Source organism: Dysidea avara, chromosome 15, assembly GCF_963678975.1.
Source record: "Dysidea avara chromosome 15, odDysAvar1.4, whole genome shotgun sequence".
In the NCBI taxonomy this organism is placed as follows: domain Eukaryota; kingdom Metazoa; phylum Porifera; class Demospongiae; order Dictyoceratida; family Dysideidae; genus Dysidea; species Dysidea avara.
In genome coordinates, this window is record NC_089286.1 from 1,548,024 (window position 1) to 1,692,202 (window position 144,179).

At 39.2% G+C, this 144,179-nt stretch overlaps 13 protein-coding genes and 6 long non-coding RNA genes across 23 annotated transcripts; 9 read left to right on the plus strand and 10 right to left on the minus strand.

Annotated features, from left to right (window-relative positions):
* Positions 1 to 6,966: 6,966 nt before the first annotated feature.
* LOC136245144 (serine/threonine-protein phosphatase 4 catalytic subunit-like) lies at positions 6,967 to 7,966 on the minus strand. Its single transcript, XM_066036650.1, has one exon. The coding sequence runs from the start codon at positions 7,964 to 7,966 to the stop codon at positions 7,058 to 7,060; it is 909 nt and encodes a 302-aa protein (XP_065892722.1). The 3' UTR covers positions 6,967 to 7,057.
* A 4,379-nt stretch (positions 7,967 to 12,345) lies between these two features.
* Positions 12,346 to 13,879, plus strand: LOC136245576 (uncharacterized). Its single transcript, XR_010695947.1, has 3 exons — positions 12,346 to 12,471; positions 12,840 to 12,933; positions 13,796 to 13,879. It is a non-coding gene; the product is annotated as an uncharacterized lncRNA (long non-coding RNA).
* A 729-nt stretch (positions 13,880 to 14,608) lies between these two features.
* On the plus strand, positions 14,609 to 14,933 carry LOC136245575 (uncharacterized). The gene is made up of 3 exons (XR_010695946.1): positions 14,609 to 14,744; positions 14,798 to 14,863; positions 14,915 to 14,933. It is a non-coding gene; the product is annotated as an uncharacterized lncRNA (long non-coding RNA).
* Positions 14,934 to 16,004: 1,071 nt separating this feature from the next.
* Positions 16,005 to 17,274, minus strand: LOC136245574 (uncharacterized). Its single transcript, XM_066037085.1, has 5 exons — positions 17,154 to 17,274; positions 16,930 to 17,098; positions 16,741 to 16,858; positions 16,571 to 16,693; positions 16,005 to 16,514 (listed from the first exon to the last, which is right to left on the minus strand). The coding sequence occupies exons 2-5, from the start codon at positions 16,977 to 16,979 to the stop codon at positions 16,200 to 16,202; spliced, it is 606 nt and encodes a 201-aa protein (XP_065893157.1). The 5' UTR covers positions 16,980 to 17,098; positions 17,154 to 17,274; the 3' UTR covers positions 16,005 to 16,199.
* Positions 17,275 to 29,238: 11,964 nt separating this feature from the next.
* On the minus strand, positions 29,239 to 29,992 carry LOC136245145 (sentrin-specific protease 1-like; the record flags this gene model as incomplete). The annotated part of the gene is given in 2 exon segments (XM_066036651.1): positions 29,239 to 29,749; positions 29,963 to 29,992. Coding segments are annotated over 2 exon segments (498 nt in total), but the record flags the coding sequence as incomplete, so codon positions are not given.
* A 202-nt stretch (positions 29,993 to 30,194) lies between these two features.
* LOC136245581 (uncharacterized) lies at positions 30,195 to 34,021 on the plus strand. 4 transcript variants are annotated; one of them, XM_066037088.1, is made up of 5 exons: positions 30,195 to 30,543; positions 30,601 to 30,709; positions 30,765 to 30,990; positions 31,119 to 33,094; positions 33,147 to 34,021. In XM_066037088.1, the coding sequence occupies exon 4, from the start codon at positions 31,532 to 31,534 to the stop codon at positions 32,723 to 32,725; it is 1,194 nt and encodes a 397-aa protein (XP_065893160.1). In that variant the 5' UTR covers positions 30,195 to 30,543; positions 30,601 to 30,709; positions 30,765 to 30,990; positions 31,119 to 31,531; the 3' UTR covers positions 32,726 to 33,094; positions 33,147 to 34,021. The 4 variants fall into 3 exon arrangements, with proteins under 4 accessions (XP_065893161.1, XP_065893160.1, XP_065893163.1 ...); XM_066037089.1 differs by having other exon boundaries at positions 30,765 to 30,994; positions 31,124 to 33,094; XM_066037090.1 differs by having other exon boundaries at positions 31,119 to 33,061.
* Positions 34,022 to 35,856: 1,835 nt separating this feature from the next.
* On the minus strand, positions 35,857 to 39,852 carry LOC136245582 (uncharacterized). The gene is made up of 3 exons (XR_010695950.1): positions 39,715 to 39,852; positions 39,459 to 39,647; positions 35,857 to 35,983 (listed from the first exon to the last, which is right to left on the minus strand). It is a non-coding gene; the product is annotated as an uncharacterized lncRNA (long non-coding RNA).
* A 22,370-nt stretch (positions 39,853 to 62,222) lies between these two features.
* LOC136245146 (uncharacterized) lies at positions 62,223 to 70,171 on the plus strand. The gene is made up of 9 exons (XM_066036652.1): positions 62,223 to 62,310; positions 63,541 to 63,742; positions 64,800 to 64,941; positions 69,278 to 69,370; positions 69,492 to 69,641; positions 69,700 to 69,747; positions 69,797 to 69,865; positions 69,917 to 69,976; positions 70,031 to 70,171. The coding sequence occupies exons 4-9, from the start codon at positions 69,299 to 69,301 to the stop codon at positions 70,169 to 70,171; spliced, it is 540 nt and encodes a 179-aa protein (XP_065892724.1). The 5' UTR covers positions 62,223 to 62,310; positions 63,541 to 63,742; positions 64,800 to 64,941; positions 69,278 to 69,298.
* On the minus strand, positions 63,848 to 68,057 carry LOC136245610 (uncharacterized). Its single transcript, XM_066037107.1, has 8 exons — positions 67,930 to 68,057; positions 67,507 to 67,875; positions 66,151 to 66,322; positions 65,213 to 65,591; positions 64,661 to 64,922; positions 64,409 to 64,599; positions 64,240 to 64,324; positions 63,848 to 64,185 (listed from the first exon to the last, which is right to left on the minus strand). Exons 3-8 carry the CDS (start codon positions 66,307 to 66,309, stop codon positions 63,996 to 63,998), a joined length of 1,266 nt encoding a protein of 421 aa, XP_065893179.1. The 5' UTR covers positions 66,310 to 66,322; positions 67,507 to 67,875; positions 67,930 to 68,057; the 3' UTR covers positions 63,848 to 63,995.
* A 1,389-nt stretch (positions 70,172 to 71,560) lies between the features above and the next one.
* Positions 71,561 to 73,127, plus strand: LOC136245085 (uncharacterized). Its single transcript, XM_066036591.1, has 4 exons — positions 71,561 to 71,766; positions 71,828 to 72,002; positions 72,053 to 72,150; positions 72,893 to 73,127. Exons 1-4 carry the CDS (start codon positions 71,665 to 71,667, stop codon positions 72,998 to 73,000), a joined length of 483 nt encoding a protein of 160 aa, XP_065892663.1. The 5' UTR covers positions 71,561 to 71,664; the 3' UTR covers positions 73,001 to 73,127.
* Positions 73,128 to 82,083: 8,956 nt separating this feature from the next.
* Positions 82,084 to 82,857, plus strand: LOC136245367 (uncharacterized). Of its 2 annotated transcripts, XR_010695817.1 has the most exons (4): positions 82,084 to 82,130; positions 82,175 to 82,332; positions 82,380 to 82,757; positions 82,810 to 82,857. It is a non-coding gene; the product is annotated as an uncharacterized lncRNA (long non-coding RNA). The 2 variants fall into 2 exon arrangements; XR_010695816.1 differs by having other exon boundaries at positions 82,107 to 82,332.
* Positions 82,858 to 93,829: 10,972 nt separating this feature from the next.
* Positions 93,830 to 100,402, minus strand: LOC136245429 (uncharacterized). Its single transcript, XM_066036954.1, has 7 exons — positions 100,389 to 100,402; positions 99,452 to 100,136; positions 98,984 to 99,394; positions 94,301 to 94,315; positions 94,136 to 94,240; positions 94,027 to 94,080; positions 93,830 to 93,971 (listed from the first exon to the last, which is right to left on the minus strand). The coding sequence occupies exons 3-7, from the start codon at positions 98,986 to 98,988 to the stop codon at positions 93,875 to 93,877; spliced, it is 276 nt and encodes a 91-aa protein (XP_065893026.1). The 5' UTR covers positions 98,989 to 99,394; positions 99,452 to 100,136; positions 100,389 to 100,402; the 3' UTR covers positions 93,830 to 93,874.
* Positions 100,403 to 100,869: 467 nt separating this feature from the next.
* Positions 100,870 to 101,298, minus strand: LOC136245431 (uncharacterized). The gene is made up of 3 exons (XR_010695856.1): positions 101,203 to 101,298; positions 101,001 to 101,150; positions 100,870 to 100,948 (listed from the first exon to the last, which is right to left on the minus strand). It is a non-coding gene; the product is annotated as an uncharacterized lncRNA (long non-coding RNA).
* Positions 101,297 to 102,117, minus strand: LOC136245430 (uncharacterized). The gene is made up of 3 exons (XR_010695855.1): positions 101,966 to 102,117; positions 101,409 to 101,871; positions 101,297 to 101,356 (listed from the first exon to the last, which is right to left on the minus strand). It is a non-coding gene; the product is annotated as an uncharacterized lncRNA (long non-coding RNA).
* A 2,421-nt stretch (positions 102,118 to 104,538) lies between these two features.
* On the plus strand, positions 104,539 to 105,360 carry LOC136245147 (uncharacterized). The gene has a single exon (XM_066036653.1). It carries the CDS (start codon positions 104,539 to 104,541, stop codon positions 105,358 to 105,360), a length of 822 nt encoding a protein of 273 aa, XP_065892725.1.
* Positions 105,361 to 107,225: 1,865 nt separating this feature from the next.
* LOC136245148 (uncharacterized) lies at positions 107,226 to 108,069 on the plus strand. The gene is made up of 4 exons (XM_066036654.1): positions 107,226 to 107,229; positions 107,314 to 107,457; positions 107,511 to 107,602; positions 107,657 to 108,069. Exons 1-4 carry the CDS (start codon positions 107,226 to 107,228, stop codon positions 107,981 to 107,983), a joined length of 567 nt encoding a protein of 188 aa, XP_065892726.1. The 3' UTR covers positions 107,984 to 108,069.
* Positions 108,070 to 136,274: 28,205 nt separating this feature from the next.
* Positions 136,275 to 137,743, minus strand: LOC136245149 (uncharacterized). Its single transcript, XM_066036655.1, has 2 exons — positions 137,575 to 137,743; positions 136,275 to 137,050 (listed from the first exon to the last, which is right to left on the minus strand). Exons 1-2 carry the CDS (start codon positions 137,741 to 137,743, stop codon positions 136,275 to 136,277), a joined length of 945 nt encoding a protein of 314 aa, XP_065892727.1.
* Positions 137,744 to 138,736: 993 nt separating this feature from the next.
* Positions 138,737 to 139,594, minus strand: LOC136245151 (uncharacterized). The gene has a single exon (XM_066036656.1). It carries the CDS (start codon positions 139,592 to 139,594, stop codon positions 138,737 to 138,739), a length of 858 nt encoding a protein of 285 aa, XP_065892728.1.
* A 2,675-nt stretch (positions 139,595 to 142,269) lies between these two features.
* Positions 142,270 to 143,331, plus strand: LOC136245834 (uncharacterized). The gene is made up of 5 exons (XM_066037308.1): positions 142,270 to 142,374; positions 142,428 to 142,661; positions 142,716 to 142,884; positions 142,938 to 143,086; positions 143,135 to 143,331. The coding sequence occupies exons 1-5, from the start codon at positions 142,278 to 142,280 to the stop codon at positions 143,167 to 143,169; spliced, it is 684 nt and encodes a 227-aa protein (XP_065893380.1). The 5' UTR covers positions 142,270 to 142,277; the 3' UTR covers positions 143,170 to 143,331.
* The last annotated feature ends 848 nt before the right edge of the window (positions 143,332 to 144,179 follow it).

Below are 144,179 nucleotides of genomic sequence, written 5' to 3' on the forward strand. Positions count from 1 at the left end.
TTGAATGGCGAATCTAGTGACACTTACAGTATATCATGTCGATGCGAGCAACAGAGAGTTATGAAGCATTTTGTACATGGTAGGTGTCTTTGTATTTTATAAAATGGCGGCTGTTGTTATTTAACATTTTGCAAACATTTTCATTCTGTTCAATGAAACGAAACGGAATGCAAATGTGACCTTTTTTATGTCCACTACTCACTGCTTGAAGCTTCTTAGTTTACTAGAGTGGTATATCCCCAGTATATGGAACAGTTAATTGTTTGGAATTTTAGTAGCTTTTCAGTAAACCTGCATTCACTGATGTTTACTGAGAGTTTAAAACTTAGTAAAACAATTATGTTCCATATACTTAAAGTTACTGACATTTTACTATCAGTATAACTGGGCACAACTACAGTAAAGCAGCTTAACAAATTAGTAAACTAAGAACCTTCAAGCAGTGACTGTAGTAGGGAACACTCAGGAGTAGGTGTGATCCATGAAAAGAATCACCTATAATCCACCCTCACCTTTTTCAAACAATGATGTGCCAATATTGCTTAGGCAAAATTATAGATAAGGCCAAACAAACCTTCCAAATGACCTGAAATGTTTTCAACAAATGTAAACATTACTACACTACACCACTGTACACACTATTACACCAGCGTACACACTATTACACCACCATACACACTATCACACCACACCACCGTACACACTACTACACCACCATACACACTATTACACCACCGTACACACTACTACACCACCATACACACTATTACACCACACCACCGTACACACTACTACACCACCGTACACACTACTACACCACCATACACACTATTACACCACCGTACACACTACTACACCACTGTACACACTATTACACCACCGTACACACTATTACACCACACCACCGTACACACTACTACACCACCGTACACACTATTACACCACCGTACACACTACTACACCACCGTACACACTATTACACCACCGTACACACTATTACACCACTGTACACACTACACCACCGTACACACTATTACACCAACGTACACATTACTACACCACGGTACACATTACTACACCACGGTACACAATACTACACTGTACACATTACTACACCACGGTACACCACATTACTACACCACGGTACACAATACTACAGCACCGTACACAATACTACACTACCGTACACACTACTACACCACCGGACACACTACTACACCACCGTACACACTACTACACCACCGTACACGCTACTACACCACCGTACACACAAGAACACCACTGTACGCACTACTACAACTATACCACTGTACTCGCTAGCTGCTACAAAACACAAGTTAAAGATTTGTAAATTTTTTGAAGAGCTGTAATGGCAAAGCTGACCGATTAAATAATTCTATATGAATGGACCAGATTCTAAATTAAGATGGTTATCTTACTGAATTTTCATCAAATGAAAAAATAGTTGTTCCTTTGAAAATTCTTTTTTGTGATTTTCCCTACAACAATTATTAACATTTACTGATTCACAAGTTTCCACACCAACAACACGAACATTCTTTTTGGCCTTTTTTGACTGATCAGTTTTATGGGATTTTGGTTTCTTCGATTCATGTTTTGCCTTCCTTAATCCATCATTCTTTTCGAAATCCTTTATCCTCTTAGGCACATCATCGGTTTTAAGAAATTTCTAATTAAATATCAAAATCCATGTGTACAAGCTGATTGACATTAAACCTAAATGTGACTGGATTTGCAAAAAGGTCTTCCACACACATCCAAATTTGGGGAATTATAACTTGGGAAAGGGAGTTGCTATTCACTTGAGTAGTGAGTGCTTAAGAGCTGGCAAAATTTCAGGTTTGTATCATTCTTGAACACCATGATATGGTCTTCCAAATCCGATGTGTGTGGACACTAGTGGAAAACCCCTTATCGCAAATCCGGTCACAAACATAGCTGATATATTAGCAAACTGAAACTTTCTTTAATAGTCTTTTATCATGTATGAATTGCACATACCTCATGAAACAATCCTTCTTGGCCAGAAATAGTTGGCAGTGAAGTACCTTCTTCATCAGATGAAGAATCGTTTTTGGCCTGTTTATGTTGTTCCCCTCTTCCCTTACTATTCTGATTTTCTGAATGATAATACAGCTTACAATGACACTAGTTTACGTTGCAGTATACACTGTATGCATCAAGTTTTTAACTGAAAACATGATATAAAATGATATTGGCACAACGCCATACTTATTACTGTATATTTACTGCCTAACACATACACACATGAATACCTTGATAACCCAGGAACTGAACAGGATATGATTTTCCCTGGAAATCAAAAAAGAGATCAGTGCCCCTTGTCAATTTTGTCTTGGACAACGGCTCATTGGATGGCAAGGACAGGTACTGCAGCCGAACATGCTTGATTTCTCCACTCTGTACAGATTTCACTATAACAAATATGCCTACAACAAAAATGAAATTATAGAAAAGTATATATTATGTACAATCAACATTCAGGCACCTACTATGATATTTAAAATAAAGAATGTGGCAAATAAGGTGTATAACAGACACAATAGATTTTCACTGACCACAAAAGATGCCATTTTATGACATCTGATCTCAAATCTACATGCAGCTGTCAAGCTATGCAGCCCGCACAGATCACACATGCCTACTCCATCAACTAGAGAACAGCAGTAGTGAGTGAACACCGAATCATGCCTTGAACAATACTAGGAAATTGTGTACTGATCACATCTAGGATGATGCATACATCCAATTATTCACAAAATTCTGTACATATACTTTTACACTTAAAATGTACTATATAAAACATCAAGGCAATTGATCTTCACAATCTGGAATAAAGTAATTTAAACAGACAAAAAGCCCTGAAATTTTTGAACTTGATTGCTTATGCTTGCACATCATTCAGCAAAGTTGTGCTTAACCTACTTGTGGTTAAAAGGGTTGACCTTATCAACACCAATCATCAGATACTAACAATTCTCTATCATCAGCAGGAATAGGATACATGATATATAGGGAGTTTGTGGCATTCTTTTGTTTGTAGAGACTGTAAGCCTTGGCAAGAGATCATAATATAGTTGGTGGTGAAGGCTGTCAGACTTTTGCTTAACCATACAGTTCCATATGTTTAACAACAAAGAAAAGGCTAGTATAGTTTTAAATAAGCAGCCTACTGGTGCCACTATCAACACTTTGTGTGTCCAAGGAACTGTATATAATCTTTATGATACAGAGGTTTTCAGGTTGGTTGTCCAGCATGTGCAATCAACAGCCAATGACATCTGAGCACTGAATTTGAATTCAACGAATGAGTGAATTTCATTGGTGCACATGCGCCAGGTATTGACAGGAAGTTGCGGACAACCAACCTGAAAACCTCTGTAGCAAGGGCTTACTACAGCAGCATTTCATAGTATGCATGCAGTATGCATTTAAACAGACAATATGCATACTGAAGTAGAACAGTGTCCCAAATACTATTTACAAACTATTTTTCTTGGGTATTCTACGATGTATATACTGCCAAACCTTTTGTCCAGGTGCTTGTGAACCAAATATTGGATTACTACAATTTTGTACCCTGCTAGTTAGCTAGTATTTGTAATTTCTTATCAATGAAATGCCCAGCTACCACTGATATAGGCCAAGGTAGTCTCGCCCCAGACCACAAGGGTCTGGTGCCATGCAATACAAAAGTTTGGCCGTAACCGAACAGAAGTGCGGTCACTAATCAGATTCAAGAATGCCTGAAACGTCCAATCAGAATCGACTTCAAATATTCTATGAAATTCACGCGACTAGAACTTGTCTTTGTTACTTCTGTGAATGTTGATGTCAGTTGCTGGTAAACACTGTACTATTGTTTCTTTTACTGTAACCGGCCCTTAAACGGTGCTCCATCGTCGGTGAGTCGAGTATGCACCATGACATCATAAGTTAACACAGCCAAGTGCCTCTATTGCGTGGCACCAGACCCTTGTGGTGGGCGAGACTAGGGCCAAGGGTGGTCAGGGGAGGTGAAGGGATAAATTTCTCTAAAAAGTGGTGAAGAGTCTGTCTTACCAGGTTAAAATATACAAAATTCCCGCTCCTCTAGAAATGTTACTAGGATGCCTTGTTAAATCCGCCTATATAGTCCTAGCAAGAGCGTTATAAACAGTGTATATATATAATACACAATTGTATTATTTACGTATCTATTGTACTTACTTGTCAACTCTTCCACAGTGAACACGTCTCCAGCCAAAGCGTACGATGAGTCCATCAGCTTCTGCGGCATCCTTTTCGTTCTAACAGGGCGCTTCTTTGATTCAATTGACGAATCGATACAATCAGCAAAATCCTTTGGGCTGTCACCTTCCATATCACGCAAACCTCTAACTCAATAGTTTTAAACAACGCATGTACTGTGGTACAAGTGCGCATGCGTAATTAAATTGATGCACTTTAATTAAAATACCGAGCGAGACATCGTCTTCCTCGAATCCCTTACGTTTCCGTGTACTCACTAAGGAGATGGAAAGTGAAGCTACTGGCACCTCAAGTAGAGAAAGATACAGTAGGTACTGTTTTGATCCATCTGTGTCCGTTCCGCGGAGTACATTGTGTAGATGGTGCCAGCAAGGTAAGCTAGTAATTGCATTGCAGTGCAGCTCATGTATGGTCAGTAGTCTCGCGTAGCCAGACCACTTTTTCCAGCCCTTATCGATTATAGGCGCCTTGTGTTTTTTATTATAAGCGCGTACTCTTTTAAATAAGAAAAGGCTGGCTAAATGTCAAGCGTAGGGCTTATGGACAGAGGATCCGGGAAGTCGAACACGCTTCTTTTACACCCCTTGTGCTGTCTGCTACTGGCAGCATGGCGCAGGAGGCTAACATCTTTTACAAACGCCTTGCATCTGCCATTTCCCAACCATCTTCCCAAGAGTTTCTTTAAGTTTAAACAGTACTTTGAGAAATTCTCTGTTCCATATAAGCATTCTGAAGTTTGTGCTACCTGTAGCAATTGCAAAGACGAGTGTCATTGTAGAGTGAAAGGTCATGCTATTGGCCACTTGGTACACATTTCGTTAGTAAAACCTTTGTCTGCCATTCTAACTAAGCATTGGGACTCCTTGCAGTTTTCTTCTCATAATAGAGAAAGGACCTTAACTGATGTATGGGATGGGTCATCTTTATCAAATAATGATGACAACACGGTTGCACTTCTGGCTTCAACTGACGGAATTCCCTTGTTTAAATCTTCAAATGTTAGTCTTTGGCCAGTTAGTTTTGTTATTCTTAATCTGCCTCCTGCTATCCGCATGTACTCAGAGAACATAATTCTTGCAGGGTTTTGGATAGGATGTAAGCCGCCAATGAAACTCTTGTTTGACCCAATTTTAAAGAGCCTGGGCTCTTTGGCAACATCTGGTTTAAAAATTGCAGCACCAACCACTACTTGCACCGTATTTATCCAGTTGGTTTTAGCAATATTTGATTTACCAGCCAAAGCAGCTGTACTTGCTGCAAAGCAGTACAATGGGAAGTATGGCTGCTCTGTTTGCTTGCATCCAGGACTTCGTTTACCTAACAACACAAGAATTTATCTTCCACTGCAATATAGAGAGCGAACGCATAGTGAAGTTGTAGAAAAGGGCAAAAAAGCTGAGCGCAAAGGAATAGCTGTTAATGGCATAATGGGAACTTCTGTTCTAAATACTGCTTTAGATTTGGTAGATGCAGTACCAGTTGATTATATGCACACAGTGCTACTAGGTGTTGTTAAAATGCTGCTAAATAAATGGTTTGACTCTAGCCATCACAGAAAACCATTTTATTTAGGACGGCATGCCAACGATATAGATGCTAAATTACTAAAGCAGCACCCTCCAAGTGAATTTACTCGTCGACCAAGGTCTATTAAAAGCCATCTGAAGTATTGGAAGGCATCAGAGCTAAGGAATTGGTTTTTGTACTACTCATTGCCACTTTTGGTTGATCACCTTCCATCTCTATATTGGCATCATTATGCTTTATTTGTGAGTGCATTGCACATTTTACTCGGTGATACTATTGCTCAGTCTTCTATTGATATTGCTCACCAAATGTTATGTGATTTCTGTTTGCTGATTCCGGAACTGTATGGTGAAACCATGTGCACTCATAATCTGCTTCTTTTAACTCATTTGACTAAATTTGTACGTCTTTGGGGCCCACTGTGGACTCACTCCACTTTTGGGTTCAAAAGTAAAAATGGGTATTTAAAGAAATTTTTTCATGGTAAGAACATCATCTACCAACAACTTGTTTTTAACAGTGATGCAATTGTCACGCTACAGTTTTTAAGGGCACAAATCTTTGAACACAATCCTGAGCTATCAGTGATGTTAAATAGTGGTCAAATGAAGACGCGCTCAAACATGTTTTACATTGATCAGCATTGCTACCGTGTTGGTGTATCTGTTCTGATGCTGCTTTCTACTGATCAAAAAGTAGCTATAAACTGTGAAGATAAGAATGATCCATTTGAATGTTTTTATCGACTATTCAAAGAGGGAGAAATGTTTCACTGTAGCTCATCCCAAAATAGTTGTGCGAGGAATGATACAGTCTGTATTTTTAAACACAATAATACAATTTTATTTGGAACTATAGCACTTTTTGTTCTGAAGCCTTCTCCAGTTGCCTTGATCAATGTACATCAGCCAAAACAAGTTTCACTTTTACATCAAGCTGGTGAGCCCCACAAAGACACACTTGACGCTTATAAGAACATTAATTTGTTAAAGAATTTCATCATTCCCATAGAATCTAGGAGTTCATCATTGATATCAGTGGATGTAAAATGTATTTGCCGAAAAGTTGTTCTGGTTGAAACAGATGTTGGAATGTATATTGCGCTGCAGCCAAATATTTATGAACATCATTAATTGTTGACCCATTTTACCATTGTACAAATTAATCACTTTTCATGTACTTTACTATTAATCACTTTTATTATAAATGTACACTTTTGCTTAAAATTATTACACAATTAATCTCCTAAAAATATAGAGGGTACTCTATATGGAGCACCGCGATCTTTAGTAGGAGCAGCTTCAAAGGTCTTGATATTTGGGGATAACTGTTCATCTATTTCAATTATACCAGCTTTGTTTTGGCAGCGGTAGCAGTAATTTGGCGCTGAAAACACAGTGATAACAGTACAATCACTGTTCCATTTGTAGCCACTCATGCAGAGCTGGTGTGCCCGGCATATAAAGTCCAAGTTATTTGCTTGGTTAAACTTATTAATGACATCAGGTCCATACAGGAAACCAGTACCTCTTGGGCTTTTTACCCAACCATTGGATTCGCTGGGGTCTGACCAAAGTAGATCGGTGTGATCAGAAGCTGTGCTGCTAGTGCCTTTTTTGATGTCATTAATATTATCTAGCAAAAATAAGTGTGGTGACAAACCGCCATGCACACAAAATATCGTCTCTCCTATCACTGCACTTAGGCTTAGAAAGTCGAATACCTTTAAGCAGTGCTGCCATATATTAGCTGAACCATATTTTCTCATGCACTCCTCATAGAACCCATATCTCAACGTCACCTCACACATTTCATGGTTTCCTCTAATCAAGTAGAGCATATCTGAATACTTGATTTTTAAGCTAAGCAACAAAAGAAATGTTTCTATGCTATAATAGCCCCTATCCACATAATCTCCAAGGAACAAGTATTTTACTGATGGAATCTCACCAGCAGTTGTAAATAACATTTTCAAGTCATAGAGTTGACCATGGATGTCTCCACATACTGTAACAGGTGGGGTGATTTTCAGTACTTGCGGCTCTTCAGCTAAAATATCAATTGCTGAGCGGCATACCATTGTGGCAGACTTTTCATCAATCAGCAATCCCTTTGCCAAGCTTTCGATACACTTGTCAATATCCATCACAAGTTCTCTGCGTGTTCTAGGTATAGTTAGCTGTAGCTAAATAAAATATCATAAATTAATGTGAACTTAATTAATTATAATTGAAACCTATTATACTACGGCCGCATGATCCATTAAGGGCGCGCATATGCATGCCCGCTACTGCGGTTAATTAATTGAGGTGTTAGAGCGTGTATGCAGCAATTCAATACATATTCGCTTAAAGAAAGAGCGGTGTGTGCAACGTTAGTCTACTGTATGTATAGCATGCTTTGCACTTACAATTGCTTTCTTTGAAATTTGATTTCTCAGTCCGATATTGTCACGTGATCAAGAATTAATCTTATTCACAGAAGGGCCCGCGCTATATCGCAAAAATAATGTTTGATTAGCGGCGCCCAACTCGGAATTTTAAAAATGTTTATAGCTTCACGAACCTCAATATATCTTACAGTTATGCTACTACAATGAGATAACTTGTTTCTCGTCAACCACCCGCATCAAAATTTTCTTATGCGCATGCGCACTCACTATTGCAGATGCAGACACTACTCGTGAGTTTTTTTCATTTCCGTGTTGGTTCTAGAGCATTTACAACCACTGAGGCACCATCAGTGAGTGCTATAATATTATTAGAATTATTAACATTAGTACGCTAGCTACTGCTGCTACTAGCTAGCTGCTGCTGCTAGCCGCTGCTGTTACTAGCTGCTGCTGCTAGCTGCTGCTGCTTGCTGCTGCTGGCTACTGCTGCTGCTGCTGGCTACTGCTGCTGCTGGCTACTGCTGCTGCTGGCTACTGCTGCTGCTGGCTACTGAATAACTTGGCACGAGTCCAGTATATGTACTCATGCAAGATGAATGCAAGTTATATCTTGCCATGATGTCCTGCACATAATCTTGTGAAAATCATGCAAGACAAATGCAAGACATATCTTGGCATGATGTCCAGCACATAATCATGTAAAAATTATACAAGACGAATGCAAGACATATCTTAACTTTCAAAATCTTGAATATCCTAGCAGATATCTTGAAAGTTCTGGCCAAGACTTGAAAAATATTCTTGATAGGGAGGAAATAACATTCTTGATCTAGTGTTTACTAACTGTCCTGACTCTATCTCCACTATTCGGACTGTAGATAATTTGCCAGGAACTGATCATGATTCTGTTGAATTCTCAATTTGTATTTCTCCCACAAAATCATCTACCAGTGAAAAGAAATTGTATAATTACAAAAAGGCCGATTTTTGTGCATTTCAGGAGCTGTTGTCCCATGTTCCTTGGGATCAGCTAGATTTTGAATCAGACATTGAAAATGCTTGGACATGCTGGAAGGATTTATTTTTTGCAGTTGTTGACTCTATTACACCTAAAACTCAATGGAAACAGAAAAAACTCAAGCATTGGTTTACACCAGATACCCTCCATTTGATACGTGTCAAGCGACGTTTGTACCGTAGAATGAAACGTAACAGCTCTGAACTAAATAGATCTAAATATAAAGCGATAAGTAATTTGGTTCGTTCCAAGACTAGACAGGATACCGTGGACTACATTTCTGCACTTTCTGTCTCGTATTCAGCAAATGCAAAAAAGTTTTTGGAATTTTGTAAATTCAGTCAAGGGATTTCATCAGTCCCCTCCTCCACTTAGCATCTCTGGTAATCATGTTTCAGATGATGTTAAGAAGGCAACAGCTTTTAATCAGTATTTTAACTCTGTTTACAACTGAATACTGCTCAGGCTTGCAATCTCTGTGTGAGTCTGTCAAATTTAATGGAAAGCTTATTGACTCTGTACAATTCACACCAGAGAATGTTTATGAAGAACTTAAATCTTTACAACGGGATAAGGCCTGTGGTCCAGACAATCTACCATCTCAATTATTACAAGTTGCTGCCGATTTCATCTCCTTACCTTTATCACGTTTATTTCAACTGTCACTGTCCTCTGGTGCTCTGCCTAGGGACTGGGTGACTGCCAATGTAGTACCTGTTCACAAAAAGGGTGATAAACACCTTCCATCTAATTATTGCCCAATAAGCCTTACTTCCATTGTTGTGAAAGCTATGGAAAGAATTATTCACAGACAACTTGCTCTAGAGTCTAAACATCTCATCAGTGATTCTCAACATGGCTTTCGTCGTAAACGTTCAACTGTGACCCTCTTACTTTCAACTATTAATGACTGGGCTTTTTGTCTTGAAAGACGAAACTCAGTTCACTGTGTTAGCTAAGGCATTTGACTCGGTTCCTCATTGCCACCTGTTACTTAAGCTTGAATGTCTCGGCATACATGGAAATCTACTCTCTTGGTTTGGTTCGTTCCTTACCAATCGCTATCAAAGAGTTGTTATTAATGGCTGTTTCTCAGAATGGCTTCCTGTTCGTTCTGGTGTCCCACAAGGCTCTGTTCTTGGACCGTTGTTATTTTTATTCTACATTGACGAAATCCATCACATTATTTCCAACAGTACTGTTAAGTTATTTGCTGATGACATTGCCTTATACGAGCAAATTGTTTCAACTCACGATGAAACTTTACTTCAAGAAGACTTGACCAAAGTTTATTAATGGTCACAGTTATGGCAACTGAAATTAAATCCACAAAACTGTGAAAGTATTTGTATATCTTATAAGCGATCGCCACCAATGTGCAAGTACCATCTTAATGACCAGCCAATTTCATCTAAATCAGTAGTTCGTTACTTGGGGATGTACATCAATTCTCATCTTAAATGGAGTGATCATGTCAAACATATAACAGCTAAAGCCTCCCGTTCACTCAACTATTTAAGACACATTGTTTGCAAGTCCATCTACTGTTAAATCTACTGCCTACAATTGCCTTGTTAGACCATTACTAGAATATGCCTCACCTGTATGGTATTTACACACTGCCAGAGACATTGATAGACTAGAAGCAATTCAGAGATGAGCTGCACGCTGGGTGTGTGGTAGCAGATGGAATCCTCATTCACATAACTGGTCCAAATCTACTTCTTGTTTGCAGGACCTAAGATGGCCTGCGCTCCATACTCGTCAGTCCTATTTTACTATAACTCAAGTACACGATATTTTACATGACAGAGTTTCTATCCCATTCAACTCACATTTCAAGTTTTCATGCATCAATACTAGATCCCACTCACTTTCACTTACCACATCATCATCTACCATTAACGCATACCGTTTTTCTTTTTTTATAAATTCTCCATTTCTTTGGAACTCAGTACCTATAGAAATTTTACAAATTTCCAAAGCAATTCCTTTTCGGATGGCACTTCGTCAATTTCTGCTCAGCTAACCTGATTTTGTAATTTTCTCTTTGTTTTCTTTTTGTATAGGTATGTAGTTGTCGTGGGTCATGTTCTTGCTGTATGTTTTATTTTTTACTTGTAACTGTATGTATGTATGTCTTTGTAAGGGGAGCACGTTTGCAGGCTTTGCCTTTTGTGTGACCCTTGTCTATTGACAAAAATCGATAATCTAATCTAATCCCTTACGGTGGCCGGTTCCGGGAGTTCTCACTTCTTTTCTCAGTTATTTCCGAGAAATTTCTCAGTTATTTCTCACTTACCAATATTTTCTCACTTATTTCTTGGATAATTTCTCGATTTTTTCTCATTTCTCAAATGTTTCCCGCTTCTCAGTTACGATTTCTCAGTTGTTTCTCAGATATTTCTCAATTATTTCTCAGTTATGCATACTTTGATAAACGCGGGTTAGTCTTGACCCTAGTCAATTTTACCAGTTCCACTATTGGATTGGAAACCCACCTAATCCATCCGCCATTTGTACTGTGCACAGTAGATTTTATATACCGTAACATGTTTTACTTGCTGGTGAGTCAGTAGACTGTGGAATGGCTATTCATGGTGCATGTACTGATGTTTTTTAACTACAAGTTTGACAAGCACTAAAGTTAAAATGAAAGGTAGAAGTTGCCTAAACTATCCTTGTTTGCCATGCCATTTTCACAAAACTAACTCCTTCCTCATACATGCAATAAACCCACAATAACTTAGAGACATGTAGCTGCCAAGTGTGGCTACCAGTTCATACAGGTGTACTATGAATAGCACACTAGAGCACATTTACAAACCACAGTGGCATAAGCAAATACAGCAGTTATGCTACCTAGGAGGGTGGGGGCCTGTACATCACTGTTCCCAAGTGAGACCAGGGGAAAAAACCAGACAGGCAACCTTTTTGTTGCCTGCCCAGAAAATGTGCATCGGCTGCATCCACCCTCACAAAAATGTATGCTTCAGTCCAAGTCCATAACAGCAGCACCGCCTTTAACTCCACTCTAGGTGCTCAGGAGGAGGAGGGAGGGAGGGGTGGGGGGGTTAAATTTACAATCAAGTGCTAATAAGACTAGTGTGTTTATTTGTTTTATTTGAAATGTATGTGTGCATCGGTTATGCATTTTTACACAGAAGGAAAGAGGTGAGTCTGGACGAGATATTGGCTATAGGGTGCTCCATCAACATTTGACACAGTTAAAGGTGGGAAGGTACGGTCAAGAGTTAATAATTAAGAGGAGAGTGTCCAACACAATACAGAGCCTCTACAAATGATTCAGCATAATTCAAAGGGATTCCTCTGTAAAATTCTGTGATTTGTAGTATATTCTATACGTGAAGATTACTTTAATCATCACATTTCTTTGTTCTTCCCATGTGCAATCATCATATTTCCTTTTTCTGGCAGTGTGCACTTGTTAACACATCTGAGAGAATCCCTTTGAATCACGCTGAATCATTTGTAGAGGCTCTGTATTGTGTTAGACACTCTCCTCTCAATTATTAACTCTTGGTACGGTTCTATATAGAATGTGTATTGCTGTTGAAGCTTTAGTGTCACAATTACTATTTCTTACAGAGATACTGTTATGATGTTATCTGCTATACATGATCCTGTTGGTGCCCAAGAAAGGAGGAAGCATAAACTGAAAAGAAGAGAATGTCATAGCAAGGTATGCATAGTGTGCATTTTCATCATTAATGTGCATTACACCGATACCAGCTAATCATACTTGTTACTAGGCTTTCTGTATAACCTCTTTGCAGTTCTCTTCCATTATAAAAGTCCTGCTAATATTCACATATACAATACGATACTACTGTGTATTAGGGAACATGAAAGTTTAGGCTTTCTGGCAAAAAATACCCAATAACCAGCCTCCGTTTTTTTGTAGCTTGGCAGAATTTGTTAGCAATAACCTAGCCCATAAATGTCTTCAAAATGAACCCAAACCCCTCAAAAAAGTTTTAAATGAAATTTAATGTTCTATTTAACAAACATTTTCTACTAACTGATGCAAGCATAGTTCTACTTTAGATAAAGCTATGGGTTTGATTTCTTCAATATTCAATGTCGCTTTGGCCCAAGACGCACCTTTTTGCCTACTGCAATACTATGCACATATCATGGACTTACCTTTGTCCTCTTTTGTTCTGTTCGCTGACATTACAAAGGTGTTAATTTAGGTAGCATGATATGGCTTCCCAATGGCTGGCTAACTATCCTGCTTGTCACCTGCATTAATTGCAGAGATGCTTCTCATGCTTGGTGAAGGGCTGGAAAAAAAGATGTGATGGCCACTTCACCTTTTCAGCCGTTCAGATGCAATTTGCATATCTGGCACCATTACATGCTGCATAATTATATAAATGAGTACTAAGAATAATAAGAAATGCAGTTAATTGGTAGGTTGTCCTGTACTATTTTGTATGTGTCCCGGGCCTAATAACAATAATATCTGTATGTACCGTTCATAATTAGTATCTCTGTACCTTGATTATGGTGTCATTGTGTATATAACTAACTTCATGCAGGGCCCTGATTTTGTGTGGCACATGGATGGGTACGACAAGCTGAAACCTTTTGGCTTCTGTATACATGAATGTATAGATGGGTTAGTGTATTATGTGAACGTTACAGTACATGTATGGTGTGAATCTGAGAAGTGACCTTGTGGTTTTTGTCACTTGTAAATACCAGGGGCTGTATGATAGTTACTGTAACCCTAAGAACGAAAGAAAGACAGAAATATTCAATGTGGATGTCGACATATTCATACGTAGCTATAGTGCTTACAGCTACAAACACAGTAAACATTAAATAAAGCCACACACATTGTATCATCAATTTTACTGGGATAGAAGAAGCCAGTTGCATTCCTATAGTTATTAACACCTGGTTTTGCTTTGGTGTCAGGTTGAAAACTATGCTATCTTACTCATAGCTATAACTTTGATATTACCAATTGGCTGTACTGTTTCATGCAAGAATCCTATGCCTGTGTGTGACAAACTGCTTGTGCTAGCAAGACTATAGCTAAACATCATCAATTAAGTTATATATCACCGGAAGCATTTGTACATAATTATAGTCACACTAAAATATTTAGTGATTGTGCTGCTGGTGTGTATCCTTGTTATAATAGATATTTCCGAAATAGGCATACTAGTGGTTATTGGTGATTATCACATGCAGGTATTCTCGTCGCATAATGTGGCTACACGTGGCACCATCTAACAACGACCCATACATAATAGCAGGATATTACCTTGAGTGTGTTAAGACAATCCAAGGTACAATTACTGTAAAATTCATCTGCAAATATGTACATTTATCATTTTAGGTTGTCCAAGCATTGTACGGTCTGACCGAGGAACAGAAAACTGTAATGTCGCCTTTCTGCAACCATTTTTGCGTAGAGATGGTGAAGACAGTTTTAAAGGTGAAAAAAGCTTTATGTATGGCAAATCTACATCCAATCAGGTTTGCAATGAATAAATTGATGTTCAAAAATTAATAATAGTCATTCTTACCAGCGTATTGAAGCATGGTGGGGACAGTTGAGGAAGAATGGAGCTAGTTGGTGGATGGATTTTTTTAAGGTGGATATGCAGTGTTTGCATTGAAAGTGCATTACCCTTACTGTATTAAAGGAGTTACGGTCAAATTGATGATTCTAATGCAGTTCATATGTAAGTTAATTTATTTGGTGTGTTGTGTTCGTAATATAGATTGTTAGAGGTTTATGGTATACTATACCAACAGTGGTACATGTGTGAACTTTAGAGGTTCAGACAATTTCTGCATCGTTTTAAACCAGCACTTGACAGCTATATACTGTATATTCAGTATTTTTCAAGGTACACATTTTTTTTTTGCAAATGGGATATCTTTAAGTGGTCAAAACTATTAGAATGTCTAGGCATCCCAATACACTGCATCCACGTATACATACATTAGAATATATAATGGAGAGATGTTTCACGAGTAGTTTGTAGTAGTCTAGAATAACGCCCCTTATTAATCATTTGTACATGTTGCACATGTATACTTAACTATGTAAAAGACTATAATACCATATATGTACATATTTTCAAGGGACATAATTTTAATGATTGCTTGGCTTTCTGCAAATTTTTCATCCTTGAAAATTTAGGGTAGCTCTATACTTTCTAATAGATAATCTCAGTGAAAAACAAGTGATCCTCAAAAATGAAATTGCAAAAATACTGAAATTTGTCGTTCCGCAAAAATTACGTTGTGTAACTTGAAAATTTGTATTTATATGCTATAATATACATCATTGATTGTTTCCAGATATTGCCTTAAAAACAATGTCAATGTGTATGTATGTGCATGACGAAACCATCATGTTGCTTTACTACATTTCTGTGTAGGGATTGTTTACGTTATGCATTCACGGAATTAATTCAGGATGAGTTAACAAGAATTGCTGAAGAGTGGAATACTCATCGCTAAGACAGAGTGCACAAAATCCAGGGGGTGTCCCTGATGTTTTGTATTTTCTGCCACATCAAAGTGGTAATTTAATATATTATTTTTGCACCTGTTGCTTTTTGTCATCAATGCTTTAAAGGTGCACTGTCTTACAAACATCCAGTGTGTAGCGATGACTTGGAAGCAGCTGAGGACTACAGCATTTTAAAGCCTGGACCGGTGATAGCAGAATTTGATAATTTAGCCAATTATGTGATGGCTGATGCAAATATCCAAAAGCCCACTAATGCCAAGGAAGGACTGGCAATCTATAGACTATTAAGAACAGCATTAGAAGATTAATATCACATCATCTACTAGATCGTTTATAACAACTGTTAAGATCAATCATACAAATGTAAATGTTGCTCTCATATCACTCTGTGGCTCGCAGTAATTGTAGAACCTCTGGTACAGATTTGCGAGCTTTGGGGTCATAATTTAAACAAGCTCTACAAATGTTTGCCTCGACTCATCAAGATGCCCAATATATGGGAGCTGTTTAGTCATTATATTGCCCAGTAAATGGTGCTGGCTCTTAACATCTCCCCAAGCATGACGCTCGCCGTACAGCTCTAGCAGCACCATTCCGAAAGCCCAGACATCAGAAGCTGTTCCAGCGGCTCCTTGAAACGTCTCTGGTGCTACGTAGTATGGAGTACCTATCATCCTCACTTGTGTCATAGTGGCACGTCCCATTTTTATCCTTGCCAACCCCATATCTGTCACGTAGACGTGTAGTGTACCCCTCTCAATCTGTAATGTTTATGTGATGTAAAATCTGCTGGTCAGGGTTATTTCAAAATGCTCACTAGTATATTAGGCGGTTTCACATCCCTGTGTATCATTGGAGAGTTTTGGCGGTGTATGTATGCTAGAGCCTGTGCAGTTTGCTCTGCGATGGATGTTTTATCAAGAATATCAAACCATTTCTTCTAAAACAAACCATAAAACATATGCTGCATTATGAACTTACACATACCTCCTTAAATAATAGATGAAACAAATCGTTTCCTTCCACAAAATTTGTGATGATTTGTATGCAGTTGTCCTGGTATGTGTATCCCATAAACAGCACAATATTGGGATGGTGAATAACACTAAATATATATATATATATATAAAATTATATAGACAGCGTATAAAGTGAAAAGCATAATAATATGCAAACCTCAACGCTTTTATTTCATTCATATGGTCTACATCAGCAGATTTATCCATCTTTAGTTGTTTTATGGCTACTAGTGTACCATTAAAATCTGAAACGTACACAGTACCAAATCCTCCTTCACCCAGTTGGTTCCCCAATTGTATTGATGAAGCGGGTATCAAATATGCACCTTAATTGGATCACACAGTTAAATACTAGCAAATCAAAGTATAAAAATACTATACCAATATTATTGCAATGTTTTCCCTCCTTATCATTTTCAACATTTTCATGTCTCCTATAAACAACACATTTTAAAGTTAGCACTGTGCCAGGAGTACAGTACACAGACTGTACAGACCAAACACCCTGTGTAAAGTAACACCTTGGCCTAATAGTCAGCCTGTAGTTTTTCTTTTAGTCATTTGGTTAAGAAATAACAACCCAACCAAATGATAAAAGAAAAAAAATACAGGTCCTACAATGATTATGTGATGCCATGGATACAATACAAGATGAATTTTGGGAACTAACAGCTACATGAAGATGGAATAATTCAGCTAACAAGCCAAGTAAAGGATGAACAGAAATATACAAAATAATGCAAACAAAATGAGACAAACAAATACACAACAAACAATCATTTAACATGAAATCATACTCTTAATCTTGCGTCCACTGGCACACCTGGCATCGAGCCTTGGAACTCACTGTTCCACCTGAAAACAGCTTAGGAAATAAAGAGGCACTAGCCACAAACAATCAGTAATCCAGTGGCCTTTCTCTGGTCATTAATTCCTCCACTGTTATCATTGTGAATAGCAAAGTAAACTGGGCATGGCACTTAATTAACTGCTTTGTACTGGGCATTATATAGAATTACATGTCCATTCAAGTTATCAGCATGAACTGGTGTAAACATTATGTTTGTGCCTTCGTTCACAGGCGAATCTATCCCGGTTAGTACATGTCTCTAGGCCTCGTAGTTTTCAAGAACATTAATTATTATTTACTCATTATTATTCATTTACGACGTAACTTTAACTGCATTTCTTATCATTCTTAGTACTTGATTGCATAATTATTATTAAAGCTTTACAGTGACCAGCACCGAAGGTCTGGCAGCAACATGTGCTGCAGCCTTAGGATTACCTAACCTAACAAACTGGAACTTGAGACTTAAAGAATACATATGACCTAGCTAACATTAGGGTGAAACAGAAGAGGGCCAAAGAAAGGAAAAAAATCCCAGGATTCAAAGAAAGCCCTCCTACCCCCTACAAACAAAATGAGACAAACAAATACACAACAAACAATCATTTTAACATGAAATCATACTCTTAATCTTGCGACCACTGGCACACCTGGCATCGAGCCTTGGAACTCACTGTTCCACCTGAAAACAGCTTAGGAAATAAAGAGGCACTAGCCACAAACAATCAGTAATCCAGTGGCCTTTCTCTGTGGTCGTTAATTCCTCCACTGTTATTATTGTGAATAGCAAAGTAAACTGGGCGTGGCACTTAATTAACTGCTTTGTACTGGGCATTATATAGAATTACATGTCCATTCAAGTTATCAGCATGAACTGGTGTAAACATTATGTTTGTGCCTTCGTTCACAGGCGAATCTATCCCGGTTAGTACATGTCTCTAGGCCTCGTAGTTTTCAAGAACATTAATTATTATTTACTCATTATTATTCATTTACGACGTAACTTTAACTGCATTTCTTATCATTCTTAGTACTTGATTGCATAATTATTATTAAAGCTTTACAGTGACCAGCACTGAAGGTCTGGCAGCAACATGTGCTGCAGCCTTAGGATTACCTAACCTAACAAACTGGAACTTGAGACTTAAAGAAAAATACATGACCTAGCTAACATTAGGGTGAAACAGAAGAGGGCCAAAGAAAGGAAAACAATCCCAAGATTCAAAGAAAGCCCTCCTACCCCAGGATTTGAAATGCAGACCACCCAATGTCTAGTCGAACGCCACGCTCAGTCTCCTCCAGGAGGGATGGCTATGCTGAACTATCTAAATTGCTTCAAAGTATTATACCTGGCTGAGTGGCTAGCTGGTTGGGTATCTGATTGGGTTGCGGGTTGGACACTTCACTGGGTTGCGGGTTGGACACTTCACTGGGTTGCGGGTTGGACACTTCATGGTAAGCACCTGACTGGGCTGTGGGCTCGTTGGATGCCAAGTCTCTATCTGATTTCTGTCACCTGGAATCTGTATCACTGCAGCTGGTAATGCTGGTGTCTGATTTGCTTTAATCACACTCTCTTCTATTTCAGGCTTTTCCTTGTCACACTGCAATAATTATACATTATTATGTACATGGTAATATCAACATATAACTTACTATACCTGTACACAATAAATTTTTGTTTTTGATGGATAATATCCATGTAAATGAATATACTCGGCTAAATTCCACCGATTTCCATTGATGTTTTTTGACAATCTGTTTCCTTGTGAATCAGCTAAAAAGTACTCAATCTTCCTTCCTGTGCTGCTATTGTAAAAAATTCCTCCTTACCCTTCTCTATCACTTCTTCATAAGTGGCTGCTGGTGGTAAAGATACACTGGTCAATGGACCCAACTCTTTACATCTTTTCCCACACTGCTTAATATCGTCATACTTCATGCCTACCATTGAAATCTGAAATTGAGTACTTACGTATATTAGTACACATGGTATCACTATAAGAGTCTATAAGGTACAAAAGCGTGATACCTAATAGTATACATGTGCAGCAAGTAGCCCATGGGAATAAAAATTTTCAACTTTTATTATGGTGCATGATACCTTAGTTAGCAAAGCTGTTCTAGTAGCTTTCAGTCCCTTAGACTTTAAGCTCTTGCCTCGGTTTAAGCTCTTGTCTCAGCTGCTAATCTGTGCAGCTTTATACCTAGCAATTAACTCAGCTTTGTTGTGACCTAGTATAGGATATCCACATTGTGTCATCAACTACCAAAGATACGTTTGCACATACCAGTTCCACTCTGTGGAGAAACTCCACCACAAACTGTTGCTAACTTGAAATGACGCTGAACTAACAAGGAAGTAGGTCGTGAAGAGTGTGCCTGATCATTTGACCAAGTACTATCACTGGAAAGCATTTCTTGGGCCTGTTTTTTGGATATCTTCCCAGCCTTGATGCATTCGTATAAAAAGCCAACTTCATGAGACATTCTTGTGAATCTATCTTATCCGAATCCACCATGTGTTATCACCTGCAAAACTGCGTGCTGTGTAGGTGCGCATGAGATTAATCTGCGTAGCTAGTGAGAAATAATTGAGAAATATCTGAGAAACAACTGAGAAATTGTAACTGAGAAGCGAGAAACATTTGAGAAATGAGAAAAAATTGAGAAATTATCCAAGAAATAAGTGAGAAAATATTGGTAAGTGAGAAATAACTGAGAAATTTCTCGGAAATAACTGAGAATAGAAGTGAGAAACTCCCGGAACCGGCCACCGTAATCCCTTCCTACTTCCTGCGGTTTTAGTGACGCTACAAACTTGCTAAGTAATAGAATACGCAAATTTCATAAAACTCACAGGTTTTCAAGGTAGGCACTGCGTAAATTACTGTGGTCCTTAAAGGGTTAAATCTAGTATTTTCAAAGCAAACGTGGTAAATACAAACCTTGTTCAATTGACTCTAACAGAATTGTATTACCTCGTTGTGGGACAAACATTTTACACACTTACTTGTTCTGGCGATGTATAATTGTTTGTTTGACTGATGGATCTAAGATGTATCTTGTTGTTCAACATCATCTTATAGGCATTTGTTTACAGCACATTGAAACAATTGTAGTGAAGAGAAAGTTAAGGTGATGCAAGGAAAACTAACCCAGCAATGGAGTTTCCCTATTCATGGCAAACACTATGGTGTATATATATTTCAACACTGCAAATCATTGTGTTTGTAAGTTAATAACCCTGTTTTGTAAGTTGTAAGTGCCTGTAGTTATTTTCCTTGGTACAAATCAAAATTTCTGTTGTTGCAACTTTCATCGTTATATCTCAAAACTTATCGGCATACAAGGCTGAAACTTTGCCAGAGCATACATTTGGCTATGTAGACTATAAATAAACAGTCCGCCATTTTAGATTGATCGATTAAGTGCCTGTAATTTATTGCAATATAATTTACTGCAAATTCGTGCTATAAATCAAAGACTGTTTAGCATTAAATGTTGAAAGTTTGGCTGTCCACTCCTTTGTTACCAAAATGAACCCAGGGAATGTGCAAAACAATTTTTTTGCTCAGTCGCAAATATTATATTACTAGCATTGGTACCTCCCTTACATGCGTAGGACTGTCTCCACATTAATGCCAGAAACAGAGACCAAGCATTAAACACCATGTAGCTATGTAGCTGAGCATGCATGATGGTTACTTTTATGTCATCCTGCAAGTATACTGAATTAATGATGTAAAACACGCAAGTTGTTTGTTAGTGTTGCACCGATAATCGGTTAGACCATCGGAATCGGGCCGATATTGGCCACCAACCGATTAATCGGCTTTCACTTGATCATAACCGATACTAACGTAGACTGCGCATGCGTAAAAATGCACGACAATTCCAGAATATTCTTTTTCTATTTATCGCGCGTGTTTATGTGATGGCTAAGAGGTCACCTATCTGGGATTATTTCGTAGTGAAAGAAGACTCTCGTTTCGTTGAATGTAACAAATGCCTTTTAACTATATCACGAGGAGGAGCTACCACAAAAACATTTAACACGTCTAACTTAATACAGCACCTACGAAGCAAGCACACCGAAGAATTCTTGGAATACGAGAAGGCACAAAATGAAAAGACCGCTGAAAGAAAGAAAACCAATCAGAGTAAGCAATTAACTCTAGAGGTGACTGAAGATCGTGTCAAAAAATGGAGTTTCAGTGATCCCCGTGCTCAGAGAATTACGTTTCGTGTTGCTGAGATGGTTGCGCTCGATTGCCAACCTTTATCGATTGTAGAAGACGCTGGATTTTTGAGGTTGATGAATGAAGTGGAGCCCCGATACGTGGTGCCAAGTAGAAAGCATATAACCGATGTTGTTCTACCTAGCGTAATGAAAGGAGTTATGGCAGAAGTCAAGAAAGAATTGAGTTCTGTGCAGTGGTATAGTTTTACTACAGATATTTGGAGCACTGAAGTTAGTAATGACTCATTGCTCAGTTTTACCGTCCACTGGCTGACAGAACTATTTGAAAGGAAGGAAGCAATATTGCATGCTCATCCATTACCAGGTTCACATACTGGAGAGATGCTGTGTCGAGAGTACAATGTTATGCTTTCCAACTGGAACATTGACAATGAGCAAGTTCATCTAATAGTAAGAGACAACGCAAGTAACATGGTAAAGGCGATGTCTGATGGGGATTTTGAAGATCTCGGATGCTTTGCTCATACTTTGCAGCTAATCATTAATGATGGGATTTTTTCACAGAGAGCAGTGACAGATCTTATAGCTATTTGTCGACAAATGGTAGGGCACTTCAAACGTTCACCACTTGCATATGACCGTCTGAAGTCAATACAAGACAGACTCCAATTGAAGCAGCATCGACTAAAGCAGGATGTTTCTACCCGCTGGAACAGTACTCTTTACATGCTTCAGGTAATACTAGAACAAAAGATGGCGTTAGCTGCATATGCAACAGAATATGAAGATGTTCGACAGCTTACGACTAATCAACTGGATCTTGCTGGAAAAGTTGCTAAAGTGCTGGGATGTGTTGAGGAAATAACTAAGTCTGTTTCAACAGACGCAGCATCAGTATCTTTAATAATACCATTTATTCAAGCTCTTCGTTTAACATTGGAGAAAAATGATGATAGTGATCGTGGAGTACGAACAATGAAAGCTGATATGCTGGCTTCACTGAACAGGCGTTATGCAGATATTGAAAAGAATACTATATTATCCGTAGCGACCCTCCTGGATCCACGGTTCAAGGACAAGTTTTTTTCCGAGAGTGATACACGAGCAACAGCTGTAGAAACCATAAACTCTAAATTGTCTGAAATGGCCAATGATGATGGTGTTTCAATAGTACCTCCCCCTAAACGATCAAAACAAACCAAAGGTATATGGAATTGTTTCAATGAAATCATTGAAAAGTCTGGAACAAAGCTATGTACAGTGGAACTTGCCCTTGCTTGTCATCGGTGAAGTAGACGCCCTGGAAACTACTTTCTTTTCACCCTCGCAATTTGCCATTTTTGCACAATATCCAGAAAGTGCAACGAACTTCCGGACACTAGAATTCAATAGGGAACGAATCTGTTGATTGGTGTTAATAGCCCCTGACGCCAATCCCGGGTACGGAGAATATACTATCTATGGTTCATCGTGTTAACTTCAAATAAAGCTCAGAGTGCTCACTATTTAGAGGCGAATAATTTGATATACAATATCACGTGATGCGGTTTTAAAAAACTAAAATGGCGGACTGTTTTTATTGATTGTGTCACAAAGAAATCGATCGCGTGTAGGTGTTTGAAACTCACCTTAGTGCTTCTAAGACATTGTTGGTAAGTTAGATAATGTTGTTTATTATTGTCAGGCGAGTCTTTTAGTATAATTTGTTATACAATTGAGCACTTGTAGGGGCTTTGTCAATGCTATAAACTTATTATATATATTTTTAAAACACTAAATGCGCAATAATCATAAAACGTGTGGGCTTTCATGGTAGACTATGCACACAATTTTTGGTCCTTAAAGGGTTATTAATACAACATCTCGTCTCCCACTTGGAAGCCGTAACAGCAATTTCTCATATTTTTACACCATTATTAGTACTGGTAAGTAATTCCTTGTGATTAGCATGCTGAAAGAGTATGCACATGTGTTGCAGCCTGCAATTTTCTTGAAAATTGGTCCAACAATCTGTAGCAACTGTTGCTAGGCAACAAAATTTAACTCTGATTTAGTTATATACCTTTTGGCAGTTGCTGAGCAACTGTTGCTATGGTGTCAAAATCATTTTAAGAATTAGTTGTGGTTGCTAGGCAACAATGTTGTTGCTAGGTAACAGGTATTGATTACTATGGTACCACTAGTTGTCAAGTCAGACATGCCTAACTGGTAAATTAACTAAACACTATCCAAAAAATTTAGCCAATCAGATGCATATATCAAATGTACAAGTGATATACTGATTCTATTGGCTAGTTTGCTGTAGTATAACAATAATATACCACAAGCTGCTTTGGAGTTTTTGTACAGGACACGATATTGATGTTGTATTAATATATACATATATATAATTCGCCTCGCACTATAACATCTTTTCTAAGTTTGTATATCTTTTGGTATATATTTCGAATACCATGATATCTGTAGTATAATATGTTAATACAACATCTCGTCTCCCACTTGGAAGTAGTAACAGCAATTTCTAATGTTTACACCATTATTAGTACTGGTAAGTAATTCCTTGTGATTAGCATGCTGAAGAAGTATGCACATGTGTTGCAGAATACAATCTGCTTGAAAATTGGTCTAACAATCCATAGCAACTGTTGCTAGGCAACAAAATTTAAAGCTGACCTAGTTATAGGCCTTTTGGCAGTTGTTTAGCAACCATTGCTATGGTGTCAAAATCATTTCTAAAATCAGTATTGGTTACCTAGCAACGGTTGCTAGGCAACAGTATTGTTGCTAGGTAACAGGTATTGGTTACTATGGTACCAGTAATTGTCAAGTCAGACATGCCTAACTGGTAAAACAACTAAACACTATCAAAACATTTTAGCCAATCAGATGCGTATATCAAATGTACAAGTGATATACTGATTCTATTGGCTAGTTTGCTGTAGTATATCAAAAATATACCACAAGCTACTATTGGAGTTTTTCTACAGGACACGATATTGATGTTGTATTAATATATATATGTAAAGCAGTCCTGAAGCTATATATAAGCTTCAGGACTGCTTTAAAATAGCTGCATATATAGTGTTGATCTGAAATTCAAATTAAGGGGTTTCTCAATACTTTACGGCTAAGATAAAAATTAATACTGAAAATCCTAGGATACTCAGTGGCATTAAGTCATAGTATTTGGATATTCTGTCCATGTAGATTGCATAGCTATTATATTATCATTATACATCTTACAAAAACTACTGACTCTTAATAGCCTGTTCAGATCAAAGGTTTCAAGTTTGTAGTTATCACGATATCGCTATCAGTGGCAGCCTTACAGTTACTACATGCAGGCATGCAATAGCATGCTCACTTGAACTATACATACATACTTTATAATTGTACAGTGCGTACGTACATACATTCATACTGTACTACAGTACAGGCATAGCTATATATCCTCATGTCTGATCTGCTAGCTGTGTTATAGATACCTTTGTTGCTACTGTTACTGTACTATACAGTTGATCAGTTATATTATGCACATACTAAAGTTTTGATTTTTGTGCTATAAAGTACATAATTTTATTATAACAATGAGTTGATGAATTACATTGTGAGACTGCAGATGTATTGCACTTTGCTTTTTCAGGAATGTAATAGTGTGTGCGTGAATGTGGGACTTCTATGTACATGGTACACCTCATACTGTGAGTCACTAGTCCTGCCCCAAGAGGATTTGCCTACACTGATTTATAGCATGTGAGTAGTGCACAAGTGTCCCAGTGCTGGTTCACTGGATATTGGTGTGACCACACTAGCAGCAGCTGGAGGCTCTGCGTGTGCATGTGTAAAACTATAAACCACTGGCAAGTCACATAATCTATATAGGTACACTAGACGTTTAGGTATGGGGTATGGCCACAGCACAGACCTGTGCAGTCATTTCTTGTGCTAGTTACTTGATGCATCATGTGAAACTACGATATATGCGATTCATATCAAAATTTACCAACTCTAGATCTAGTGTACCAAGTAATTATTATTATTAGCAAAACTTCTATACAAGCATCATGTGATCACCATTTCAAGTTAGAAAGGCTGCAAGTATACTCCAATAATTAACAATATTGTTGTTTTAGTAATAGCAGATTTATTAACAATTTCTGAACAAAAACAACCCCATAAAACAAAAAGTGTGTTTACAGTTAAGTAAGTCCTATAAATGTCTTCAAAAAGGCTGGGAAGTGAATAATTATGACAAAAGGAGCAAAAGTTGTATACTGGTCTAGTACGATGTTCAGCTTATCATCAACGTCATCATCACAAGTTACAGTTAATTCTCACAAATAACTTCATCATTATCATCAAAGTGTGTAGAAGAAACTGCAAAGAAGAGGTCAAAATGAACCCTACACAATTCACAAATCTGCATCTCACCAAACTATTTCACATGTGCCAGTAGCAACAATGTCAAAGCCACTGCAAGAATAATAAATCTCCAACACATAGCTCTCTCTGATCTGCTGAACTGCTGGTTGTGTGGTATTGGCAACCATTAAAACAGTCTAGCACCTACCAAAACATGACACGGTAAAATCGTCTGATGGTACTTTTATTATAGAGCAGAGTGCACAGTCTCTAATACAGTTCACTACCAGCTGGACCAGGATGCCCCAGAACACTGGAAAATTAGTCTTTGCCCCTATCAACCTTTACGGTAGTATGAAAGTGTTTCATTCCAAGATCCCTTCCACTGCCTTCAGGCATGGGAACTCCACACTATGGTTCCACCAAGTCACTACGCCAACTCATTCAATCAATGATTCATTAGAGTCTAATTAACACCCAATAGCTAACAACCTCAAAACAATGAATATTAAACAAATGATACAGTAATCCTATAGTTGCCCACAAGATGGTTCTTAGGCAAGCCTCATGATGGTAATCCATGGTGGATACATGGAAGACCATTGTTACTCCATCATTCAATGGATGACAAGGGGGTCCCTGAATGATGGTAATTCCATGATGGATAGTTGCACTGTCATCGACCACAGCACTACTGGACATTAATGTAGCCTCACAATCTCGACATGACTTTTCTGGCCAAAATATCATCCCAGAACTAAAACTAGCCTCAGATGGCATCTTGGCAGTATCTTGTACATGTGTTGGCTTCAAATTATGCACAGGTTCATTTCTTTGCTGATAGTAAGGTATACATCATGTAGAAACTGAAACTGTGCTATGTGTACACCACCTGTCATGTAGGTATTGCACGTAATTTAACTAACTCTGCATGTTCATTATTCACTATATGTAGTTAAAAGATGGCATACGTAAGGTGATCATGTACTTTAAAGCATTATCAACATGCATGCTACACCGCAATGTAGGACACTGATATTTCTGACCATCTCAGCGAAAACTCATCTAGATTGCATAAGTATGCGTTTTGAGAAAAACAAAATTTAAAAATAATCGGTGAAACTACGCGTGTTACAAAGAAATTTTATGAAAGTTTAATCAAGCCATTACTCAGAGAAGGAAGACTCAAATGAATTAAACCTATACACCATCTTATTTGCCTACTCATGGGAGTTTGAAAACCTTAATTTCTGTAGCTCAAATGGTTTGCGTGTCACGTGTGTTTGTTTACATAAACGTAAACAAAATTGTTGCCATTTCTTCAATAAAACTGCCTTCATATGACTATGGGCAAGTTATTTTTAGCATAGTCACTGTACAAATTGATTTCCTTGCTCTTCCTACTACCTATCACTGTAATTCCAAAACTACTCACCATAATCGACTGAAACTTTGATAACCATTCCTTGAACAATGCATATAATACTGAGAAAATAAAAAGAAATTTGGAAGTTGTGTGAACTAGATGGGTTTTCGCTGAGATGGTCACGTTTATGCTTGGTTCCCAATGTATTATATTAGTTGTACTGCATGTAAAGCTGTTTTTGTTTGTTCTTTATAGCACATTGAAGACTGGTAGGGAAGACTCACTGAATAATTGAGCTACACTCCTGCCAAAACCATAGACAAACAATAGTGTTGCACCGATAGCCAAAAAAGGCGGTTTTCCGATAACCGATACTTAATAGCCGATAACAGCCGATACCGATAACCGATCCGATTTACGTATAATCTGAGTGTATGGGTGTATGTATAGATGTCAAGTAGGGAGTCAGGGACTAAATTATCAAATAAGAGGAATAAGTGATACCATTAATTTGTTTTGTTCTTCTTACAGGTAAACTGATGATGACATTACAAGCCATTAATAATTTCACTGCTGACAAATTTTATTGTATCATTGTTGTACAGGTTAAAAAGTATATATGTTGAATGACAATACATAGTTTCAAATAGACAAACAAGTTATTTCCCAAGTACTAATACAAAGTTTTTAAAAATTTGTATCTCTTACTCTTAGGATCCCAAGGACAAGAAAATGTACTGGTGAAAGCACTTCGTGAAGTACTGGAAGACTGGTCCTTCCAGATTAAAACTCCCACAACAATAAAGACTAGAGAGGCTGCAGAAAAGTTTCTAGAGTGGTGCTTGAATGATTCTGTCACTAGCAAAGTTAATAAATTTTCCAGTGAGTTAAAAGAATCATTGCAGAAAGTTATCAATGGTCCAAAACAAAAGACATTTACTTACAACAAAGAAAAGATATGGAAACAGTTCTTTCTTTTAAGGTCTTCGAAAGAATTTACAGAAAGATGGAGAAAGTTTTTGCTGACAATATCACCACCTGTTGAACCTGTACTCTATCAGCACTTGACAGATTCAGTTTTCAAACTCCTCATACAAAACCATTTCAAGGTTGTTCATTTAGACCAAGAACCAGCCGAAATGAATGTTAATGAAAGGAACGTTTTACGGTACATAGCTGGATATGTGTGTAGAAAATTACGCACAAAAATAGAAAGGGAGAACCATGACCTAAAAGAAGAGATGGTGTTGTGCTTAATGGAATTAGTAAAAGATGGGGATGTGTGTGAAACTGATGAAGAGTGGTCAAATTTAGTGGATAGGGGAGGCCTTTGGCATGTTAAAACTACAACATATCAATTGTTTTGTGCCATAGAGTATCAAATAAGGGAGTCTTTAAGTCTATTTTCAAAAGCTCCACTGCCTGCTAAAGATAAAATGATCAAGGATATTGCAAGCCATGAAGATGTGCAGTTTTACTGGTTAATTTCGACAGCAGATTTTGAAATTGAGGACCAGGATGTACACGATCTTTTGCTCACAAAGATCGTCAAAGAATTTTTAACTCTGAGATCCTTTTCAAGGACAAGTGCTTAGATGGAAAATTTTAAACAATCAGCAAAAAAGTCTACACAGCGTGCAAGAAGTCTACGTAGTGAATTATACAACATGGACGACTAGTAAATGCATATTTGTAATTTATCATTTCATTGCAATACAAATCACTTATCACAATTTTTGTACAAACAACTGAAAAGCAATCTGTCTTCTGATCCTTGTCATGTCCTGCTGTGTAAACAAAAATTCCTTTTTCTCTGCTAGACATCTTGCATACATGCAAACAAATACACCACAGTCAGAGTTATTATCCTGTTAAGGTATTTCCTTTGGAACAATAGCAGACCATTCCTTGATGGTGCAACACTGACCAAACGACAAAATATATTGTTTTAGCAGTGGCAAACAAACTTCATTGGTTCCACCCAATGAGTTGTAGTAAAACATTTGATGGTGTAGTATGTCTACCACAGCCAGGCACCAGTGTGCTCCCAAATGCACTGGTAATAGCCATAACCGCTTATTGAATATATCCACTTCCTTCATCCAGTGACTAACTCCGTCATTACCCGCAGCAACTAGTTTAGTGTAAAAAAAAAATTTCTTTTCAGAAATCAGCCCCATATAGAAGTTAATGACCTGAAAGTATAATATTACACATAATAAAGAAACAATAGAGCCTGCATTGCATAGTAAACTTGATATGTGTTATGTTTCAATTATAGTTTTATCACAGCTTTACAGATAGCATATTCCACAAAACGAACACACCACCCGTCTACATGATGGTACAGATTAATCAGTGTCCATACATACTATACATATATATGTACACTATAAAAGTAGTATTACCTTATCATTTAACCACTGGGTATCACGTAGCAGCCAAAAATCGCTACGCTTCAAACATATCTTGAACCTATTTGCTACAGTCTCATCTGGATCACCAGGTCCAAGTATAACTTGTCAACCACTTGGCTGGCATCGACAAATTCCACTAAACTATTTTGGATCTCCACTTCTTGCAGTTCCTTTTTCTATTAAAAACATGGTAAAAGGTAACGAAGTGTATATTTAGCCGGTACCGGTTTGCAAACACTAACGGCTATTGTGCCGGCATTATAATTAATACTAGTCGCACGCCGCCCCAAATTACTATACACGCGCCGCCTTAAATTGGCGGGCAATATGGCGGAGTTCAGGGTTGGAGACGAATTCAAGTCGTTTGAGGAGTTGACACACGCTATTCAAGCTTTAGAGAAGGTGCAAAACATCAACTTCTCCGTAAGAGATTCTAGGTCTATTGCGGCTGCCAAGGGGCGTATCACCTTTGTTATCAAGCCAGCGTTACAATACTACGAATTAAAGTATGTTTGTATGAAGGGAGAACGAGAATATGCAAGTAAATCAACCGGAGCTCGCCCAGATCAAAGGTTGTTGTATATCACTTCTACTAATGCTGTATTAATGCTGTAAATTTATGTTTTTAGTACATTTAAGGCTGGCTGTAAAGCTTTTTTTCAAGTTCGTGCTAGCAGAGATGGACAAAGACTAGTTGTAACCAAACTGAACTTTGAGCACAACCACCCTACCAATAAGGTAATAAAATAGTTCACAGTTTACTGGTACCTCCTTTCTTTTCTGATTTATATAGGACTTGTTTGTTCATTTGCCTAAACAAAGACATCTAGATGATGGAGAAGCAGACCGAAGTGCCACTATATTACAAAACAAACCCAATAAGTAGTTGTTACAAAACTACATCCTGACAACAACTGGAAAGAAACTTACCCTGCGTGACATAACTAATCATGCTGCTAGGTTAAAACCACAGGGCCTTACTTTTCCAGACCTCATTCATCAGATTACTGACAATACCGGTATGTTACGGCATAGATATTAGACACCCTTACCCATCTAACACTCTTGCTGAATGTATTGTTGCTTTATTGCATACATGTGTTGACAAGGCATTTATATAATTTTGGCATTCGTATTATTATTTTAGATAAGACCATTGAAGTCTTAACTGACAACGACAGTGTACTACGATCTATTTATTATCAGGACAGCACAATGCAGGCTAAATTTAGGTGCTTTCCCGAATTACTGCTAATTGATGCAACATACAAACTCAATAACTTGAATATGGCAGTTTTTTTACAATTGGTCGTAGATGGGAACGGCGAAAGTGAGATTGTATCGGTGTTTCTTCTTACCAGTGAAGATGGTCAAACAATATCCGGATTGTTAGATGTATTCAAGCGTCACAATCCTTCTTGGAATAAAATCCAAACTGTGTTGTCCGACAAAGATTTTACAGAAAGAGGTGTATACCAGCGGCATTATCCACAAGCTTCCTTACAGCTATGCCTCTTTCATGTTCTACGTTCCCTGAAATGAGAAATTAGCACACAAAAGATGAATATTACAATAGAGCAAAAGAACTTTGCATTGGAAATCATACAAAACTTGGCTTACTCTTCTAACATCGACGAATACAATGAAAACTTGGATGCACTGAAAGAAGCTAATATTCAGCCTGTGTATCAATACTATATGGAGTACTGGCATGTGATCAAGGAAGAATGGGTGGTAGGGCTGAAGCAATCTTGCCATTACAACAATCATACTAACAATAGATTGGAGAGCATAAACCAAAAGCTCAAGCAAGTCATTGGTAGGTTCTCTACCCTGCAGAAATTTTTTGAAGACTTGGATGTTGTTTTGTGCTCCCTTAGACAAGAAAGAGATTCTCGCATTGCAAGGGCAATTATGAAACATCCATGCCTACCTTTTCAGCCAGATTCTTGCCAAATGAAATTCTCTGAGTTCCTAACTCCTCATGCATTTAAAGCTGTGTCAAAGCAGATTGAGTTATCCCAAGATATCTTCTTTACTGACGACGAGTTGACCAGTGAAAATATCATTGTTTTACAGACCTCTTCAGGACCAACAAGTGTGACTCCATTGTCATGTACTTGTCAGTTTTTTGCAATGAATCAGTTGCCATGCCGGCATGTGTTTGCTCTACGTGAACACTTGAATCTGGATCTGTACTTCGTAGAAGCAGTTGCACAGAGGTGGTGCATTGAATATTACAGAAACAGTGCGCTAACTGGTGAAAATGACAGCTCCTTTTCTGGTACAGTTCCTGTTATTGTACAACCAAGGCAAGCAGTGTTGTCTGTGTCTCAGCGATACAAGGTAGCTTCTGCAGAAGCACAAAAGCTAGCTGTCTTAGCCAGTGAAACTTCGATGGAAAAGTATAAAAGTCGCTTATTGGTATTGCAAAATATAGCACAAATTTGGGAACAAGACCATGAAGTTGCTGTAAGTGATTCCACTGCTGTTATGAATAGTAGTCTACCAATAGAGGAACCTAGCAGTTTACAAGAGGGAATTGTCGTGGACAGTGAAAGAAGATGTCTCACTGATGTTGAGTGTGACGACGAGGCAAGTTTTGACGAGGCAAGTTTTGACGAGGCAAGTTTTACATGGAATATGACGAGGAGAATTTTGATATGGAGTGTGACAAGCAGAGCAGTTTCTATTCACTTGACAATGAAGAGAGACTTGTTGATCCGGATCTTGAGAGCAGATCTGTTTCCCTGAACCATGAAAAAAGACGTGTTAACTTGGACCAGGAAAAGAGGTGTGTTGTTGACCTAACTGAAGAGGATACAGAAATTAATACAATGGATAGATTGAATTCAAAGATAATTCTCGATTTATTTATAGCACATACTTCTATGTCATTTACATGTTTAGGGTAGTGCATGTAAGAAGAGACATGTTGGCTGGCACCTTGAGAAGAGGCATGTCAATTTGGACCAGGAGGAGAGGTGTGTCGATATGGACCAGGAGGAGAGGTGTGTCGACTTAGACAAGGAGAAGAGATGTGACCTCGGCCATAAGGAGAGACGTGCTGTCCCAAATGAAGAGGATAGAGTAAGTAACACAGTGAATAGACTGAATGCAAAGGTTAATAAATACTCAGTTTATTGCATGTTGTTCATGTCATGTGTACGTATAGGGTGATGGAACCTCCATGCTTGATAGTGTGATACTTCCACCTGCAAGGAAGATTCGTGGAAGGCCTAAGGGTATATGTCAGACGGTGATTGGTATCCCTCGAAAAAAGGAGGCAAATAAAGGATCAAAACCTACTTCGTTTATGAGAAGAACACCCCTGGAAAAAGAAAAAAAAGTTAGTTTATGATTACAAAGCATGTTTGAATGAGTGCTTGTAAAATTTGCACCTAATAAATTAATGCTCTCCCCTTAAATTGCACTCTCCATGCCTTAATACTTTATGAACTAATAGCTACTGCGTGTAGCTACTCTTGACACAATTGGTTTATGAAACCGTGACATGCCGGCCGTTTTTGCATGGGCATGTGTTTAGATGAAATGTAAGTGTGCTAGCAAGGAAAGTACCTCACAACTTTCAATTTTTTTGTCACACATGAGTATTTGTGTCTCAGTTGTTTTTTTTGCTTGTTCATAGTGATGCTCTCATGGTTTATCAAGGAGCCTTCAATTGCAGCTGCTCTGGGTGGAATGAAACTAACGGAGACAAGTCTTCTATCAGTGAACTGTATTTCAAATTCTTGTCTAGATGAAAACATTGAACTGAATTGGATCAAAGCGTACTTCACCAAAACTGGTTGGTCAACAATTCTCAAATCAGTGGAAAAAGTTCAAAAGATGAGCTGGCTGTGTAGCAACTGCAGGCAACCACTAGATGGTGACCAAATTGGTTGCGATGGCTGCTTGAAATGGAGGCATTACAATTGTGCTGCTGTCAAGAAGGCACCCAAGTCAAAGAACTGGTTTTGCCGAGATTGTCGTTAATAGCTATACAGTGTATGTGCGTAGTAAAAAAAACCATGCTGAATTAGTGCTTGACGTTTGTTTTAAAAGGGACTGGTATTAAGTAAAAGGGAGGATGTACAAGGGGTACTCTTGCATGGATGTGATCTGGATCAAGAATATTGAACAGTAAATTTTTTCTTCATTTGATTTCACTGTAAAAAGGTGTGGTATTTTGATTGTCAAGCCTAATAAATTCCTATTACAAGCTAGCCTTTGAAGGTGTTTGATCACCACTTCCGACTGCAGACATCTTGGTAGACCGCAAGTCCCTTCATTGCTTGTTTCAACAGAGAGTATAGAAATGACTACTCGAATGTTATACGAAATATCGTCGACAGATTGCACGTAGCTAGTTAGTGTTATACAGAGACTTATTGTGGTGCAATCGTCCGCGCTACGCCTGGCACAAGGCCTAGCAGCAAGCTTATCCACCGCTAAATGCGTTAAACACAAACCAATTATAATAAAAACTTGGGGCACAGTTGACAGCGGTTCAGTGCTTCCACACAGTGTCACGTACGACAATGCAACTTCTCCGCTATTTCTCTGGAAGTTTCGGTGATCAACGTCCGTCGAACGTCCTGCTCACTACCACACTCGAAAGTAGCAACCTACAGTATAAAAGTAAGCACGAAGATTACAATGTGTCTTTGGAGAAGGGTGCACATTGCGCAACATCTCCAAGCATCGTGGGTGTGTCATGCTCACACCCGCCGTACAGTGACGTCACAAAGCGTCATTTGTGGTGGTGCTGTGAGTGACCACCCACGCTACTGCTGGAGGACGTCACAGTGCGTCCTTCTCAGTAGCCTCCACTGCCGGCAAAATAGCTGGCAGAACAACGAAGCCGGTACCGGCTCTATATAACCTGCCAAAAGGTAAACAACTATTTAAAAATGAGCTACCATGACGTGTTGCTTTGGTTGAATCAGTTGCAATGACTTGACAGTTTTCTTCGTTGGTTTATCTACGTGACTGGTGGCTCGCTTTGGTTTGGCTGGTTTGTGCACTGCTGGTCTGTCAGCTAGATCAGTGGTCCTCTGTGGGTTGTCAACCAGCTTAGTGAGATGTTCAGGCTTGACTTCTGGTTTGACTGATGGCTCTACTTCTATTAAGCTGGTATTGACAAATGAATCCTCTAAACTACTCTTGGATTCTCCCGGCGTTTCTGTTTTCTATAAAAATAAGGTAAAACGTTAACACATACAACCAATATTTAAAATGACCTACCTGAACTAAGTGCTGCTTCGGTTGAATTGCTTGCAATGGTTTGACAACTCTAGATCTGTTCAGTCCAGCTGGTTTAGCTAATCGCTTGGCAATTCGCTTTCATTTGGCTGGTTTGTCCACTCCTGGTTTGTCAGCTAGGTCAGTGGTCCTCTCCGGGTTGTCAGCCAGTTTGGTGAGGCGCTCTTGCTTGACAACAATTTCCGGTTTAACCTGTGGCACTGCCTTTGTTGCCTTGCTAGTTTGCTTCAAAGACGCAGGTGGTTTGTGTTCATTTGAGTCTCCAACTTTACAGCTACTGTCCGTCACACTAGTTAGCCTGGGTCTTTTCCTCTTAGGTAAAGAACAATTTTCTTGTCCCAGTCTCTTTCAGTCTTATTACCTCTACAGTTACCTCTCTTGACAGACTTGCAGGTACCATTTATGACCCGAAAGGCTTGTGTTCCTTTGTAAAACTGCTCCATGTTGGGGTTTTCATGAGATTTTCCCCGCTGTCTTAGCCATCCGAATAGCTGCTCCAAAGTATCTTGGGAGAACCGCTCACTTAAAAATACCTCAACACTCGACAAGTTCCAGAAAAGAATTGACTGCAAAGCAACATAGAAAGACCATGAAAACTATGATATTAAACTTACTAGTAGCTCGCATCCCATAGCGTGTTTCCTTGGATAAAACCATCATACTCCTTTCTTTGGGTGAAAAACCACTCCGTTTATCAACACTCTCTTCCCATTGCTTCAGGTAAGGAAGTAGTTCTTCTTTCAACCACTATAGTATTTATTGCACATACACAATTATCTTCTTTTTTTTTTTCCCGGGGTAACCAGCACCCCTTGCCACCACCCCTAGCACTAGATGTTGAATTGCTAGACAAAAATTGGACTGAGATTAAAGGGAGCAATTTAAATAATTAGGGGGAAGGCACCCGACTCTCTGATAGTACAAGGTCAAGTGCCCTATGGCTGATGGGACAACCACTGTGGGAGCGCGCCCCCCTAAGGCACACAATCGCTGAGCGGAGCAACGAGAAGCTGATGCGACAACGTAGCCAAGACATCGCGATGCTGTAGGGAACTTCTCTCTTCAGGGACAGTAAGTAGGCTAGACGTTTGTAAAAGATGCTGGTACATCCACTGATTCCACCAAACGTTGAAAAGACTAATGGGGTAAATGAACCCATCTCAACCTCCCTAATCCTCTGCTCAAATTTCCTACATTTCTCCTTTTCAAATCTCCGATACAATGAAGCCACTGGTGTAGCACGGTATGACGAAGCAGTTGGATTAAACACCTTAACATCAAAGAAAGCCCGTTGGTGGTGACCACCCCAGAACCCAACAGCTGAAACATCCAATCGTGCTCCATCCTCACGATTTGCAGTAGTGTATGTGAGTGTTTCACCAGAGAGAGACTGTAAAGGGGGCTCAACACACACATCAGTACAGACTTCTGACAGGATGGCAGCAGTAAAATCCCTAAGTTCGTTGTGCCGAAAGGTGGGGTAGCCACCTGTAGGGCAGTTAATGGAGTGGTCCACAGAGAATCCTTGACCACAAACACACTGGGTTGGCAATCCAGATGGGAGCCACCCATAGCGTAAGCAGACAGCATCACGGAATGCACCCTTATGCAGAGCAAAACCATGCTCCTCTACAGGCAAAGCGGAAAGCCAAGAGGAGGCCCCTTTCTCGCTAGACAGTGCCACAATCCTCTGCAGACCAACTGGTAATGATTGACACAAAGTGGCAGCGACCTCATCATGCGCTCGATGCTTCATTCGCACAACTTCACACTTAGCCAAGCGTTGGGCCTCCAAGGTGTCAATGCTAAATGTTAGCTCCTGCTGAACAATCAAAGCAACAAGCGCAGAGGTAATCTTCACAGAAGAATCAAACTCAGCATCAGAATGAGATTTGGGATCACAGATACCAAGACCACCCAGTCTAACAGGTAAGGAAAAAAGAGCCCTCTCCACATCACTAATAAATCTCACAGTCAGTGCGGGCAAAAGTTGAAGAGAGATGATGTCTTCCAGTGGTTCGAGAAGGGAGGAGATTGCTGGGATGGTACGCACAAAATAGGTCCACTTGCTACACAAGCCATGCGTAAATGCAGCATACGCAGCATGAGGGTGAGTTTTTGCAATATTAACCAGCCGGCGAACACAACGGGACCATGACTCGACTTTCTCAGTAATGTATGCCTCAGTATAGGCGCGGGAACCAAGAGCAGCTCCAAGATGACGTTTGCCCTCTACAGTGATGCTCACTCCCGTGCCAGCAAACTGTTGTTTGGCTTCATCTAAACGTTCTGGTTTAACAATCAACCATGTCTTCGCAGCATTAGGAAAATACCCATACATGAAGCCAAGGTCCTTGAGCTTACACCACCAGTCATGCAGGCCCCGCAGAGTGCCCCCAGCCGTCGCATCATCGGCAAACCAGACTTGTGCCACATGGGGATCCTGCAGTGAGGCAATTAATGGTGTAACGCTGATGGAGTACATAGCCATGGCTAAAGGATCGCCTTGTGTGGTTCCCTCAGAAGAAAGTATATGGCGACCATCAATGAACAGGGGGATGTCTTTCCGGTAAGTGTTAATGAGAATGTTGGCAAGAGGAGGGCACAATGACTGCATATTATGGAGTGACACCTGACGATTAGACAATTGAATGCATTTGAAGCATCCACTAACAACACCCCTTCTGTTGATGGATCAGAATAGATGGATCTCATGGCATGGACAGCAGCCTCACAGCCCGCATCCTGCCCCGCACACAGCTGAAGTGACCCAGCTGCCTCCAAAATGTCCAGCTTAATGATCAGCAAAACAGCCTTGGCAATGATCCGTCTCACCACTTCGCCTATTCCAATAGGACGTACTCCGGGGCATTTGTTGAGGGCAATGAGACGACATGCCACCAAAGCATCGACACCACCAGGATCAACACAGGAGATGCACAAACGGCGAGCAACCAGTGCCAGAGAGTTACACAGATCATCAGATGCCCGCTGGAATGAGGTACAAAGGCGTCTCAATCCATAGGCATCCAGTCCAGATGGGCCTGCAGAGCCCTGAGTTCGAAGGGCAGCACGACGAATCACAGTCCTATCCAGGGCATCAAAAATCACTGGATGAAATTTTTCATCATTATTTGACAATGGCTTGAGGATATCAGGGTGAGCAGGCTGACACTAAGGATGTTTCTTCAAAAGTTCATTATAAACGGTCCAAGAAGGAGAGTCTGGATCCAGAGGTGTATCTAGTTTCATTGGAGCGCCGGAACGCTCGGTGGAATCAATGAGATTGATAGCAGCCTTCACATTGCCACGCAACATGTGGCCTTGCTTCCACAAATCAAGACGACGTTCCAAACAAGCAATAAAATCCTTTGACTTAGCAGATCGATGTAATTTCTGCAGTAAAAGAGCACACATTACCATAGCAGCCTTAATAGCAATACACTCAAGAGAACTACCCTCCCCATACGCAGCATGTAATCTGGCCAATTCCTGAACAAAGGCTTTGCCAACCCTCCCAAATGGGACCACAAACAGGTTACAGCGCCAGTGCACTAATATATTGTATGCGGATGAAATCTCCTGCACAAAAACCTCACCATCAACTTCATTCCACTCAAAGGAGGGGGAGGACATACTTAAAAACTGAGGCAGCTGGGCCGCCACGGAGGGGACAGGCTCCACTCCCTCCTCTGCTACCTCAGAGGTGGCAGAAAAGGACGGCAAACAAATGACAGATATATTGCTCACCATTTTGCACTATTCGCCTCCCTTGAGCCTTGGTAATTCCTACACAGTCTCCATGGTACCAAATCTTACAAGCCTCACTACGGATATCACACGAAATCATAAAACGATTGTTCTCTGGTTGTTGGCAAGAACACCACAGCTTGTCTGGAGCGTTGTTCACCTCCGCAGCAGCAGCCACAGCAGCTTTACGTCGTGACGAGCGACGCATTTCCAATTAATGCCTCCTACAACCCTGCAGAAAAGTGACAAGCGAGAAACCACGCGACAACAAAGCATTGGCCAACCTTTCGTAACACCGTGCGTCGGTGAAGGCAGTCGAACAGTGTGCCTAGTAGCTCGCAGGACGCGGCAAGACAGGAGGCACTGGAGAGCCAATCACTCGAAATCATGTGAGCAGACTACCACAATTATCTACAAGCAAGAGGTTTCTGTATACAAACAAGCATATTTATACCATACTGCAACTGCTTACCATCAAACGGAAATCATTTGCAGATCGCTAAGGGTCTTGAAAAGACTTCCTCTGCTTCTTTCCCGACAAAAAGTTGTTGACGTTTAGACAATCAAATAAGTTGTTCATCATCCGAACAAACTCGACAGTTTCTGATACTTCACTCCCACCAGTAAATTCTAGAGCATGTGCTACCGTACTACTAAGGACCTAGGAAAGTCAATAATGAAACAGGTATATAGACGTCGTTTGAACAGCTGTGTGTGATATGTGGTACCTGAGCTGCAAGATCTACCCTCATCTTGGAATAGGATGTCAAATAAATATGCTCATATTTTAACTTGGGTGCTAATCTCAATCCTTCTTCTGTAGCAGTCTCCTTAGGATAGAGGTTCTCTAGACGTTTCCAAGAGATCTCTTTACCATTGCACTAAAAGGAAATTATTGGATAACCTAAAATGAAGGACAATATTGTTTACCCAAAGTTTCCGTTTACTGTTATACCAACAGTTCCGGATTGTCTTTAAAAGATGGGGAGGATCTGATATAAAATACAATTCGCGATCCACAGCATATGGATTGGGGACTTTGTATGATCAATATTGATACACACACTTGAGTTCAATGAGGGTGGAGTGCTTTGCAGCAGGGGGCACTTATCTGGTGGCACAGCATGCCCACGATATCTCAGTACCCATGAAAAGTCTACAAGGTTAGTTTTATTGTTGTGTAAATATTAAATGTTTGTACTTTGTTAGGAATTTTACACAGGCTTAGTTTTGCGTGATAAGTTGGCCTTATATATCAAAAGAATCGCCTATGAATGGCGAATACAGTGGCCCCTGTTTCTATCTAATAGCTTCATTTGTTGCGGAGTTATAGCTCTTTGTTTACTGCCAATAATCTTGGACGTAATATTACGGCACTGGTCTTTCGAGCAATACCTACTTTGGACGTAATATTACGGCAGCGGTCCTTAAAGGGTTAACATATTATACTACAGATATCATGGTATTCGAATTATATACCAAAAGACATACAAACTTAGAAAAGATGTTATAGTGCGAGGCGAATATACATACATATATATATATATATATATATATATAAGTCTTCTCACAGAACTCATATACATTTTCCAGGTGTGCACATGGTATATCATGGGATAAATCTGTCAAGTTTGTTCCGTTGTCCCTAGCAATTATTTTGCTCAGCTAACACAAACTAGCTGTAGGTGCTAAAAACATAGAGAAACTAGAGTGACTCATGATCACCCTGCTAAGCTACATAGTACAAGTAAACTGCATGTATGAGTGTGTAAAATGGGTTTATCATCTGTTAATGATCTGACTGTGTGTGAACTAACTGTAATGAAAGAATCTTATTGCCATCATGGTTTCATTAAAGTGTACAAATCAAATCATTCCTCTTTTCTTGGTTTAATGTTTGATGATTAATATGAAGCAAATGTACAGTCTTTAATATTACCTAGGATAAAGGCACTGCTTTTAGCCACACCAGCTGACCACAGTGAGATAATTTTGGCACCGTGTGTGTGTATATATATATACATGTGTTTGTGTGTGTGCCCATCAAGCTGTAACATCAATGAGTATGTAGTATAAACTGGAGAGGCAAATGTCAACTGTCAATGTCTTTCACAGACTTAGGGTGCCACACCTTCACCTGTGAGACATGATACAGCCTCTTGTGGGTTACTAATCCTACCCCAAGATGATTGGACTCCTACCACCTGAATAATCATAGTGCACAAGTACCTAGTGTTAACTCATTGGGTAGGTGTGTATGGTAGCAATTGCAAAGGTTTTGCTTTTACTGTTGGTTGCTGCTAGTGGTCACATCTACCAAGTGAACCAGCACTCGGACACCTGTGCACTACTCAGGTGTTTTAAGTCAGTTCCAGCAGAACCTCCTGGGGCAACCCTGCACTGTGTATGTCCCACAGATTGAGTGAAACATGGACTTGTCTTGGAAGCTTGATTTCTACTTTGCACACAAGGGACTTGATTCATGATCATCAAGTGTAGAAGCCTAGTAAATTATCATGTTGTTCAAAGCTAACTTCAAAAAGTGCTTGATTGCCACCTTTGCTGGCATCTTGATAACTTCATTCACTGTAAAAACACCTCTTGATAAGTTGATATAATTATATAGATGGTTTTGATTGTCTGGAACAAATCAAGTTCCGCCTGGGCAACACTGGCTGTGCTTTCTTCCTAGTATAAAAGTATTAATAAATGATCCAAGTGTAAGTGTTCAACAGACAGCATAGTTTCTGAAGTTATTACCCATAGTATTGTAAGTGTAATGCAATGCACCGTAGAACTTTTGAACAGACATTGAAATATGAGTAGCTTTATACAATTAAAGTTATTCTATAAGTTAGAATCATGCTAGCAGCTGTGTAGTTGCCATGCATTCTGATAACTGAATCGTGTATTTGAGATTCACTGATAAACTGATGTTAGTTGGATTCCATTTAGCCCAGCCCAACTTCAATATAATACTGTGTTGTATAACAATATATTTCTATGAATACAAGTGTAGCTTACAAATTGTGTATATACACTGCTTGACAAGCTTTTGTGCCATGCAACGTTACTTTCTTTGCCAGAAAATGTATCTCTCCAATGTACAGTTGTATACAGGGGTGATTCTAGAGATTTTGCTGAGTGGTTTCCAAAAAAAATTATGGACCATAGTGTATGATTTGCACACTGATAATCAGGTGATTTAAGGGTGGCACACTGGAGTCACTGCACAGTACGCGAAGTGCACTCAGCGAAATGCGAAGCATGAGCCCTCTAGGGGGGTCTGGGGGTAAAAATTATGATAGTTGAGATTGAATCTGAATGCATTTTCAGGCATCTCACTATGCTCACAAAGTGTAAAAAATTCTATTCAATCTGAATAAAACAACTTATTTTCTTATAAGAGATACATGTACAACAGAGGTAGTAAAGTACTGTAGCTACACAACAATATAAAAGTAAAAATTATTAATCTTCTCCATTTTCATGCACCCGGAATGTTTTGTAGCTAAGATAGTTATCACTTTGTCAATGTCAATGTCTATTATGGTGATGGATGTTCATCAGTGCTAAGCCAATGAAGCCAAGCATAAACAAAGGATTGCTTTTTCCCATATTTGTGTGTGATGGAAAGCAAGTACCTTTAGTTGGCTTAAAATGATTGGTAATTGCATTCAGCCGCTTGTGACCACTTAACCTTTTACCAACATATGAACTAAAATCATTTGGTCTAGTAGGGTTTATAAGGTGGTGCAGTAGAATAGTACTTGAACAATCTTAAGAATTAATGCAGTCCTTGTTTGCACCCATGTCTTCAATTGTCGCTTCATTAGATACTTCAATTATGTCTTCATCAGAACTGTCCTCTGAATCTATGATCACACAAACAATCTCTTCTTCATATTCTCCTGACTGCCCTCACAAACATCAGAACCTACAGACAAGCACAAGATTAACTGCTAGCACTATATCCTATAGCGTAATAATGTAAACACCTCATTCTTGGTTATTATTATTATTATTAAATAGTGTGCAGAACCTCTAAAGAGTGTGAGTGCACAACACAAATTACAATGATGCAGTGCATGGTGAGTGCAAAAACACAAAAGTGTGGTGTGTGATTACTTAAAATACAATTACAGTGCATGATTATGTAGTGTAATCTTAAACTGTTGTAAGGAAGATTTATTAACTAATTCATGATTTAAGCTGTTCCAAAGTCGAATTTTTGATGGAAAAAATGAGTACAGATGGCTATTTGTTCTGGAGTAGGGTAGTTGATAGGTGAAATTGTGATGTCGCGTGTTAGAGTTACTTGGGACGAGGTAATGGCTGGGAATAGATACTAAATTATGAATTATTTTGTACATCATCGTCACTTTTAGGGTGGATCTTCTTGATTGTAAACTCTGCCATTCTAAATCATTTATAAGACCAGTTACACTTGTATTTCATGAATAGTCATTTTTAACAAATCTAGCTGCTCGTCTTTGAACTTTTTCAATTTTGTCGATGTCTTTATGAGTGTGCGGATCCCACACTGTGCATCCATATTCGATAACCGGTACAACTAAAGATTTATAACATGAGCTTTTGATATGAGGAGGGCAGTGTTTTAAATTTCTGTGTAAAAATCCCAATGTATTGCTTGCCTTTTTAGTAATATTTGAAATATGCTCTGCCGACTGCAATTTTACATTTATAGTTATCCTTAAATATTTTACCAACGATACTTGTTTTATAATCTTTGATTCCATAGTCAGGTAGCTTAGCAAATGGATGTGGACACTCTGGACAAAAGCACCAAATTTTTTCCACATGATACCCATCACCTTAACTTTAAATTTTTGATAGGAACCACTCCCTCCAATTACGTGTGTTTGGGTTTCCCACTTTTACAGCCCAATTTTTAAGGAAAACTTCAAAAATTAAATTTAACCTGTAGACATTATTTCTCCCTTATATACCTTATTGCATTTGCAGTTTATCTCTATACTGCACTAAGTAAGGTCATTTTTTAGCCTTAAAAGTTTTTTTTTTTTATGAATAACTTTTAATTGTGGGTTTAAGATTTTGAGCACATGTTGGATTAATAGTTGTTTTCCCTACTTAGGTAAGCTAATATATACAACACAGTGTGTGTATACATATATTACAATTGCTACAGAACTGCAGTATTGTCAATTACATATTGAAGTTAATTTTAAACTAAAAAAGGTTTCTTCTCTGTTTAATTTTTGACTGTGGGATTGAGTTTCTGAGCACACATTGAGGTAAATAGTTGTTCTGTCTGCTTATGTAAGCTAACAAAAGTCACTACAGGACTGCAGGATTGTCAATTATATGACTGGAATGATGGATTGGAGCATGTGCTTGGTCTGTCAAGAAAAAACTACAGAGCCCCTGAAATGCCCACTGAATGCACAAGGAAGTGGGGACAAATCAGAACCATACAGGTCCTTTCTGAATAATGTTAATCTTTTCAAAGTTGTGGGCTCATTGCCAGTGGTGCTTAAGTTTGGAGATGACATGACTGTAAGTGAACTGGTCCAAAACCGGGGTGCATGGCACAAATCTTGCTATGTCAAGTTTAACAAAGAGAAGCTGGAGAGAGCTACCAAAAAGCGAGACAGGGACAACACTTCAGAGAGCAGCAACTCTGGGATGAAACGGTATCGGCGCCAGTCAATGGACAAGATGTCCTGTCTGTTTTGCCATCAAGAAGATGGACAACTGCATGAATTTAGAACACTTGAAGCTGATGAGACCATAAGACATATGGCTACAGAGCTGCAGGACACAGATTTAATGGCTAGAATGGAAGGTGGTGATCTTATAGCACTTGAGGCTAAATATCATCTGCAGTGCTTAACAGCACTAAGGAATCGTTACCGTTCACTGGTGCGGCAACAAGAGCAGGAACCAGTAGGCTCTTCTGAGGAAAAGAAGGTGAAGGCAAGAGCACTTGTAGAGCTCTTTACTTACGTAGAAAATTGCGTTGAAGATGGGACCTTCTACTTTAAGTTTTCAGTTTTGCATCAACTGTATGAAATGTGGGTACGCTACCTTGGTGTTGAGAAGGAGATTAACAGAAGCCGATTCAAGGAGAAAGTTCTAGCATACTTTCCGCAAGCACAAGAGCAAAGCGATGGTAAAAATAAAATTCTAGTTTTTGAACAAGGTATGCAGCAAATGCTAAAGCAGGCTACAGCATGTGATTATGAAGGTGATGCAGTACTGCTGGCCAAGGTTGCCAAGATAGTGCGTAAAGAGATTGCCAGCTACAAAAGTTTTTCCTTTGATGGTAAATTTCCTTCTGGTTGTCAGCATGGGTCAGTGCCATCTACTCTCAAGATGCTTGTGTCTATGCTGTTGAATGGTGCTAATATAAAAGATCAAGATTCTACAGACTCACAGGCAACCCTCACTGTCTCTCAGACTATCCTCTTCAATTTTAATAAAAGTGCATCTTCCGTTTCTAAGTCTTGGCATTCCTTGGATAGGGAACCACCATTGCCATTGTATATTGGAATGAAGATACACACAGAGACCAGGTCTAAAAAGATCATCACACAGCTATATGACTTGGGTCTCAGTGTAAGTTATGATAGAGTTCTTCAGCTTGAGAGTCAGCTTGCAACAGCTGTCTGTGAGAATTTTCAGGACAAAGGAACTGTAGTTCCTGCTCAGCTACGACATGGATTGTTTACAGTTGGTGCATTTGATAATTTGGATCACAATCCTTCAAGCACAACTGCTAAAGGTTCATTTCATGGCACAGGCATCAGTCTGTTTCAGTTTCCCACTTCATCAAATGTTGGGAGAGAAGCAGAATGACATCAAACTAGCTTTGACTGGTACCAAAAAGGACCACCAGTTGCCAGACAGCTTTACCACTGTGCCAGCTGCGGTTTTGAAGACAGCAACAGTGTCAGTTCCACCACTATTAAATGCATCATCACCAAAAGAGAGACAACTGGTAGGTGCACAATTAAAGGAAAGGAGCTGGCTGGACCATGCTTGTCTACTCCTGGAGAAAGATGAGATTGAAAAAGGTGACACTGTTGCCTGGTCAGCATTCCATGCCTCCATGCAAGGTTCATCAGCAGATTTCCACACTACCCTTACACAGCTTTTACCCCTTTTCTATGAAAAGGCAGCTACAGCAGCTATGATTAAGCATGGAATTAATGTGCTGCATTGGGCAACAGAATTTCTCAATCCTGGACAGATACCAGTTGTAGCATTTGATGCACCACTCTATGCTCTTGCCAAGTTCATACAGTGGAGCTGGCCTGATACACATGGAGAACAAAAGTTTATAGCAATGTTCGGAGGCCTGCACATAGAAATGGCAATGTGGAACACATTATGGTGACTATTTGGAGGGATCTGGGTGGACCAATGCACTGACACAAGCAAGCATTGCATCATCAGGCACTGCTGACTCTTTTCTGAAGGCCTCACATCTCACCAGAACAAGGCATGCTCACCAGGTGACTGCTTTGGCTCTGGCAAAGCTCCAGGAGGATGCTTTCTTGCAGACTGAAGGGATACACAGTAATGAAGTCAAGGAGATTTGGAGGCAGGAAATGGTACAGAAGAGTCCAACATTTCAGTACTGGGATACAGTACTAAACATGGAACTTCTGGGCCTCATCTTTATTAGATCGCACCGTGAGGGGAATTTTCCTTTGTACGTTGAAAGTCTGAAGGCCTTGGTTCCATGGTTCTTCTCTCTCGACCACCACAATTATGCACGGTGGATTCCAATACACATCCGAGACATGGAGAGTCTACCAGCGCCTATCCTCAAAGAGTTTGAGGAGCATAGTCACTGGGTCATCCACAAAACCACCAACAGATTCTCCACCATCCCAATTGACCAAGCCCACGAACAAAATAATGAAGCAGTCAAAAGTTCTGGTGGTGCAGTTGGTCTCACTGAGAATCCTTCAGCCTTCAGGAAATGGATGGTCTCAGGGCCTGAACAAGCAAGGATACTGAAAGAGTTTGAAGAGGACCTCCCACAACATAAAGACTCAGAATATGGCTTTCATCATGAGGAGGGATTTTCCACCCAGAGAAATTTCAAAGAGCAGACAGTGAATCTGGTGCAAGTCTTCTGTGAGCTGGGAAACCCTTTCCTTGATGACAGTGATGAGTTATTGGCTCTAGACACACGGAATGTTCTGGATGAATCTGTGGTGAACACAGTGCGAACAGTGCAAAGTAAAGGAAAGGATCAGTATGCTACGTACTGCAAAGAAGTAATTTTTGATCGCACACGTTCCATTCATGAGCCTATTAAGAAGAATGTGTTTCCTCTTTTCAGTTCAAGACCAAAAGCCAAGACAAAGCAAGCAGGAAAAATCCCCTTACTTAAAAATGATATTGCTCTGTTCTCTCATCTGTACATTGTCATGCAGCACAGAGTTAGTGACATGAGCAAGTTCTTTAGGCATGAAAACCATCCTTTTCCTCCTTCACTGTCTGATTTGGGAAAATTGCGCTTGGGAAAGAAATCTGACCTGTTGAACATTTTGACCAAGGACACCCAGAATGATCTTCCTGACTTCATTGATGTGAAACTACTTGATGGAGCTGCCGTGGTGCACTTACTCCCTACTACCAACATTGTGACATTTGATGAGTATGCTGATCAGGTGTTTGTTCCACACATCTTAAAACAACTAGAAAACTCCAAAAGAGTTGATATAGTGTGGGACACATACATTCCCAGCAGTATCAAAGAATCTACTAGAGAAAAGCGAGGAAAGGGTGTTCGGAGAAAGGTTGCAGGTAAGAACAAGCTTCCAGGGAAGTGGGCTGACTTCTTACGTGATCCAACTAATAAACAAGAACTGTTTGCATTTCTTTCCAACAAGATTGCTACTATGGATTGCCCTGAAGACAAAGAAATTATTGTAACATCTGGTACCACAGCTATTCTTTGAGGAACTCATAGATCCATGGCACCATGTGATCATGAGGAAGCGGACACCAGGCTGATGATCCACTTACAGGATGCCCTTCTGAATAACTGTACCAATTGTCTGGTACGCACTGTTGATACAGATGTAGTGGTGATCCTCATTGGCAAGTTCCATAACCTGATCGCACTGTGCCAAAATGTGAGCATTTGGGTTGCCTTTGGTACAGGCAAGAACTTAGCTCTCCCTGTGTTCCACAGTTTCACAGGATGTGATACCACATCTGCATTCTTTGGAAGAGGAAAGAAGTCAGCATGGGAAGCATGGAACTGTTTTCAAGATGTGACACGTGCCTTTACCTACATGGCACTCCATCCTTATGCAGAAATAGATGTAGGTACTGAAAATTTTCAGTTGCTAGAACGTTTCACTGTTATTCTTTATGATAAAACCAGTGACCTGCAACATGTGGACGAAGCCAGAAAGGAGTTGTTTTGCCAGAAGGAAAAGACAATGGAGAGGCTTCCTCCAACCCAAGATGCATTGTTGCAGCATTTAAAATGATTTGCCTATCAGGCTGGGATATGGTGCACCAGTGAGCAGAGTGAACAACATGCACCTACTCCAGAGGGTTGGGGCTGGACTCTTGATGAGGACAGCCAGTGGGCTCCTGTGTGGAACACGTTACCTGTTGTCTCCAAGGCCTGCAGTGAATTAGTCAAGTGTGGCTGTAAGAGTCAAAGTGGATGTGGTGATAGGTGTGCATGCAGAAAGGCACACTGGAAGTGTACAGAACTGTGCAGTTGTCACTGTGAGAAGTAACACAGGCATGAACTACATGTATGTATTGACAATATACCATCACATTTCAAAGTTGATTCAGTATTTTGAGTGACTGCATGTCATACATAGCAGCTATATTGTTTTCCTAGCTTTATGTTAATAAAACCATCTGGTGGCTTGTGTAGTTGGCTAAGTAGCGTAGTTGTACTCAAAATGCATGTTTAGAAGGTGAGATATTGGTAAATATAAGTTTTAAATAGCGGCCATTTTAAAAATCCGAGGTGGCGGCCATATTGTATTCGGAGGGAGTGGTTCCTATCAAAAATTGAAAGCTAAGGTGATGGGTAACATGTGGAAAAAATTTGGTGCTTTTGTCCAGAGTGTCCACATCCATCTCAAATCTGGCCTTAAGCTGCCTGACTAATATTGTAGGTGGTGACTATAGGGAAGAGTTTATTTGTTATCCGTAAAAATTCACATTTATCAAAGTTAAAAAGAAGTTGCCAATCTATGGACCATTTTATGAGATTGTTTATGTCATTTTGCAAAAGGGTACAGTCTTCATGAGAGATTATTCTGCGGTACAGTAAAATGTCATCAGCATATAATCTAATCTTTGAGGTAACATTTAGGGGTATATCATTTACAAAACATAGAAAAAGAAGGGGGGCTACTACAGTTCCTTGGGGTACACCTGATGTCACATTTGGTTGTTTGCAGTACTAAGCACGACTACGTAGTTGGTAGTTGCTAACGCTGAGGTTGAGCATTTGAACACACTACTCCAATTAGCTAGCAGCATTTGATAACTCACAATTCTTTATAATGAGCTGCATCTAGCTATATTTAATGAAGTCACTAGCCTTGCTATTAAAGAAACATTCTTTCACAAAGCCACACTGTATAATTGTAATTGCTATTTCACTAGGCATAGGGACTCACGCATGGATATCCATGCAAAGGGTAGCTACTGCAGTGGCAGAGGAAGTAGTTGATATGAGGGGGGCTGACCAGAGCAGATAAATGAAAAAAAAAGGTCACAGCCAGCTGACAATAGCTGCCCACCTCACCAGCTACACATTTATAGCTGATAAACTATATAAAAATCCTTACATGGCTCACTGAACACTGCTCTAATACTGAGACTACTTTATAGAGTGACTGCTCTATTAGAGTATCTCGATCTTTACAAAGGTTTTCAGCCCCACTCCAAGAAGGATAATTTCGGCGTGTCTCAACACACCGAGGAGGTGTTCAGCCCTCTAGCCCCCCCCCCCCCCCCCCCCCTCCCCACTTTCCGCCACCTATGAGCTACTGTCTAGCTCTCCTAGACAAGTAATATACACAGATCACTTAACTATCCTCAGTCAGGCTTTTTGAGCTTCTGTGTTCACCAAACTGCTTCTCATCTCACAGCATCATTCATATACAAATACTGCCTGTATTTGTTCCGTCTATGTTTTGGTGTTGGAAATAATTTAACCTATGCTCAGACAAAATCAGACCACAGGCCCCTATACTGAATCATTTATAGATTTTTGGTCCATTTTCTCTCATTATAGGGACTTTTTTGAATTAGTTGTTCCAATACTGACTAAATACGGAGCTCGTATAGGTAGTATTGGAACACTTTTTTTGCTGTGTCTTCTAACAGTTCTGCCACGTGGCACATGGAGTAAAATCAAATGTCGCGTGGTGTGCTTTAATTACAATAATCATAAAAATTCTGAGTGGTTTCCGGAAACCCCAGAAACCCCCCTAAAACCGTGCCTGGTTGTATGTAATTACCTATTATGAGCTACCACCACTAAGACTACATAAACTTAATTATTAGTTTCTCATCCTCCAATATTCAAAATAATGATATCAAATGATACAGTGAGGGAGGGTGGACTTTTATTTTATTTTTAATTAACTGGAAAGCTCATGAACTAGATAGCTGAAAATGACTTAGATTACAATTTTAGACTGCTCTGGTTGGTTACCAGCTTTTAGAGATGCTGGATGGCTACACTCAGCCACCGGTGCTATGAAAATAATATCTTTGATGTGGTAAAGAAAATGGTGGTGTGGGTGAGATGAGAAATTACTGATTAAGTTTACATATGTGGCCTAATCTCAGAATAAATGGCATGTACTTAGCTACACATTTTGAGGCTGCAGGTTTGACGCTGGCCCTGGATTTTTTTCTCCACCTTTTCAAACATACTTTCTAACAACTTTAAACAGGCTGTAGGACCAGGTGTGCTACAGACCTTTAGCACTTGTGCTGTAAAGCCTTAATAAAAAATTAAAACAAACACGTGTCCGGATTTGTGGAAAGGGACCTTATAGTCTTTCCAATTGCATGTACTTGGCAGCACATGACTTGAGAAAATGGTTCCAGTTTAAAATTTGGTCACATAATAGCCCTAGCATAGCAGGTGCAATATGGGGTGAACTTATGGATTAGTCAAACTCGGGAATTTGGAGAGGCTATAGACCCCTTTTCACAGATCCTGTCGCATATTTAGAGCATTACTTACCAGCTGCATCCGGACCTACACCTTTCTTTAACATCAAGTGAGCTCAACGCATGACAAACCTTAGATAGCTTCATCCATCATCATTTCTTACAAGTAACTGTTATGCTAATTAAAAGGATGACCTCATTACAGTTACGATATAAAATTTAAATTATGATTAGTGATACAGCCATTTTCCTGGCCATTTATTCACCATGACTAATCTTTGCTGATATCTAAACTATACACTGTGAAGCATACAGTGTCTCAGAAGCACTAATAATATGAGCTGCCTATGTAGCTACAAGAACCAATGATGCCCACCTTTAGTATTGTAATATTACTGTATACTGCATGAGCTGGTCCTCTACTCCTATTCTAAAACAAGATGCCTTGGTGTGCCTTGATTCTTCAGTCAGTGCATGCCCAGCCCTACAGTGTAGCTACTCAGTCTCAGCTGCCAGTCCTATTGCCACTGGGAAACTCATACTCACTGTGAGTGTAATGGCATACATCAATTATCATCACTAAATGAACCAATAAGACAGGCTTTATGATTTTCAGCATACATTCAGTTCCAGTAATATTAATACTCTCTAATTTTACTGTATTATCATGAGACCAAATATTTGTACAGCCTTCATTATGCTACTGTATACATTAGGGCTGAGCGATACTACTGTTTTAGCGATATATCACGATATTTTGAAAGTATCCATATCGCGATATTTTTGACACAACTTTTTGGGGATAGTATTGTCTCCCTTACGGCACCCTTGGACAATAAGTCCTTGATCTCTTCTGAGATCTTCATCTGCTCCTCCGTGGAGCACTTTATTTCTGGCATTGGCTTTGTTTGCCAAGGCATCTGAAATAATTCTAGTTGGTACCCTGACACCGCTTGTAAGACCCATCGGTCTTCTGTTAACTGTTCCCAGTTTTTTAAATACTGGGCCAGCCTTCCAGCCAATTTTCTTAGCTCATAGTAGTTGCCTTCATATAGCATCCACATTGTTTACCTTCCTGAAAGTTATATTAACCACGTCTATTAACCGGTAAAATATAGTAGTCAAAAGACCCGGGGGACTGAAGTATCCAATTTCATTTACTTTGTATCCAATTTACTTTGTATCCAATTTCATTCTCACAGTGACACTCATTGTAGGTAGCTTGCGATGACAAACCAAATGTATTCACCTCATATGGTCCCATTGAAAGTTGCCTCAAATATGCTAAGTTGTTAAGCATTTTTGTAACGCACATTTTTCAGAGGCGTCAGAATAAAAATGAAAAATTTTGAAACTGCACACTCTGAGATGTTATCTGAAAGAAGTTTTGGCTGGAGTACTGTATGAAAGGTGCTAGATAGTTAGCTAGCTGGCCTGCAATGATAAAACTAGTCAGTGATCAAAAAGTACCTTTTAAACACTTAAATCTTACCATTTGAGTTTATAAACTGTAAGGAATGTTTCCAAAGTAAATCACCAAGCCAAATTTAAACATAACGCTAATTATTTTAGAGGCGCTTTGGGTTTGAGGCACTTAATATGGACGAAGTAGACATGAAGCTGTCCTGAGTGAAAAACAGGTTAGATAAGCATTGTTTCTGGTCAGTTGTTGCCATTAAATATATTCCATGTTCACTACTTTTATATAGTTTTAGCTTTATCATGTTTTTAGTTGTTTTTTTAAATTTCAGCCAAAAAGTGGTGAGGCTATGGCCTCACTGGTTGCACCTACTCAGACACCCTTGATTTTTATGCAAGCTCTCTAATATGGGCTCTTGTTGATAATGTAACATCATTGAGGAAGTTATACATGCAATTTAACTCTGCACTATTAAACTGTACAGAAAAATAGATTTTGTTGCAAATTGTGCAGCATCACAAAATAGAATCAGTTCTACTACCAAAAGGTATTGATTTACAAGCATGTTCGCAGCAGAAATACTCAAAATATGTTTGGTAATGCATATATATTTACAAAATATATTTTTCACCAGGTACAATGAACACCATGTTCCACGCTCCAATGCTAGAAGCAGATCTAGTCAGAATCAGAATTAGAAACAAGTTATTCATTGTGTTTTGAAATACGCTGACTGTGTATGTGTATGTATTTGTTCATATATGCTGCATTAGGTGTGGTATACAGGATACGTGTACATAATATGTAGTGAGAGTAGTATGAGGGGTAATCAGTGTCTATCACTGTGTCAAGTTTGGAATGTCCTTCCAAAGTATCTTACTGTACTGTATATAGCCAACAGGAAATTGCACTGCAGATTATTATATATCACCAAGAGACCTTAATGAATGACAAAAGACAGCACAATGTACATATGTATACTAGGGCTGAGCGATACTGCCATTTTAGTATCACGATCGATACTAAAGCCACTATTCACGATACTGAATAGTTCACGATACTTAAAAATAAGTCAATCATAGCTGGTGCTACATAGCATATTGCTCAGCGTTCCTGCAGGAAGTCCTTATAGGTGATAGCAAACTAGCCACTATCATCATTGTTTACAGTAACAGTTATTGTAACACATGCTTTGAGGTTGTTATGGTGTTCACACCTCTCTGCAGGAGAAACCAGATGGGTGGATTTAATCATTTACAAGGATTCTTGCGGCTGGTGTAACAACATCAGACATTTTACAAGCAGCAGATTTGTCATCTGTTAGTACTTTTCAGAAATTCTACCTTCGTTATTCAAAGAGCACAGAAGACGAAACGTCCTTTGGGAAAGCAGTTCTGTGTTCTTCTAGTAGCGTCAAACTTACATGTTGATATTGAGACGGAGCCTTCCAAAACAATTTCCGAATGGCTCAGGGCATGTAATGCCTGCATGCTATTAGGAATTACATGAGGAAGGTGAAGTTGAAATATCAACATTTCCACCCACCCTCCCTACATTAGTGTTACACTGTTGTTTTTTGTTCACACACAGCTAGATTCTACAAAGAAAGCCGAGTTAGAAGGGACACGTGGCAACTTATATACCCAGTTTACCGGAAATGACATCGTTTGAACTTTGTCATGTGAATTCTTCCTCATGTAATTCCTAATAGCATGCAGGCATTACGTGCCCTGAGCCATTCGGAAATTAAAAGTGGATTTTTCTCAACAGAGTGCACATTCAGCCAACCAGATGATTATTGGTAACAGCAAAGGTGGCAACAACAGATACATATGGTTTGGCTCCATTACAACTTCGAGAAAGGACTGTAATGGACATCATACTTATATGGTTTCCCTATAGGAAATGTATAGTGAAAATTTTGATTGGCCGTAAATATTATGTCAAACATTTGAACAAAAAGATTTTGAAGTATTTGTAGCAGGTCAAGCAGTACTACAAATGAGCCAAGTTTCAAGATCGTGTGTAATTGCATCCATGAGTTATTAAAAGTTTTTCAGGATTCAGCTCAACGTGAACATACTATATAATGTGACTGCTACTTTTTTTTTGTGGTCTTTCAAACACATCTATAATTTCCTAATGCTAAAAGTTTATAAATTCTGGTTGTAAAAAGCTATACATTGAACAGTGAGCATCAACATAGCTTAATAAGTGACAAAATATTTAAGTTAAACATTTTAAGTTAAACACATATTTACTTGTACACGACTAATTACAATTTCCAATTTCATATAATTGGATGTGTGTGGAAGACCCTTTTTTGCAATTCTGCATGGTCACAATGTCAGATATCACAATGTACAAGCTGCAGCTCTTTTGACAATAATTCTAAGTTGCGCTGCAGGTAGCTACTATCCGGGATGACTATATATTATGTGAGCCATGACTATTAACCAGTGAATATTGTTATTTTATACAAGTAGCTAACCTAGAGAACATGTCCTGTTGTACACATAACCATTTAAAATGATTGTATCCTTCACCCTATGCTCTTAATATAGTTTGGCTGACTAGCAACAATAAGTATTTCGCAATGCATACTTCACATGTAAACTCTCTATAGTATTCAAGAGTCCATCTACTTCATGGTGTAAAATTACATAATGTTATGGAATCAATTAATTTCACAAAGGTCTCTGAATATGCTGTTGATTGTTGCTACTAAGGCTTATAAATTGGCAAGCCATCTAAAGACAGGTGTAACATACCAGTACCAGTAAGCACCAGCTCCCACATCATACCCTGATTACCCATACACCCCAATACACATGCATATAAACTCTCATCCAATGGGGTTGTGCCACCAAAGCAGCTGGCTATTGATACTACTAGATGGTTGTGCCACCAAAGCAGTTGGCTATTGATACTACTAAAACACACACGACACCAAAACGCAAGACACCATACACTAACAGTAAAATTCACAGTATGCACGATAACTTGAGTGGCAGAGTGGGGGCTAGCATAATGATAATAAACTTAACAAAAAAATTCAGGACTGCTCAGCCCAAGCGGCCCTACGAAAAACCTGATGGCTTCTTTTTTTTTTTTTTTTACCAACAGGGAAAAACCCAAAATGCTCCACTCTGCATGTGTGCAAAATGATACAGATGTTCAGTGTATGCAAAATGTCAGAGAGTCCAGCATCCAATCCACTTCATTGTAACAACTCATCTAAACACAGCTAAGGAAATTAGGGTGGGTGGGTGGGTGGGAGCCAACCTGTACTGAAAACGTGGCATAGATTAAATTAGTGCACACTATCCCAACTTTATATACCCACCCTGGGTCACGTCCCCACGTGACGCAACTACATTACGTATTCCTGTGGGAGTTTATTTTCTGTCTAATTCACTGCGTTAAACCGCCAGAAAATACACATTCACAATGGTCATATTTGGAGTTACTGTTATAAGCATGTGACTGCTAGAACACACTTTACTTGCTCCCTTGCACCTTTACTGTCCATTATGTATGCTGGATTTGAGAATCTTATATTAAGCAGGTTTTGGCAAGCATGTACAAAAAGTAACTTTCTCTTATTTTTTCTTGTTGTGGAAATTTTAAGAATAATAGAACCAGTTATCTATTTGAGATTCTCACTCAGTAAAATATTGTGTTTCACTATTTAGAAAAACACAAGGATTTGTCATTTAGCCCTCACTAAAGAGTCTCCAAGAATGACAACTAGCTCCACAACAGAAAATTTTGCCAGATATCAAGCTATTAAGAAATGTACATGTACTCACAACAACTTTATAAACAGGCTGTAGGAAACAGAAATACAGCGAAGCCATTCAGATGCCATCACCTATCTAATATTTAAACATGTCATGTATCCACCTGCTACAAGACCAGAAGGTTCTTTTTACTTAAGGGGGGTGGATATTTTACATTGGGTATATATATGAATCTGCTAATAGTAAATTATTAGAGTTTTACCTGCTCGGAGTACTTCCAGCCACTTGCATTGACAATCTGAACAATTAAACATAACAAATAAATAATACAGAATAGAAAAAATGCATTTATACTTAGCAAGCCATGCACATGTACTGCATAAAAACAACTATACCTCAGCATGAATGTTACTATTCTATGCATTTTGCAATGCTTAAGAAATTAAAATATACAGGCACTATTTTTAAGCAATGTTATTATGCATGTTGATGTTGAAATTGAAAGGTACTGTTTACAAGACAGACTACAGGTAGTACATAAGTGGTTTGTCGTTGTCTTTATTATGCGTTACAAAAATAGGCATACAGCTCACCTGCTTCTATTACTGCTAGACCCAAATAAATTACTAAGCATGCTGTCGAAATCCACTGTGTTACATAATGAAGGTATGATATTTCTTCTGTAATATTTATATGACTAACTTGTAGTTCCAGGAGTTTCAGAACCTTCTGGTGATGTCGGCAATATGGTATCATCTTCACTGTCACTGAGCCCAAGGCCTTCACTTTCAATCCTCTGTTCTGTATCGTTTGGCTCCTGTGTCTGACTTGAATATTCATTGACTGGTAGTATTCCATCACTGCAAATGTTACTGTAATTTAGCATTTGATACTATTGATACAACTCACGAATAATCTCTGATTCCTTGAACTTGTTCCTGTACTTTGTTGAAATCTGTTCAAAATAAGTGCTCTGCCACCCGCTGATTATGTGCACTTGTAAACCTGCATGCATGATACATCTATATCTTACATATGCAGTATATAACATTATGTCTGAACCACACAAACATGTGAGGTGGCCTTATGAATTCACAATGCAAACATACATGCACTCATGACTCGTCTTTGCAGCTGTAGCTAATAATTGTTGGACTGTGTGAATTGGTTAGGTACAGATACTATCACGCAATGCAGATGCCATCCTTAAGCTATGTATTCATGCAGTGGATATGTAATCCGCATGACTGCATGTAGAGAAAATATACACTGCCTGCACGGCAACACATAATACAGTTGGCTATCAAGTACTATTTTATAATATTTTGACTAACTTTTCATTTGTCTTGTACTGCATGCTCTCCTCCAAGCTTGCATGCAGTGCTTTCACTTTTAGCTGTAAATGACAGTTTGAACATTTCAGTAACAATAATTGCCTTAACATCCTTACAGAGAGATCACTGGCAACCGTTTAACAGCCTTTGACCTGGATCGCGATTTGCTAGCAGCTGCAGTTGTGGTTGTTGCAATAACATCAACACGTAGTTCTTCAGTGGAGCTCTGCAGATCAATGGTCCTTTCCTTTAGCTTACCAATATCTTTAGTAAGCTTGGCATTTAGTAGTAGCAAGCTAGTATTCTGCTTGAGCAGAGTGTCTGTAACTTTCTTTTGCTCTGTTACAGCGGCTAGCACTTCCTGCATTGAAGTATTGGATCACGGTCCCTGTTGACCAGAGCCGATACCAGGGCCAATCGTTCCTGGAGTTGCTCCACCAGCGCTCGATAAAATCTGCTGCTAGAATTTGACATCTTACACTTGTATAGATGTTAGCAGTTAAAACGCGCTTAGAGGCAATGAGTTCGACTGGTCACGCTAAGAGTACTTTGAAATCTCGGTTGACTGTGGCGCACGATCATACTTTATTACATCAGTTGTACCATGTTATAGCGATTTTTTTTGGAGGAAATATTTCACGAATCGCCGCCATAAATTTCGAGGTGAAATTCTGTGCTTGCTTTCCATGATTCCTTTTTGTATCAGATGTATAATGTGTTTGTGGTACTTAAAAATCACCATCTCCAGTTAGAAGTACTGACTTTGAGGCTCAGTTTAGTATTTTAAACCTAAAGAATGGAGATTCTACACAGTTTTGGTTCTACGCTTCTTAATTTTGTCATCTGCTACCTAAGCATATTTGTAAAATATGGAAGCAATTTTTTTGAAGCACTTGATCAAATGAGCTATCGAACACTAAAAAATTTCTATGAAAAACAGTAATCTCACCTTATGAAGCCATAGCAATCATATCTAAAAATCTGTTTCCATAAATTTAAATGTATTACAAACAACTGCAAGTATTTTTGGAGAGTTTCACAATAACTATAGAAGGAGAATCAATTTTAGTGTTAAAATTACACTACACCCTTTAATTTTACTCACATTTGCACTAAACAGAAGTTCAATGTCTCAGCCAAAACATGTTTTATTCATCAGGTGGAGAATAGTATCCATGTTGGCTTTACAGCTTCATATAAACACATAAATTTATTCACAGAAGCCATAGGACATATTTGCTTACCCCCTTAATTTTTTCTTTAATTTCCACTTCTACAGATTAATAACGAATTTCGAGGTGGAAAGATTTTGCAGATAGCTGCCAATTCATGAAAATCCTTCCTCACTATCTCTAAATGATTACAAGTGTTAATAACTTCTTCTGGTTAAACCTCTTCCAAATGGTACAGAAAAGGCCATACCATAATACACATAACTACAGTGTAAAATAACATTGTATACTACCACTACATCTCTCAAATGATACAAGTGAAGCATTAATAATGCATGTACATAGCTATGGATAGATGTTTAAAGATTGAACCATTCTTGTAACCTTCTTTTTGAGTTAACTCACAGTGCAAATCAAAAATCCTGATTATTACACGCAATGGACTCTTATCACCAGATCTATATGCTACTTCTTAGACACTTCGAAAGCCTTTGATACTACTTGGCCATTATGGAAGTCTATGCAACCAGGACACGTACAGAAATCACTGTTGACAGTGCAGGGTCAAACTATAGTCTATCATACATACCTCAGGGCATATACGTAGAGTGCCACAGTCCTAGTATTAGAAAAAGAGGCTACATTCTGTATCTCACAATTTCACTATCACCATTTTCTCCCTGAAATGCTATCTTAGTACACATAAATTACCATGCACTGTAAACAGGCTGGACAAAAGCTTCACAGTTAGACTATTCATGGTAAAACCTTCACGGTACAACTTATAATGCGGTAATAAATTTGATAACACTAAGTTCAATTTAGCGGGGTAACTTTTGTGATTCATTTTGAAACTGTGAAAAGCACAAAACTTTCCCTGTTTAAGTAGGGTTTGCATCGAAAGTGACGATGCATCGCTAACGCTCTTAAAAAAACAGCTTAGAAACTTCTTACACGACGAAAATCACCTTTACGGAATAATATTAGTCCATCTAACATCAAATGTAGCGTTAAAAACAAGAAAATACTTACTGTCGGCCTGATATAGAATTTTTTAAAAATCGTCAAAACTTGAAATTTCGTCTCACTCACTCACTGACTACAGTCGCAAGCCTAGAGCCCAAACGAAGCAACGCACGGTCCCCATTTTACGCCACAACAGTAAACTCACCGGTGGGAAGTGCCTTTTGGGGTTCCGACAAGTGTACGCCCTGTGCGCCTTTCCTTTTCTTTTATCTTCAATCAGGCTGCTTGTCTTCTTCATCCAACGAAACCATACCGAGGTGTTAATTTTCCATATCAACACTTTCTTTAAGCAGCATAATAGACGCCACAAAATTATTTAAGGCACTTAGACTACGCTACTCTACGGTCCCCAACTGTACGGAGGTACCAGTACTCCACGATAGGTCACAAGGTCATGCCCATTCTTTATTCTATGTATTATCGATCTATTGATCGAAACCACAATGACCACGCCCCTTTTACGCTAGCTGTATTTGTGACTACACACCCTCAACTTGATAGGCTGATTCGAGATACTCTGGTCTAATAATCGATCGAAACCATGATGACCACACCCCTTTTTGGGGCAAGCACTTCTTCGCAGGCTGACTAGATATACTCTAATACAGCAGTCACCCTAATAGAACAGTCACATGTTTATAGCTAGCTGTATGCTTTAACAAAAAAACTAAACAAACTAGTATATTAAAAATTATAAATTTAAAATGAAGTAGGGTTTCAAGCTATAAAAAGTAGTGAAACAAGATATGAACAATGGTAGCTATTACAGCCTAGGTCAGTGGGAAATCCCTACTTTGGCATTGAGCACAAAATAATTGTTATACCATGCCAAAGAAGGGATTTAACACTGAGCTATGCTGTAATAGCTACCATTGTTCATATCTTGTTTCACTACTTTTTATAGCTTGAAACCCTACTTCATTTTTAAATTTATAATTTTTAATATACTAGTGGTATGTTGAACTGTCTTGTCCATCAGTAATATTACTTTGAAACCCACCAACTGTTGGATAAACAACAGCATAGTTAGTGAGCAATACTTACGCAGTGGCATAGAACACTGCATGGCAGGTGTTAAAAACAGTTTAGCATAGCCATTCAATATTTACTACTTACATTGCTGTAAATTTAATTGTGATGACCATGAACAACATATTAAAGTCATTCCATAAATACACACTACATATAGCTGTACATTACAAATAGTATTTCATTCCAATGGGGCATGCAATAAATACAGTTTCAGTTATATAACCGAAGTCTACAATAAGTTGTGGCTCACAATAGAATCGATTGTGGGTTGCGAGCAAAACCTGCCAAAATATGCGATGAACATCTACCACGCCAAATTATGGTGAAATACGTGTGAGTTACTTTGTTAAACTAGGTCGTGTGCGTTCAGGCTGCTAATAGTTCGTGCAACGCGTGTTAATTACGAGTCCTAGTGTATGGTGACACTACACGACTAGAAAGTTCCATAAATAATTTAAAGCATATAGCCTTGCTTGTGCTATATGAAAAATAAAGTACGAAGCACGCGGCTGAGATGCTAATAAAGCACTCGGCTTCGCCTCGTGCTTTATTGGCATCTCAGCCGCATGCCTCGTACTTTATTTTTCATATAGCATTCACGGCTATGCTTTAACATATAATAACATTGTATAGGACATCAGAAGTATGTTTAAATGATCTGTTTTTAGATTTATAATATACCATTTGTTGACGATTTTTTTGGCAGTACAACTACACTTTGCATGTTAATCATTCCCCCTACGTCATCGACAACCTCCATCTTGGTATCCTTGACCAAACTGTTACTGCTATAGTAGTCAGTTTTTTCTTTTGGTGCTCATCATGGTACACACAAATGCATGTTTACTTTCACTATTACCATGAGGTCTTGGAATATTTCACCGTTTTCATCAGTTATGTTTTTACTAACAGACAACTTTTGTGATTTTGTCCTTGTTGCTCCAAACTGCTCTGTTCGAATCAATTATATCAGTAGATGGTTCTGTGGTTGTTATAGGTTGAACTTTGTAGTAATTTTCATGACAAGATTACCTCACACATACGGCACCTTAACCGCTAACAAGCAACTCGAATTTACTCCGGTCTTTTGTACATCAGATTCTACATCTTTTCCTGTTCACAACTTTACTGAATCATAGATGATTGGAAGTCGTTGTTTGAATCTTCATCTTCGCTAGTACTATCACAAAACATGGATGATGTTTTGACACAAACGGCTCCAACGGCTCCTCCAGTAAACTAGCTCGCTACAATTCAAGCAGGAGGCAGACCTTCTGACACGAGGCTGAACGAGAGGCTGAACTATAAATACAACTTCTTGCACAAGGCTGGGCACTAAATGGAGTTTGTATTCTATTTAAGTATCAGTTAACGAGTAGACAAAGTCCTGATTGTTTAAAGAAACAGAGACCGATAAAGTTGTTAGGTGAGCTGCATATAACAAGTAACTAAGTTGGTCCTGTCTAGTCTTGCGTAGCCAGACCGCTTTTTTTCTTTTGTGTGGGCGTTGGAAAAAGGGTCTGGTACGCCTGCATTAAGAATTCTGTGTAACGTTCCACTGCAGTCAGTGATTGCTGCTGATTGGCGAAGTCCTACACTTCTTAGACCTGTTAAAAGCGTCACGCGCCCTCAATACAAGCAGCGATCAGGCTGCACTCCTAAGAAGTTTAGGGTTTCGCCAATCAGCAAGCAGTCTGGCTACGCGAGACTAAGTCCTGTCCGGGTAATCATATCCGGATCTTTATTCTTTATTATTAATTACTAGGCAGACAGCACAGCTGGTTTACCTAGGATGTAAAATCAACTTTGCAATTTGGCTTAAAACGTTCACCATGGATCAGCACATCAACCAAGGTATAGTATTAGCCCTGTAGATACTTGTGCATATGAATATGAAGGCCGTTTGGTAGAAGAAACGGTGACAATCTTGTTTACGTTTACCGCATAGTAAACAAACGCACGTGACATGAATGACTTTGGAGCTAGAAAAACGAAACAAAGATTTTCAAACTATCAATGAACAGGCGAATAAGGTGGTACAGGGTACAAAGTTTTAATTGATTTGAGTCTTCCTTCTTCGAGTACTGGCCCAATAAAAACTTGCATAGTTTTTATGTAGCATGCGTAATTTTACAAATTATTTTTAAATTTCAATTTTCTCAATATACTCATGTTTGTGCGAACAAGTCGGGTTTTTGCTGAGACGGTCACATTTACTCTAGTAGAACATTCACCTATTTACTTAGTAATTTGTGACTGCTCTATTAGAAAGAGGAGAACTGTGATTCCTGAATTACCTTATACCTAGCATACCGACTATATACTCATGAAGAAAGATGACTATAGAACATCACTGTTACTCAATTGTGAACACATTACTGGGGTCAACATTTATAGCACTAGCAAGACTAGTATGCAGATCAAATCACATTTGAGAAGGCCTATCACTTCCTTTCTAGTTTAAGTTTGGTTGGAGTTGTGTGTTGAGTTGTGTGACATTAACGTTTTGATAACAAAGTTGGACCTTACCAGTTTAATAGTTTGACTTATTGTTGATGTTAGTAGTTCATGTCCAACTGAACCTATACTGTGTCAAGTTCAAGTTTTATAGTATAGGTGTGTTAGTATTCTAGTTACACTGCCATCTTATTAACAGGTGCAATGAAGACAAGTGATAACGTATTAGTAGTCAACCCTAATGTCCAGATGTTAGTACCAGTAAATTATGCAGTGGGATGTTGACCATAATACGCTACTACACAATGATACTACTAGTACCAAGTAGTGGCTCGTGTGATCTAACTCTGATGATGTGATCACTTCACATGTACCATGATGATATCCTAAGACTATTCCAGGTATCAGAAGAGACCACACGTGCATGTGTGTGTGATTTAAACTGAAAATCTTATACATATATATACTGTATATTAGACAAATAAATGTACTGTTCAGTTAGAAAATTAAATGCGTAAATCTATATTATTCATTACATGGTATTTTAAAGGAACAAAAAATGTACGTATAAGGTGAATGTCATAACTTTGGTATACCCACAGTGGATGGTGATCCCGAAGGGAAGACACTTCACAGATAAACTGATTTGAGCTTTTAAACTTCATACGCATGATAATGAGGATTGTAGCCGTTTGTTATGAAAAGATAGGTGGCTAAATAGAATTTCTGGTCAACTGATATAATGTCGTGTATTTCTCCAAATATTGGTACATCCTGGTAGTAATCGACAATGACTAAGATTGTAGGTTTGTATGTTGTTCCCATGATCTCCACCCAGTTTACTCTGTAGAGTATTACATATGTTGACTAATATGACAATGTTTACAAGGGTATGTACCTATAGATGGTTCTCTCTGAAATTCCATGGCATGTCTCCGTTAGGAGGTCTTTGTAAGACAGGTTGTCCAGATCACACAAGGTGGCTATATAAAATTGTCAGTTATTCCATTTGGTTTACACTCACAAAATGGTTTGTACATAAATTCTATGTATGTACGTAGCCTTACCTGGGCCTACTGTACTAGGTGGTTTGAGGAAATTCTCTGCATCTGCTAACTTATAACAAATGTGCTTCTGGTGGTGCACAGGTAGTGATTTAGCAATATTCTTGTAATTTCCTGTTATTTTTGCCCATCTCTTAAAATAGCAATGCTTTGCCTCATATCTCATGCACCACATCCTTACCAAAGGACCATACCTTCAAATATAACATGACATTTATTTCATGCATACAGTTTTTGTTTTTATCACTGACTTACTGAATGATATAGTGTGGCAAATGAACGAGGTGGTGAAATTTCGGCGTTAAACGCCGTTCAGGATATAACTGCTTAAAGCACGTATGATGGTCTTGTATCAGATCTCTCAGGTAGCCTGCAATCTCACGTGTTGTTTCAGGTGCAGTGACGTAATCAACTAGCATTAGCAATCTCAAGAAATTAGCCCAGTTTGGATTGTCATTTGGAACACAATCTCCGATGATAAGGGGCAAGAGTCGTAGCAAGCACCAAGTCTGCGATGCTACAGAATCAGCAACAAGGTATCACATACTTATTCTTATTTGGACTACAGTGGAGCCCCTATAATATATATCACTTTGGGGACCTAGAAATTTGAACCTGATTTTCATTTTCAGAGGTGCAGTGTAAAACTGTTTGGTCTATAAACTTTGTCCTTATGATGGCCAGAGGTTATACTGTTGTGCCCTCTTTGCAGAGACCTCTATAGAAGTTCCACTGTGATAATATATTTATAGTTTCCATGTTTAAAAATCAAATAAGGGAATCTGCATGCTTATCAGTATATCTTACAGTTTTGCTTAAGTGCTTCAGTGGGTGACTTGCTAAGATAAGTTACTGGTAGTGGCAGTGGTTTGTTGTTTCTGTCAGGAATTCCATATGGAAATTTTTTAATTCTGTTGTTCAGCTTAGCTAAGCCAAATAGCTTGTACTCCTGTATTAAAGCTGACAGCATACAGTGAAGTTCTACCACTGCAACCCCCTCAAATATGTCGTGCATGATGTCTGGTGGCAGTCCAGATGTAACATGGAACTCCTTGAGTTCATTGAGTGTTGAATTGCGTGAAATTCCAAATGATACTTTATAAACATCTGCAGCAGGAGTTTTCAACTTTTTAAATTGCTTTTGGTGTATACGTTCTGTCCTTGCAGGAAACTCTTCCGCTGTGAACTACAGTGTAAAAAGGTTAAAATTATCACACAGTACTGTATAGTAGGGATCATGGAGGTTTGGGCTTTGTTGCCCATGATACCACCCGAAAACCAGATTTACTTTGCTGCTACTTTGTCCATTCACAGATTCTAAAGCTTTCATTTCTTCAATGAACGGCTCTAGTATGGTGTCAATACCATATTTTGTAATATATTGTGACTCCACTACTGCCAGTAGCATAATGGTGTGCAGTCTTGACCGTAATTTTGGGTCGATGTTGGTAATGGTATAGTAGAACATTCCTATTCAAAGAATGAATAATATAAATATTATGTATATTGTGTTATTATTGTATTCTGTGTATAGGGCTCTCAGACTAAGCTAGCGGCTGGTTATTTATGTTTCTGTATACTTGAGAAAATTTCAAAGTGTGTTTTGCATTATGTGCAAAATCCAAATGCCTTGATTATTACTAAGAGTCCACTTTTATTTTTATCCCAGTCTGCAAGTTATGTCCATTTGCAGAGTAAACTATGCTTGTTTAAATTTAATTCAGTGGACACAATACAGGTCTTACCAAGTTTATGAACACCTGCTTTAGATCCAATAGGATTACAGACATCCATTTCATCGAAGTACAGTTGCACTTGGAGGGCTCTGTTGTACATAGAAAATATTTGGTGGTTCTTGAAATGATCTCCATCGCAGTAGTCACCAATTGTGTTTTCCTTTGCATGTGAATTCAATACCTACAGATATCCAGAATCAGTATTGTTCTATTGTGTTGTCATTATAGTTAATCCCTTTTGACCGCGAGTACTACTGTAACCAACATTTACAATCGTGTCATATCAATACCCTGTTACAAAGATAGGCACTGTTGATGAAACAAGTGCAACTGTTTCATTGTGGAATTTGCATTTGTGGCATCCTTGTGCTACATGCATATTTCTGTTAGTACAAGGCACTCTATGGCAATAGCTAGCTTGTTTCATGCCCTGAAAATTTTGTGATGAAGCCATACGGAAACTATACCAAGCCTAGCTCTCTATTACAGTAGTTGTCGTAGCACTTAAATATTCAGACCTTGAAATGGGAGACTGTACAGGCTTTCCACAGTTTAAAGTCTTGTAACTATTTCATAACAATGTGTTTCCTGCAACAAAGTTGTTCACAGGCTTGAGAACGTGCAAAAGCATACCAATTTTATGCCTATTTAGTAGTGTTGCACCGATAATCAGTTGAATTATCGGTAACAGCCGATATTAACTAATTTTACAAGTATTTTAAGCTGACTTATTTTAAGCAGTCATATGAAAATATTTTAAGCTGACTTAGATGTTTTATAACTACTTGGCTTCCTGTTCTATGAAGGGAGTTAGTGGTAAAACTGTAGAAAACATTGTAAAAGTTGGCCACCTATGCAATTAATTACATTGATTACATTATCATTACAACTGTAGTTTATACAAATAAACTTTAGGTGATTTTCTACTTCTCCTCCCCTGTTCTGAAGAATTGAAGAATATTGGTAACTATCGGCATATCGGTTACAGGAGTTAGCAAATAATCGGTATCGGTAAATGTGAAAAAAATGCATATCGGTGCAACACTACTATTTAGGCACCTGTCAGGCTTACTGCTAGATGTCACTTCAGCATGACAGGTGCCTTTTGGAATACATACAATACAGTAAAACCTCTATAATCCAACACTCATTTGGACAAGGAAATTGTGTTGGATTAGCAAGGATGTCAGATTATTGAGGTAGCATTGTATAGTAAAAATCTGGATTACAGAGGTGTCAGATTAGAGAGGTTTCAGTGTAGTAACATTTAGGAGGGGACTTTCAATATACTATACCATACAGTAATACCATGTTGAATGATGACTGTTGTCAAATAGTGTATTTATTATTTTAAAGTTATCATACTTGTGCTTGGACTTCTTTGTTCTTTAGAAGCAGCTGTAATGATGACAAGAATGGAATATGATAGCAGTAGTGATAGTGATCCTGTTGGGTACCATGAGCATCAGGCAGTTTCTCTTCCCCTAGCGAACACTCAATAGGCTCCTAAAAATTGTAAGTAAACATTTACTTCTGCTGTATTCCTTACCAGTAAATGAAAATGTTCTTTAAAGTATTTTGTCTGCAGGTACTCTGTTTCCAATCCGATGAATGGCCGTGAATTAGAGACACTACAAAAGTATTCTTCCAATGCTGGGATACATTCAACATTAGCTTGTGACAAAAAATTTTTTGCTTCTGTAACTACCCTCTCATTTTGCTGCTGTATAAATCCTGTAAAATTGTTAGTATAATAATTATTGTGTTATATTAGCAGAGCGAGGTTACCCGTCATGTCTTGTATAATGCCATTCAATGCACTTTGTGTCAGCATTCGATCTTCTTTGGTCTTAAGGATAAACAAAGCTGCACTCCGTTGAGCATCACTGCATGCACAGTTATCATCTTGTGGCTCATCACTATCCACATTGTTATCTGGGTCGTCAGAAGAATTCATCTGTATCACCTCATCATTGTTGTTGTCGTCATCATTGTTGTTGTCGTCGTCATTTTCAGCGGTGGACGTTGCTGCTTCAACATGTTTTCTGTATAGATGTGACCTATCACAGTCACAAAACACATTTTTGGGTAGTTCATTATTTCACACAGTGCAGACATAGTGTGCTGCACACATGTTGCAGCCTCTTACTGTAACTACCTCCAAGGGATTTTTAACCCACACTACCGAGTAGACAGTAGACCCTCAGTTATCTTACCCTTGAAATTGGAATTGACTGTTTTGTTAGAGTATTTTTTAAGCGAATCCACTTTTAGCCATTAGAGAATCTAGTTTTTAAATTGAATCTTAAGCTTTACAAGCAAACTTCAAAGGGCAGACAAACCTTAAAGACAATATGAACCTGGACTGTATATCCTATATACCAAAGTAGTGTGTGCATGAAATAATGGGCACTGACCTGCTATAGGCCAATACAATAGAATTCCATAGCTGTTATTTAATAGTAAGTGATGCTGTTAGCAAGTGATATAATTGTATTCCCAGACACACACACGCATACACACACAAAACTACCTATAGCTTGACACTTTTGAGAATGTCTGAGGGCAGAAACGGCAAGCAATCTGAAATCCCGACTGGTGTTGGTGTATTTCCTCAATGTGCTTGAGTACTCTTGTGTAGTGCTTGGCGCTGAAGTTTCCACAGTGAGGACAAGCGAACATACTTAGGTTTGTTGCGGCGTTGTGCAAACTTGTGGTCAACACTGAATATTGCCGTGCAAAATTATCATTACCACATTGAAACAGCTGTGCGTGTGAGGGTGGGCCTCCAAAAAATCACTGGACATTAAAGAGGCTGAGCGTTGTACTGCTGTAGTCCACGCGTCATTTATCGCTGTTACATTACTGTATACATCATTGCCAATAGGCGCAACTCTATCAATATAGTGACTGTCAATAACATACACAGATGGTATACTTCCGGACACTACGGTGGATGCCGCGCGATATCATAATGCAATTCATTGGCTGTAACTTATGTCAATACCGTTAACTACCATAGTTACACCACTGTGCAGCTGCACGCTAGCTATAGCTGTTGTAACGATCAGTAGTGTCTGTGTCATCTATAGAGCTAGTTAAGAGTCTTTGCTTCACTTATATATTGCTGGAACAGTTGCAGTAACTAGCTGAATTGATGGATATTAAAGAGAACTGGACAACTGATGATGTCTGCCAATTCATTTCCAAAGAAGGATTTGATAATGAGGTATGCACTTTTCTAACCACCCTACTCTCTCCACATCCCCATAGTTCAATTAATTTAACTGTTTGCCCAGAGAGGTTACAGAGCCTCACTCATACAGACCGACATTATACTTATTTTCTAGGTAGTGGAATTGTTTCGTGACAATAGGATAAGAGGGCGAACACTCCCCTTACTTAGTGATAACGACCTTCGTGAGCTTGGCATAAAAGCGTTAGGTGATCGGAAGCATCTGCTTCAGTTGATCAAGATCAGGAGTAATGAAGATCTAGAAGTAAATAGATAACAACTGTACATGTGTCACAAACAATTGATAATACTATTGTTAATAGCACCAGCAACCAACTACCAGTCATCCACCAAATAGTACAGAAGATGAGGTAAACAATTTAATACTCATAAAAACAATATTTAGTAGAAATATTAAAGTTCCGTATGGGAGGTGCTGATCTGCCAGGATTAGACGATTTGTCTACAGATGATGATGAACACGATCAGGTACACATAGTAATTAATACATACTGTGTATATAAGTGTCTCACTTTGTAGCTGGATGACATCGTTGAAGAAGTTGAACTTGGCAGTTCTTCTCAACTACCACCTAAAATGGTTATGAAACAAATAAAGTACAACTTGCTTATAATTACATAGTGCATCTTACAGTCAAAAACAACTGATCAAGCCCAGTCTGCAGCAGCTCAGTGTGTGATCGTGCTGGATCACGAGGAAAAAATAATACCAGATCCATTTCCATTTCCAGTGACTTATGGAGCAGCTGTAGATGTGGCATTACACACAGGTTAAATGGGTAACAATTAAAAAGAGAATCTAATGATTCAGCGTAATGTACTTTGCGGGGACTGACACAGCTTCTTAACAATAATCCAGGGATTATATATATCTTGTAATGCTGGACACACCATTATCGAGCTACAACTACTGCTATTTACAAAAAAAAATGTATGACAGTATACTTTAAATGCTCCCCTTATGCTCCAATATTCTTAAATATAATTGTGTCTTGACTGCTCTATTAAAGTATCTAATGCATCTGTGAATGTTCTATTAGGATATTTCAACATGCGGTGACTGTTCTATTTGAGTATATAGATCTTTAACGAATCTTTTTTTCACAACGTAGCTGTAAATCTAATTTTTACCGTGTTTGCACACTATCTTATTCTACATCATACTAAATGAACAGAGTCTCAGCTTCTCTGATAACTGATGCACAAAATCTGTGCCTATTATGCTGGCATTAAGCTCCGGCAATGCTTTTGGCTACCTAATTATGCTGACATAATTGGTGCAGGCCTAAAACTTATTGATTTGATATTGAATAGGTGGGAGGTGCAAGATTATGTGGCTATGATACTAAGAAAACTACCTGGCCCGTTACTGAATAAAACACTAGTACTAAGTACTGGAGCAAAGGAATACACCCATGCTACAATATAGTCTATATCACTACCAGTATTCACGTACATGTGTTTTGTAAATATTGTAATAAATAAGTGCATGTGCGACTTATGAGGAAGAGCAGTAGCAGCAGTTGTAGCTTGTTAATGGTTTGCCCAGCATTATATATATATACCAGAGACAGAAAATGCTTGGATTATTCTAGTCCGTTAGTCCAGTCTGTGAAATGCATTAGGCCCCAAATTTGAGCCAAAAAAACTTTTGAAGTTTGCATTATTCTTCAAATTTTTACTTCTTAATCTTCTTTACTAAATAATATATGGGATCACAACTAAACCTCACCGTATGGTCATTTCACCGCCTGTTTATAAGATGTTCTCTAGTAGGTTCATAGCTTTGCGTATATGTAAAAAAATTATATTGTTATATACACGCAGGCTATGTACAAAACATATCCGAGCCACGCTGATTACGACTACGTGTCGAGGGCCATCGTGAAACGGTACCCTTTCCTGAAGAACCCAATTAATGGACATGTAAGCTGAATGTACTACATATGCTTCACTTCACTTAATTTAGTTCACTAGCTTGCTAGCATTTGCAAGTTGCAAGAGCGCTTCAGAGAAATGAGAAGGTACAATGATAAGAAAGGGAAACCAATTATAAGAAAATTAAGCGAAAAAGCTGTCACTGCTGCATCAGGAAAAAAAAGAAAGTTTGAGATAAGAAGATTCAGTATACATTCAAATATCACAAGTTTCTACATAAAGATTCCAGAAGAAGAAGACGAGGACTCATTCAAACAACAAAACAAAACCCTTAAACAAGAAGGAAAGAAACAAGCAAAATATAGAAATCGCGCTTTAGTAGGGGAACTGATGGCACAAACATTTTCTATGAGGAGAAATAAAATTGAGGAGAAGGAAGTGCCCCCGTCAGAATTGTTGGCAGAGTTCCCATTGCTGAAGGACCCTCATGAGGTACAGGGGTGTTATAAAAAAATCACTACATACATACAGTATTACTTTTCTTTTACTGTAGGTGATAGCTGAACTGGGAAGACTGCAGAGAAACACTCAACTAAGAAGCACCTACAATGACACGTGGCATCAGTGGTTACCACAAATCACAAAAGCAATAAAAATCAATGCTACAACAACTAACATTAAGAGAATGAAGGAAATAGACGTAAATACAGACTTGGAAGATGAAGATGGTAAAACGTTTACTATGTATATTACAAAGCAATTATGGCACTGTTTACAGCTGGAAGGTTGACTTTGAAGGTGTTGTATGCTCTGGCCTTTATATTAAAAGACCACAAAACTAAGCCAGAAATTGACAAGCTTATGACCATCACTCCAGTAAGCAATAATTGTGACCTGCCTAGCAAAAACCGGCTGTTTTCACAAAATTCCCTTTACCTATAAAACATTGATATAAACAGGGTAAAAATACGTGTGCTACATAAATATTTTACACATGCTTCGTTTTGAAGTGAAACAAAACTCAAATCAATAAAACTTATATACCACTAGAATCTCCTGTTCATTGGGAGTAAGAAAATCTTTGTTTCATGTACGGTATGTGAGTTATGGGCTCTTATTTACAATGTGGAAGAAATAACGTTTACCGTCATTCTATAATTGTTGAAATGGCCTTCTTCTTTGTACACATGGAGACATATACGGAAAATACAGTACCTTGATTGATGTGCCAGTTCATGGTGAACATACTGAGCAGAATGCTGTCTTTGTAACTTTTTTCAGTCGTGAGCTATGATCGATAAAATTAAGCATGTGTAATTTATTTGATGTATTGTTGCTGTAAAAATCAAGTTTATTCCTATTCCAACTGTCTATCACTATAACTCCATCACAAAAAGCTGAAATTTTGGCTATCCACTCCTTTGTTACTCCAGATAACAGAGAAGCAATAAAATGGAATTCGAGGAATGAGCGAAAATGGCCAGTAATTGCTCAGCGGGTCACGATTTACTAACATACAGGTCTGAATACTGTAATGTATTACTGGTAAACATGTATTACTGTAATGCATTACTGGTTACAAATAGATACATACCATTAAAAGTGCTATTATACTTAGGTCACTGTTGATTTGAACGCTGTGGCTGCCAACGTTGTAGACAAAAAGCCACCCAAGAAAATGTCATCTAACTTGGAGCAATTCATTACATATTTGCATTCCATGTGATAACAGACCAACTACTCTTGTAAGACTATGACTAATGTGTTTAAACAGTGTAGTTTAAATTACTGTATTTATATGTGTATCCACCATTATGTACTATAGATAGTCATGTGCTGGTCGCATGCTGCTTTATCTGTATGATAAACTTCAATTTGTTCAACTATAAGGAAAAATTAAGAACTTTAAGTATGATTAGGAATCACACAAAAAATAGTAGGTAAACAAGGGAGGTTATCTATACTGGTGGCAAGAGTTCATAATATATATACTGAGGAGAGTATCCTACTCTCATATATCCCTGTTGAAGGGCGTATTGTGACGTTATGATGTAGCACTTCTGAGTTTGCTCATTACTCTTTGAATAATTAATGATGTCATTAACTGAACATAATATTGATTGAATATCTGCCTAACAACATCGCTAGCAACCGAACTAACTTGACCTCTCAATGTTTCTCATTGAACTACAAGCATACCTTCGTGAGTTTGACACGACGTCATAGGCATTTCTTACCATGCCATTTGCGAATATGTCTTTCTCAAGTGTCGCGAGTGTGGGAAAATGCTAGTGATTGTTGCACTTATATAGCTGCTCGGACATCACAAACCACAACACTTTGTCGTTACATCATAACTTAACAATATGCCCTTCTACAGAGAGTAGGGGATATTCTCCTCAGCATATATATTTTGAACTCTTGCTGGTGGACATTTAATCCCTACTTCAGCACAATCTGTACCCATTTTTCACAGCGTTACAAATGAAGAATGGTAGGAAAAGCACTTCTCCAGTCACTGATCCCATTTACAAATGTAGGGAAGCCATCACACTACTGCAAGTTGATACCTTGGGCTGTCAGCAAAAAGAAATGGGACACAAAGGAGGACACAGCCATGAAATATGCATTGTACATACTACAGTATGCCAAAAGGCACCTGTCTGACTAAAGTAACATCGAACAGTAAAAAAATCAAGTTAGCCGTTATTGAGTTACACTTGTCTGAAGGCTCCAGGCAGTAAACATTATTTGTAGCAATCCTTTGGAAGCATTTAGGATTATACTGATTCTACTACTGAGGGCAGTTTTAGGCGCTTGGTTATATCCAACTAATACTGCCAGGGTGCCAGGATGGTATTGTGAAGCTGGTTTTTGGGTGATATTTTTTGGCAATAAAAGCCAAAACCTCCATAATCCCTAATGTTACAGTGAACCTCTCTATTACGGACATTTGGGACCCAGAATTTTGGCCATTTTTTGCTGTAATATAGAGGCTTTCCTCTTTCAGAGATAAAAAATGTATTAACCAGACCTGTTGGGATCAAGGTTTTTTCTATTGTGTCCTTAATTGGGGAGTTTGTTAAGAGAGGTTCCACTGTACTACTATACTGTATGATGTTATATCAAGACACACGGTAGTGTGTCGTGCGGCCCAAGAAGCCGGCGCGCCACACCGTGAGTATATTGACAGGAAGAACGAAAACGTCATTTTCACACCTTTGTATCTCGGTGATCACTTATCTGATTGGAACCAAATTTGCTGCACAGTTGCCCGCCAGCCAAGGGAGTCTACATTCCAAATTTGAAGGAAATCGCTCCAGCCATTTCCGAGATACCTATAACACGCAAACGTGTACTCCTATCGCCTTGAAATTTGGCACACAGAAAGGGAGTCCAAAGGCGAATCCTAGCATCAAATTTGGTACAAATCCGATGAATGGTTCAGGAGTTATGACCGATTATTCACGTAAAACAAGATAGATTTGTTGTCACGCCTACACGGCAAACCGCTTCATGGAATGAGTTGAAAATTGCTATGTAGATGGAGTAACCATCGTAGGAGTGCCTTTTGGTGGTTTGAAAGGAATCGAGATAAAGACCACGGAGATATGACACAAAACCCAACCTGTGTCACAATTACGCGATCGATTTTTATGAATAAAAAAGTATTAGTTTTTACGCCTACTAGGCAAACCGCTTAGAGCAATGAGCTGAAAATCGGTGTATAGCTGGAATAATCTTCATAGAAAGTCCTTGCAGTAGTACAGAAGAATCGGATTACAAACCACTGAGTTACGATTTGAAAGCCAACTCCATGTAGCAAATGCAAGATTGAGATACTCTAATAGAACAGTCACCCTAATAGAGCATTCGGCTAATTTATTTACTCCATTATAGAATTTTATTACATCACAAGTTATTCTGTAGGGAGTTCAGTTGCAAACAGTTAATCTTATAGACAGTTCAGCAAGAAGACAGTCACCATGCGGAGAGTTAAGCAAATATACCACTATAGAGATTCAGAACATTACAAGTCACACTGAAGAAAGTTCAGCTATAAACAAGTCATGCACTGTGTAGAGAATTCAGCTACAATTAAGTCACTCTCTAGAGAATTTAATTACACAGAATTCTGCTACACACAAGTCACTGTGGAGAGAGTTCAGCTACAAACAAATTACCCTTTAAAGTGATCAGCTACAAACAAAACACTTTGCAGGGTGTTCAACTGCAACAAATCAATTACCTTTAGAGCGATCAGCAATGAACAAATCAACACAAATCTACCTGTAGAAAGATCAGCTAGAAACAAACCACCCTGAAGAGAGTTCAGCTACAAAAAATCACCCTGTAGAGACATCAGCTAGAAACTAGACACAATGTAAGGAGTTCAGCTACAAGCAATCACCCTGTAGAGAGTTCAGCTAAAACAAATCAACCTTATAGAGAGTTCAGCTACAATCAGATTACCTGTAGAGAGATCGGCTACAAACAAATCAACCTGCAGAGAGATCAGCTATATACACACAAATCAACTTGTAGAGAGATCAGCTACAAACAAATCACCCTGTAGAGAGATCAGCTAGAAACTACACACAATGTAAGTTGTTCAGCTACAAACAAATCACCCTGTAGAGAGATCAGCTACAAACTAGACACAAAGTAAGGAGTTCAGCTACAAGCAAATTACCCTGTAGAGAGTTCACCTACAAACAAATCAACCTGTAGAGCAATCAGCTAGAAACAAATCACCCTGAAGAGAGGTCAGCTACAAAAAATCACCCTGTAGAGAGATCAGCTAGAAACAAATCACCCTGAAGAGAGGTCAGCTACAAAAAAATCACCCTGTAGAAAGATCAGCTACAAACAAATTGCCCTGTAGAGAGATCGGCTACAAACAAATCAACCTGCAGAGAGATCAGCTACACACAAATCAACTTGTAGAGAGTTCAGCTACAAACAAATTACCCTGTAGAGAGATCGGCTACAAACAAATCAGCCTGTAGAGAGTTCAGCTAAAACAAATCAACCTGCAGAGAGATCAACTACAAACAAATCACCTTATAGAGAGTTCAGCTACAAACAAATTACCCTATAGAGAGATCGGCTACAAACAAATCGACCTGCAGAGAGATCAGCTACACACAAATCAACTTGTAGAGAGATCAATTACAAACAAATCACCCTGTAGAGAGATCAGCTACAAATAAATCACCTTATAGAAAGTTCAGCTACAAACAAATCACTCTGTAGAGAGATCAGCTAGAAACTGGACACAATGTAAGGAGTTCAGCTACAAGCAAATCGCCCTTTAGTGAGTTCAGCTACAAACAAATCAACCTGCAGTGAGATCACCTACAAAAAAGCACCTTGTACAGAGTTCAGCTACAAACAAATTACCCTGTAGAGAGATCGGCTACAAACAAATCAGCCTGTAGAGAGTTCAGCTAAAACAAATCAACCTGCAGAGAGATCAACTACAAACAAATCACCTTATAGAGAGTTCAGCTACAAACAAATTACCCTATAGAGAGATCGGCTACAAACAAATCGACCTGCAGAGAGATCAGCTACACACAAATCAACTTGTAGAGAGATCAATTACAAACAAATCACCCTGTAGAGAGATCAGCTACAAATAAATCACCTTATAGAAAGTTCAGCTACAAACAAATCACTCTGTAGAGAGATCAGCTAGAAACTGGACACAATGTAAGGAGTTCAGCTACAAGCAAATCGCCCTTTAGTGAGTTCAGCTACAAACAAATCAACCTGCAGTGAGATCACCTACAAAAAAGCACCTTGTACAGAGTTCAGCTACAAACAAATTACCCTGTAGAGAGATCGGCTACAAACAAATCAACCAGTAGAAAGATCAGCTACACACAAATCAACTTGTAGAGAGATCAGCTACAAACAAATCACCCTGTAGAGAGATCAGCTAGAAACTAGTCACAATGTAAGGAGTTCAGCTACAAGTAAATCACCCTGTAGAGAGTTCAGCTAAAACAAATCAACCTGCAGAGAGATCAGCTACAAATAAATCACCTTATAGAGAGTTCAGCTACAAACAAATTACCTGTAGAGAGATCGGCTACAAATTAATCAACCTGCAGAGAGATCAGCTACACACACATCAACTTGTATAGAGATCAGCTACAAACAAATCACCCTGTAGAGAGATCAGCTAGAAACTACACACAATGTAAGGAGTTCAGCTACAAACAAATCACCCTGTAGAGAGATCAGCTACAAACTAGACACAAAGTAAGGAGTTCAGCTACAAGCAAGTTACCCTGTAGAGAGTTCATCTACAAGCAAATCAACCTGCAGAGCAATCAGCTAGAAACAAATCACCCTGAAGAGAGGTCAGCTACAAAAAATCACCCTGTAGAGAGATCAGCTAGAAACAAATCACCCTGAAGAGAGGTCAGCTACAAACAAAACACTTTGCAGAGAATTCAGCTACAAACAAATCAGCTTGTAGAGAGATCAGTTACACACAAATCAACCTGTAGAGAGATAAGCTAGAAACAAATCACCCTGTAGAGAGTTCAGCTACAAGCAAAACACCCTGTAGAGAGTTCAGCAACAAAGAAACCACCATGTAGAGAGTTCAGCTGCAAACAAATCACCTTATAGAGAGTTCAGCTACAAACAAATCACCCTGTAGAGAGATCAGCTAGAAACTAGACACAATGTAAGGAGTTCAGCTACAAGCAAATCACCCTTTAGTGAGTTCAGCTACAAACAAATCAACCTGCAGTGAGATCACCTACAAAAAAGCACCTTGTACAGAGTTCAGCTACAAACAAATTACCCTGTAGAGAGATCGGCTACAAACAAATCAACCTGTAGAAAGATCAGCTACACACATATCAACTTGTAGAGAGATCAGCTACAAACAAATCACCCTGTAGAGAGATCAGCTAGAAACTACACACAATGTAAGGAGTTCAGCTACAACTAAATCACCCTGTATAGAGTTCAGCTAAAACAAATCAACCTGCAGAGAGATCAGCTACAAATAAATCACTTTATAGACAGTTCAGCTACAAACAAATTACCTTGTAGAGAGATCGGCTGCAAATTAGTCAACCTGCAGAGAGATCAGCTACACACAAATAAACTTGTAGAGAGATCAGCTACAAACAAATCACCCTGTAGAGAGATCAGCTAGAAACTAGATACAATGCAAGGAGTTCAGCTACAAGCAAAATCACCCTTTAGTGAGTTCAGCTACAAACAAATCAACCTGCAGTGAGATCACCCACAAAAACGCACTTGTACAGAGTTCAGTTACAAACAAATCACCCTGTAGAGAGATCAGGTAGAAAAATTTACCTTGTAGAGAGTTCATTTACAAAGAAACCATCATATAGAGAGTTCAGCTACAAAGAAATTACCCCGTAGAGAGTTCAGCTAGAAGAAGTCACCTTGTAAAGAGTTTAGCTACAAAGAAACCATCATGTACAGAGTTCAGCTACAAAGAAACCACCTGTACAGAATTCATCTACAAACAAATCACCCTGTATAGAGATCAGCTAGAAGAAGTTACCTTGTAGATAGTTCAGCTACAACAATTCACCCTGTAGAAAGATCATGCTAGAAGAAGTCACCTTGTAGAGTGTTCAGTTACAAAGAAACCATCATGTAGAGAGTTCAGCTGCAAACAAATCACTCTGTAGAGTTCAGCTACAAAGAAACCGCCATGTAGAGAGTTCAGCCTCATACAAACCACCTAGTAGAGAATTCATCTACAACAAATCACCCTGTAGAGAAGAAGTTACTGTGTAGAGAGTTCAGCTACAAAGAAACCACCATGTAGAGAGTTTAGCTGCAAACAATTCACCTGTAGAGAGTTCAGCTAGAAACAAATCACCCCGTAGAGAGATCAACTGGACGAAGTCACCTTGTAGAGAGTTCAGCTACAAAGAAACAATCATGTAGAGAGTTCAGCTGCAAACAAATCACTCTGTAGAGAGTTCAGCTACAAAGAAACCGCCATGTAGAGAGTTCAGCCTCATACAAACCACCTAGTAGAGAATTCAACTACAACAAATCACCCTGTAGAGAAGAAGTTACCTTGTAGAGAGTTCAGCTACAAAGAAACCACCATGTAGAGAGTTTAGCTGCAAACAATTCACCTGTAGAGAGTTCAGCTAGAAGCAAATCACCCCGTAGAGAGATCAACTGGACGAAGTCACATTGTAGAGAGTTCAGCTGCAAACAAATCACCCTGCAGAGAGTTCAGCTACAAAAAAATCACCCTGTAGAGAGTTCAGCTAGACGAAGTCACCTTATAGAGAGTTCAGCTAAAAAGAAACCATCATGTAGAGAGTTCGGCTATAAAGACACCACCATGTAGAGAGTTTAGCTGCAAACAAATCACCTGTTACAGAGAGTTCAGCTACAAAGAAACCATCCTGTATATAGTTCAGCTACATTTCAAGTCACCCAGTAGAGAGATCAGCTGCAAAAAAAATCCTGTGGGGAATAATGAGCATGTAATAAATATATGTATATAATTTGTATAATTACTAATAAAATCAAAAATAGTTGAAGTACTAAAATTCTTCTTTAAGTTCTTTTCTTCTTCCTGTGGTAAAGAAAAAAAAAACATGGGTTAAAAAAGCCCCAAAGCCAGCCATAGGCCGGCTTTGCAGTATACAAATACAAAAAGAAGTGATATCTAATCAAAAACAGCCAAGCTGTAAAAAAAGGTGCGGCCCCCATAAAGGCCATGGTGAAAAAAGATGTGAAATCCAAGGTGGCGGCCAAGAAATGGCTGTGATGGTAGGTTAATGGTTACATTTTAATAACGGCAATTCAGGTGAATTTTGTGCTGCTTGGTCTTGGCACCAAATTCATCTGAATTGTTGTTATTAAAATGTAACCATTAATCTACCATCACAGCCATTTCTTGGCCACCACCTTGGATTTCACATCTTTTTTCACCATGGCCTTTATGGGGGCCGCACCTTTTTTTACAGCTTGGCTGTTTTTGATTAGATATATTTAAAGCTAGTAAGATTCATCACACAATTTTATTAGTACACATACTGTGCCCTTGAAGGGAATAGTGATTGGTTAACAGTGATGCCTTATGTCAAAAAAAGTTGCCCGATTCACATAGGCAAGAGTATACTGTATATATTTGTAACCAAGAGTATCGAGTGGTGTATTACCTTGTAAGGCCCCTATCTGGTGACTATTAGTTTCCCATCCAGTCTTTCTAATTACTATGATGCGGGCAGGAGGGAATTACCATTAGGCCATTATAATGCACTGATGTACAGAGGTTCTTTATTCGCAATCGAGCTCTATTGACTTTAGGATTTCAGTGGACTGTTGAAAAGTAGTTGAAATAGAATCCATTACAGTGATTTGCCCAAAAAAAAACAGCTCTCCTGGTGATGCATAGCGTTAATTTAAAAACTCCATCGTGTTTCAATACAAATTATGACAGTTTGGTATCACGTGTTCTTCTGAGCATGCACACTGTAAATAATATTTATTTTATATTTATTAATGCTTTACAGCACAAGTGCTAAAGGTCAATAGGACACCTGGTCCTACAGCCTGTTTAAAGTCGTTACAGAAAGTGTGTTTGAAAAGGTGGAGAAATCCATGACTGGACCTAGGCAGCCTCGAACCTGCAGCCATCCGATTAACACTCAAATGCTTACAGGAGTCTGCCAGGTGGTAGCTTACCATGCGGTAGCCTAAGAAAATAGAATCTACTACAGTGATTTACCAAAGAAAACAGCAGTTCTCCTGGCGATGCATAGCATTAATTTTAAAACGCCATTGTGTTTCAATACAAATTGTGATAATGCGTTCTTCTGAGCATGCACGGAGTAAATAATGGCTAACTATGCAGTAGCCTAAGAAGGATGCAGGCTGTGGATGAGCTAATAATCACCAAATAAGGGCCTAATTGTGACCGAATTTTGGAAAATCACCCATATGGGTGCACGTGAAATAGCTAGAATTTTCATGTTTAGTGGGTTACTATTACGAGCAGAGGAGAGTTATAAAAATATTTCTAGAATTTTAATTTAAAGCATTGAGAATGGTTTAAACCATCAACAAGTAGATTTGCATTATAAAGCTTGTTATTTGGTCATTAAATATTTTAAGTGTCAAATATGCCCATATGGGTGATTTTCCAAAATTCGGTCACAATTAATCATTGCATTGAGTAACACCAATCAAAGGCATAGGTAAATATATGGCCTACTTCTTGAGCCACATTTATAAGATAGAAGAGCATGGGAGGTGAGTAGCTAGCAGTAGTGGCACAGTGGTTATTATTACAATATTATATGTGCAATACCTCAGAATTCAGTAACTATAGTTATCAACTACATGGTAATGATTTAAAATGTTGTAGCACATCGGTAGTCTAGGGTCGAGCCCCAGAAATGAGTTTTGAGGGAATTTTTCTGCTTCCAGTATCTAAGTTTTACTGTCGGTTCAATAGCCAGACGAACTGACTTTAGGTTCAGTATTAAACCACTTCCTAAAAGAAATTAAGTACCCTTAGCTCGGTCTGAAAGACAGGGTAGGCTACTATAGCTGTATAATTAGCAAGTGGTACACAACTCACGTGCACATGTTGACATATCACTAAACGCACGTGGTGTCAGATAGCTCCGCGAAATCAACTATCAAATACATCATAAAATTTATCATAATATAGTGTAGCAAAATCTCACCTTTTATTATAAGATGATGCTGGTTCTTCCGCCTTGGCCGTCAGTAGATAATACAATTTTAGTATTTTACACCGGAAGGCAATGCAAAAAATGTTGTTACCTTGGTGACGCAAAATTTGGCGCTGGTTATAGGTGAAGTAGCAAGTTTTTGACGCTCTTTCAACTTTCATTTAAAGGTGCGGTAGAACCTGAAAGTGGTACCTTCGCTATTGGGAGGGTTGGGGGTTCTAACACCTGTGACCGACAGTGGAATGTGCGAAGCCGGGGAAGTGCGAGAGTGTAGAGTTCCGCCTGCGGAAACTGAGGGACAGAAAGCTAGCATTCAACAACTCGCGTAAGTAAAACGGTATTCCTGACATGTTGGACAGGCTTTTCTTGCAGTTGTCGCAACTTAGCCGAAGGAGGCGGACTATAAAAATTCATTGAAGGCAAATTAAGCAGCAGCCAGTGAAACTTTATAAATGTATTGTGAAACCCATGGCAGCTTATCACCGGGTTTTGGTTGGTTTCTACACTGAACTACTAGGTATTGGAAGCTGTGTAGTGACTTTACATTTTCCCAGGGTGGTTCATGAATACTCACTGATGAAAATTCTACTCATAAACAGACGAACAGATGTGGAAACCACTGAAGCATTGGCATGGTGGTGTAGGCTTGTAGCAGCCATCTTTGTCTGAGAACACTTGGAGACGGGACTTAACCTTGTCACATTGCAGTTCTGTGTGTCTATCGACTCATGTACAATTGCTCTATGCAAGGTATTGCCTTGTGTTATCAGGTTGTTAATTGTAGTACCATTGTCTACTGTAGGGGTAGCTGTCTGAAAGATGACAATGCTGGATACTTTGCTGTGCATACAACAGCAGGTAAAATCATTTTACTGTAACAATGATATTCATTGTTGTGCTGTTTTAGATGGCAAAATGTGGCATTTCTGAGCAATGGCATGGTGGTGTAGGCTTGTAGTAGCCATCTCTGTCTGACAAATATTTGGAGAATGGAGCAGACTGGACTTAACTTCTCACATTGCAGTTCTGTGTGCCTATTGACTCATGTAAATGCTCTATCCAAGGTATTGCCTGTGTGTTTTCAGGTATATTTATGTATACTATATACCGTTGTCTACTGTAGGGGTAGGTATCTGAAAGATGATGATGTTGGCTACTTTGCTGTGCATACAACAGCAGTTATAAGCATTACACTCATATCACTCAGATCACTCAAATTACTCAGATCACTCCAATCACTCAGATCACTCCAATCACTCTGATCACTCCAATCACTCAGATCACTCCAATCACTCAGATCACTCAAATCACTCATATCACTCAGATCACTCCAATCACTCAGATCACTCCAATCACTCAGATCACTCAAATCACTCCAATCACTCAGATCACTCCAATCACTCAGATCACTCAAATCACTCCAATCACTCAGATCACTCACATCACTCATATCACTCTGATCACTCAGATCACTCATATCACTCCAATCACTCTGATCACTCAGATCACTCCGATCACTCCCATCACTCAGATCACTCCAATCACTCAGATCACTCTAATCACTCAGATCACTCCAATCACTCAGATCACTCCAATCACTCATATCACTCAGATCACTCAGATCACTCCAATCACTCAGATCACTCCAATCACTCATATCACTCAGATCACTCTGATCACTCTGATCACTCAGATCACTCAGATCACTCCAATCACTCATATCACTCATATCACTCCGATCACTCCAATCACTCAGATCACTCAGATCACTCCAATCACTCCAATCTCTCAGAGTCAGATCACTCCAATCACTCAAATCACTCAGATCAATCCAATTACTCAGATCACTCAGATCACTCAAATCACTCATATCACTTAGATCACTCTAATCACTCCAATCATTCAGATCACTCCAATCACTCAGATCACTCCAATCACTCAGATCACTCCAATCACTCTGATCACTCAAATCACTTAGATCACTCCAATCACTCAGATCACTCTGATTACAGTAGTATACAGTAATATCCTAACTCCGTGTTATGGAAACTTCCTCTCCTTAATGGTATGTTTAGTATCCATCTAGGCTAAATATCTTATAGTTTCTGGAGTTTGCACTTCCAGACAGGGCCGGAGCTCAGAGATTTTGAGTGGTCAGGCCATTCATGGACTGCAATGGAGGTCATAGTCATGCACACTACATTTTATTGATTTGAAATTTAAATCAGATTAGCTACTGTAAATTTTTTTTGTGGTGCTAGCTACAGCATGCATTAACATGCTAAGCTAAGGAAGTCTGGGGCATGCTCCCTGGGAAAATTTTTGAAAATACATGTTCTGAAATGGCATCTGGAAGCTATTTTACATACACGGTCTCTTTCTGCTTTTTAACACCAAGAATGTATCCAGGTAATTTTGAGCTACTGTATACCAATTAATTCAATTTAATATAGCTATTAGCTAGTAGCTAATTTTACTTTCATTATACAAAGTGAGTTTAGTTCTTTTGAGCAATTTTGATTGTAATTGATAATGCATAACATGCATTATCAATAGCCTATTGTGCAATTCTATGCAGATGGTTCACTGGAAAGTAATGTGAAGACAATTAAAATGGGCATAATGGCTTAGATCAACCAGACTGAACCAGTGTAATAAGAGTATGATATTGTATACTGAATGCTCTATTATCACGATGACTGTTGTATTAGAGTATAATGTGATGACTGCTCTATTAGAGTATCTCGATCTTATTGCAAATTCAAGTGGCTGCAAAGTGGTCCGGCATCGGCCCTGCTTCCAGACCCTCTTTTAAATAAAAAATGATAAATATGATCATAACAGGCTGTAGGAGGACCAAGCACTTCAGTGCTGTAAAAAATATATTAAGCACAAGCATTGTGAATAAAGTAAAAATGTTATTCTCTGATAATTATCACATAAAAGGCCCTATATAAATGCTGCGTTATGGGTGGACAATTAACTTCAAGTGGTCTACATAGGAGTGCAACCTTAAGAAGCTGTAAACTTAAAATGTGACCAGGTCTGGCAAAAGGGGTCTTATAGCCCATTGAAGTGAAACCAAAATTTCACTGTAAACACTTCGCCACACCAATAAACTGTTGATATCCACATTCAATGCTGCTCAAACTGCAGTCGTCTGCTTTTGAAAGCTGCTTTTCTCAGAGCCTGTGGCGACCCGTACAGGCGGTCTGAGGCCTCTGTGGAGCTCTGGCCAACGTTGGGGGTACTGGGAATGGGCTGGATGTCTCTGTGGAGTTGGCTAAGGGGCTGTACTGTAGATTTCCTCTAGTTTTGGCTGGTTTAAAGCCCTTGGGGGCCCATAACCTGGCCTAATGCTCCCCTATGCCTTCCTCTAAAATTTTGAATATACCCTGAGCCCTCCCCGCCAACCCCCCACCCAGATTAGAGCGTGCCTGGCTCCACCACCACGAAAAAACCTATCTAAAATGGCGGGAAACTTAGCTGCTAGCTACTTGTACTGTGCATGGCCTTAAAGGTAAGGAAATGGTGTATATTGTGTGCAAATTTGATAGGCAAGGCTTTAGCCATTATCAAGCTTTGCTCGTTCAAAAACTTTAAACCGCCATTACTCAAAACTGCGTAAGGCGATAAGACCCCTTTTCGTATAGACTGGGTCACAAATGTATTAGTCTAAGATAATGCAATAAATGCAAAGAAATGCTTCTGTGGCCATAATTATTGAGCCAATGTTGCAGTAACTTTCGAAACTGTTTTAATTCAATTTCACCATACAAGAAAGGGAATTACTTATTGTTGAGAATTTCTGGGAAGTGTGATTTATACTGTAGTTATTGCTACTGCACAAAGGTCCTATATGAAATTAAAAAGAATGGTGTACACTAGTTGTTACATTTATACTTTATATCTGCTTTTAAGCAATATACATGTAAATGGCTAGTATGAAAATGTATATAATAGGTTGATAAGCAAGAGTGTGGCTCCACATCCTGTAGCCTAGTAAATTTAACGGATGCTTAAAATCTCTCTCTATAATAGTATAATTTAGATTTAACTATGCTTAAACCTTTAGAATAAAATTAATACCTATAATGACTTTCCAATAGCACATACACTAGCAATTTCCTATCTCTCTAAACTTGTGCTGGCTAAAATGAATTGGTTTACATGAGACCACAGCTTTGTTGAACAGCCAAAACAGATGGTTAAAACTTAATGCTCATGCAACATCCCAATAATAACAATAATACTAATAATGTATTTTTACTTTAAACAGGCTGTAGGACCAGGTGTCCTACAGACCTTCAGCACTTGTGCTGTAAAGCCTTAATAAATAAACTGGCTATCCCAGATTTAGCCTCATATGTAGTGATGCAACCTACTTGTTGGAACTTGCTGAGTGTGAGCTGGATATTGTACAAAAAATCCATAATGATGAAATGGTATGTAACTTAATTTCTTTCAATTGTAAAGTAGTAGCTATATATGCCAATCTGAAATTATTTTATCTGTCAGCTAGCTTTGTTGTTATTCTTGCACTGCCTACCAACTTTTCTGAGAGCATGGCCATAGATTCCTTCATATTGGTATCCATTCTGTTATACTATATCCTTCAATTCTACTGAAAAAATAATTTTTCCCTCACCAGTAAGCATAAATTTTGACTAGTAATTTATACAAAACTACCAGCTATGTATCAAAATTCTAGTACTGAAAGTGTAAAATTCCCGTAGTTCCTATAAGTAAACAAAATAACTTCTCTGGTGTACCAACCTAAAAGATACAGTCAACTGAGTTTCGTGCATATGATAGAACAGGTAACGTTATTATGGTGTAGTGTATTGTGTGTGTGTGTCCCCTATTTGAATTAATTGCGAATTAATTGACTAGCTGTACGGATGTGATCTGCAGTTATAACAACCTCAGTTGCTGCTAGAAGCCATTTCTACCTGTTTATTTGAGGGAGTGTATTATAAATATGTGCATACTAGTATCATGGCAACATGAATACTGAAGCGATTAAAATAGTTAATTATGATTTATCAGAAATCTTCAAAAGATTTGAGTTTGGCCTCCGTCACTGGGCCAGGTGTAAATAAAAACTCATCAGCAAAAGTATCAAAGTTTGATGTGTCTACTGGACCTTTTACTTGAGGAAGAATTGGGAGCTGAAATTAAAGGAAAGAACTTAATACAACATGAAAATTATATAATAGTTAGACGTCAAGAACCAGGGTTCTACGGGATTTAGAAAACTCGAAGGCCCTGGGCTGTAGCGCCTGAGCGCAGCGAGGGCGCTACTAAGGGCCTGAGGGTTTGCTAAATCCCGTAGAACCCAGTGGTTCTTGACGTCTAACTTATTTAGACTACAACTCGTTATTGTACCTTGAGTTGACAGCTGCTTGTAAATAGGAAATGTATGGCTAATTACTAGAAACAAGCCCTCTACACCTCCCGACATGGCGGGACCTCAGCGTGGCTGTTGCTACCCGTTTAAACGCCCATGCGTTGCCAATGTTACAGGCGCGTGCTATGTATCGAAGTACTGGACTCAGCGAGTGGACTACAACTCATTGTTGCTGTTGTTGTGCCTCGACAGCTGCTTGTAAGCAAGTAATGTAGTGTTGATTAGTACAAACAAGCCCATTACACCTCCCTCTAATTCAGTACGGCTGTTACTAGCCATTTAAATGCCCATGCGTTGCCAATGCTACAGGCACGTAATTATCGTGTTTCGTATCGCCTCAGAGCGTGGTCTCTATTGGACATGACCGTGGCTCTACGAGATTTAGAGACCACGTTTTCAGCCAATCAAATTTCAGTGTCAAACTTGTTGTAGTCTAATAGGAATTATAACAACAAACTTTCAGTTTTCTTTGGAATGCCGAATTCCAATCTAAAAACTCAAACCACATGTCTAGCTTGATTTCATTTACATTCTGAAAGTAACGTACTTGATACAATCCAATCAACACTTTTTTTGCCACATACCTGCAGTCGCTTCATACCTGCAGTCACTTAGTGGCATCATGTGTTAAAAATCTCATCACCAATCCCCTGCAGTATAATATTTATAAAGAAACACAAATTAGCATGAGTGTGATCTCTTTGAAATTTTTACTGACTTTGCTGGGGATTCCACTTCTATAGGAAATTTTGGTCTTACTTGGAGAATTCTTTCATAGATTTTAAATGGATGTGGATCAAAGAAGGGAGTACATCTAGACACAATTATTGCCAATACTATTAAGTGTAGACTGGTGCTTACCCAACCAACCTTTCAAATATAAGTATCCCAAGTGCCCACCAGTCCACAGCTTTACCATGTCCTTTGCCTTCAATTATTTCTGGTGCAATGTATTCTGGTGTACCACATAGTGTGAATGTTGGTTTCCTAGATAAAAGACACGCATGCTTTTATCAGATTCACTGTGATAAAGCAATATAGTAGGGAAAGTACAAAATCACACACTTGTCAATAAACAACTAGCATGCATGCTAACACTTAATTGGTAAGGGCCAACTAAAAGCAGTGTGAAATAACAGTGTGGAATGACAGTCTGGACACTGACAATTTCTGGTCAATTATACTAGTTGTCAGACCACAATTGAATTTGTCTGGAAGTAGAGTCCTTTCAAGGTTTAGCACTGAGTTTAGAGTGTGATAATGGGCTGGGAGGGGGGCAGACATTGGCATGTAATTGATCTATGTATTTACAATGCCATGCCCAAGAGACCAACAGGTTACAGTGCACATGTTGTGCCAGGCATCCAGCCCATTTGACTTGGTTACTTAGCAAATGTACTTATAACCCGTTAGCCAATAATACAGTAGCTTTTACTTTTGGCATTCATCTGTACACTCAATTTGTATTTTGAGCTAGAATGAAGTCCATTCTTTTACAATTCATGTTCATTTTGATACATTATTTCATAAAAGTTTGACTACATAGCTATAGTATTACTATGGTAATTTTTTCCTGTCTGATCTGTCACTGTTAGTGAGTGGATGGGTAGTAATTAGTTGTACAGTATATTGGTGACCCCGGCCCTTTTAAGATTTCCTTTTAACGAATAACTTGCTTGACTTGATTTCTTTTGATCACTTCTGATATGCTCATCATTTTTAGAGCATAAAATTTTCTTGTGTCCATATCTTGGACCAGTTTAATGATACTAAAAGTACCTCTGCCTATATGCAACAACAACATAGTAATATCTTAAGATGGAAGCGTAGATCAAACTAGTAAGGTATGTAACCGCATTTATATAAATGTAAATGTTTGCCTCTTTGATCGTTATTGGCTGCTTTTAGATCGCATGTGTAATGTAGTAGTGGCATTCGGTGTATAGCCCCACAATTGATTTTAGGCTATATAAGAATTTGAGTAAATAGTGGTTACCAACTATTAGCTGAGGTGTTGTTGGCCATCGTCCTTGGCCTTCGGCACTTGTGCAATGTTGCACAAAACCGCAGCCAGTGCAATATCTAGATAGTGCACCGCGGTGCATTATAAGTTATAATGCACTTGCTGTGGTCTGCAGCAATGCTATATACAAATTACAGCACTCGTGGTGCCTTTGAACTTCCCACACAAAGTGGTACATATTATCATTACAAGGAGATAGGAGTCTAGTCTAATGGTTACCAAGTAATAATAACTAACAAGAAAAAATGTAGTAGCTACTTATAGATATCAACAGCTCTGAACACATTGATCACATCCAAAGTGCCGGTGCATGAATAAGATATGGCAACGCGGGCTGCCTAGTGCCTGCTGTACAATGCAACATATTGCATTCTTAGGTAGATGGCATATACAAGTTCGGCTATACAGTCTCTGGCAAGTCCTACATTTTATATCAATGATGGAGAATATAATAAAGCAGTAGGCAGGCAGTGTAATTTATTAACAAGGATTCCACTTAGTGAAACTTTGATTTTCAGTGGAGCCCTGCATACAAGCAACAAACACATACATACACACAGACAATAAAAAGGGTATATACAAAAATGATAATATGTTACACATCTAAATCGACATGTGTAGTACAATTTCCTAAATGACAACAGGTTGGTTGCCTCAGTCACAGCTGATGGTAAGCTATTCCATACAACTTGCAATGGTATGTACGTATGATGATGGTAATACTTTTAAAAAAAATTTAGTGTGCACTGTTTCCGGCAAGCATTCAGTACAGTAAACTTAGCTGTAGTGGGGCATCACAATAAACTGAATAGTCAAACAATGGTACAAAAGCTGAATAAAGATTGTTGTATGCAGTGGCAGATGCAGGGGAGTTCTTAGTTCTACTTTACCATGCAGTTAGACACTGGAGGGTTGTGGATGCAGGTTGTTTTCTGTTTGTTTTTATCTACTATACATGCAGTTAGGCACTGGAGGGTGAACACAGAGTTAGGCACTGGAGGGTGAACACAGAAGGCAGAGCCTGTACGAGGTGTTTACCACTAGCCTAGGAGCCTAAGGTTTCCACTGACCCCCCTCTGATTTGGTGCACACCCCTTTACCACCTGTTGATTGACGTATTTTAAATTTGCGAGGCCAAATATCAGTTATAGCAAGAGTACATAATATAGAGTGAGAAAGAGTGTCCTACTGCAATAGGCTCTCAAAACACACTGAGTCAAGTGATGTTGCAATAAGCTAGTATTCACTCAATGTGTTAAATGCTTTGATCTACAACATATAGGCTAACTTAGAGACACTGTATACTTCAGCAGAAGTCATTGATGTGTAGCCCCATCAACACTTATCAACAAGCCTTTCACCTGACTTGAAGTACTAAAATAAACCAAAGATATCCTGAAATTTACTGACAACTTAACATAAGGAGTATATTGAGAGTTGGACACTCTCTCTAATACTTTATTATGTACTCTTGGTTATAGCTATAATAGCTAACAAAAACTTTTAGTGCCAATAAGCATGTAACTGTTACTCCTGGCATAGTCGACGTTTTTGTTTGTATGAGTATCCACATTACATTGCAATGAGTATACCCCCGCACAAAAACGTCTGACACGCGAGAACCTCGAATTTGTTAAGCGCCTTCGAAAACAATTATCATGCAGAGGTGCGAAATCACGTGTCGGACCCAGTAGGACCCTTTCTTGTACGTACAAAAGAAAACTAGTGTTGTGGCTACGCGAGACTATATATATAAGGTAAAACTTACCAATTGTTGCCATAATATTCAATTGGCTTAAGTTGCACTGCACCGGCTCCTGCTTCTTGACAGCTAGAACAGGTAACTCGTCCATCGCGGATGCTTTACTTGGGTGGTGAGCCAACTGATTCATCAGTCCCTCAAGCCGACTCGATCACCATAGAATCTATGGTATAATCACGTCACAGATATGTCTTACCACCCCATTAACACGATCTCTGGCACAGACCGTTCAACCGCTGAAAGGGTTTTTTCGTATAGCTGTGCGGTAAGGGTGCATGAATGACATGTCCGCCGAAATAGCTACTCCAGCACTGCTATTGCCTCCCTAGGCTGTAAAGTGAATCATTGAAAGTATGTGCATGTTCAAGTGTAATGGCATTGTGATGTAGCTATATAGCTAGCTACTCCAGTATATCTTGAAATGCATAGCTATGGCTATACTCCAGTATCTCTTGAGAATCCACTAATATCATAGCTAAATGTAAAAATCATATACTACATTTTAATACTCCATGATGTGATGATGGCAACATGAGTAGCACTATGTGAGAAAACCTGTAGCAATGATGTCATTTGTGATTCATTATGTCAAAACTGACATCAGGTTTGTGTGCATATGAGATAGCTAGAAGCTCACCCAATATATTGCTACATTGTCAGTTTCTAAGGGAGAAACTATACTAAACACTTCATTGATTTTATTGCCACCCCTCCCCCCACACACACACACACATGCATGCGCCATACAGAATCTAAGCTCTCATTTGTTAATTTTCCTATAACATTTAGCTGCAAGATCACCTCCAGACCATTGAGCACGAGGAGGAGAACTGTCTAGCCTGTTGTTAATGCACCTATCAATATTATCACCCATCACCCCCTCTGGGTAGGGGCAAATTTTAAGGTCAAAATCAGATTATATCCCCCACGTACGCCCGGGAGGGGGGTAGTGGGGCTTAATATTGATAGGTGTATAATGATCAAGATACAGTATGATTGCCACTCATCTGTACATGTATAGCCTTCTAAAGGAAATAGGCCAGATAGTACAGAGACTGTGATGGTAACCAGCCAACCAAATTCACTGTATTTCCTGGCATACAATAGTGGCAACGGCCACCAGCCCACTTCTTTATTGCTTTGCATGGATAGCTGATAGTGGACCAGGGTACCTCTATGCCCACTCTGGCTATGCTACCTATATGTCTCATAATATAGTGCTATATGTAGAAAAACGATTAGGTGGTCCATCAAAGGATTTACGTGCACTCTATTTATACAGCAAAGATATGGTGGTAGCTATAGCTAGGAAGAATTTTGCAGTTCTCATAACAGTGGATGCCAGTGCATATGTCATTTTACAACCTAATAAACCATTAGCTTTCCTTTATGGCTTTTTGTTTTGATTGCTGTTAATTTGTCTTTTTCAAATGTTATAAACACTTCATAGTATTGTACTGTAATTGTCAGGCTGCTGGTACAAGTAACCAGCAGATATTTGGTGTTTTGTCACCAAGAAGCAATAAATAAATAAATAATAAATAGCCTAGCTTTAATTTAAATGGTACATATGTTATAACATACACAACATAGTGTTCAGACTGTCCAGACTGTATGTACGTATACAATGGCACTACATCATGATCATTGACTATTTCTTTCAGAAAATTCTGATCTTTGATTCTATAATAGTATCGCATGATACCACGTGCCTCATGTCCTTCCCCATGAAAGGCCATCTTACAGATGGTACACGCATATCAACTGTTCTGTTCATGTAACAAACTGTTGTGTGTCAGCTACTGTTGACTCTTTATATTAGCTATTGGCTACTATTGTTTATTATTATTATTGGTACTAATGGTTATTTAAACTGTTGTTGGTTGTCTTGATTCATTAATCTTGGAAGCTGCTTGTTTTAGTTGTGGTCTTCCAGCACTTATGAGATATCAGAGCCCCACACGAACAGCATGGCATTGTAACAAATAAATATATAATTTCTCTTGGCTATGGCAAGGATGATGCGAGCATTCTGTTGGCTATTAGTGATCTGGTTCACAGAATTACACTCAGAATTGTGATGTGACAATATTGTTCTTTCATTACAAAATGGAGCTACCATGAAATCTGCATCAGCATGGGTACTCTTGGTGTAAATTTATGCTTATAACACACACATGTGTATTTGTGTGTGTGTTTGTGTGCATGTACGTGTGTGAGATAGATTGTGGAATTGTGATGTTGTCCAGGATGATCCACTGACCCAGATGACAATCTAGGTGGCACATAAGTATGACTAGGAGTGACCCTTGGTAGAGGTACTTACCTTCGTGGCCCTTTCTGTATACATAATTATTTTTAAAAAATGGGCACGATTTACTCATGCAACAGGTGTACAACACTTGTCAGTATATAAAAGAAATATTGCTATAATAGCAAACACGGGTAGTTTGTAATATGACCAAGTCTAAAATATCTCTAAGTAGCTATAGTTTCAACACTACTGCGTGTATATGTGTGTGCAAAGTACCCTGTACTGTCCGTGTAATTTTACTTCTATGCTTCTTCATTGATACTATATAATTAGAGTCTATATATACTATAACTCTAGGTCAGTTGTAGAACTATCTTTAATTAACCTTGTTCCATATTGTTATAGAATGTTTATTATTTCACAGATTACAGTTTATTTTTCTCTTCTCCAATTGGCACAAATGGTCAAACAGACTACCGGCTTCTCCACTGTTCTTCAACCTCAAGTTCCTCAATCTAACAACATGGTATATAAGTTAGAATTTTCATTGGTATTTGACTTACAACTTACGTAAATAGATACAATTGGTTGCACAGTGTGCCGGAGTCTCCACTGTTCCTCAACCTAACAACATGGTGCGTAAGTTAGAATTTTTATTAGCATTTGACTTACAACTTACGCAAATAGACACAACTGGTCACACAGACTACCGGCTTGTCCACTGCTCCTCAAGTTCCTCAATCCAACAGCGTGGTAGGTTGGACATCCTTTAGAGCTCGTATACCTGTAATTATTGTTGTACTGTAGGGTATCATTGAATCGATGGGTACAGCTGCTCCAATACCTGCATTCCAAGGGTCTATGGAAAGTAACAGCATGATAAGGTAGAACTCTACAGCTGTATAACACTAATTGATTGATGATGCTCACAGGATCAACCAGTCACCCTTTGAACGATGACTGCTCCTCGGCAAGTTATAATTACCGGAATAGAAACCAGAAACGAAACCGGTATATAGCATCTACCCCACTGAAGTTGCACTTGTAGTACATATTATGTCTCTGTAAGGGGGAACGATTGCAGGCTTTGCCTTTTGTGTAACCCTTGTCTTTTGACAAACATCAATAATCGCACAGACCTAGTCTCATGCGGGACACACTTATAGGTACCTAAAATAGGGTCGGCGACACAAGATTAGCACAGACCCAGCCTCGGGTAACAATGAATCTAAAATCATAATTGTATAACTTAGCACCACATGTAGGGTCACTGATTACAAGGGGTAGTCACTACTCCACTTGTGAATTAAGGTTTTTGATCAATTCAAATAGCTTGATCACACTTGGAATGGGGCCTATAACTTTGTGGGATACAAATTTCGCGGACATCTCATTCACGAAATTTATTTTTTGCGACAAAAAATATCTCAAAATTAACAGTGTTACAAGTAAACAGTAAGTGTAACATCTCTTCTGTCGATAACCAAAGTTTTTAAATCATGAGTACAAGAAATGCTTTTTTACAAGTTGTGTTAGTTAACATTACAAGTATATAGTGTTAATTAGTTCAGTGTTATTCCAAATGTTTGGACTAAAAAAAGCCAATGTACAAGTAGAAGTTTTATCTGGCTATCATCTTGGCTTAGTTCCTACTGCTTTAGACAATCCATGTGTGACTGTAGCTGTGTAGTTAGGCTGAGCTTTATTCCCTTTGTTGTATCCTTTCAAAAAGGCATCCAAACATCCCATCGATTCTGCAGCTGCAAGCACATTGGCACAAATTCTTTGGGCCTTCCATCCTAAACAGGCATTGTCGCGATTAATAACCCCTTTGCTTGTGTTTGCTTTGGATAACAATATGTGGTTTCTCTCCTGATTCACTTGCCACACATTTCGCATTGGTCATTCCTGGAGAATTACATACACCATTTGAAATATTAAGCAATCTTTCTGCTTCCTTCCACAAAAGCAATATCATATCAGCAGGTAAACTGGTAATCCTTGACTGCTCTGGCTGTATTGACAAATGAAAATTGGTGGGTTGTTGACTAGTTGGTGAGCATGACTGGTCAATAGGTGAACCATATGGAACAGAGTTTTCTTTAAATGCTTTAGTGACAGCTTTTCGCCGCTGGTCTGTTGTCATTCTAAACAACTCATTGCTTTCAATTTCAAGATGTCTGTACTTGGGTCTAAGCCTGAATTCACCCATACCACAAATGGCTTTCATAGCTTCCTTTGTCTGATTCATGATTAATTCATACATATTATTAGCTAACTGAACCCACGAAGGAGAATAATTTGCGTATTCTTGGGCAACGGTTGGTGGTATAATGATCAGGAGGAAATCCCAAGCCAGCATCTTGTCGTACTCCAGCTATCATCGAAGTCTTCATTACTGCCACCTCATTTTTCACTAGCCAATTGTAAAGCACGGATCTCTGTGTGGGTAAAGTGATGGTTCAATACCATTCCACTTGTCCTCTAAAAGAGATAAATCAAAGTCATGTACATCAACTGCATCTAGGAGGCCTTTCACATACACTGTGCCTTGCTGTACACCGAAATGTCCTTCACTATTAGTTCTCTGTTGGACTCTGGAATAGCCATTTCAGTTAGCTTTCTACGAATGTTGTATTTCATATGAAGAAAGCATCGCAGATGGAAAAGACCTTCAGCAAACACAGCAATTAAAGCGTTGAACAATGCCTGTTCACCATCAGTACCAACAGCATGTATTGCACTAAGCTTGGTTCCAACTTGAGAAGAGTAGAAAAAAACTGGTAAAAGGCTTCATAGGTTTTTTCTGTCTGGACATATATGGGACCAAAAAAGGTAGGAGAAACACCTGTGACCTTGTTCTGCAGAAGAAGACAAGTGTATGTTGTTATGGTGACATAGAACTTTCCAAGATTAAACATGGGATCAATCCCAAGTACACAAAAGGCAGATGGGTCGTGCAGAATCTTTTTAAATTGTGAAGCTGCAAATCTAGTTGAAGCGCACAACTTGGACTAGAATCTACACTGACAGATCTTATAAATGCTCTACCACCTGGCAGATTATCTTCCTTACAAGTTTTTATTAGATCAAAGAAAGGATGAGGTCTTCCAGATGTCTGTACTTGTCCACTGCGATATATACGCTGACGAACATTGTAGATTTGACGTCAATCACGGGGTAACTCACTTGTACTAGTTGCACCAAAGCTCCCTCCAACTTCAATATGCACATCACCAAGCACCCATTTAGACTTTCCACTTTTCTGCTTAACTTATCAAGAGTTGTCTTTTGTGTGCGACGATATGGAGTAACTTGGTTCTTAGCATTCCCATGTGGAGGCAAAACAACTGGAACTTCTATTCCACAATCAAATAGATACTGAATAACTACAAACTGTACCATATGACCACAAGAGTACGCACACATGAAATTCTTCTGCGAAATTGAGGTGTGCTTTTATGGGTATGATATAGTCTTACAAGAGCGAAAACATTTGTGTGAGTCTGACACCTTTTTGTCATCTAATACTGCATTTGTCTCATCATCAAACTCTACATGGTAGTTTTGGCGTGGTTCCCCCATGTACCTACACACCATTATCATCAGCTTTGAGGTCTTCCAAACAGCTTACATAAGACAAGTCTACAACAAAGACACTACTGTATGTAACTCCACTTGGCTTTTGATAGCAGACACAATTGTCTGGAATAATACCCACTATGAGTTGGAACAGCTGTGTAACTGAAAAGCCATGTGTGGGCCTTGCCAAAATTGGTACTTTGTGTGTTTCTGGATCTTGATAATCTTCATCACACATGTTAGGCATTTGTATGATGCTGTTTGAGGCAACAGCACTGGCCTTGATGTTTCAACAGTTAATGCAACTGGATTCACTATCACTATCACTACTACTGTTCAGTTCAATTATATCTAAATATATAATGTCAGAAACCTTATTAAAAGTTTTTGCTAGGAAAATCAACATTAACAGAAATTGTTGATACACTAGGGTTGGCAATCCAATATACAAGTATTTAAAAAATTAGAAATTTACAAGTAGAGTAGGGACAATAGTACATTGATAAAAAGTACTGAAACAAGTGCATAGGGGTGGTGAACAATACTAAAATACAGTTAAATAATAAGACTTGTTATATCCCTACTGTGCTTAAGATGCCATAATGGAAATGCACAGTAGGGATATAACACGTCTTATTATTTAACTGTATTTTAGTATTGTTCACTACCCCTATGCACTTGCTTCAGTACTTTTTATCAATGTACTGTCGTCCCTACTCTACTTGTAAATTTCTAATTTTTTAATACTTGTTTATTTGCTTTTTATGGAACATGATAACTTAAGCCTAATGGTCATATAACATTGTGTTTGTAATGTACATCATAGCTGCAATGTGTGAAACTGTATAGATAATATCAAGAGTAACTAATAATAAAATATAAGACAGAGTGTCCAACTCTCAATATAACCCTTTGAAAGGCACTGAGTTAAGTTGTCAGTAAACTTCAAGATATTCTTACTTTATTTTAACACTCACAATTAAGTGAAAGGCTTGTTGATAGGTGTCAATGGACTGCACATCAATGATTTCTGCTGAAATACACTATGTCTCTTGAGTTGTGCCCTTTATGTTGGGAGTCTATTGCAGTAGGACACTCTCTCTTACTCTCTATATTATGTACTCTTGATAATATGTATTGTTTTCCCACTTTCTCTTCTATAAGCCCTACTCTACCTTTTACACATTTGTTAGCTATAACTTTGTTAACAATGATGTTACCAAATACGCTATGCTGTCTTTGTACCTGTCATAGGTTAGCTATACAGTACACATTGATCATTGTAGTGGAATATTGTGGAACACAATACGCATCCTACCATTGTTGACTCTATCTAACTTACACTAGATGAAGTTGATAGTGAACTGTGCCAACTCAGTATTAGTAAAGCCTGTGCGCGTGGTCCTGATAACATTACTCTTTTCCTATTAAAAGCTGCTGCTGATTTTATTTGTGTTCCTCTTTGCAACCTGTTTAACAAATTACAATCAACTGGCACCCTCCCTTTTGATTGGATCTCTGGCAATATTGTTCCTGTACACAAGCGTAATGATAAACATAATCCTTGCAACTATCGACCAATTAGTCTTACTTCTGCAATAACGAAAGTTTTTGAGCATACGTTACATCGTCATTTAGTTTCTGCCTTGGAACGCCACTATCTGCTCAGTGCTTCACAATTTGGGTTTAGAAACAAGAGATCTACTGTAACGCTCCTGACTGAAGCTATTGATGATCAGTCTCTGTGTTTGGAGCAACGAAGTACTATGCATTGCTTGCTACTGGATTTCGCCAAGGCTTTTGATTCAGTACATGAGCGTCTTTATATGTATGCACATACAGTATATGTATACGTAGAAGACAGGCTTATCTTCCATGCTTGTCATAAAAAGATATATTACCACAGTGGGCTAATGGTAATGAATGGTTAATGATTCTTACTAACATCATTCATCTTGTCGTCTTACAGTTTCATCCTTGTTGGAGGCAGGGGCAAGTCATCATCAGATACTATACATGTGGGTGTCAAATCAATTTCAACACTGCTGGCATTACATAGTTGATTAGGACAAAACAATTTTATCAGGCAATAACTTTTTGTTGACTGCGGCACATTCCTTGAGATCTGGGTTTGGTTCAGCATGCTTGTGCTTGTCGCTGTCACTGGGTGTGTGATACTGGTGCCCATCCTGGCAGATGCTGTCGGTCTATATTCAGATAGGACTGATAAAGTTGATGCCTCATGGCCAAGGAATACACAATATTCACAAAATTTCCCATTGATTGTGCCAGCTGCTTAAAGTAGGAGTGCTTCGCCTCAAACCGCATCGTCCAATGACGAACTAGATGTCCAAATCTATTAAATGAAATAATGGCATGTCTAATGATTTTAAACATTGCTTTAATCACTTACTGGGTCATCATTCTCGGCATGTGAATCATAAAATGCTGCTTGGGGAGAATGTTGGCATCTGATACAGCTTAGTGAACTCATGGTGGTGGTCACTAATTAAAGTAGCAAGATATATTGCATGGTCCTCTGATGTACAAGGGGCAAATAAAATATCCACAATATCCATGAGTTGCAAAAATTAAGCCCATCTCTCGTCATCATCAGGAACATACTTTCCGACTGCAATTGGCAATATGCGTCCTAATAGCCACATCTGCGACGCTATAAAAGAACAATTAACCTTTGCAAGACTATTGTTACACTAACCATTCTGCCTCAGACTACTTCCATCTGAGTTTAAGGTGTTTGATGATATAGGTGTAGGTCTGCCTTTAGATTCAATGCTTCCAAGTTCAAGATTTTCCAATCTTGAATTGATTTTATCAAGTGTGAAGTAATTTTCTTCGTAAATCATATGTTGCAATATTAATTTGACTTCATATTGCAAGGCTCCCTCAAGTACATCATGCATGATGTCAGGAACAAGGGAACCATTGCACACATGAAAATAAGCCAAACTATTTAGAGAAGAGTCTCGATTAATGCCATATTCCTTTGATCACTTTCCAGTTTTGTCAGCTTCTACTAATGCACACTGATCTTTGTGATTTTCTGCTGTTCGCAATTCAAAGTTCACTTCAAGAAACTGCAGTACAATAGAATTTAGGTCATAAACTGTTTGATACAAATTTTGGTGGGAGAAAATTTTGGCAAATATGGCAAAATGAATTCAATTCACTTGTCCAAATATTAGATAACTAAATACATGCAGAGTAGGCAATATGGCATGCATTCGCTAATATGCATATTATTATCCACCAAATTCCTATCTTGTATAAAATAGACAAATTTTCTCTCACCAAACTTTTGTATTGTATGGTATTGCTTAATATTTCACCTTCTTCTGTGACTTGGGCATACACTGTCTGCACATCTTTTCAGCACTACAGCTTTCTTTGAAGCCACCCAATGCGAGGCTTCCAAGGTTGTCTGCAGAGACTATAGCAAGAGTACCATAGAATTTTCTTTTAGTCCCCCAAACAATAAATTCAACTCCTTTCTCTTACATAAAACAAGCAAGCACATATGTAGCAATATTATAATGTTACAATTTGTGATTACCAGTTTCTTTAAATCACTAATGAACGGTTCCATAACAGCATCCATACCATACTTTGAAACATGAATAGACTTTACCAGCACCAAAAGTTGTATGCTAGCAAGCCTAGACCTTACTTAGGAGGTAAATTGCCAAGAGTAAAATAGAATGACCCTATATTATTGAAATAAGTGTTTAAACATATAACTAACAGAATACATATACGTACCTAATTTGTGTATTTTAACTTTGGATCCCAATGGGTTACAGGTTTCTAATTCGTCGTATGTTTAGTAAAAAAACTCTCCATCACAATAGTCATGAAGAATGGAAGAAGAGCTTCTGTGCTCACACTCAACCTGAAAGATACATTGCAGAAATATATTATAGTTCACTTTGACTTCAATGTACCTCTGTAAGCACAGGATCATTCTTTAAAAGTGCTTGAAGACTCTGAAGTATTGGTACATACATAAGACTGTCTTCTTCAAGCACACATCTTCTCTTAGCACCTATTCCCTTCCATACACGGTGAGTTCCAAGTACAACTTCAACAGGTTCCTAATATAGTAGCATAACACAGATTCAATTTAAACTATAATTGAATGCTCACAATAAAGTCGAAGTTACTTTTGTAGTAGTTTAGTTGCTTGTGTTGAGTTTCAAGGTTGGCAAAAGGATGTTCATATTTTTCAAAACTTTTTTTTCTTCTCAATTTCTTGCATTTGTGAATGAGGAATATTTGCAGTATTCGTAACTTCATAGATCTACATGGCAAGAACAATGTAAGCATACACATAAATTACAGAAAAATGATACCTGTGACTTCAATGTGTTGATGTTTTGTTGATTTAAAGCAGTCACACCTTCTATAACACCCTGCAGAGATACTTGAGTAAGTTTGAACTTTTCTTTTATTCCAAGTAAGAACATGGCCGAGTTTTTTTGTAACATGTCTTGGGAGGATATATATGACTGGTTATCACAATCAGTTGGCTCATTAGTATACCCTGTGTTGCAATTGGTAATGTCCTCCTGCACTGCCTGATCATGACCTCCTGAAGTTTCACTAGGCTGTGAGGTATTTCCTTGTACATCATAAACATGGTTAAAGAATTTTCCTGGCTTTCTGTACGTTCTCTGACAGCTTTCTATGCCACAAGTTATTTTGAAGGCTGGTCGATGTGCATGAAATAACTTGACATGTCGGATATATTCTTTAACATTCAGCATGAGATGTGACGTAGCAGAACATAGTGTGCACGATATTCCCGACATTTATCTAAGACGAAATACAGCTGTTAGGATTCCGCTAATTAAGCTTTTAAGTACATCGAATGATGAACATACGTACAGAACACAATTAATAAACGTACCTTACAGTGCATGGAAACACCCAACCTTAACGATCCTAGCTGCACTGACGAAAAAATCGCAATGTGGTTACCAACTCTAATTAAAGCACAGGTGAAACAACTAGTGCAAACGTCCAACAAATTGGCGAAAAGAATGAGCAACAACGTTAAGAGTGCTTACCATCATCAGAAATGGGCAAGGGGTTGCGATGATCAGTCTACACCCAGCAGCAAAATTAGATTTGCTCTGGAATGCGGGATTCCACCTTGGGAATTCCCGTGCGGATTCCGGAATTTGTCCAAAGCAAATTTGTCGCCAATCGAGCTTACTCCGCCGCTGCCAACGCCCCCCCAAGAAAGAAGGCGAAGTAGATATAGACCAGAACCAGATACAAATATCTTGTTGCACAAAGTCTGTGCAGAACTAGTTTTGGTGCTAAAGGAAAGATTCGTCATGCAAAATATGGCAAAAATTGAGGCGTGCTGCCAAGGAGAGGACTTTGAAAAAATTGAAAAGTTGGATTGGTATGATTTTTCTGGCTGTACCAAGAAATACATTATGTAACTATTATCAAGTGCCATATTTATATACACTGGGTGTTAAATAAAACAACTTCTATTTAGTGCACGTGACTTACCTCGTGTCAAGTGTTGTACCTCGTGTCGAGAGTTGGACGTAAAAATGTCGCTCGCAGTTGAATGGGACCTCGAAGAGTTAAGCGATTATTTACATACTAAAGGGCTACACGAAGATATTGTTGCAGCAGTATATGACAACAGAATAACTGGTAGTCTTTATGTCAGTTTAACGGAAAACAATCTTAAGGAACTTGCACCGACTATTGGGGACAGATTCACGCTGAGAAACGTCATTGATGAAATCCGCAAGGTAATCATCTCATGATATCTAGTAACTGCTCTAACGTATTTTTTTAGAGTGGAGGTACTGAAGAATATGGACAGGATTCACCAGCAATGCCGCTTTGTGACAGAATATCTGGTGTTTGCTATGTAGCTGAGCAGGAATCTTTTGAGTGGCACATGAACTTTACAATACCAGAACTTTCTACCTTTTCACACCATGTTCAAAGTACACCAGAACAATACCAGAAGATTTGCTGAATACTGATTTTAAAATACCCAGTTCTGAAAGATGTGGAAGGAGCCACTAAATATGTATGTCATGTATATGTTATAACTTAATCAGTTGCGTTTATTTATTTACAGAGTTCATGGAAGCTTGCCTTATGGAATTCTTTTAAAAAATTTAGACGTGGGAGTTTGAAAGAAGATGCTTACAATGAGAACAGTGCTCCGCAAGCCAAACGTCTAAGAGTTACCCAGTCTGATGATCCAGATATAACTGAGGATGATTATGATAATGCAGTTCAGGAATTGAAAGGTTGGTAGAGAGATGTCATGTATTATTCAATCATAACTTAACATGTACTTATTAGGAGGCAAAAAGAAAAAGGGATCAAAGAAAAGATCAAAGTTAAGTGCTCGGGAAGTTAAACAACTGTTGCAGAAAACCCGACATAAAAGAAACTCTTGGATAAGAAATGACAAGCCACTTGTATCAGATGTTACTGAAAAGTTTCCGCAATAGACCATATGCATGGTCTAAAAACGCAACGGAATTATTTTACAAAAAAAAGTTGACGGTGAACGACTACCGGAGCGATTATTTTGAACTTGAAAACTAGACCAACGACGAATGATGTCTAAGTGACAATGCTGTGTTTGGGGTTGCCACAACAGGAAAGGAAGATGTGTGGAGGATATTGATGGAAATCGTCTTTGTGGATGCCCTCAGCTGCAGGTTGATGGTTGCCCCAAGCCCGAATTGGTGACACTCTACACCATTAGCAAAATGCCCCAGTCTATTAAACGCGCTGTTATACAAAGAATCAACCTTACTAGACAAGGTCCAGAACAGAGCAGGTGGAAAGCTTCTTCAACCGCGGTGATCTGCAACATGCATTATGAGGACTTCATGGGTCCTAGCAAGACAAACAAATTTTGTATTCCTGTGTATTTTAAGAAGCCCAGCACCACTCCAGCATCAAAGAAAGCTAGGATAGAGGAAGAAGATATGCAGGATACAACCAGTGGATATCAGGATGAAGATCTTGATGATTTGTCACTGCAAGATACTCAGCCAGAAACTATCCGTGTAAGCCTTGATATTTGTACAGCCTCAAGTACTTCTCAACTGGACTTGGATGCTGAGTTGTACCTTGAATCTACTGAATTTACTGATAGAACTGAAGATACTCAGTCAGATACTGTTCCCATACAATCACATTTGCATGGTCTTGATGCTGAAGACCCAGGTACAGCCTCCAGTAGTACTCAACTGGTTAATGCTGAGCTGTGCTGTGAACCTGCTATGATAGTAAGTGGTACACCTGTTTCACAACCACATGATCTTAGTTCACCTGATGTTGCAAGTATTGTCTCCAGGTGTACTCAGGTAGAGCAAGAAAACAGTGAGCTACGTGCAGAGAACTTGGCATTGAAACAAAAACTTGAGACTTTCAACAGCACTGTGCAGCGATTAAGTTTGCCTACTTACTGAAAGTAAACTACAAATGTACACTGGCCTTCCTCGGAAGGTATTTGAATGTCTTTTAGCGTGGATAATTCCTGCAGTAAGAAAAAGAGGAGCACGTGATGAACTAGATCCATCTCAAAAGTTGCTCTTGGTTATGATGAGGGTTCGTTACAACTTTCCGCAAAGTGATTTAGCTTTTCGCTTTAATATTGATCAAAGCACAGTATCCCGTATCCTAAATCAGTGGATACCAATGCTGAAAGTTCAGTTGAAACAACTTATTAGATGGCCACAAACAACTATTGGCCCAATTGATCCTCCCTACAATTTATTACCCAATGCTGTAGCCATTATTGATGGAACTGAAATTTTTATTGAAAGGCCAAGTAACTTAGCTACACAGAAATCTTCATACAGTGATTATAAAAGTCATACCACAGTAAAGTATTTAGTAGCTATAGACACTTTTACTGGAGTTTTTGTGTATGTTTCACCCGGATTTTCTGGAAACAGCAGTGATCGGTTTACTATAGAGCATAGTGGGATACTAGATCAATTGAAACCAGGCCAAAGAATCCTTGCTGACAAAGGATACAATGCACGGGATCTTTTTGCTCAGAAGAGATGTTTTTTGACCATTCCGAGTTTCTTAAGTGAAGGTCGCCTTACTGCACAGGAAGGTTTGAATTCTCGGACAATTGCCAGTGCACGGATTAGAGTGGAGAATGCCATCAAACGGTTAAAGGAGTACAAGGCTTTATCTGAAACATTAAGCAACAGAGTGAACAAGAAGTTTGTGGATGATATGGTCCTTGTAGCTGGTGCACTATGTAACTTGAAACAAAAATTGATTAAGTAGCTATAATGTATACATATATATGTATTTTTTTTATTTTCTGGGTATTGTACAACAATAAGTGTAGTTGGTACTTTATAGCAGAACATTTATTGTAATTTACAAGTGACATAAATAATTAGCTTACATTGAACTACACAACCCATCAATACTACATGTATACATAACCCATGCGTAATAACACACATAACCTTATATAAATTAATACTACATATTACATAACCTATCTAAAGCTTCAACACCTAGTGTAGAGAAGTAAAAATGAGAGAGTTTATCCTTCATATCTGTCCATAGTTCAACATCAAACATAATCCGCTCAATATGAATGTCTACGTCTGTCCATACCACAAAATCACAAAATTCTGCACCTGTGAGTGCAATCTGACCTGTCACTTGAAAGTAGTAATCATGCCGGCGATTGAGAGATATTTGGCCATTTTCGGTATTTCTAAACAAACAAAATGCAGGGTCCTTGCAAGCCACTTCAATAGAATTATTTCGGTGCTTATAGGGACACTTAACCTCTACCACTCCAAACTTTCCATTTGCAAGGGGAATGATTCCATCAGGAGATGTTGCCAGGTAAGGAAATTCTACACTCAGGTATACACCACATTCTTCAACCTGAGCACCACTCTGCTGAATGTATTGGTGTATAGCATTTGATTCGTGGTCACATCCCCACCGCAGTGCTGCTGTGTGGGGAATACCATAATCTCCTAACAGAGATTTAACCAGTGAAGGAGGATACAATCGTCGGAATGCTCTGTTGCAAACCCTACCAAAATTGCTAGACGTGATTCTCCACTGTCTTGCATCTAACCACAATGGATTATGTCTTTGACCAATGGTCATGACTTGGATTAACTCAACCTCTTCAGCTGTTGGCTTTAGCGCCTCAACAAGATCATCGACATTAACATCTCGAATAGAAGCGATGTCAGATAACTTATCAAGTGGGTCGATTAATACAGGATTAGCACTAGGTGGAGGAGCTGATTGCAAGGACCTTTCTTCTTCCTGCTTAAAATAATGCTGGACACCTGAGTCACATCCAGCACTCTCCAACTGTTGCAACAAGTCATCAACTTTTACAACACGCCCAGTGAATGCAACATAGCCATCAACAGATGACTTTCCAAAATCTAAGTCTACTACAAAGGATGGCTTTCCACTTTGTGTAGGCCTAGACCAAGCACACCTCACACTTGTGCATGCTTGTGGAGTGATCTCGGTAAGTGTAATAAGTAGTGCAGCTATATGTACACAACTCTGTGTTTCCCCAGCAGGACACTTACAATTTCCAGCTACAGGTCTTCCATCCTGTAACTTTGTAAATAGAGAGTAGAATGGAGGGTTCTTCCGCATAGTAGGTCGACATTTAGCTTTTATGAAAGTAGTGTCATCAGCTTTTGCCATCTCCAAATCAAACAAGTGGCTACACTGACATAAACGAACACCAGTTTGAAAATTCTTGGTGTAGCCTCCCTTTTCCTTAAGATATGCGGTAACATTACCTTCCCTCACTAACGGAAAGTCGTCTCCTGTCCAACCATCAGCTGGCAGTTGCTCAAAGCTTGGTGGACTTGTATACGTGACACATTGAAATGCGGTAGCCTCGATTTCCTCTTCTAATCTATCTGTATAAACAACATCAGCAACTTTTTGAACCAGTTCAGCCTTGTTTCCAGTTAGGGGTATCCGCCTCTCTCGCAGAAAAGTCTTCAATTGATCAACAGTCCACGAACGATACAACTCTACACCTTCCGCCATTCAGCTCACTGACACCGTTCACCGTTGTGACGTAAAGAGGATCACGAGAGAATTAGAGATATACGGTACGCATATCGTCTATTGGTTAAAAGTCGATGGGTAAGTCATTTTTATCTGGAAATTGTGCTTTAAATTAATGCACGTAGTTACGATATGAATTCAAAGCTGTGCTATGCTCTGAAGTTGATGTTTATGCCAAGCTGGAAAACTGGCAGGATTGGAAAAAAAAACTGATCCAAGCTGCGAAGTTAGAGGTTTTTACATGCCCCACCATCAAAAAGCTGTTGCAAGAACTTGGTTCATATGAAGAGCTTTCTTGTCCTGATGGTGCGTGCACCTGTACAATGATTTAGAAATATTAAATTTTATTTACACTGCAGATGCTATTGGTGCTATCTGCCTTGATCTTCTTGTAAAGCTGTTATATCCACGAGGTATAGGAAAAGGTGCTGTGTTTCTGAAGATAATTGAGGTCAGATATTGACAGGTTGTAAATGCATTCTAACTGTGCTTCATTTAAATGTAGAGCTGTGATGTTGATCTGGGTGATGAATTGTCGGATATCCAGCAGTCTGAGCCTTTCCTCGTTGTGACCAGTAAACCAGGAACTGAAACTTCCCAAATGTTTGTGTGCTGTGAAGGAAAATTGTTCCTCGAGTCAAAATGTATAAAGGAGGCGATACTTGATTTAGTGTCAACGTACTTTGTGTTCGATATTTCCTACCCTAAGGGTATTTACAGGGTTATGGAGTTTATACAAAACTTCATTTGTGACCTGGAAGATGAGCAGTCTGTGCCACAAGCTGTTGCAACACTAGTTACAAACATTAAGAAACTTCCTGCTGAACTTTAAACTTGTAAATCTGCTGAGTGTACTTAGTCACTTGTACATGCTGTATTGCTATTTGTATTTGTTGTTCTTTTAAGGTATAATGAAAATTTGTGTATATAAATTCTTAGTACACTTGTCTATAATACACCAAGTTTGTGTTGCAATACGCCATTTAATACCCAATGAGGCTCCTGTCTGGTGACTTGTAACACTCCTCACAGAGTTTTGTAGCACCCCATCTGTGTATCACAACACCCTCTTAAAACACCCATATTTTTACAGTGTATCGATATCTGATATTGATGCCATCAAAAGAAGCCGATAACTGATAGCCGATCCGATATTTGCATTACAAACTATAAGCAAAAGTGTACATTACCCACTCTACAACAACATGTGCAAATATTCATTGCTCACTCCATGCCTGTGGTGGTAGTTGGACAAGCCTTTGTGAGAGCATGCATTAAAATGTTTGTGGTAGCTAATTGTCTGGGTGGTGTAATAGAGACAGGTATCCAGGTAGAGATGTACTTTCATACTAAACACACTGGCTCTTTGTCATACTGTAGTTTATCATCACTCACTGAATAAACTAAGAAATTTGTATACACAGTGAGATAAACAGTAAATGTAGAATCAGTGTTGGCTCTTTAAGGTACAGATAAATAGGATATTGTTACAACTATTTTAGCTAATGTGCCAGTCATAACTAGTCATGACCACTTCATTATAGTATTGTGATACAGTATCGTATCGAACAGTTTATTGATGTTGACACATGATACACAAAATGCACTGTATCGCAGAACACTAATATATAGTAGTAAAATGTTAAAAATGTAATTTTCGCTTATTCCGTTATTCCGCTGTTCCATTATTCCGTATTCCGTGTTTCTGGAGTCCCGATTTTCATGGTGATCAGCGTGTGGACAAACCCCACAACGATTTTCATCCTCATTGGAGCTCGTACAACGGAGCAATCAGAATAGTGATTAACAGAGGTGTACTTATTAAAATCATCATAACCTTGTTTGATACAGTAAAAAATCTGAAGTCACATGCTGTCTGTATAAACAAAAGTCCATGAATAATGAGGTAAACAAAGTCATATACAAAGAATGTGTATTAAACTAAAGTATAATCTGTTTCCATAATATAAGATGGGGTTTATACTAAAGTATAAGATAGTTAGTATGTATAGTTTAAGCCATTAGATATACCATCTTATACTCCTTTTTTTACAGTGATGTATGTTATGTTATTTGTGACATGTTATTTCAGTCTATTGAATATCGACAAAAAACAACTTCTATTTAAGCGGCAGTTTACCGAGTTGTGTTGGCACGAGTTGCTGCCATGAGCCAGCTTAATTTGTTTAAGTTTTTTAAGGTGACTTCTTCATCACCTCAAGTAGTACTACCTTCCCCAGATGGTCCGCTGTCGCGCAAAGTCCCATCAACAGCAATCAGTGCCGCAAACGAGGAAGTTGAGAAAGCCGTAGTGAATCAGTCTGAAAGCAGTATTACAAAGAAGAGAGGTTGTTATCAGAAGTTTACACCCCAACAGAAGGCCATCATAGGAAACTACGCACTGATAAACGGCCCCAGTGCTGCAGTTCGCCAATATGTAAGGGAATTTCCTGGTTTAAGATACACCACAGTGTGTGACTGGAGAAAGGCAATATCGATTCAACAGCGGAGGGAGCACGAGACAGTGACAGAACTACACGGTAAGAAAAGATGACGGCCACCAACACTTCCTGAAGAAATTGTAACATACCTGATGAAATATATTCATGCTGTGCGTGAAGCAGGAGGAGTAATAAACACTGCCATTGTTATTGGAACAGCATCAGGTATTGTTAGACGATTGAGGCCAGAATTATTGGAGTGTAATGGTGGCTATGTGGTATTGCCCATGAAAAAGGATTGGTCAAAGTACCTTTTATCCAAAATGAAGTTTGTAAAGAGAAAAGCCACAACCAAAAAAGTCTAAAGTCACAGTGTCTAACTTTGATGAAATAAAAGAAAACTTTTTGATGGATATCAAAGCAGTTGTTGTCATGGAAGAAGTGCCTGATGATATGATCCTAAATTGGGATCAAACCGCAATCAAATATATTCCTGTTTCTAATTGGACTATGGCTACTGAAGGTTCAAAGAGGATAGAATTAATTGGACAGGACGACAAACGGCAAATAACAGCCACATTTGCTGGGACCCTTACTGGAAGATTTTTGCCAATACCAATTGGTACATGAAGGAAAGACACCAAAATGTCATCCATTGATTGACTTTCCTGAAGGATGGCACAAACACACACTCCCAATCACTGGTGTAATGAGGACACTGATTGACTACATCAAGTTAGTGATTGTTCCGTACATGAATGATACTAGGAAGAGATTGGGTTTATCACCAACACATACTGGGCTGGTGATTTTAGACAATTTCAAGGGACAGACAACTCAGAAAGTCTTAAATTTGTTGGAAGAAAACCATCTTATGTATGTATGTGTTGATGCCTGCAAATTGTACTGACCGTTTGCAGCCCCTACATGTAAGCGTAAATCGGGCTGCAAAACACTTTATGTCTCCTGTTGGCAAGCCAGCATTTCATCTCGTACCGGTAACCATCTGTCCTGGTACACGTGGTATCCTCTCACGCAGGAACTAAACTGTAATTCTCTAGCCATTGTTCGAGCTGGATCCTGTAACGTGGTAGCTCACAGTGCTGAATCAACGAAACGCGTGATGGCAGCTATACGAAATTATTTTCTACGAAAGTTTTATTTACCAAAATATCCAAAATTTTAGCCCTACGAAAATTTCGCGCTATACGGTAGAGCCATGTTTGATTGCAATGAAGTGCTGGTCATACTCATCATGACAAGGTGTGGCTGACTATTTCCCTTTTCCGGGGCTTCCTTGATTAGTGTTTAATTCTGTATAAAATCAGAGTTTATCAATATTACGTATATTGCCAATATATGCATGCTTACAGGTACAATTCTCAGCAAGCCCCAGTAGCCTCCTTTGTCTTCATGGGGATCAATAAAAGACCCAAGCATCTTAAGGTGATCATGCATGAGGTACACTTAACATGTACACATGAGGTACACTTGACATATACACATGCAGTACAATTGACATGTACACCTGAGGTACACTTTGGCTTAAACACATGAGGTACATTGACATGAACACGTTCAAGTCAAGTGCACTCCATGCGTGCAAGTCAAGTGTACCTCATGTGTACATTTCTCATGTATACATTCCAAGTGTACATGTCAGATGTACTTCATGCATTCATGTAGATTGTACCTTGTGAGTATCATACAGTATGATGGTACTGTATATTAGGCATCATGAAAAATTGGGCTTTTTGAGCTGAAAATATCGCCCTAAAACCAGCTTCAATTTCCCTTTATGATAGCTGGGGAGCTGAAGGAATCAGGTCCATAGCCGTATCCACTGTTGAGATACACTTGGCTGGGGGAATCGATCAGCCAGTTAGTCAGTCAGAATAATAATTTTTCTATTGAATAGAAACATGGAAACTAGTTGGAAGGGTTTGGGGTTGGTCTGAAGAAATTTTTGGGTTTGGCTTCATCCCAATTTAAGATGTGCTTTTTTGCCAACTGCAGTATATACAATACATGCATCATGGACTTGCCTTTGTCTACCTGTTCATTTTGCTGACAACTCAAGGTGTCGATTTACCATAGAATGGTATTGGGGACCAACATTGTACATGTACATCCAAATATAATCTTACGTGAAAGACCGCCGTCATACATCCTAGTGAATAAAAAGTGAACAAAGTGGTGTAACTCTGCAGCGATTGAAGCTATGGGCTTGGAACAAAGACCGTTTTATTTGTCATTAGTAGGCGATTCTTTTGATATACAAGGGCAATATAGCTATTTTGAAAATCTATGCTAGTGAAAAGTTGCAATCTATCTAAAGTTACATTATGTTTACACAGCAATAAAACTAACCTTGTACAATTCCCTCTATAACTTCGTCCAATTTATTTGGAATAAAACTTAGAGTGCTCTCTTTGTATGCACCTATCAATATTATATACCCACCCTCCTGGGAAAGGTGGGGATTTGAAATATGGAAAGTTCAAATACCTGACATGTCGGGCATCACAGCTAGTCAAATCGCACACCTTCCCCCACCTTTTGACATGGGGATTTGATGCTGGTTTTTTTTCCTCCCAGGCTGGATTTGTCCTTGCACTGTAATCTGCATTAAATATCATTTAATACAAGGGGACGGCACTCCAATGATTATATAGTCTTGTATTCCGATCTTTGTCCTCGGTGAAAGTGACAGTCAACAGTCAAGCTGGAAATTTTTCGTTGGTCAAAGTACAAGTACAATTTGTAAAGTGTATACCTCGATCGATACTTCGTAATTTCACAAAAATATACAAGAAGTTGGTCAAGAGTCAAGTGCATTTTTAGTAAAATGTCAAGAATCAAGCCTTATTTTTCAAGTTCATCCACTATGACTGGGAACAAAGATCGGAGTACAGGAGTGCCACCCCCCTTCTTTATTACTACTACACCATCAAGGTCATATATTTAATTTTATGGGCTCATGCTGTCAAGATTAGCTCATGTGATGTTTAAACGTTACAGGAGTAAACACTGAACTTGATGGAAGGTTGAAAGGGCTCAGCAGGATCCAGATGCCACTGACTAAATACATTAACACTGTGACTGTTTAAAGTGTAATCAAGCATAGTAAAGGAAAAAGTTGTTGACCATACATTTTTTAATGAACAGTATAATATTATGTGAGTATAAAATTTACTAACGACACAACATATGTAAGCATCTTGTGGGATAACAGATAAATGTTCACATACAGCATTACATGCAATCCATAACTTGGGTGTCTCTGTTTCGTCCCTCAACTCGGAAAATATATGTATCAATGGCAACATCAAGTTTTCTTTAAGCTTATCATCGTCCAACATCCCTGTTTCCACACTTACACATGATCCTTTAAGTGTAGAAGGGATAAATGTATTTGCATGGCCAAGACTCAAACAGCCGTTTTGGAGTTCCACATGGTTTAAATCGGAAGAACCACTACTTCTGCTAGTAACGAGAGTTGCAATTTTTCCTTTTGACAAGTGATGTGCTGCCCAATAGAACTGTACTTCTTCATGGCTTGGTCCCTCATCACTCGCACCATTGACACGAATACACTCAACAGATTTGGGAAGACCACTTAAATTGTTAAAGAACACAGGGTGAAGCCTTTCCACTGATTCCAATAATTCAAGATCTGCAGCATGCTGTGCAGGATTTTTCTCATGAATTTTTGAGGCCTTTACTAGCCCAACACAAACTTCAGACGTCGTAGTAGTTCCTGTAAAATTGTATGATGTCTGGAGAAGTGACGGGTATTTGTTGACAAAGTCAGTTCTTGTGGTTTACTCTTCTTGTCCTTGAACAACTGGGGTTTTGTACTGCTTGCAAGTTGTCAATGTATGAAGTCTAAACCCAGTGGCATCATCTTGATTGATATTCAATAAATCTCTGCCATCGACATACTGGGGTGAATTTAAACCCTTGTATTAATGCAGCACACCAGTGAGAGTCTGGATTAAATTTCAAACAAAAACCTTTCCTACAATGTCGACTAGTAACTTTAGCCACACACTGATACCTCTTAGCTGACATTCGCCACTTGTTCCTGGCCACGCACAATTGAACAACGGTGCCATAAGAGAAAGGACGATTATAAGGTGAAGGCGGACACCTTCATAGATTGTTTTCTGTTTCAGTTGAATGTTAATACCCTTGTCTTCTCCATGCATCAGCACCAATGTTTCACTCTTGAACATAGGTCTCTATGGTTTTTCCTATATCTGGACATTCTGTAAGTATCTGACTACTTTTCTTAAGACTTTTTCCGAGACAAAAATGCCTCTCTGTAATAGCTTTAGTTTTTTGCCTCCTTGCTCCCCTTTGTATTTGGTCTCTTCTTTTGACTACCAAGTTTTTTGCTACTTCACTAAATGGATCAGTTAAACCAACATATGATTCTGGATCACCAGACTCAGATTCACTAACTACTTCTTCGTTAATACACCTAGCAATGCGATCTTGGTCATACATATCTTTCTCCACAGCAAGATATGCCTGGTAAGACTGTTCAAGAAGTTCAAATGCACCAGCATCAATCTCTAATTTCAATAATTCATTAAACAATGCCTCAACATTAACAGCTGTATTTCTGGATTGGTATTGTCCAAGAAAATGAAACCAGTTATACTTACATTCAATCAACAGACTTTGTACGTCTAAGGGATTTTGTACATCTAAGGGATTTTTTCTTTATTACTATGACAGTACTTTACATAGCAATCGATGGCATCAAGGTACTGTGTAGGAAATGCTTCATTTTCACTATACTTGAGTCAGCTTGTAAATCAAACCCCAAATGCACCGGCAGAGATCTCTCTTGGTTATTGGCTAAATTATCCTAATCTCCAATAATGCTGACTCGACAGATATAGCACGAGCCTGCATGTTTTCAAATCTAAATTTACGTCGTACCATAGTTGGTGACATCCCTAAAGCCTTATAACTAGTATACTGTAAACACTCTCTTTTTCTATCGGATTTCGCCACACTCAGGAGCATTTTTACAACTGGTTTTTCTGAGCCAACCATGTGCTGTACAGTAGTGTTAGCTAACTCAGAAATTATGGTTCCAATCTTGCAGTAGTCAGTTTCAGGAAACTTTTCCATGAGAATAGTAAACAAGTTTCCTTTCTTTGATCACCAACACAAATTGCCACAAGTGGCATCTGCAAAACCAGCTGGCAAGCATGTTTGGCAGAATACTTGCCACCAAGAGCTAACGTTCTGAAGGCTGTAAGAAGTAAACAGTAACCATCTGCAATCACTTTTGTTAGAACTTGAACTAGAATTATGTAATGTATTATTAGGCCATTTTGATATGATGTAATGTACGTGATGCAATATTGTTGTAAGTTTTCTTTTGATTGTTAGAAATTAGTAGAAATTGTTTTACAGTTAGCAGCTTGTTTTTGTCGCTCGTGTCAATTTGACCGTATCTGGCACCCAATGTGTGGCTCGAGCGACTCACTCCATGATGACAAGCTACCGATTCTCCTGCAGAAAGCAATCGACCACAACTACCAATCCTTCATCGAAGTCAGTTGATCACGTCCCAAAGACTCCATGCCAGGACTCCCTAAATGCTAATTCCTTGGTGCCGGGTGTTAGTAGGCACCCCAGAAGGTTAAGTAAACTATTTTCGATACTGTCGATTCTTGTATATTTTGTTCTAGCTCGCCATTTGGAATGTCTGACAATGAGCGATTACGTGCAGTTAGAGGGGGCCATCGTGGAGTGGTTACCAAGCTAATAAAGGAAGTTGATGAGCTGCTCACTACAGGAGAAACGTTTCCGCAGAACAACAGACACTACTGCAAGTGAAACAACGGCAACTAGACTCAAAATTGAAAGTGCTAGACGACATTGACAAACAGATTCTTGACAAGTGTGAGACTTCACAGATTGAACAGGAAACAACTGAAGCTAAAGTCGTTTCGGCTAATATACTTGCGTGTAAACAGCGCATTGCAGAAGCCATTAAACGACCTAATGAAATTCATCCACCATATGCCAGTCTGTCTGTCGGCTCTCCTCCAGTCGTTAATAAACCAAGCTTCCTAAATTAACATTATCTAGATTTTGAGGCAATCTGATGTCATGGACCACATTCTGGGACATTTTCCAATCCACTGTATACAGCAATGCAAGGATGTCCAAGATTGACAAGTTCAGCTACTTGAAGTCATTGTCGGAAGGGGCTGCAAACTATGATGCAGCCATAACACTGTTGGAAGACCTAAGGAAATCATTGCTGCCCATATGGATGAATTACTCAAGATACCAGGCTGTACTGTGGATCGTCCCTCTGCACTTCGTTCAGTATATAACAAGATCATTGTTCATGTACGTGGTCTGGAGACTCTTAAGGTAACATCTGACCAATATGAAAGTATACTCACTCCAGTCATCATGTCAAAATTTCCACCTGATGTTCGCCTCAGAATAACACGAGAAAGTAAAGGGAAGGTGTGGAATATTGTTAATGTGCTAGCAAGAAGTAGAAGCTAGAGAAGCAAGTGAGAACACACATGTCAATCCTTCCAAGTCTACCAATCATTCCAGTCATCCACCAAGTAGCCATAACTCTACTGGAAGCTCATTAGTGATAAATGGGAGCAATGTCAGCTGTGTTTACCTGCCATCTGTTATTGGATCTCAACAGACAGTGAATATGCGCAATGACCAGCTCACAGGAATGCTGAGGCAGTTCTGGGATACTGAAACCATTGGAGTTAGAGATGTACCTGAGGGGGGAGAAATTTACTACCTTCATTCCAGACATTAATTTTGATGGAGCCAGGTATGAAGTGAGGCTACCCTGGCAGAAAGAGTGTTCAGGTGAATATTCCAACCCATTTTAACCTATGTTTTAACCGTTTGAAGTTTGAAGCAGTGAGCTGATTCATTTTAGATTTACGATGCATACAACCTTTATGTGAAGGCCAAGTCAATAATGGTAGAGGGTAACTTTAATTTGAGGAAGTGGAACTCAAACTCTTCACTGCTTATTGATCAAATAAGAAAGGCAGAACAACATCCCGAGATAGTACCAAAGAAAGCCACTGATCTCAAGGTGGATGAGTCTAGTGCTACAGTTTTCGCTACATCCGATAATTCTTATATTGAATCTGGACTGATGAAGTCGCTTGGAATTACTTGGAACAGTGAAGAAGATGTGTTTGTGTTTTTTTCCTCTGAATTAGTCACTTTTGTACAACAGCTCCCAGTTACGAAATGGTCCTTACTGAAGACTTCAGCCATCCCTTGGGCTTTCTGAGTCCATTTGTTATTAAGCTAAAGATTCTATTTCAAGTTTTATGTGTTGAAGGGTCAGATTGGGATTAGCCATTGAAGGTTCCCTAGACCAGTGGAATCAATTTACCAACGAGTTTGCAATGCTTGATAAGGTTAGAATGTCTGGTTGTTATTTTTTGTATGATTCAGATCCTGTTCATGTTCAAGTACATGGTTTCAGTGATGCTTCTGAACATGCCTTGCTGCTGTTGTGTATAGAAGATCCAAGTATTGTGATGGTAGAGTTATAATAAGATTGATTGTTTCCAAGACGAGAGTGGCTCCCGTTAAAAGACAGTCTATTCCTCGACTTGAATTACTTGGAGCATTAATAATGGCTAGGCTCACTGAAACTATTTCGACATCTTGGGGTAAAGTATTGAAGCAGTTTACTGGTCAGATTCAATGCCTACTTTTTGCTGGATCAGAAATGAAAGACCATGGAAGCAGAATGTTGCTTGCAGAGTCAGTGAAATTCGTCATCTATTATCCAAACAAAATTGGAGACATTGCCCTGGCCCTCTGAACCCTGCTGACATGCCCTCTCAGGGATAGAATGGACAGAAGCTCTTGCAAAACACTTCATGGTGGAAAGGACCGGCTTTTCTACAGCTACCAGCAGATTCTTTGCCTGATGATAATACTGCAGAAGATGATATTGTATGTAAGGAACTAACGAAGAATCCCCCACAACCAACACATGCTTTAGCTGTCCCCAGCACTGCAGTTCCACAACTTGAGGAAGTATTAGATTGTAACCGATTTGGTAACTTTAATGGTCTTATTCGTGTAACAGCATATGTTTATAGATTTGTGAATTCCCTTATGAAAAGAGGTGCCAGTCATCATTCCACAGTTCAGTTGTGTCCAGATGAGCTGTGTGAGGCTGAGACATATTGGGTGAGTCATGTTCAGTCACAGAAGTTTCCCAAGGAGTTGCAGTAATTAGAGCAGTAATTAGAGAAGAGAGGTGGTCAAGTTGCTCCAGCTTATGTGAAACAGTTTGGAACCTACCTGGATGATAGCTACCTTATAAGCAGTGTTGGGAGTAACGGGTTATGTAATATTATTACTTTTGTGGTAACTAAGTAATATAACGAAATACGCTATTAAAACAGGTAATATAACTCAAGTTACTTTACTTACAAATGTAACGCGTTACCTAAGTAATATAGTTACTGTAACGAGTCTAATATTATTTAATATTATTACTACAAATAACGAAGTTACTAATCTCGTTAGTTATCCTCTGAGTAACACCTAGCCACAACGAAGTATTGAAGCCTACTGGTGATGCTTATTCACCAGCTTCTTACTTATAACCAAGATTTGCACATTGTCCAACAACGCAATCATGTCATGTGATAAGGTGGTAGTTTCATATGTGACAGCTTAAGGCTGTGGACACAAAGTAATATAATGTGTAATATTATTATAGTTACTTTATTTTATGAGTAATATGTAACTGTAACTAAATAGTTCAGTTGCATGTAATGTGTAACTAGTTACTTTCACAAAATAACTTGCCCAACACTACTTATAAGATGCCGAGGAAGAATCAACAATGCTAATATTACAATCACTCAGAAGAATCCAATATTGTTACCAGCCAAGTGTTGTTTTGTTGATCTCCCGATCAAGAACTTTCATGAAAGAGTAAAGCATAATGGAGTCAATGACACACTTGTCGCACTTAGAGAGAATTATTGGATAATACGTGGTAGGCAAGCAGTCAAACGAATTGTTAGGGCCTGTGTCATATGCAAGAAGTTTGAAGGCTCACCTTATTCAACACCTTTAAGTCCTGATTTCACCCGCTTATACGGGTTATATCCCACACTGTATTATCCCATATGACAGGGATATGACCCGTCATATATGCTGCGTAATTGTGAATTAGAAACTACGGCGATGAATGTTGTTGATTTTTGCATACATTTGCTAATTAATAAATAGTCCGGTGCCTTATGTCAAAATTTTGGCAAAATCGTGACACGGCGGACCAAAGCACAAAACTTGGTACACATATTCCTTAGCGTGCATATAACCATTTTAGAAGGGGTGCCATCTCCTAACTACCTTGCACCCCGTAATAAAAGGCCAAAAAGGAGAGCAAGTGTCATAATCAGCTTAATTACAGCGTGTTTACACTAGACATAGAATTCGAGCTATTGTGGGGAAATTCGATCCGGGCCGATTAGCGCTTCAGTGTAAACACATGCCGAATCGAGCCATGCAAATTCGAATGGGGCTACCTACCTGAGGTGGTCCAGTTCGATTCAATTCGACTGACATCCGCGTGTAAACAGTTGTGACCTTGCAGTTCGATTTAACTCTAATAAACGGAATAAAAGTACGGACAATTACAGCTAAAATGGCAACTGTAATGATGAAATGAAGCAACAGCAAAGTATTTAGGCGACGATAAGGAAACACAGCTTCAAGAACAACACAAGGGCTCAAAGCAAACATGTACGCGTGCGAATCAATAGTTAACTAACTACACGGAGTTGAGAGTAGTCGCCAACATCGAAGCCAACACTTTAGACTTTATCATGCTTACTAACCTGGCGATTCAGAGAGCACAAATCCTTTTTAACTCTCAACAACCTTTACTTCGATGCAAATTATGATTGTGGGTTTAGGTTTTTTTACAGATTGGAGCGAGCTCACTTTCATAGTATAAACGGGGCTCACAAATCGATCTGGATCGCACTGAAGCGATCTCATCCAGAGCGATCTGTAGTATAAACACGCCGTTAGGTGATTTGTTCACTTACACCTGTTTATCATGTTGTAAACGTGTTAACAAGACTATTGGCAGCTGCTTGCTACTGGTCACTGAAGCTCAAGAAGTTTAGATAAAGGATTCCAGGTACCTTGACAGTTATTTAAAGTCTAAAAACACATTTAAATGCTATTTTGTAATTGACTAATTAAAGTTGTGATAATTGCTCTAATTAATGACCACCCTATACTTTTGTGTTGTACTATAGCTGTGCTTATTTCTAGAATTGCACATAACAGTACCACACTGCTTTATGGAATGCATAGATTGGAACTTGTGCATTATATGCAAAAAAAAGATAGTGATTTGAGGTGCCCTGTAGATAGCCATGTAGGCAATGGAATTGAAGTATATTCTAACTTCCTTGAAGTTGTTGAGAAGTTTCGCAAGTTTGATGCATTGCCAGTTGATATTAAGTATGAAGGTGAAAATCTTGCTGAATTGATGTATCAAAAAGAGCTAAGTGGCACAAATCATGCCATTTAAAGTTTTCATCATCAAAACTCACAAGAGTTGAGACTCGGCAGAAAAGAAAGCTTACCGAATGTACATCTAATGATGACCAGAGAAGGTCAAAGCGCCATTTACCAGCCAGTGAAGAATGCTGCTTATTTTGTTCTCTGAAGTCTGGTGATAAACTACATCAACGTACAACTATGGTACTGGACCATGATCTTCGGAAAATGGCACAAGATTTACACGATACTTCATTAATAGCAAAGCTATCAGCTGGTGATCTAATAGTGATTGAAGCCAAGTACCACTACAATTGCCTTTCAGCTTATAAAAATCACTATAGAAGTTTTATACGCTTGCAACACTCTAATGTTAAATGTGAAGAAAGGCAGCTATTGGCTAGAGCCTTTGCTGAGCTTGTGTGTTATATTGAAAATAAAATTGAGAATGATGAACATATTCTGAAGCTGTCCCAATTACATTGTATCTATGAGGAACGCCTACAAAATCTAGGAATTGGTAAAATTATTAATAAAACCAAGTTAAAAGGCAATTACTAGATCATTTTTCTGAAACATGCCAGGAGCAATCTGATGGGAAAAACTGTTTGCTTTTTTTTAATGAAGGGCTAAAGAAAGTTCGTAAAGAAGCAACAACTGCTAGAGATTTTGAAGGTGAGGCATTTTTAATGACTAAACTAGTTAAAATTATGAGACAAGAAATTTTTGAATGGGATTCATTTCAATTTTCAGGTAATTTTCCACCTAAATGCCAAGAAAGCTCAGTGCCTACTATTCTCCATAGTTTTATGTCCATGCTGCTTAATGGGCCTCATTTGCAGGATCAACATGATCAAGAATCACAGGCTTCTCTCACATTATCTCAATTGGTGTGTTTTAATTCTAAGTTTAGAGGCAGAAGATCCTCTACTGAAAACACTCACCACTTCAAAGACAGAGAAACTCTGCTACCTCTTTATATAGGTTTGAACATTCATACTCAAACAAGAAGCAAGATACTTCTAAACCATCTCCACAAATTAGGCATCAGTGTGAGTTATAAACGTGTCATTGAGGTGGAGAATTCCTTAGCCAGCGCATTGTGCACAAGATTTGAAGATGATGATGTAGTGTGTCCATCTCAACTGTGCAAGAATCTATTTACTGTTGGAGCACTGGATAACATTGCTCACAACTTAACATCCACCACAGCTCAAGGTTCCTTTCATGGAACTGGAATAAGTGTTTTTCAGTTTCCAACTGTTCATAACTCTGGGATTTGTAGAGATCCAATTGTGATAGTACCTGACAAAAGTGTAACCGATTATTCTTTGCCAGGAAGTTACACTAATGTACCAGCTGTCACCTGTAAAGTGAAGGAATTAGTTTTGCCTCTGGCCAAATGTTCTGATTTTAATGGCCACTTGGAAGAAGCTAAAGCAGAAGAAATGAAATGGATTGAAAATGCTGTACAATTGCTAGCAAAGAATAAGTTTGAAGATGGTGATAGTGTTTCCTGGGCTGCATTTCATGCAGCAACTCAGTCAGATCCTGTAGATCCTATTTCAGTGATAGCACTTTTACCATTGTTTCCTGAGAAATCTGCAACTATTGCCATGGTCAAACATGGCATGGAATACCTGAGAAAAATCACCAATTACCTCAACCCAGGTCAGATTCCGGTTATGGCTTTTGATCAGCCACTGTTTGCTCTAGCTAAATATGTTCAGTGGTCTGGGCACTTTGTAGGTATGCTTGGAGGACTTCACATAGAAATGGCCCTGTGGAGTACCGTTGGTGATTTTCTTGATCAGTCTGGTTGGACAACTGCCTTGTGTGAAGCTGGAGTAGCAACAGCTGGAGTAGCAGATTCCTTCTTAAAGTTGTCACACCTTACTAGGACTAGACACACTCATCAAATCACAGCACTGGTTTTGAGTAAGCTTCAACAAGATGCATGGAAGAGCACAATGAGATCTAAAACCACCGATGAACAGGTTTTATTTGAAGAATGGCGTCAGACAATGATAAGAAAGCACCCAAAATTTCATTATTGGGATATGATCCTTGAATTTGAGATCCTCGTCTTGATATTTGTTCGTTCTCATCGTGTAAATGATTTTGAGGTGTATATAGAGTCCTTGGAAGCTCTAACACCATGGTTTTTTGCTCTAGATCATACCAATTATGCTCGCTGGGTTCCTATTCACCTTAGAGACATGAAGTCACTTTCAAGTGATGTCAAGGATGACTGTCTAAGTTGCTGGGTACTTAGAAAAACCCATAACAAATTCTCTTGTATCCCAATTGACCAAGCTCATGAGCAGAATAATGAGCTGGTAAAGGGAAGTGGTGGAGCAGTTGGATTAACAGAAAACCCTAAGGCTTTTAGAAGGTGGATGGTAGCTGGACCAGAGCAAGCTAGACTTTTGACTGAATTTGAAGGTCAGTTTATGGCTCAGGAGAATGCACAAGGGAAACATCATGAGCAAAGTCTGTCTGTACAAGATCTCTTTAAAATACATTCAAATAGCCTGTATGAAACTATCACGAGCATAGGTAATCCTTTTATAGATGATTGTCCTGAACTGTTAGCTTTGGATTCTCGTAACTGTGCTGCTGATAGTGTAGTTACAACAGTGCAGACAATTCAGTCAGTTGGAAACACTCAATATCAGAAATATGTCAGTGATGTCATCAATACCAGGTCTGTTTCAATCCATCAGCCCATAAAGAGGAATTCTTTACCGTTGTTGAAGAGACAGTCTTCTAAAGTTACCACTAAAAACTCACAAAAGATGGCTAGTTTGAGAAGTTATTGTGATCTGTTTAGCCACCTTTTTATTGCAAGCAAGTTTCGTGATGGTAATTTAGATGACCTCTTTTCACATGAGAATCACCCATGGCCTCCTTCCATTTCAGAACATGGAAAGCTCCGTCTACCAAATAAAAGGTCAGACTTACTTAGTTGCTTGGGTGAATCTACTATGGAGGCTCCAATGATTTTTCATGCAAAGATTTTTGATGGCCCTGCCATAGTCCAATCCCTGTCAACCAAGCAAGCCAGCACATTTGAGAAGTACGGAGATGAAGTATTCTTACCTTGGACAAACCAGCAGCTTTCTAATTCTGACAGAATTGATATCATATGGGACAGATAAGTAGCTGGCAGTCTAAAAGACTCAACTAGAGAGAAAAGAGGTAAAGGCATAAGGTGAAAGGTTCAAGCCCAGGCAAAGCTCCCTACCAACTTCTCAGATTTTCTCAGAGATACTGCAAACAAGTGCGAGTTATTTGATTTTTTGACACAGAAGGTGTCTATGCATGACTACCCCAGTGGCAAGCAGGTCTACATTACTTCAGGTTAGTATAGTAGGTGTTAGCTACACACATTAGTCACGTAACCTTTCTTGTAGGTAACACAGTAATTTGCAAGGGAACTGACCAGCCTATGCAGTGTTGCCATCAGGAAGAAGCCGACACAAAAATATGTGTACATGTCAATGATGCTCTCAAAAGGGGGGCCCGCAACATCTTAGTCAGTACAGTAGATACAGATGTTGTTGTGTTGCTAGTAAGCATTTACTGTCAACTCCACAGTGCATTCTCTGATTTTAATATATGAGTGGGGTTTGGAGCTGGCAATCATTTCAGATATTATGACATCAATTCTATTTGCCAAAATCTTGGTGTGCAAGCATGACAAGCTTTGCCTTACTTCCATGCTTTTACAGGGTGTGATACCACCTCACAGTTCCTTGGAAAAGGAAAGAAATCAGCCTGGGAATCCTGTAAAGCTTATCCAGATGCTTTTAAAGCATTTATGTTTGCTACAGATCATCGATTTCAGCTGCTAGAGCTGGAGTCTTTTGAAATGGAAATCCTGGAGAGATATGCGTGTGTTTTATATGATAAAACTACATCACTAAGTTCTGTAAGACAATGGAAGTGATTCCTCCAACGCAGGTAAGAATATAATGCATATTTAAATTTTTTCTCATTTTTGCCTTTTCGTATAGTGTGCTCTTCTACAACATGCTAAAATAGCTTTGTATCAGGCAAGTATCTGGACAACATGCCTGCAGTCCCACAGAACAATACCATCTCCAGAAGGATTTGGGTGGAAAAAGGTAGATGAAGTTTCTTGGGTACCAGTTTGGACATTACTTCCAGAAGTGGCTAAAGCTAGCAGAGATCTTATTAAGTGTGGCTGTAAGGCTGAGCCTCTGTGCTCTAGGAAGTGCAAATGTCAAGAAGCAGGCCTCCCCTGCACAGCTCTTTGCCATTGCAGTGGAAAATGTGCATGAGATGTCTTGTAGAAAAGAGAACTGCCACTTTTATATATAACTGTCAATATTTTAATTTTATCAATTTTTAATTTTCGCTGGTAGTTAAAGTAATTGTTACTCTCTCTATGTTTCAGTTGAAATTAAAGTAATTGTTACTCTCTCTATGTTTCAGTTGAAATCATAACTGTGTAGGTAAGCTACTTAACTGACTACTGTGGACTACTCCATGACATAATAAAACATTAGCAATATTTTTATGTTTGGTAAATTGAATAGGTATATATAGTGGGTTTAATTTTCGCGGTTTGGTAAAGTTGGGTACCGTAGCAAGGGGTGCAGGGTGATTTGGAAGTGGCACCCCTTCTGAAATTATTTTGTATATCTAAAGGAGTCACTTTGCAAAATTTGGTGCTTTGGTCTGCCGTGTCACGATCAAAACCATAAGGCACCAGACTAAAACTCGTGGAAAGGACCACGTTTAGTATATAAGCATCGTGCAATAAACAACTAGAAAAATGATGATTGGAATCATTCACCCAACCATTTTATTAAGTTACAGTTTTGGAGTTGATCACTGAAGACATCCATATGGTAGGGGTGGGCAATACAAGTAATAAAATATCGATACTGATACTAGAATGTCCGATACTTTGGTATCAAGTACTTTTTGTGAAGAATCGAAATTTTCGATACCTGGTGATCACGTGAACATAGTGCATGCAAAACTTACGATGGCTGTGTGTTGTGATTGCAAACTCCAAAAATGGAATGTTTCAACCATTAATCAATTTCACCAATCTTTGCTGAGGAATTTTCAGCACTGTGTAGATCACTAATTGGCTACTGAGCACAAACAGTACAAGTACTGACGGTCAGTATCAATACCATGACAAAAGTACTTGGAATCATACCGAAGCAATATTTTCTGGTATCGCCCACCCTTACCATATGACTGATACAGGTGCAACTGCACAAACCAAAACAATAATCACATATAGTACATAATACTGCATATATGAAAGGTTGATAATGTTCTGCTGATGTATGCAACATTCAAGTGATTTTTTTGCATCATGATAATGTTCATGGAAATGACTGTCACATACCATAATTAGCAAGTTGTTTAATTGCTCGCACACTCACAAAGCAATGTTTATGAAGCAATGTTTAATTTGAGCGGTGCTGTACATGTCATCTAAGTCATAGGGGTCTGGCTTGCTTAGGCCAGGCAAAGTTAATTGCTTATTTCCCATTTCTGCCTGCATGCTTTATTGAAAGTGCCATGACATTGTCATTAGATAGCTATTTCCACCACATGGATTTTCAAATATTCACTAAATTTTCATTATTGCATTACTGGGCTTGTTGTGTTTTTGCCACGATTTTAGCCGTAATGAATAATGACTACCCTCCCACATCAGTTTAGAAATTCTTGAAACAGGAAAGTAGCAATCAACTTTGCCTAGTCTTACATTAAGACTTTATTCTAATTGTGACGTCTGCACATCCTATTTACTTTCTTTTTTGATTTTATGTGTGTGTGAGCACTCACTTGTGCACTCACCTGTGTTTTAATACGTACATAGTGAGTGCTTAAGATACAGCATGCATTGTTATGTGCAGGCTCTTGGTCATGTGTCTTGTATATGATGAGGGTTTTTTGCAGTGCCACTTGAATTCTGTCGCTACATACTCGTTTACAGTGTATATGTGTACATATATGTGCGTGTATGTAATTTCGTATACATACATAATTTTGTACAGCTGTATTTAGCATTTGGGCAATAACAGTGCTGCTAAACTGTATTACCCATACAATATACTGTATGGCCACTTACTCACATAGTTGTTATGTATCCACCATACAGAGCAGTACTGTGGAAATACCACGATATTATCATAATCATTTTGCAATGCATTTTTAAATACTATATCATTTTAAAATGTGAAATTATGATAATGTATTTCAGTAATGCTGTGTATTGATCATAACTCTACAAAGTGTTCATGTGATGACTTCAAAACAGTAGTTTTGTAGCAATTTATCTGTAGTAAAATATTTCTTAAGTTTCTCTGTACCTCTAACCTTAAGGAAGCATGTATATTGTGATGTACTGTATATTATTATTATTATTATGTATAATTGGTCAAAAAGAAGACAGAGTCTTATAAAACCAATCTCAATTTTATACAAAAAATGATCTAAATTAGTCTTAAAACTCCAGTATTCTATGCATATGGGCATGTCCTGGAATGTCGGGTATGAAGCATACGTACAGTACAAACAAACACAGTATTGATCATGTCTTTCTGAATGACTTTAGTGCACGGAATATTGCTGGTTTTGGACTAAGTGATGGTGAAGGAGTGGAGTGCTTATGGGCATACTTAAGAAATTTTGTCAAAATGACAAAGGAGATGTGCTCATCTCATCGCACAGATGTTCTTAGTGATGCACTCCGACATTACAGATGGAAAACAATGGAGAAAATTGGTATGGATGCTGTACTCAAAACTATTACAGACTTTCATCCTGAAAATGCAGGCCAATTGTTATTTAAGCGTATGGAACGTGCTGTAGAACTGCAGTTGGAAGCTACCAGGAATCTTTCTGCAATAAAGGAAGACCCACTGTGTATGTATGTACAACTAATGGATACTACACTTACTTATCATATACACTTGGTAGATGTAATATCTGATTGTGATGTTCAAAGATGGACAGCAGAAGTCAAAGAACGTTTATCACAGCAATTTGGTTTGATTATATTTATGTTAAGAATATTGTCAGCAATCTTGTAATATTATATAGATCCTCAAGATCAGCCTACATGGCAGGAAAGCTATGTCTGCTTGCTTGATGCTGCTACAATAATCAGGTTACCTAAAGTTAAATTACCTTAGTGTTCTAAAGTAGCGTGTTACGTGTAGGAATGCTTTACAGAACTGTTCACATTTAGATGTTGTGACTGAGAATGCCCCAACTATTGTTGCGTCATTTACTCAAGTATTGTCAGCTTTAATGTATTATGTACATGCTTGCAACCTTTGAAACTGTGAGTAATCTTGATACTGTAAAGGAAATTTCATTATTGTGTGTTCCTTCCGTGTATCATCTCTTTGCTACTTGATATATATAATATATAAACCATGGCTACGAGGTGTATTGCACTTATATACACCCCGACTCCGAAGTCAGAGGAAGTTTACTGTTGATAAATGCCGAGCACCTCGTAGCCATGGTTCATATGATATATACCATGTTTCTAAATTAATCCGCACTACATTACTTACTAACAAGCCATACGCACACAAACCAACCTAAAGTATATACTTACACTTAATTCGCCATAGTTTGGCATGGTAGACACGCTGGAAACGTCCCTCTCACAATTCAGCTCTCACAATGAAGAATCAAATTGATTGTGGGACTTAGTAAACATATATCCATATATCACCAGGACTTGTCCGTTCATATCAACAAACGCAGGAGCAACGTTACTTGCTGCCACCCATCATTGAAGTTGCTAGGTATGGGTATAAAATGAGTCCAGTGGGTGGACTCGTACTGGCTAGGGTGATTGATCGCCTAGCATGACAAAGGCTATTTAGTAATTAAACATTGTCACGTTGTTATAATTTTAATTCCTTTTCAAGTCAAAATAACAGTAATTAATTAAAATTAAGTCGTTTGCATTTACGCTTGGGTAAGGGTCTGGACAATGGGGATAATGAGCCCATGCTCTTTCTTTTCTTGGCAATGTTACTACTCCCGCCACAGGCTAACACAGCATAATTCATACACAAATACTGACTGTATTTATTCCTTCTATGTTTAGGTGTTGGAACTAATAGTCCAAATATTCTACCTTGGCTCAAACAAAAACAGACCACAGCCCCCAATTGTGAATAACATTAGAGTCATTTATAGATTTGAGGTTCATTTTGTCTTGTTACAAGGAGTTTTTTTTAAATAGTTGTTCCAATACTGAATAAAGACGGGGTTAGAATATGTAGTATTGGGAACACTATTTTTGCTGTGTAATGACTTTTGAACAACCAGTGCCTGGGCATTCTCCAAGCACTGCTTCATAGATGGGTTGTCATTGTGGAAACCCCTGGATCTCTGCTGGCAAGATTTCCTGATTAAAGCGCTCTGTCAACACATACTCTATTCCATTTTGATCCAATAGAAGCTTGATTACTTCTCTCAGTGAATGAACTAAACAATAATAGCTTTTTTAGCATCACCTTTAAAATGCAGTGACACTTACCACAAATCTTTATTCCTTCCACAGTTTGCTCTGGTAACAAACAGTATTTCTTGGCTCCAGCAGGAATCTTCTCATTGCATTCCACCCATTTCTGCCAGTCATCCAAATACTTAAGCAGGGTCCCTTCCAACCACTATAATGTAAATACCAAGTATTGTATTGTCTAGACCAAGGAAAACATGTGAACTACCTCAAGCCTTTCATCACCAGCTTCATAAAATGGTTTGACATTAGGCTTTTTTTTGATTTTATGTTCATCTACAGAGCGCGTGGTGTATATGTCAAAAATTCTGCAAAACATCTTCAGTGTCCTTAGGGTCTGGAAACCATTGGCAACTGAAGTACTCAATACCTAAACATAAATAACTATAATGAATATAAAACAAGGCATAGTATCTCATACCTGAGCTGCTAGTCACACATTCATACGTGAATAAGATAGAGGTGTACCGATATGGGTTTTTGGCATGTATCGATATCCGATATTGATGCAACCAAAAGAAGCCGATAACCGATGGTCGATCCGATATTTGCATTAATATTTTAAGCAAACGAAAGTGTACATTTACCTACCCTACAACAACATGTGCATGTATTCATTGCTATACTCTGCCTGTGGTGGTATACAGCTTGGGTTTCTATTGTGTTTCTATTGTGCAATCCAGACAATTAGGTACCAACAAACATTTTTATGTATACTCCCATGAAGCCTTAAACGGATATTTCTGCATTACTCCGCATTCTAATGGTTTGTGAGAAAGCTGGTACAGCAAGTTTCCGTTATCCTGTGATCCTTCTTTTATTACAAAGGTACTCTATAACTGCTTCATTTGAAAGACTGTGATAAGCTTTCCAGCAACTAACACTAGAATCGCGCATATTTATATGGCTTCTCGTAGTGTAGCGCTTGTTGCAGAGTGAACAATAAGCCAGAGCATGTATAATCCGTTTATGTACAAACTATTCCTACTGTATAAATATCGGTAGCGATATCGGTCATCCTGCTGTTCTGTACCGATACCAATATTGGTAAAAAAATACCATATCGGTGGCCGATATTGTAGCCGATCCGATTATCGGTACACCTCTAGAATAAGATGTCAGTTGTATGTGTTCACGAGTCAGCTTTTTGCCAATGTACAGCCCAGTGTCAGCAACTGTTTTCTCACACAATTCTTGAGATAATGTGCCCACTTTATCTCATGTCCATCATTCTGCCATACAAATTAACATAAAAATAACATATCAGGTTTACTCTTACTATCAAATTCTGAGTTCCTTTAGCTTGTGAATTGTACCATGCATTACGGATTGTCTTCAACAAATGTGGTGCATCTGGCATGAGATATACAAAGTGGCCACTCCGACTGATATTTGGTGCTTTGTATGTAACACCAGCTTTCTGGTATTCTGAAATGTTATGCATCTGGAAAAATTTTCGGTTACTAGAAGCACCATCTACAACCACAGAAACAACTGTCAAGCCAGCAAGTTGCAACATCCTGATGGCCCTCCACACAACAGGCATGAGCTGCTCTGCTGTTGCACCTACAAAAATTATCATCTACAATTTACACTTGAATTCTCGCATCTGTTGTTGCAAAATGACCATTATGGTTAGCATATGTGTTACTACTTCTCTGTCAGAAAGTTTTTGCTGCTTGCATTGTTGCTGTAACTGTGTAAACTTGTGCTCTAGGGTTCCTGCTCCATAATCAACAAAGCCGGTAATCTCCCCAGACATCTTGTTGAACACCAAGTCAGCATGGATCTTCAACATCAAAACAACGTACCTGTACACAAATTAAAATACAAAAACCTTAATTAGTAACCATGATCAGACCTTTCCCAATCCTTCCCTGCTATTATCTGGTGGCTCCTTGCTACTATCTGGTGGCTCCCTGCTATCATCTGGTGGCTCTCTGCTATCTTCACGTGGCTCAGTCCAGTTATCATGTGGTGGCTCCCTGCTATCATCTGGTGGTCCCCTGCTATCATCTGGTGGCTCCCTGTTATCTTCACGTGGCTCAGCCCTGTTATCTTGTGATGGCTCCATGCTACTATCTGGTGGCTTCCCGCTTTCACCTTCCAATCTAGTTGATCCAAATTCATTATCCAAGCTTGTCTTTTTTCTGCTCCACAAGTTGTTTTTATATCTACGACCTATACGAGCCTTGCTTCTGGGGCCTTTACCATGCTTCCTCTGTGTTCTGGGCATCAGGGGTACATCAAGTGATACGCAGGGAGAGTGAGGGCTATAGCTATAGTGGTAAATACAACATTTCAATACACTGATTTCATGATAATATAAATCTGTGGTGAAATACAACGTGGCTATGGGATTTGTTTTATAGCACAGTATAATGTACAAAGATTAAATCATGTGAGTTTTAAAGCTTTGGGTTATACAGGCATCAAATGAATGTGGTGACAAAATTGATTGCATGGAATAAAAGCAGCAAACAACACCGAATCCATTCAAAACAGGGATAATAACACATGTTACAGAGTAACAAAGCAAGATTTAGCAACGACATTACAGCTCAGCCAATACCTTAGCGAGCAATGTGTTGACAAATATGACTGACCATAATATCAACATAATAAACCCACTTACGATCCCACTTACGATAAGTGGCTTCAACCAGAGAACAATCCACAAAACCACCTAAACAAACTACTTGCAGCACTTGTAAGCATTTATCAGCTGGCTAGGCCACAAACCATACAGCTTCTTTTTCTACGCGCGAAGCTAGGATAGGATTTTGAATCCCAATAGAAACTCATGCGCGCACGTGATTAGTTTCATATCCAAGTGGGTATATTATCTATGGTGTGCCTTATGCAGAGATGCCAACCTTTGAACAATTTTAGGAGTGAGACCTCAAACACTACCAGCAATGTGGACCAGATTCATGTGCAGCTCCAAGATTTTTGGTAGTGAAGACCAAAAAAAAAAAGTCATCGCATGTTATAAGTACAAAAATAAGCACAGGTCTGCCCAATTTTAAGCACAGGGCTAATTACGAAGCAGATCAGGCGTGATAACTAAGCTGAAAGAGTGAGAAACAGAGGGTTAGGCGTGAGAGCGTGAGATTACTAGCCAAACAGTGAGACTCACGCCTAATGTGTGAGAGTTGGCATGTCTGCTTATGTAGGAAACCAAGGTGCTCCAAAAGTAAGTTACCTAACCTACCCCAAGCCAGTATCGCGGAATATGATAAGATCTGCAAAAGAGAGCATTCATTATGACTCAGGACCATTCTTCCGCATAAGAAGGAAATGACTATGCACACATTATATTGTATTTTGTGAATGGATTCATGTATAACAGGTTTTTGATGATTCACCTTTGCTACTGAAGTGGAACTATCTATTTGAAGTAGTCAACTTTTTTTATTTTCGGGGTACACATGTTTAAGTATGTAATTGTGCGTATTTAATTATGTGTATTTAATAACTGTATGTTTGTCACGACACCGCTGAAAAGAAGTATTTTTATACTGAGCAGTCTTCCCTTTGAAAACAAGTTGATGTTGTGCTACTTCTAAAATCCAGGCGCCATGCAGCTAGCTATGGAATTAACTATAGAGAGTATATGCTACTCTGAATTAACCAACTATGTATTACTACTTTACAATAGGGTAGTTTTGGGTTGTGCAATAATATTATTAGCTAATTCTCGTATTTCATAAGTCATAAAATATTCATAATTTGTTCAATTACGTTGCTATGCACTGCCATAGATATTATATACTATGCACCCGGGATTGCGTAATGCCGGCTTTCAAAGAAACACTCCGGATTGTATTCGTTAACACTTCGCCTTTGAAGTTTACCACGTAGGTGTTGTACTAAAGTAATGTACTTGACAAACTATTACGTCCTGTACTGTTACTCTTTACTGTTGTATTCATTTTGAGATAGATTGACTAAGCATGGAGGTAAATTAAAAGTGGCTGTAATACCCATTTGTACATTCCCAAGAGGGTCAAGCGCTTATTTTGTTGGAAAATGATTTGGGGTTCATAGTGACTTTTATAAGACCTATACATACGAATGTATTGACTAAACATTACAAGCCAAACTATACCTATCAATTGTCCACACAGATCTAGGTTGTGGAATCTGCATTAACAGTGTTGAAAGTAAACCTAGAGTTAAAACTAGCTTTTGCCTAGATTTTCTCTGTTTGTACATCATCAATTTTCTTTGCCTAGATGAGCTTCTCTTCTTGAATTGAAAGATTCTACTGTCTTTCTTGTCCAGAGCAACACTAGCAGCAAGAACAATTCTTTTGTCAGCCATTTTAATATAAAGAGGCAAAAAATTCTTGCCAAATATTAGGTATCATTACAGATTTTGATGGCAATGTAAACAAGGTAAGTACCTAGGGCTGACCTAAGGTTGAATCTGACCTTGGGTTGGGAAAACCAGTGTAAACAGACTATAAGCATTGTCAGTGTTGTGGGAAACGTGGTCATGTAACGTCGGCATGACGTCTTCGACAGAGTGTGTGCTACAAGTGTGAGAAGAGAGACCACCTGCAAACATTCTGTTGTAAGTCATCAATTACACCTACAGCAGCTCCTGACAAGGCAGTCAAGCAAGTGATGTCCAATGATGATAGTAACTCCCTTGACCAGCTACTGAAGCGTAAAGGTGATGACGGCACTGATGTGGTAGACCTGTGGACCATTACTGGAAGAGTGACACAGGGATACCATGTACACTTAAAAGTAAACCATAAACCAGTCCAAATGGAGTTGGATACTGGAGCTACAGTGTCAGTTGTCAGAACAGCAGTGGAAGAGTATGACAAATGGTGAACCTGTCAAGCCATACCAGGGCAAACCTTTACGAGGGTATTCAGGACATGAAGTGAAGGTAGTGGGGCAAGCGAAGGTGAAAGTGGAATATGAAGGGCAGCAAGCACAACTGCCACTGCTCATTGTAGAAGGTGAACACAAACCAGCACTGTTTGGCCAGAATTGGCTTACTGCTATCAAGTTGGATTGGACAAGGGTACACCGAGTACATAGTGACACGGCAGTTGCAGGGATGGTGAAGTAATTTCTAGATGTTTTTCAGAAAGATGTGGGATGTATAAGGGGATACACTGCAACTATCAGGCTTAGGGAAAGCATAAAACCAATTTTCAAGAAAAGCCGTTCTGTGCCGTATGCCTTGCAACCAGCCTTAGATACAGAACTAGAACGAATGCAAAAAGATGGCATCATTGAACCAACAGACAACAGTGAGTGGGCTACCCCCTTGTAATTGTACCCAAGAGTAATGGCAAGATAAGAGTTTGTGGAGATTTTAAGGTCACAATCAACCAATGTGTGGAAACCAAATCGTATCCCTTACCAACAGTAGAAGACATCTTTGCACGGCTAGCAGGGGGCAAGGTGTTCACAAACTGGATTTAATTTGTCGCAAGCGTACTTACAACTGCCAGTTGATGAGGACAGCAAGACACTGTTGTAATTAACACGCCGAAAGGATTGTTCCGATATAATCGATTTCCCTACAGGGTTTCAGTGACACCAGCCATTTTCCAGTCAGTGTCCTTCAAGGCCTACCAGTGGCATGTTACTTAGATGACATACTAATAGCTGCCCCCACTGAGCAAGAGCACAACCTGATTCGGCTAGCAGGGGGCAAGGTGTTCACAAAACTGGATTTAATTTGTCGCAAGAGTACTTGCAACTGCCAGTTGATGAGGGACAGGTTGAGTATCTAGGCCACATGATTGATGCTACCGGAATTCTCCAATCTGAAGACAAGGTACGTGCTATACATGAAGCACCAACACCACATGATATCACACAGTTAAGAGCCTTCGTAGGACTACTTAATTATTACGGGAAATTTATCCCACAGGTTGATACGCATGTGGCTCCACTGTATAAGCTGCTAGAGAAGAACAATAAATGGGCTTGGACCAAGGAATGTGATGCTGCCTTTAAGACCTGTAAAGACCTTTTAACAAGTGAAGCAGTGCTTGCGCATTATGACACTCAAAAGCCTATCAAAATGGCTTGCGATGCAAGTTCCTATGGCTTAGGAGCTGTCTTATCGCATGTTTCAGAAGATGGAGAACATCCCATAGCATTAGTATCCCGTTCGTTGAGTAAGGCTGAAAGGAATTATAGTCAAATAGAGAAGGAAGCGTTGGCTTTGGTGTTCAGTGTAATAAAGTTCCACAAGTATTTGTTTGGTAGACAATGTACTTTACTAACAGATCATAAGCCACTGATGTTTATCGTGAATCCCAAGTCTGCTCTACCTCCAGTTTCAGCTGCCCGCATTCAGAGGTGGGCAATTTCCTTTCAGCTTATGACTACTCAATTGAGTACAAGAACACCAGGGCACATGCAAATGCTGACAGCCTTTCACGGCTACCAATGGAGGGGGATGAGGAGGAAAATGTAGATAGCATATTCAACGCCTGGGCTTCTATACGGTCATATACGGTATACTTTTTGAGGCTGAACTTACACCAGAAAAACACGTCTCGCTCGTGTAATGAACAAATGTAATATGTACAAAATGTTCTAGCAGTACCTCCACTGAAAAAGTTTGAATTGTTGCTTTCTAGTGAGCCTGAGGAAACTGAGCCAGACGAAACTGCTCCTTCCTCATACGTGCAATAACCCACAGTACCCACAATAACCTGGAGAGGTGTAGCTGCCAATCGCGGCTACCAGTTCATACTATGAAACACACTAAACTGAAACACACTTGCAATACCAGAGTACATACAGCAGATAAAATTGTACAAGTTAGCATGATACCTATGAGGGTGGGGTCTGCACAGTGCAGTCAATTTAGGAATCATTGTGCCTAAGTGAGACCAAGGGAAAAAACCGGACAGGCCCTTTTTTTTTTTTGCCTACCCGGAAAAAACCATGTGCATACCACCCTCACAAACTGCATGAAAAAACCAATGTGCAAAACAAGGTCCATATCTTGATCACTGCTTCCGCCCTTGGTCATGGTCTGCCAATTAATGTGTCAGGAAAATCACTGGGAGGGTGGGTGGGAAGGTAGCCTACACTCAAATGACAGCGTAGAATTGAAGACATGTGTTCACACACTATGATTTATATACCCCCCTTGCACGTGCCTGGCACGTGCACATGCATTACGTATTCCGGAAAGAGGTTATTTTCCGTCTAATTCACAATGCTCAACCGACAGAAAATACACCTCCTTCCTCATACATGCAATAACCCACAGTACCCACAGTAACCTGGAGAGGTGTAGCTGCCAATTGCGGCTACCAGTTCATACTATGAAACACACTAGAAGTTCAAAGAGCAGGACAAAGCATTAGGGTCACTAAATAAAAACTAAACACACTACAGTCAACAATCAAACAAACAGTAAGCACATACCCTTCCAGTAACCATTACCAAGTCATAGTCCTAGCTTTTTGGTGACCGATAGATGCTTCTCCAGTGTATCCTTTACCAAGTCATAGTCCTAGCTTTTTGGAGACCGATAGACGCTTCTCCAGTGTATCCTTTACCAAGTCATAGTCCTAGCTTTTTGGTGACCGATAGATGCTTCTCCAGTGTATCCTTAACATATTCGTCCTTCGCATTCTCAGATTTCCAACGGCCATGTCGCTTGAAGATCCTGTCTGGGACACCAGCTCCTGCTGCAGCTGTGGCTCCACCTGATCTGAGGCTGTGTGGGCTAAATTCAACTGGTGGGAATCCCAAATCCTTTAACTTCTGTTTGAGCTCAGAGAACCTTGTGTAGGAGAACTTGCCTGTTGGTCTTAAGGCTTGCACCTTTCCACTGTACCTGAAGAAACCGGCAAAACCAATTAAACACATAGCTGCCAGACGAACGCTGGCTAGGGATCCCTCTCTTAAAGCATCATCTGCAATGTTCTTCATCATATCTGCAGTAAATGGGGCCTTTTTGATAGTTGGCTTGGCTAGGGATCTCTTAAGTCCCTCCAACACAGATTGAACAAAGGGATCTGCTGTTGGTGATGATATACCTCCCAAGGAATGAGCCCAAGCTATTCCATTTACCGCTTCCTCTACTGCTGCCTTTGAACCCTTAGCCTGCCCTAAGTGCTGCAGATACAGGGCCACATGTGTGGCGTTAGCAGGAAATACAGGCAATTTGTGCTCAGCTGCCCACAGCTTCCACCTCTTAAAGGCCCCTAAATACTTGGTTGTGGTTGAGGTAGCCTTAGACCGTAGGACAGTTGATGGTAGTGCTTTGGCAAGGTCCTGGAGCTTCTGATCCTCTAGGTTCCTTAGAATAGACCAATGACCTGCTGTCAATACATCTACAGAAAAAGAAAAAACATGCCTATGTTGATCGATGATCTATTCATGTTTGCATACTCAGACTGGTCACAGTCCAGTACTTGAACCCCAGTGTTCACACTGGTCCACTGGTAAAACATTTCCCCTTACTCAGATTGGTAAAGCGCACCCTGGTACTCAGGCTAGGTAGACTGTACCAGTACAAAGCACATTTCAGTATTCAAACTGGTAAACCGTCCCCCGTACTCAGACTGGTTAAAACCATCCCCAGTACTCAAACTGGTTAAAGCATCCCCAGTACTCAGACTGGTTAAAAGCCAACCCCAGCACTCAGACTGGTGAAACACCTCCCCAGTACTCAGACTGGTTAAAGCTATCCCCAGTACTCAGACTGGTAAAACACATCACCAGTACTCAGACTGGTTAAAGCCATCCCCAGTACTCAGACTAGTAAAACGCATCCCCAGTACTCAAGACTGGTTAAAGCCATCCCAGTACTAATTACTGGTAAAACACCTCCCCAGTACTCAGACTGGTAAAACACCTCCCCAGTACTCAGACTGGTAAACACATCCCCAGTACTCGGACTGGTTGAAGCCATCCCCAGTACTCAGACTGGTAAACCTATCCCCAGTACTCAGACTGGTTAAAGCCATCCCCAGTACTCGAGACTGGTAAAACACCTCCCCAGTACTCAGACTGGTTAAAGCCATCCCCAGTACTCAGACTGGTAAAACACATCCCCAGTACTCAGACTGGTTAAAGCTATCCCCAGTACTCGAGACTGGTAAAACACATCCCCAGTACTCAGACTGGTTAAAGCCATCCCCAGTACTCAGACTGGTAAAACACATCCCCAGTACTCAAGACTGGTTAAAGCCATCCCCAGTACTAAGGACTGGTAAACCACCTCCCCAGTACTCAGACTGGTAAAAACACCTCCCCAGTACTCAGACTGGTAAACACATTCCCAGTACTCAGACTGATAGCACACATTACTTTGTACTTGTCCCTATCAATTGTGATGTCTAGAGTTTAGCCTGATTGCCAATAGATCTGTATTTGGGGGCCCTTTGAATAAGTTATCACCAAATCTACCTGGGACAAGTAAACATTCTGATTTGTCTATCACCACTACCTCTTGTATAAACGGGGCTGGGGAATGACCATCTGGGAAAAGCATAGGCCAGAATGGGGCTGATAACCAACCATGGGACTATCAGGGTACCTTGGGCAGCTGTTTGGATTACATGTCTTATAGTCCGGGGTATCAGGTAGGGAGGTGGGCAAAACCAGTTGCACTCACCTGCCCAATCACACGTGAAGGCGTCTACTGCCTTTGAACCTGGGTTCCAATAACGAGAGTTGTACCGGGGAAGCTGGGTATTATAGAAACTAGCAAATCGATCAATGGAGTGTGGGCCCCAGAGGGAATCAAATCTGGCAAAGAGCAATGGGTGGACCCCCAGTCATCATGGTCAATTATGCGGCTAAGCCAGTTCTGCTTGCTCATTTTGAGTCCTTGGAATCCATTCTGGCTCAATTCGAATTTGGCCCCCTAAGGCTGTAGTAAATATTGCCAAGGCCTCTGCCTGCAAATCTGGCTTCCGACTACCTGCTTGGAGGATCCGCACCACATTTTGGTTGTCCGAGAACCATCTAATGCGTTCGTTTTTCAACTTGGGTGAGAGGGACTCCAGAACCATTCATACTGCTCTCAACTCTCGCCATGTTGAACTGCGTGTGGCTTCCTTAGCTGTCCATGGCCCATGTGCAATATAGCAGCCATGCTCCACGGTGTAACCAGCATAACCTGTCGAGCTGGCATCGGCATATACCATTCTCACTGCTGACGGAGTGTGCCATAAGCCTTGTCCGTTGAAGGTATCTATCTGCTGGAGCCAAAAGGAGATTTCCTCTTGTACTGAGTCAGTTATAGTAAGATTTTGGCACCAGAAATGTTGTGTATTTAGCAGTGCATACATGCTTCTGGTCATCAGACGTGTTACTGAGCCCATGGCAATAGACATAGATATTATTTTACCTGTAATACTAGCAAGGGACTTGGCCTTGATTTGAGCGTTCTGGGCAGCTATTTGCAGTTGGGCTTTCCGCGAACACAACTTGTCTGCTGGTACTGAGATCTGACCTATCCCTAAATCTATATCAAATCCTAGCCACTTTAGCTTCGCGGTTGGCTCCCAAATACATTTGGCTGAATGTTCAACTAAACCGGCTTTGACCAAGTCCTCTCTGACCCGTTGGCTGGCCAGCTTAGCAGCCTCCTCGCCTGCTACAGCAACAATTCCATCATCCAGGTACAATAGAACCCGTAACCCTCGCCCCCGCCAATATTTTACGAGTGGTCGGAGAAGCTTGGTGAATGCATAGCATGCAGTAGATAAGCCAAACGGTAGCACAGTAAATACATAAAATTTTGGTTTTCCCTTAACTGCCCATTGGAATCCTAGGAACTTCCTATGGGGTTCATAAATGTCTACATGGTGGTAGCCAGATTTTAGATCAAAAGAGAACATAAAGTCACCTTTTTGAAACATAAGCATTGCTATGCGGAGGTCTTCATATTTAAATTTATCTTGCCACAGAAACTGGTTTAGGTAGCGTAAGTTAATGACAAGGCGGAATTTTCCTCGTCCATTTTCCACTACTGACAGGGGACTACAAACATGGGGTTGATGATTAACCTGCTTGATACACCGATTGTGCTCCAATTCTGAGAGGGCCTCATCCACAAACTCAGCATTTGCTAAAGCAGAGTGCTGGTTGGGCTTACAAAACTGGTTAGGAATTGAATGAAGGGGCAGCTTATAACCCTCTCTAATGCAACTTATAATCCAAGGGGCTGGTTCTAGTTCTTTTTCCCAAAAAGGAAGGCAAGTTTTTAGTCTACCTTGGACATCCTCTATCTGATCTGTGCCCTCCTCCACTTCCCAGCACCTGTTCAGGGATGGATCCCACTCTCTCCCTTCATGCAAGCCAGGGTTAGGTAAAGGACTATCATTTTCGGAGGGTACTTTGCTGGGCAACTGGTCAGGCTCATCAACACATTTACAGTGACCTTCTGAACTCTCATACACAGTGTTAATGACACCAAGACAATCATCCCCATACACATTCTACTACACCATCAACACAATTGTGGTTCAAAGGATACTCTTTTCCTGGGGGATGACGATTTGGACAGTGTGCTCTAATGTGTCCCAACTGGCCACACTGGTAACATGGTCCTCTTGGCCTTCTATATGGCATCCTTGTTGAAGGAACCCGGTAGAAGTTCTCTGGTGGGTATTCCTGGTAGTCCCCTTGATAACCCTGGTAACTCATCTGTGGTGGTCCATACTCTCTATGGTCCGGGAACCTCTTGGGCTTCCGTGCATTTGCTGCCACTGCCTTTCGCCGCTTTTTAACTCCCGCAGATCTGTCCGAGGTGTCCATCTTTTTATTGTCGTCCTCATCATCTGCGAAGCTGTTCCCAACATATTCGGCCACCGCATCCCAACCATTTTCCGCCCGGTCCGCGAAGCGGATAAGCTTTTGTCTCTCCACCAGGGATGACGCACCTTCCTGGAGCTCTTTAATGGCCTTTTCTATGATGGGCTTGTTTTTATCCGGTGGAGCTAGCTTTTCTAGTTGTCTGGACGCAGTCGCCACGTGGTCCTGGATGTCAGCGTTGAAACGAAACTGCTCCTCGTGGCCCTTCCGCTGGAATTGCAATGGGCGGTCTCTTTTGATATGCTTCAGTGCCCGTTCTGTTGCTTCCTCCTGACTTTCCTTCGTCGACTCAAGATCTGCCTCAAACTTGTGGAGCTTTTCCTCTAGACTTTGGTGGTTCTTCTGCTGGGAATCGTTAAAGTTTTTGAAGGCTGCCAGGAGGGTATCTAGCTTCTGGTCGGTTGACAAAGCCATCTCTTCAATCAGTAAAAAGGTAGCCTACACTCAAATGACAGCGTAGAATTGAAGACATGTGTTCACACATTATGATTTATATACCCCCCTTGCACGTGCCTGGCACGTGCACATGCATTACGTATTCCGGAAAGAAGTTATTTTCCGTCTAATTCACAATGCTCAACCGACAAAAAATACACATCTTGAGAGTTCTTTCTATATTTCTCAGGATGAAGCCTCAACAGAGTAAGTAATATTTTGTCTACACTTATAAACATTTCATCAGCACCTATTAATTTACACAGTGATGACATTCAGAATATTGACTGAATCTGACTGAATTGACTGAATTGACAGCCATGTTCTTCAATTCAGTCAGGTTCAACACTGGATGAACTAAAATACATAGTGTTTAGATCATCTCTATTAGAGCTGTTCACTCATTGCCCATCATGCCATAGCTTATGTCCTGGAATAACAACAAAGCCACAGGGAACATTTGTCACAGCAGGCATGTTCTCACTGTGGGTATCAGAGATCATGGTCAAGCCAACCTCACATCAAGGACACACCTGCTGGAAACATCATGCTGTCTGCAGCTATTCTATACAGTGGAGGAACTGCTGGAAAATTTCTTAGAGCACTGTCCCACATGAATTTTGCCTGCATCACTGATCGAACATACTATATTCATCAAAAGAAATATTTACAGTCAGCAGTGATATCAATTTGGAATGCAAAGCAATCTGAATTATTGAATAAATCATTCTTTAGAATTCTTATGGATATAATTACATGAAAATAACAAGGAGAAAACATCCTGACCCTTGGTAGACTCCTGTAAGCATTCGAGTGTAAATTGGATGGCTGCAGGTTCGAGGCTACCTAGGTCCAGTCATGGATTTTTCTCCTTCCTGCAACTTTTCAAACACACCTTATGTGTAACTATGTCTTTGTATCTAATGTCTTTGAGCGGGCTGTAGGACCAGGTGTCCTACAGACCTTCAGCACTTGTGCTGTAAAGCTTTAATAAATAAAAAAAAAAAAAAAATGCAGAGCTACTGGTTCTCCCCTCACAATTGGTGGTGATGGTCGTGCTGATAGCCTTGGTCACTGTGCTAAGTTTGGGTCATATGGGATCGTTGACTTGACTATCAATAAAGTTTTACATATAGAGTTAGTTCAAGTAAGTCATAATACATAATTAATACATAATTGTTTCCAAAAACAATATCTTGTGTTCTTGCCTACTATAGAGCAACCTTGTTAAATCCAGTAATCATATGGAAAAAGAAGGGCTATGTCAGGCACTCAAATTTCTAAGTGATAATTCACTGTATGCTGATAACTGACAGGCATAAGCAAATACACAAATTTATGAGGCAGAGTTATCCTGATATAGAACACAGATATGATGTCTGGCATGTTGTTAAAGGTAAATGAACACTTTGAGTGTGCTTGCATATGACTTATCTTGTGACTATTCAGGGCTGAAGAAAAAATTGCAGAAAGCTGTCAAATACAAGGATTGCGCTGTGGTTGGGGAGTGGACCAAAAGCATCACCAACCACATGTATTGGTGTGCAGTGTCTTCTCCAGATGGTGATGGTGATGAAATGGTGAAGAGATGGAAATCTTTAATTGACCTCTGTAATGACCACAGCAGTTGCTATGGCAACCACACTGACCTGGAAGACAGGCATAGAAAATGGCTAATACCAGGTATATACATGCAATGTTTCAAATATTTGATTAATAATATACATACACACTTAGGTAGTCAGGCATGCGAGAAGGTCAGTGACATCAGCAATAACAGGTTGATGGAAGATGTTCGGAAGCTATCACCCCATCACCAGACCAGTAGCTTGGAAAGCTACCACAGTGTGGTAAATCATTTCGCACCCAAGCCACTGGCCTTTTCTTATGTGGGAATATACTGCAGGTAGAAGCATTTAAATAAATTATCACTATATTTAAATTTACTATTTAATGTAGATTGTTGATTGCTGTAATGCACTTCAACGAGAACTTTGCAAGGGAGCAAGCCGTAACCAAGTCTGGCAAAGAGAGGATAGAATTTTATTATCCAAAAGCAAAACAAGGAGAATGCACGCCTAAAATTGTGCCAGTGCCACCAACCTATAGTAAGCCATGTGGAGGTATAAATCATGGATTTAAATTTGTCTTTGTAGGATATGCAGCACATTTAATGGCAAAGACAATATAGTTTGTCATACATCCTGACAAGAGGCCGTCTTTACCAGAAGAACCACCACATTTGGCCAGCCAATATGAACATCCCGACAAAGACTTGATACCTCGCTTTTCACGTTATAAAAAATAACTATTTATAATAATTTAATCGTTGTTACACAGATAACATGTTATATTACATGATACATACTTAATCTAAGGTGTAGGTGGTGGGTATTGATGCCCAGTATATTCTTCTGAAGGAAACTCGTGCCTGATCCTGGACACAATGCATGATGGTAGCACTGCACGCCTGTACCTGCCCAAATAGTGCCACCCCCACCAAGTCATCTGCCTATAGGCAAGGTATCGGAATTTCCTGGAGGGAAAGATTGCTATAAAATACAGAACCAAATTTATTAGCAGCAACGTGTTTTCATCATCAGGAACATCACTACTGCCATGGTGGTAACGATGACCATGCAGTGAGATCAGTAGTACTGTCTGGCATAAGCACACTGTAGCAAAATCAGTGTGCTGTGTAACACATACAGGATGGGTTGCAGGACCAGAATCTTCCAAAATGGAAAGAGACTGTTCTAGTTCTTTACAACAGATAGATTCTCTGTGCGTGGACATTACTTCGCAATGGCCACACGTACACCTATATTGCAGAACAAAAGGAAGGCTTTAAAGTTATCTTCTAGATACTTGTATTATCTATACACACAAAACTTCCAGTCCTTATCAACCTACCAGTCAGTATTCCCACGCGGCTAACTTCAGAATCTGTTTCGGTGGGTAGGCTAAAACTCGCGCTAGTAGAAGGCCCAGGCTCTTCGTCAGAATTGTACATCGGCTCGAAGCGATATGGCAATACTTCGGACGGTAGAGACAAGTGCAACTCTTTGTTCGCCTCTACTGATGAATATGTGGAGGAAGATTCGTCTGAATCATTACTGCTAAACGATGAATTGCGCGAGCTGCCACTTTCTACTATTGTAACACGAGTAATAAAACTCTTGCGGTTCCCGATCTTATGTC

Coding starts and splice junctions, on each gene's coding strand:
- LOC136245146 (XM_066036652.1), top strand. CDS start 69,299: ATGGATATTAAAGAGAACTGGACAACTGATGATGTCTGCCAATTCATT. Junction 69,371..69,491: donor AAGAAGGATTTGATAATGAG/GTATGCACTTTT, acceptor CTTATTTTCTAG/GTAGTGGAATTGTTTCGTGA. Junction 69,642..69,699: donor GGAGTAATGAAGATCTAGAA/GTAAATAGATAA, acceptor TATTGTTAATAG/CACCAGCAACCAACTACCAG.
- LOC136245429 (XM_066036954.1), bottom strand. Junction 94,081..94,135: donor GACCAGTTGTGTCTATTTGC/GTAAGTTGTAAG, acceptor CCATGTTGTTAG/GTTGAGGAACAGTGGAGACT. Junction 93,972..94,026: donor AACCAATTGTATCTATTTAC/GTAAGTTGTAAG, acceptor CCATGTTGTTAG/ATTGAGGAACTTGAGGTTGA.
- LOC136245148 (XM_066036654.1), top strand. Junction 107,458..107,510: donor AGAGCTTTCTTGTCCTGATG/GTGCGTGCACCT, acceptor TTTACACTGCAG/ATGCTATTGGTGCTATCTGC. Junction 107,603..107,656: donor TGTTTCTGAAGATAATTGAG/GTCAGATATTGA, acceptor ATTTAAATGTAG/AGCTGTGATGTTGATCTGGG.
- LOC136245144 (XM_066036650.1), bottom strand. CDS start 7,966: ATGGATATTGACAAGTGTATCGAAAGCTTGGCAAAGGGATTGCTGATT.
- LOC136245581 (XM_066037089.1), top strand. CDS start 31,532: ATGAATATTACAATAGAGCAAAAGAACTTTGCATTGGAAATCATACAA.
- LOC136245147 (XM_066036653.1), top strand. CDS start 104,539: ATGTACACTGGCCTTCCTCGGAAGGTATTTGAATGTCTTTTAGCGTGG.
- LOC136245151 (XM_066036656.1), bottom strand. CDS start 139,594: ATGCTTATGTTTCAAAAAGGTGACTTTATGTTCTCTTTTGATCTAAAA.
- LOC136245834 (XM_066037308.1), top strand. CDS start 142,278: ATGCTGATAACTGACAGGCATAAGCAAATACACAAATTTATGAGGCAG. Junction 142,375..142,427: donor TGTCTGGCATGTTGTTAAAG/GTAAATGAACAC, acceptor GTGACTATTCAG/GGCTGAAGAAAAAATTGCAG. Junction 143,087..143,134: donor GCCAGTGCCACCAACCTATA/GTAAGCCATGTG, acceptor TTGTCTTTGTAG/GATATGCAGCACATTTAATG.
- LOC136245149 (XM_066036655.1), bottom strand. CDS start 137,743: ATGGCTTTAACCAGTCTGAGTACTGGGGAGGTGTTTTACCAGTCTCGA. Junction 137,051..137,574: donor CCAGTCTGAGTACTGGGGAG/GTGTTTTACCAG, acceptor CTTTTTCTGTAG/ATGTATTGACAGCAGGTCAT.
- LOC136245085 (XM_066036591.1), top strand. CDS start 71,665: ATGGCACAAACATTTTCTATGAGGAGAAATAAAATTGAGGAGAAGGAA. Junction 72,003..72,052: donor AGACTTGGAAGATGAAGATG/GTAAAACGTTTA, acceptor CACTGTTTACAG/CTGGAAGGTTGACTTTGAAG. Junction 72,151..72,892: donor AGCTTATGACCATCACTCCA/GTAAGCAATAAT, acceptor TATTATACTTAG/GTCACTGTTGATTTGAACGC.
- LOC136245574 (XM_066037085.1), bottom strand. CDS start 16,979: ATGGATAAATCTGCTGATGTAGACCATATGAATGAAATAAAAGCGTTG. Junction 16,859..16,929: donor AATGAAATAAAAGCGTTGAG/GTTTGCATATTA, acceptor ATATATATTTAG/TGTTATTCACCATCCCAATA. Junction 16,694..16,740: donor TTCATCTATTATTTAAGGAG/GTATGTGTAAGT, acceptor GGTTTGTTTTAG/AAGAAATGGTTTGATATTCT.
- LOC136245610 (XM_066037107.1), bottom strand. CDS start 66,309: ATGCAAAGGAAAACACAATTGGTGACTACTGCGATGGAGATCATTTCA. Junction 65,592..66,150: donor AGCAGGTGTTCATAAACTTG/GTAAGACCTGTA, acceptor TTTACACTGTAG/TTCACAGCGGAAGAGTTTCC. Junction 64,325..64,408: donor ACCTAGTACAGTAGGCCCAG/GTAAGGCTACGT, acceptor AATTTTATATAG/CCACCTTGTGTGATCTGGAC.